At 37.6% G+C, this 144179-nt stretch overlaps 1 pseudogene; it reads right to left on the bottom strand.

Moving 5' to 3' along the window:
* Positions 1-27681: 27681 nt before the first annotated feature.
* LOC113295607 lies at positions 27682-139222 on the bottom strand (annotated as a pseudogene).
* Between the last annotated feature and the right edge of the window lie 4957 nt (positions 139223-144179).

Below are 144179 nucleotides of genomic sequence, written 5' to 3'. Positions count from 1 at the left end.
ATATTCCACAACCGCACTCCCCACAAAGATTTGGCAATTAAGCACAAGTTTAAAAAGAACTCTCCCCCATAAAATGTCATTCCCGAAAAAACAAGAAAGGCGACCTTGCTTTTACAAGAAAAGAAGGATTTCTTTGGACATAACCAAATCACATGAAAACATGAATTTGTATCCAAAGATCTCAATTGAATCAACCACGAAAATGATCAACTCAATTGGCCATGCTCAACATAAGAGAACTTACGGAGCAACACAGTATGTGCACAAAAATGTGGATTAGAGATCGACCAATACTGCGGAATATACAAGGTTTCATTCTATTTTCCATCACTATTTGCACAATGACATACAATAGACATAATCCTTGTAAACAAAAGTTTTATCCTTTCTTCCATCAAATAATGACATAAAAGGATTTAACTTTTGTAAGTCAAAAGTTCATTTTATCTTTTATCAATACTTTCATACCGACATAATAGAGATAACTTTTGAACAAGTATGGGACAGTCACAGGTTCACGGACGTAAACAACATGTCCCATAAAAAATTGCAATATAAAAAATCATAAAGATTAAAATTGCAAAAATCATCTTCCAAAAACTTAGAATTTAAATAAATAAATCTAAAAACATGAAGATGAAAACGTTGGACATAGCTATGTGTACTCACAATAATGGTTATTCCAAACCCTAGTTATTCTTCTAAAAACACAAGAAATAAATTCTCATAAGAAGATTTACTAGACAAAAACCAACTCTAAAATCAAAGAGAAATCAAAAGCGATAATCAGAGTTCCGGTATGGAAGCTTCACTGGTTCCAAGACCTTCAAGCTTGTGACAGACATAATTGACAGCATCTTCAGACACAGTATTTAGACGATCCTTAAGTCGTGCCTTCATTAGAGCAAGTTCGGTGTTGACCTATATCAATTCAATTCTTAACCTATCTAGCTCTTTTAGAGTGTTAACAAGCAACAGTTTTGCATCGTTGAACTTTTCGATAAAGTTTTGAACAACTTCATTAGAAGTCTCTTCCTTATTCTCAATATGTGACAAGCTATTAGGAGATTGAGAAGATGTGTCATCAACTTCCACGAAAGTTCCTCTTTCCTTCTCCTCGAGTGTGAGACCAAAACTTTTATCAAGAAAACCTCTTGGAAAATAACAAGTTCCTGAAGGTGATGCCATTCTTGACAAAAAAAAGTAGCCTGAAGTATGCGCACTTCTCAACAGGTGGGATTGGTATTTAAATGGTTTCACAGAAACCTTGAGATTAGGGTTTCCAAAGTCGGTTCGTGACATGTAACAAGGATACCCATACGAACACGAGCTTGGCCCATTATTCATAAACAACTCAAAAGGAGAAGTACACCATAAATACGTCTATACAACGATACTGTCTGCCTTTGTAAGAAAACTCACAGATCTTAACTCAATAAAAATTGTATTCATACAGGAGAACAATTTTTAGAGTAAGAGTAGCAATTTTGACAAAGCAAAAAGATTTAAGGTTAAGAAACCACGATTTGTTAAAAACTAAGTATAAATACTTAAGCAGAAATGTTTGTGAATGATTATCCAGCTAAGAACGATAAGAGGTTAGCATAAATCATCAGAAAAACATTTTACCATCAAGTATACCTGAAAAATATATCTCACTCTATCAGGATTTTTATTGAGAGTGGGAATTCAACCTTGTGTATGAGCCTTGAGCTCATCAAATGAACGTTGTTGTTTCTGGTTTAACCTCTTTTTCTTGATCTTTAGAGGAAAATCATTATAATGTGAAAAGTTATCATAAAATTTAGTATCATAAAAGTATAAGGCATAGTGATGATTCTTACCTGAAGGATTTACAGAGAGACTTGTCAGCCTGTTGATAATATCTTTATACCCTTCAATTATCCATTTTAGATTGGCTTCCATCTTTCCATTGATTCCTTCTTCTGGTACCTTATTCACATCATGAACAACATAATCTCCCTTATTAATTGAAGAATATCCATGAGTTCTTCTTCGACGAGATGGTTTAGGAAGACTGGTTCGTATTTGAACATTTGAGGAACACATTGAACTGACTTTCCTGGTAGGGTACACAGGATGAGTACTAAAAACAATTGGTTTGGACATACGAAGGCAATTTACACCTTTGAGAATTAAATCTAAGGTGTGTTGAAGACAAATAATAGAATTGGCATTCAACCCAGAATTCCTCTTTTGTTCACAAATCCATTTTGAATCACAAAAGAGACACACTTTCTGATCACCTGAGTGATCAACTAAATAAACAGTCTTATCACCATTGTTGGGAGAATTCTTCCTTCCATGTGAAGTGGATTTTCCTTAATTAGAGGAAGACACATGCACATCTTTTTCAACAGGAAGGGATTTCGGTTTTACTTCTGTAACTGATTCTCTTACAGTTAAATCAGAAGCAATTGGTATGGTGGACTCTTTTGAACACTCTTGAAAGGAGATTTTACTTAAGAGGTGTTCAAATTTCAAGGCATCCTTTTTGAGATTTTCTTCTTGAAGAATCTTCAAGCGAGAGTCACACTCACTTATCATACCAACAAGGACATTGACTTTGTGTTTCAATCGGTTGACATTATCATCCTGGATTCTAACAAGTTTTAGAATCACTGCACTCTCTTTGGATGCATTCCTTTCAACTTCAGAGTCAGACTCGTTAGTAAGGTAGTCAGACAAACACTTGTTAATGTATGTCTGTTCTTTGGAACACAAGGTTCTTCTATATTCGAGATTGATAAATCTTTCTCTTTAATAGACTTTAAAGAAACAAAACTCTTATTTCTGGCGATGTGTTTATCAGAGACAATATCGTCCATCCTCAGATCGCTACAAACACAGACTTATGAGGTCTTTAATGTGTTTGCCTGCTCTGATACCAATTGAAAATGCGGGATCTAACAACCACACTCAACAATTCGTTTGGCAGTATGAGAGGAATTACTCCAATATACTTTCTATAGAATCAACGAGACAGTCAGATTCAATCTAGAGTAAAGTATATTAAAGAGCTTAATACCTCTAACTTTTAATTCAATCCGCAATCAGCAAATAGAAATCTGCGAGCCCGATTGATTATAAGAGGAGTTACTTGAACGGTACCAAAGACCAATGTTCAATTGTCAATCAATGTAAATCAACAACCAAAGGTTGGATATTCTAATTGATTGATCTAATGCACAACCTGTGATATTTTTAATTGTATAACAAAATATAATGTGGAAAAGAAATAACACAGACGCCAGAATTTTGTTAACGAGGAAAGCGCAAATGCAGAAAAACCCCAGGACCTAGTCCAGATTGAACACCCCACTGTATTAAGCCGCTACAGACTCTATCATACTACCAATTAACTTCGGACTGGACTGTAGTTGAACCCTAATCAATCTCACACTGATTCAAGGTACAGTTGCGTCCCTTACGTCTCTGATCCCAGCAGGATACTACACACTTGATTCCCTTAGTGGATCTCACTCACAACAAAGAGTTGCTACGACCCAAAGTCGAAGACTTGATAAGCAAATTTGTCTCACACATAAAAGTCTATAGATTGAATAAATATGTCTCCCACAGAAATACCTAAGAGTTTTTGTTCCGTCTTTTGATAAATCAAGGTGAACATGAACCAATTGATAAACCAGACGTATATTCCCGAAGAACAACCTAGTATTATCAATCACCTCACAATAATCTTAATCGACTAGCGAAACAAGATATTGTGGAATCACAAACGATGAGACGAAGATGTTTGTGATTACTTTTATCTTGCCTATCGGAGAAACTAATATCGAGTCAATTATTTCAATTGTACTCAATACGATAGAATAGAGCAAGATCAGAACATGCAACTACAAAGAAAATAGTTGGGTCTGGCTTCACAATCCCAATGAAGTCTTTGAAGTCGTTAACCTACAGGGTCTCGTTAGAAACCTAAGGTTAAAGGAGAATCGACTCTGGTTTATGAAACTAGTAGCACACATGAGGTGTGGGGATTAGGTTTCCCAGTTGCTAGAGTTCTCCTTTATATAGTTTTCAAATCAGGGTTTGCAATCCAAGTTACCTTGGTAACAAAGCATTCAATATTCACCCTTAGATGAAAAACCTGATTCAACCAAGCTAATATCTTTCAACCGTTAAATCGAACTTAGCTTGTTACACGCAAATGAAATGTACCCTCATTTAGGTTTTTGTAACCGTACCTAAACGTGTATACCATGTTGGTATACAAATAGTTAACCGAGGTTAGCCATATGATTACTCTCATATCAACCTTATTCATTTTAACCATAACTAGTTCAAATGACTCCAATGAAACTAGTTAAAGAGTTGTTCAATTGCTATATTCTCATAGAATTATACAAGAACACAATTGAAGCAAAATCAGTTTGATTCACTCGAATCAATCATGAACATTATAGTCACGGTTTGAAAATCTTGAATTTCTTATTATATAAATGTTTATGTTCATGTTTAAAACCGATTTTAGAACTTTAACCTTCAAGTATGCAAACGGGTACACATACTGGAAATACCCGGACTAAGATTGAGTTATGCCAGTACGCAAACGGGTACGTGTATGGGCTGTCGTAGGCTCAACAAATTATTAAATATATTTCCCACTAATTAACTGGTAATATAGCGGTAGTAAGAGATCGTTCCCACAGAGAGCTGTGTAATTGATAGGTTATTTGATCAGCAAGATAAAGTAAATAACAAAGGGGGTATTTGGTTTTAAGATTAATAAAAAGATAATAATAAAAGAAAGATGATCAAGGAATCCTTCGCCATTACCAAGCGATAACTGGATTAATATAATTATCTATTGTTCATAAGAACCATTCATCACCAACCGTGGAATAACAACTATCTCAGTGTTATCCCCAAAACTCCTTTTACCACGGATACGGAAGCTCTCCAGTATCAGATTCTATTCAACTGAACCACCAAGTAGTAGCTCACTCAAGGTGTAATCCAATCGAACGCTTTAAGCTTTGTGAATTAGGTTGATCCCAGTAGTTAAACTCTTATCTCAAGGTTTACTTGCTGGTGTTATCTTCACACACGATTGATACACAAAATCCCTCTGTAAGGTCTCGCGATTTCTACTTGTGTAGAGAGTTAATCGACGATTACTTATCTCATAACTTCCACTAGCAATAGAACAATAAATATACTGATCTAGTAGGCCTCCCAAATCACTATAAGAATCAGTCATAAACCCTAGATATGGTAAAGAAAAACGATGATGATAAGAACTCTCAATAGATTTGTATTATTAATAAAGCTTCATGCTTAGAACTTTGAATTCATCCTTAATCAACAAAGGATTTAGCTACTCATATTACAAAGAAGATGAAGAATGGTGGTTTCCTCCTGAAGGGGTAAACCCTAGGTTTTTGATGTAAAACTTGTGATATGAGATTCGATGATACTTTTACATAACCTAATACCTTTTTATAGGTTTACATTGCTTGGTCTCCAAGTATTTAGTTAGGTTTAGGAACCCGACCCGAAAATATGACATAACGACTCCAAACGTGCCCTTAGGCCTTCCAAGATGTGAATACACGTTTCCCATTTGATAAGTTCGCGTACCCAGTCCGCAAACTTCAAATTCCAGCAGATATTTTCGGAAATAAGTCTGGGAACTCGGTTCGCAAACCCAGTTCGTGGACTTCACTGTCTTCGGTATTCAATGAAAACTGTTTTGGCCACAACTTCTTCATCCGAACTCAGAATGTCCTCATTCTTTTTGAATTCTTTTTATCTTTAAATTCTATTCAATATGATGATGATAAATCCTTAATTTGAATGAGTTAATATCGGTCTTTGGCCCTTCTCTTGATTTTGAGTGTTTTGCTCCTTTTCGTCGCACTTCTTCCACTTCTATTGGACTTGGGCGCTTGGATACTTGGAATACTTCTATTCTTAGCTATTTTCAATACTTTGTAGCTCCTTTGTGGATAATTCACCTATTGGAGGAAAATAAGAGAAAACCAAAATAATAATACGAAAATATGCAAGAATAATAGCTAAAGCAAGTATGGAATGAACACTAAAATCATATGAATTATGCACTTATCAAATTCCCCCACACTTAGATTTTGCTAGTCCTCGAGCAAACTAAATAAAACTAATCCTAAATACAACAACTCCATGTCGTGAGGATACGGTTACTCTTAGCATGAATAACAGTTCTTTAAACCCCTAGGTGTCCCTAGTGGACGAGTTATAGTCTCGTGAGGGTTTACAATAGGTATACCCACAAAATCTACTCCAATTCGCCTTGGAAGAAACGCTAAGGATATACACAAAGTAATAGACAAATAATTAGCTTGCATATGTTCTTTAGCTACAAACATCCCACATACATTCCAATCACCACACACAAGAAATTACTTACGTGTGACATTCAACCTGATTGCAAAACTCTACTAAGATAGTCATCGTACTTGTTGCAACGTTTGCCACAACACTCGCATACTGAAATCACATGGATAGATAAGAAATGGAATAGAAAAGTCAAGTATGCAAATGTTGACTTAAGCGAAAGATGTTACCCACAATACTTGTATGAATGTCGTCAAAGGATATATATTTATAGCACACTAGTTGAGAGAAGCACCCATTTAACTCGACCATATGATTATATACTCTAAGCGCATGTTCCTTTTCAGCAAGTACATGATAGTTGCCTTGGATCCTGCACTCCACGCTTGCTTAGGCGATGGAGACAGGGACAACATTTCACACATACTGTTATCAAAGTGTCAAGAATCTCATCAATAGTCTTTTTGACTTGCTATATAATGATGATATGGTTTTTGTTTTCATCGATTATGATTAATCCGCAATTCCGGACCTATCATTTATTAGTGTCGATAAATGAAGAGGAGCCTTATATATATGTATATATATATATTTTTTTTCCGGCTCACTCTTTATAAGTGTTAGACAATTGTCTATGGGGCTTCCAAATACTCAACCAATGATTACCTTGCTACAACATCCACGGTAGTATCAGGATCCCACCAAATCACTTTAGAGAAACATAAAACTGCAAAGATAAAAAGAAAGTAATTCAGTAATGATTAATTGCGAGGATGAATCTTTCAAACGACTAGCATAACTTAGTTTAGCATTCAATTATGAACGTATATATTTAAGGATTGAAATACATGGAACTTAATCTATAGCTTGAAGAACTGTTTCAACCTTAAAAGGTGTAGTGTGTCATCCAAAATAGCTCATAAGTAACTCCAAAATATGAAGTCTCAAGAATGCAAGAAATCAAAGAGTATGATTTTTTTTTTTGTATGCAAACCAAACATGCTTAACTACTCCCCCACACTTAAACTCAACATTGTCCTCAATGTTTAAAACCGAAAATTCTGATTTCTGACATAACAGTCCTTAAAAACTCTAAAGATGTACAAATGGGTAGGGAACTAGGAAAAACATCCTAAACTAAAGTTGTTCACCTACGTATTTTATATAATGTGTCAAAATTTCACAGTGTTTCGATAAAAGGTCTGACTTTTATGGCCTCCGGACTGACTGATATGCAATCTGAAAAAGTTCTGGAAAAATTCTGAAACTCAAATGTCCAGACCTATCGCTCCAACTTAACAGACTTCTAATTCAAATTTTCTTTTTGTAAAAGAAATGTATGTCTGTTCTCTTTAAAATTTGGGGTCAACCACTCAAATCGGACTCTGTATGAAGTCTCGAGAGCTATTTTGGTAACAACTGCGCAGTTAGAATTTTCTGACGAGAATTCATCAAAACTTTCATTATAGATATTGGACTTTGTAAAATCTAAGATGGGAATGCAAGATATGATATGAAAAACTAATAAAACTAAAAACAAAAGGGATAAAGATACAAAACCGATGGGTTGCCTCCCACGCTGCGCTTGGTTTAACGTCGTCAACTCGACGTTATTGTTATCGTCCGTACACCAATAATCTGAAAATTTGGTAATCCTTCCAAATAACAATCTGCAATTCGATTAATAAGTTCAAAACAACATTAGCACAAAATATAAATATTGAAGCTATCACTTTATTGAAGTTTCCCCTACACTTAGTCCTTTCTACACTCGAAAGTGGATAGAAAACATATAAGTCGGGAATTTCAAAAGGTTCCTCAGCTTGGTGAACCTGCACAATACTCGAATCAAACACATCAAGTGGTGGATACTTAGAAGAAAAATAATCCGTTAAAACTTTAGAAGAACACAACTCCAATCCTAAGTGAGGTATTTTCTTAAAAGTTGGGTTAACAACTCTTTGAGAAGCTACTTCGATTAGAGGAAAAGGATCAATAGATATAGAATTATGCAAAGGATTAGACAAACCTTGTTTCGGATCCTCATTAATTATCTCCAGTGAATTATTTACCTCAAGTATATGATGGTCCTCTATTGAACTATTATTAACTAGCTCAATTGGGTCTTCCACGACTTTAATCAATTTGGTTTCATTCTCAATCTTCATCTCTTGAACAACCTCGTCATCGGAATCCGAATCCTCTCCTAAAACGTCCAGTTCATTGATGCAACTCCTAATTTCTTCGTTTGAGTACGTTACACCATTTATAACAATAGATATGTCATACCCAAACTCCTCCTTTTGAATAGGCGAATGATCTTTATTATGATCCGGAGTTGGGATAATCGTATCATTGTTGAAAGGACTTTCAAAAAATTGTTCATCTTCATCGGAATCTTCGTCATCCATAGGAATTTCAGAATCGTTTTGATTTTGAGGCCAAACTTCTTCCTCATTCCCACCTTCACTAAGTTGAGCAATTTGTATTTTTAAGTTCTCCGCACGCCTTTGAATTTCCTGAAGTTGCTCATATTGTTTATCTTTAATTGTATGGAGCCCTTGCTAATGTTGTGCCATCGCTTGGAATTGGTCAAGACATTCATCAAAACCAACACCTTCACTCACCACACTATTTCTAGACCAAGTCTCCCCTTTTTGAATAGGTGAATGATCATAAAAACGATCAGGAGTTTGGTTAGATATATTGAAGTAAGATTCGGTTGACATATTGTTTTCCGTGCTTAGTTGATCATTGAGTGACTCCAATGTGGAAATACTGGCCTTTAAATAATACATAATCTGATCAAGCTTCTCCTCACGTTCATGAGATAAATGATTAGAAGTGTAACTATCCTCCCATCATTGTGATTGTCCACATACATACCCGTCATAAGGTTGTTGACATGCATGAGAATATGCATAAGGTTCCGTGGGATATTGATCATAGCAAAAAGATTGGTTTTGATTATACCCATAGGATGGTTGGTAGTTTTCATATGAATGCGATTGAAAACCATATTGATTACCACTGTTGTATTTGTAATCTTGTGCTCCGTACATGTTATTTCTGTAAGGAAACATGACGACTAACAATAAAAAGAAAATCAAAATAAAAATCTAAAAAAATAAAAACAAGCTAAACAAATAACAAATCAATTAGCAACTGCTCCCCGGCAGCGGCGCCAAAATTTATATGGGCTGTCGTAGGCTCAACAAATTATTAAATATATTTCCCACTAATTAACTGGTAATATAGCGGTAGTAAGAGATCGTTCCCACAGAGAGCTGTGTAATTGATAGGTTATTTGATCAGCAAGATAAAGTAAATAACAAAGGGGGTATTTGGTTTTAAGATTAATAAAAAGATAATAATAAAAGAAATATGATCAAGGAATCCTTCGCCATTACCAAGCGATAACTGGATTAATATACTTATCTATTGTTCATAAGAACCATTCATCACCAACCGTGGAATAATAGATAGCTCAGTGTTATCCCCAAAACTCCTTTTACCACGGATACGGAAGCTCTCCAATATCATATTCTATTCAACTGAACCACCAAGTAGTAGCTCACTCAAGGTGTAATCCAATCGAACACTTTAAGCTTCGTGAATTAGGTTGATCCCAGTAGTTAAACTCTTAGCTCAAGGTTTACTTGCTGGTGTTATCTTCACACACGATTTCTACACAAAATCCCTCTGTAAGGTCTCGCGATTTCTGCTTGTGTAGAGAGTTAATTGACGATTACTTATCTCATAACTTCCACTAGCAATAGAACAATCAATATACTGATCTAGTAGGCCTCCCAAATCAATATAAGAATCAGTCATAAACCCTAGATATGGTAAAGAAAAACGATGATGATAAGAACTCTCAATAGATTTTTATTATTAAGCTTCATGCTTAGAACATTGAATTCATCCTTAATCAACAAAGGATTTAGCTACTCATATTACAAAGAAGATGAAGAATGGTGGTTTCCCCCTAAAGGGGTAAACCCTAGGTTTTTGATGTAAAACTTGTGATATGAGATTCGATGATATTTTTACATAACCTAATACCTTTTTATAGGTTTACATTGCTTGGTCTCCAAGTATTTAGTTAGGTTTAGGAACCCGACCCGAAAATATGACATAACGACTCCAAACGTGCCCTTAGGCCTTCCAAGGTGTGAATACACGTTTCCCATTTATTAAGTTCGCGTACCCAGTCCGCAAACTTCAAATTCCAGCAGATATTTTCGGAAATAAGTCTGCGAACTCGGTTCGCAAACCCAGTTCGCGGACTTCACTGTCTTCGGTATTCAATGAAAACTGTTTTGGCCACCACTTCTTCATACGAACTCGGAATGTCCTAATTCTTTTTGCATTCTTTTTATATTTCAATTATCTTAAATATGATGATGATAAATCCTTAATTTGAATGAGTTAAGATCGGTATTTGGCCCTTCTCTTGATTTTGAGTGTTTTGCTCCTTTTCGTCGCACTTCTTCCACTTCTCTTGGACTTGGGCGCTTGGATACTTGGGATACTTCTATTCTTAGCTATGTTCAGCACTTTGTAGCTCCTTTGTGGATGATTCACCTATTGGAGGCAAATAAGAGAAAACCAAAGTAATAATACGAAAATATGCAAGAATAATAGCTAAAGCAAGTATGGAATGAACACTAAAATCATATGAATTATGCAGTTATCAGTACGCAAACTTCAAATCCCAACAGAAATTCTCGGAAATGAACGTGTACGCCAGTACGCAAACGGTACGCATACTTAGGTTCCCGGATTTCTCAAACCAACAGGTACGCAAACGGGTGCACATACTATGGTTCCCGGACATGGATTACATATGTGAAAGAGTACACAACATGACATATCCAATAATGGTTAAGTGTTCTAAACTCTTATTTCAATCATTAAAACTTTCTTAGAGGATGACAATAGCCGTTTTCTGAAAAGGCCAGGGTACCCAAATATACCTCAAGCTAAAACTTTTCCTTTCTATAAGTCCTTTCTCCAAAAGTGAATGTCTATGGACTGAGTCGAGACAATACAACAAATCGGTTCACACTTCGTATGATCGTCTATGGATACGAGATCGAGACAATACAACAACGAAGTATGTTTACTTGATACAAAGGTTCGGACTTAACCAAACACAATAGGATTGTTTATCAAGTAAATAGGAATTAACGTTTGTGTAATTTACTTTAATTATAATAAAACAATTATAATGTGGAAATATAAAGTAAATGACACAACAAGATTTTGTTAACGAGGAAAACCGCAAATGCAGAAAAACCCCGGGACCTTGTCCAGAATTGAATACTCTCAAGATTAAGCCGCTATACAAAATAAACCAACTTCGTATAGTTGACACCAAGCAACTAAACCTATAGTTCACCTAATTTCGTCTGTATACCACGCCTCCGACCTGTAAACAAGTCACGTACTTGGACCAATTCCTTTGGTTCGTATTCCAAACAGTAAAAGGAACAAATCTGTTTGGTATCAACTCTGTTCAACCAAGTGATCTGAGTTGGACAAAGGCTCTTCTGTTTATCTTAACATAAACTCCTTTGCTAGGTTCCAAGATCTATCTTATGTTCAATTACCAAAAGGTAATCATTAAGATTTTGCAATCAATACCTTTAATCCCAACGAAACGTATTGATGCCGATCTACACAACTATTCTATCAAAATACCATAAGGATAGATCGATTATAGTTGGATCCTCTTTTACCGAAACAAGTATTGTGTACACCAAAGATTTATATAACCAAGTCAGAAATCTTCTATTTCTTTTTTGTCTTCAAATCTTCTCAGATCTTCAATAAACACCTGCACACAACTACTTGAATCTCTTGTGATCAATCACACACAGAACGGAGTCTGTTAACAATGGATTATCACAAGATCGTCTTTAGCACTAACAACAGTCTAAAGATCCCTGTCGAAACCTTGAACTAGTTTGAGTGAATCTTATATCAGAAGAGAAGATTCTCAAGCATAAATGGTGGACCCGGGAAAGCATATAAAATTGAAGCGAAATGAAACGGGCCTACAGTAATACCGCAAGTGCACGGTCGTCAGTTGTAGCTCGTGCAAGTACGGGTCGATCCACAGAGACTGGGTGTGTTTGGAGTTCTCTAGCTATTTTGGGCTCTAATTTGTTGTTGGTTAACTATGAAGCCTTTTGGGCTTTGGGCTTAGGGTACCTTTGGATTATAGGCTTGTTTGATAATGAAGTGAACTGAGCTTGGGCTCAGTTGGTCTTGAAGTGCACTGGGCTTTGAATGTCAATGGGCTTTGAGTACCCTTGACAGTGAACTGGGCCTTTGGTTGACTCAACAGTGGACTGGGCCTTTGGCCTTACAATGAGCTGGTCCTTTGCAAAACAGAATGCAATTAAGAGACAATGGCCAAGGCAGGGCAGTAAGCTAACAAGCCAAGACAATGGCTCTAATGAGGCAAAGGAAGCTAGAGAAGACAATGCTATTTACAATGCAATGCTATTTACAGTGAAATGAAAACAGAAAAGAAAAAGCAGCCCAGTTGCAGCAGCAGCAGCAAGGAAAAGAAAGCAGCAGCAGCAGCAGTACTGCACAGCAGGGGAAAGAAAGCAGTGCACAGCAGCAGCACACAGCACAAGAATGCAAGTAGTAGCAGCAGCAGAACAAGGATTAGTTGAAGTAGCAGGAGCAAATGGCAAACAAAATGAAGGACAAGTGAAAGTAAAACAGTGGCAGTTAAGGAATGAGGAAAAGTGACAGTGCAATGAAAATAAACAAGAACAATGGAACCAAGGCCTAAGCCAAGGGCAGGGGTGTGAAGAAGACAGTGAAGTAAAAAAAAAGGAAGGAAAAAAACAAAGCCAAGGCAATGGCTTTAGGCATTCATCTATAGTGGGAAGAGAACCAGCTTGCTCACAGTCACTAGTGAGCACTAGTTTCTCCCCACTGCTCAATCACTCAATTCTCTAAGGCTCTAACCTAGCATTGACACAAAATAGTAAACTAAGCCTAACATTTGAGAAGCTAACAGTTGAAAAAACAAGAGAGCCTAGGCATACAACTAGAGTGGGAAGAGAACCAGTTTGCTCACAGTCACTAGTGAGCACTAGTTTCTCCCCACTGCTCAATCAATCCAATGCTTCAAAGGCTTTAGCCTAACATTCACACATCTAAGAATGACATGAACAACATGAGAACATTACAAGACAGAACAGAACATACACATTAAACAGGACAGGAACAGTAAGAACAGAACAGAATATGTTTTGAACAATAACAGAACTAAAACAGAACACACATGATAACAATGCTAACAGAATGGATGGAGAAACAGTGAACATACATAAATTCAGAACAAAAATTAACAGAACACAGTTCTGGACGCTGGCTATTCCAGCATATTCTCTCACACACACCCTCCAGTTCTATTTATACCCAAAACATCAAATTAGGGTTATCACCCATTTTCCCAAAATCCCAAAATAAAACAGTACAATTAGGTTTACTGTTTTTCTAATGTCATGGGTCTAATTGAGCCCATTTCCCTACTCTAATCCTCTCCTGGTACGGTCCCAACATGAATTAGGGTTTCTAGAGAAACCCCCAAATTACAGAGAAATTAGGGTTAGTGATACTCACCCAAATCGAGGAAATTTCTTCCATGTAGTCTCGACCCATGCTTCCTCTGACCTTCCTGCTCTTCTCGGCTGCTTCAATTTCTGTCTCTAACCTCACCTATTTCATCAACTTCTAAACTAGGGTTGTCGGGTTGAGAAGTTGATGTAATAGATGGCTAGAGAAGAAGGGGACGTGATGGTGGTATCTGCTACGGTCGGGGAAGAAGTGATGGTGGTGGAGAAGGCGAGGTAGTGACAGTTTGCAGAGACAGGGCATGGAGGTGGTGGTGGTTCTGCAACTGATTTTGGGAGAAGGGGAAGAAGCTCGACTGTTTTGGGAGAAAGGAAGTGTTTGTTTGGGTATAGGGTATCGGGTTCTACGGTGTGAAGCGGGGACATCAAGTGGTGATGTTTTGTGAGATGGGCCGTGGGATGTTAAAATGATGGATTGATCGGATGGCTCCAAGTGAAGAGACTGGTAGCGACCGTCGGATGCCTTGATATAACGAAGTTAACGGCGAAGATCGAGGTTAGGTGCTGTAGTGTTTAGCGGAAGTATCGATATTTGATGCACATGCATATGAGCGACCGTAGGATTCAAATGCAATCTAATCTGAAGGCTTGGAATTTAAGCACTATGGTGTTTGACAAGAACCTCGGATTTTGATCCACTCTACTGAAGAGACCATTGGATTTCGATGTAATCCCATCTAACGGCTGAGAATGGAGGCGGGTATGGATATAGAAAATGGGTTTGGGTAAGGGTTTTGGGCCTTGGGTATGCCAAGCCCATATCTTCTTTAAGCACAATTCTTCCTGTTTGAGCCCACTTCTAGCATTTTGGTCTTGTGCGCACCATTCTTCGCGGCTTCCTTGCGTAATTTCTTCCGGCTTTTCACCACTCTTCAGCTCTTTTCCGCTCCGCAAGTCATCCAGACTTTATTTATTACCTAAAAATGCAAAATTAAGTAAGAAAAATATTTATTCTTGAAAACAATGAAAATACAGAATATGGGATAAAATATAGAATTAATGCACAAAAGATGAGTTAAATGCTAATAAAAAGGGACAAATATATACAATATTTGGCACTCATCAAATACCCCCAAACCTGTATTTTACTTGTCCTCAAGTAAAACAAAACTAAGGAAATCCTACATATACCACTGTCGCTGGTCTCTCGAATGCATTTAGCGTATGCACTAAGCCTTTTAAACCACTAAGTGTCCCTAGTGGACGAGTTGAAGTCTCGTGAAGGTTTGCTTAGAACGTACCTACAAAGTTCTAGGTCAAAATATAAGCTCAGATTCCATCAAATGTGACATGTGCAAGTCAGTTAAGCTCACAGCAAAATGGAGATGTCAATCTAGCTATCGAGGCACAATCCTAGCACTGATAACAAAAAAAGGACATGTGATAAGAGTGTAAAGTGTATCTACACATGTGTAAAGAAAGATCTGAAGTTATGACTACTAATCACCAAGAGATAGTTTCTCAGGCTAAGAACCAAGGTCGAAATCTAGCTAGCTGTCCGGACTTTACGAGAATTGTGAATGAGTAGGAGGTATTTCACAATCAATGGCATACACCCTCCTTGCTTATTACAATAAAACACAAAAGATGACTCTTTACATGACTCTTATTTACATTGACTACTCTCTTTTATTTTTGGAACAAGAGAGAATGGAATTGAAAAATACATGATTTTTTTTTTTGTTTTGTATTTTTTTTTTTTTTTTTTTTTTTGTTTTTTTTTTTCTGAATTATACATCGTTTTTTTTTTTTTTTTTTTGATAAGGAAACAGTTTTGATACATATACAAAAGGAAACAAAAATTACATGACACTTTGCAAGAGGTAGCCCTTTTTGATGCACCCAGTTAAATTCGATGGTTGTCTTTCTTAATGTAACCTCCACCTTCTATCCCAACCAACCAAAGAACAAGCTAGTCAAGTTTCGTTCAGTATTCTAAAGTGATTGGCAATCGTAACTTCCTATCAAACACCTTGAAGATCGAGGCCATACATGTATTGGTAGATCGTGCGCGTGCAAATTTCTTATCACTATGTGAATTGTGCTAGAATCAGGGTGCCTAAATATCTAGACTAAGACTCCTAATAATTACATATTTGCACAAGAGTCAACATTTCAAGGTAATTGAGCTCCATTTTTATGATTTTTCATTTTTTTAATTTTTTATTTTGATTTTTCAATTTTTTTTGGAATTTTTCAATTTTTTCAAAAAGAAGAAGGAGTTCGTTTTCAATTATGGCATATTATCATGGTATCTACTCTATACCCCCAAACCTAAACTAAACATTGTCCTCAATGTTTCAAAATATGGAAAGAATTAAAATGCAACATATGGAAAGGGACATGCTGAGTAGAGTAAAAGGAGAGAGAATACCCGATTTCGGCGAAAGCAGAATTAAAACTCCGTTATTCAAGGCAAAAAAAAATCCAACATATTTCAGCCGAGATCATATTGGATTAGCAAAATATATACAAAAGGAACAAAAGAGTTTTTAAGAAATTTTATCTACTGGATTATATACAAAAAATTCACCATACACCAAAAGTCTAAAGAGTTGAGGATCAACCCAAAAGAAAAAGTGTAGAGACATAGAAAGTTTCAAAACACTAAAATTGGACTTAAATGGGAGTGAGAGTTAAAAACCGAATGAATCACCCCTAAACCAAAATTTTTCAACAGGTTCACTTTTAAGCACAAAATCTAACAATTTTAGGGGTTCAGGATTCAAAAGGTCTAACTCATAATGGACTGTTTTCGGGATGGGCAAAGAAATGCATTCCAACTGTGGCTCTTTAAAAGTGTTATATTTTGAAGCAAAATAGTCCAAGAGGACTTGGGAGGCACACAGTTCCAATCCTAGATTAGGAATTTTCAGAAAAATCGGTTTGACAATATGGGTACAAACCAAATCTAGGTTGGGTGGAAGGCCATCAGATTGTGACTTAGGTAGAAGAATAGGCATATCATTATCAATCAAATCAAAATCTCCTAAATCATCTATACATGTCACATCATCAATCAAATTAGCAAGATCACAATCAGAGTCATCAACATCATTAACAGATTTATCCTCGTGTATCGGCTCATCAGGGGAAACATCACATGGAATACTAGAAGAAATATCATGCATTAAGGTCGGGGCAGAGAAGCCTAATGTATTTGAACCCAAAGGTTCCATAACATTTTCAGTATAGACATGTTCTTCTAACATAACATCATAATCATCATCATCATCATGATAGGGATTTTGCAATCTAGGATAATTTTCAATCCTAAGGTCGGAGCTATTACAAGAATAAAACTCTAATTCATGGGGGTGACTCATATCATGTGGTGTTGTTGCTGTTTCCCTAACGGATTCCCATTGATGGGTTTTCTCTGCAATCTCGGCTAAAAAATTCCATGCATCATCCACAGATTTATCAATAAACTCACCATTACACATAGACTCAACCATGGTTCGAGATTTAAAGTCTAGTCCCTCATAGAGGATGACGACAAGTCTCCACTTCTCAAATCCATGGTGCGGACATTCGCTCAACAAATCATTAAAATGTTCAAAATAGTGAAAAACAGTTTCCTCATCCAATTGGACAAAACAATTGATACTTTGACGAATAGCGATGGTCCTATGATGTGGAAAGAATTTTTTGAAAAATAGATCTGTGAGTTGGTCCCAAGTGTTGATTGATTGTGGTCTCAAACCGTAAAACCATGTTTTGGCCCTTTCCTTTAAAGAAAATGTAAACAAACGCAATTTCAGAGAGTCTTCGGACATATGATCAGGTTGCATAGTCCGACAAATTTGTTCAAACTCTCTTACATGAGTATAGGGGTTCTCAGAATCGAACCCTCTAAATATAGGAAGTATTTGTATCATGCTTGCATTTATTTTAAAAGGGTTATTGGTTTGAGGTAAGACAATACATGATAATGGAATTTTTATTGACGGATACATGTATTCATGGAGAGCACGAGGTTGACCCATTTTGAAAAGACACAAAGCCCACTATTTGGTTTTAATGGGTTTTCAAAAATTTGGTTTTTTAATGGGTTTGGATTTTTGGGAAAAATTTGGTTTTGGTGGGAGACATTTGAAAATTTGGTTTTGAAATGGGAGTAAAATAAAACTTTTGGTTTAAGATGGGATAAAGAAGAAAAAATTTGGTTTAAAATGGGAGCAAGTAAAATTTGGTTTTTGAATGGGAGCAAGCCCACTGTTGGTTTTATGTTTGCTTTGGCTCCGCTTGGTTGAAAACTTTTGGTGGAACTGAGTCCAAAATCTCGGCCTAGAATTTGGGTACTCGGCCCACTAACGAGTTCAACTAGCGTGATCGGTTACAAGCTCAGCTGGGTTTAAAAACCCAGAATACAAAATACAAGTCCAAATTAAACAAGCTCACAAAGATTAAATACAAGCCCACAAATTAAACAAACAAGCCCACAAATAAATTATTACAAACCCAACAGAAAATAAGAGAAGCCCAAAAATTGGCTTTAATATTACAAGCCCACAATTAAAAATTGGAAGCCCACAATTCGGGTTCTCTTAAATGGGTTACCTTTTAAGCACAGCCCAGCTGCTCTGATATTGTTGCAAAAACCCAGTTGGGCTTTGGTTCTTTTCCTTGGTGGCGTCCCAGCAGAGGAAAAACAGGTTCAGAACAGCAGGTCCAACAGCAAATGAAGTGAAGCAGATGCAGATGCAAATGCTATGCAGTGAAATGCAAAAATAGCTAATAAAAAACACAGACCCAAGTCCCCGGCAGCGGCGCCAAAAACTTGGTAGGCCTCAAAGATATTATATTTAAATGCAAAACAATCCCCGGCAGCGGCGCCAAAAACTTGGTGGACCCGGGAAAGCGTATAAAATTGAAGCGAAATGAAACGGGCCTACAGTAATACCGCAAGTGCACGGTCGTCAGTTGTAGCTCGTGCAAGTACGGGTCGATCCACAGAGACTGGTGTGTTTGGAGTTCTCTAGCTATTTTGGGCTCTAATTTGTTGTTGGTTAACTATGAAGCCTTTTGGGCTTTGGGCTTAGGGTACCTTTGGATTATAGGCTTGTTTGATAATGAAGTGAACTGAGCTTGGGCTCAGTTGGTCTTGAAGTGCACTGGGCTTTGAATGTCAATGGGCTTTGAGTACCCTTGACAGTGAACTGGGCCTTTGGTTGACTCAACAGTGGACTGGGCCTTTGGCCTTACAATGAGCTGGTCCTTTGCAAAACAGAATGCAATTAAGAGACAATGGCCAAGGCAGGGCAGTAAGCTAACAAGCCAAGACAATGGCTCTAATGAGGCAAAGGAAGCTAGAGAAGACAATGCTATTTACAATGCAATGCTATTTACAGTGAAATGAAAACAGAAAAGAAAAAGCAGCCCAGTTGCAGCAGCAGCAGCAAGGAAAAGAAAGCAGCAGCAGCAGCAGTACTGCACAGCAGGGGAAAGAAAGCAGTGCACAGCAGCAGCACAAGCAATGCAAGTAGTAGCAGCAGCAGAACAAGGAGTAGTTGAAGTAGCAGGAGCAAATGGCAAACAAAATGAAGGACAAGTGAAAGTAAAACAGTGGCAGTTAAGGAATGAGGAAAAGTGACAGTGCAATGAAACTAAACAAGAACAATGGAACCAAGGCCTAAGCCAAGGGCAGGGGTGTCAAGAAGACAGTGAAGTAAAAAAAAAGGAAGGAAAAAAACAAAGCCAAGGCAATGGCTTTAGGCATTCATCTAGAGTGGGAAGAGAACCAGCTTGCTCACAGTCACTAGTGAGCACTAGTTTCTCCCCACTGCTCAATCACTCAATGCTCTAAGGCTCTAACCTAGCATTGACACAAAACAGTAAACTAAGCCTAACATTTGAGAAGCTAACAGTTGACAAAACAAGAGAGCCTAGGCATACAACTAGAGTGGGAAGAGAACCAGTTTGCTCACAGTCACTAGTGAGCACTAGTTTCTCCCCACTGCTCAATCAATCCAATGCTTCAAAGGCTTTAGCCTAACATTCACACATCTAAGAATGACATGAACAACATGAGAACATTACAAGACAGAACAGAACATACACATTAAACAGGACAGGAACAGTAAGAACAGAACAGAATATGTTTTGAACAATAACAGAACTAAAACAGAACACACATGATAACAATGCTAACAGAATGGATGGAGAAACAGTGAACATACATAAATTCAGAACAAAAATTAACAGAACACAGTTCTGGACGCTGGCTATTCCAGCATATCCTCTCACACACACCCTCCAGTTCTATTTATACCCAAAACATCAAATTAGGGTTATCACCCATTTTCCCAAAATCCCAAAATAAAACAGTACAATTAGGTTTACTGTTTTTCTAATGTCATGGGTCTAATTGAGCCCATTTCCCTACTCTAATCCTCTCCTGGTACGGTCCCAACATGAATTAGGGTTTCTAGAGAAACCCCCAAATTACAGAGAAATTAGGGTTAGTGATACTCACCCAAATCGAGGAAATTTCTTCCATGTAGTCTCGACCCATGCTTCCTCTGACCTTCCTGCTCTTCTCGGCTGCTTCAATTTCTGTCTCTAACCTCACCTATTTCATCAACTTCTAAACTAGGGTTGTCGGGTTGAGAAGTTGATGTAATAGATGGCTAGAGAAGAAGGGGACGTGATGGTGGTATCTGCTACGGTCGGGGAAGAAGTGATGGTGGTGGAGAAGGCGAGGTAGTGACAGTTTGCAGAGACAGGGCATGGAGGTGGTGGTGGTTCTGCAACTGATTTTGGGAGAAGGGGAAGAAGCTCGACTGTTTTGGGAGAAAGGAAGTGTTTGTTTGGGTATAGGGTATCGGGTTCTACGGTGTGAAGCGGGGACATCAAGTGGTGATGTTTTGTGAGATGGGCCGTGGGATGTTAAAATGATGGATTGATAGGATGGCTCCAAGTGAAGAGACTGGTAGCGACCGTCGGATGCCTTGATATAACGAAGTTAACGGCGAAGATCGAGGTTAGGTGCTGTAGTGTTTAGCGGAAGTATCAATATTTGATGCACATGCATAGGAGCGACCGTAGGATTCAAATGCAATCTAATCTGAAGGCTTGGAATTTAAGCACTATGGTGTTTGACAAGAACCTCGGATTTTGATCCACTCTACTGAAGAGACCATTGGATTTCGATGTAATCCCATCTAACGGCTGAGAATGGAGGCGGGTATGGATATAGAAAATGGGTTTGGGTAAGGGTTTTGGGCCTTGGGTATGCCAAGCCCATATCTTCTTTAAGCACAATTCTTCCTGTTTGAGCCCACTTCTAGCATTTTGGTCTTGTGCGCACCATTCTTCGCGGCTTCCTTGCGTAATTTCTTCCGGCTTTTCACCACTCTTCAGCTCTTTTCCGCTCCGCAAGTCATCCAGACTTTATTTATTACCTAAAAATGCAAAATTAAGTAAGAAAAATATTTATTCTTGAAAACAATGAAAATACAGAATATGGGATAAAATATAGAATTAATGCACAAAAGATGAGTTAAATGCTAATAAAAAGGGACAAATATATACAATATTTGGCACTCATCAATAAACAAACTAGGTGCAATCAAAGTTCAACCACCATTAGTCAATCAAATCAATATGAAAACAAAAAATAAACCGCAATTATCTAGTTTCCCACCAACGGTATGCGCTAGAGCTTCTCAATCCCAAAGAAGACTTTAAATTGAGCGGACGTAAGAGATTTTGCCTAATTAGGTTACTCTCCTCTCCGAATAGGCGGCTTCACCAGTAACAATACAACATAGGAAGTTTACTGTCATGAAGGATTAGTTTGCTAGAAAAACAAACTTCAAGTATTTATAGACAAGGAAGTTTGGACACCAAGGAATTTCCAAAACAAAAAATATTCTCAAGATATTCTATAATAATTTTCATATTCGTTTTTTCATAATTCCTGAGAATGCTCTGTCCAAAATAATGATCGAAAATCTCCTTGGAAAATCTTTAACTAGCAAATGCACATTACTAATTCTTATTTTCCATATATAATTAAAAACCTTAATTAAAATATTCTTAACTTATTTAATTTCGATCCTGGGATTTACTTCCTTCTTAGCCGTTAAGGAATATCTTTGAACAATAAAAAATATACGCATTACTGCATGTGTTCAAAGTGTGTCGACATCTTTTCTTTGTAAGTCCTCTTTCATACTTACTCACTTGAAATCGATTTACCACACTTCCAAACAAGTTTAGAATTGGTTCATCGGACTTTCAAGAGCTATGCGATTGATCAAGAACCTCAATCACAAATCATGGGTTTAACGGTTCTACCAAAACAAGTTTCGGCTCTACCTCCATGTGAGTACTGTGAATAGTCACACTAGCTTCCCAAAATTCGGTTGACTAGGTACTAGGATCGGTTCCCCACATATATATGGTATCTAACTCATATGTGTTGCACATGTCCATAGGATCGGTTCCCCTTTGCCTAAAAACGTGTTGCACATGTCCATGGGATCGGTTCCCCTTTCTACTATAAACCTTGCTGCACCCCATATAAGGATCGATTCCCCTTTGTGACGTGTTGCACCTCTTACTAGGATCGGTTCCCCTTTACCCAGTGTTAGGCCTTATAAACTACACAAACTCGATCATACCAACAGGTGATTACTTAAGATCGGTTTTAATAATAAAAGTCATACCATGTGAATAGTTTTACCAAGAACACAAACAAGTCATGAGCGGTTATGCTAATCACACATATTGGTTGTTCATAAGATATGAAATGAAGAACAGCCCCAATAATGCCTGGCGATTTCCTTTTCGGTCCACAAACGAAGTTCATGAACTTACTTCCTTAAAACACATGTAACAACATTGTTTCCTAGGATGAAATCCTCACCTCATACCCATACATAATCACAATAACATTCATACAATTATTTTGATGTCTTATCTACAAAGTTTAATGGTTAAGCAATAAACCTCGTATTGAATTCCTTAATACTATGTGTATCTAGAGTATTCATGCTTCGCAGTTTTGTTTTCAATATGCACGACTTGAAAGATATGTTAGGGAATGAAACAGTCCAAGTCAAATATCACTAACCTCAAGTGGAAGGATGATGTTGTGGTTGTAGCTCCGTACTTCTTCACTTCTTCAAGTCTTCGCAATACTTGTAATGTCTCATATCCTAATACTTTCAAGGTAACCTATACGAAGTTGACTCTAGTACATTTAATCAAGCGAGTCTTAAATGAGTTTTGGTTCACTAAAATATGACAACCAAACTTGACATACCAACGCTTGGTGGGTTCAAACGAGTTATGCTCTAACATTTTCACATACTATTAGCATCAAAGCAATTTTCAAGTTATTGAAATAATCATTACGAAACATTCCAAGACAACACCAAATGATTGTATCACACAAACCATGTAAGATGTTACTCGGCAATTTTCACATGATATAAGATGAACTTGGTCGAAGCGAAAGCTTGCCAACACATATTTCGAGAAATATGTAAGCGAGTTAAACTCAGCTCGAAATCTCAAATGTGTATATAGAAAACTATCGTGATACGACTTATGTCTCAATATAGGAGATAGAGTAGAAATAGACTTTCCAAGTGATAGATGAGTTTAAGTCTCCACATACCTTTTGTCGATGAAGTTCCACAAGCTCCCCTTAGTAGTTCTTCGTCTTCAAATGATGAACGTCGTGAAAACTAAGCTCAACTACACAATCTATGTCCTAGTACGAAACATCTATAAATAGGCTAGAAATCAAGACTTATAGTTTTGATCACTAACATTGACAAACATGCTTGAGATAGCAACGCATGCGAGTTCGACCGAGCAGTGCTCTAAGAGAAGTTCCTATGGAATGAACAAAGTTGGAGTTTGTTCATTTTGCTCCCACTATGGAATGAACAAACATGAAAAATGGATGTTCAAATCAATATATTTGTTGATTTGAACATCGTTACGGACAAACCAGCGCGGGCCTGTGGTAAGGCCGGGCGGGATTGCTACCAACGCTGGCGTCCGAAGAAAAAACGCCAGCGTTTGTACATCCAACGCGTGTCTTGACTTAAAGCGCCAGAGTCCCTAATAGAAACGCCAGCGTCTGACCCAATGGCGCCAACGGCTCAATCTGAACGGCTGAAAAAACTTGTGATCCAACGGCTACATTTTTTGAATTCTATAAATACTCCTCATTTCAATTCCAAATTCACACATTCTACACATTCTTCACTCTCAAATCATCTACAAAAATGCCTCCCAGAGTTCGTGCTGTTAGATTCACTAAACAAGAGGATTTAGCTATTTGTAGAGCCTTCGTTTTTCACACACAAGATGCTGTCATGCGTGATGTAGCCGATTCGACGTTGACTTTCTGGGAGAAAGTTTACAGAATGTTCACCGCTGAAACTGGGAACATCCATGGGCGTGATTCTCATGGATTGCAATATCGTTTTAGTGTAATTAGTATGAATGTATTTGAGTTCATGGCTTTACTAATGGAGAATCACAAAAATAAGCTCAACGGTGAAGCCGAACATGAAGTGGAACCCAGAACTCTAGCGATGTGGCCAGTAACTCACCGCGGTCGTCCTTTCGACTTCCATGCTTGTTCCAACATTCTTAGGGTGCTCAACAGATACAATCCCCTACTTTAGGAATTCCACCACCCGCCGAGAATTGACGCCTATGTAGTGGTTGTTGTAATCTAATGTATTTCTTTTATTTTCATGTATGATGCGGTGGTTCTTCAATGCAGTACGTTTTTATTTATGATGGTGCAATTTTTAATCCAGGAAAAATTGAAATTACTGACGTGCAAATGTGAAGATTAATCGTAATAACATAGTGAATCAATTTGTCATACAACTTCAATCATCCCACTCCACCAAAAAACACATGGGACATTCCCAGAAATGCCTTCCATATGTGTCTTCTTCAGAAGAAGTCCGCAAATGCATAAAAGTCTTGCAACCGGGATTTGAGCATGCACTGATTCTCTGTGGACAATGTTTGTATTCGTGATCTCCATATCCACAATGATTGTAGTGTAATAGCTCCTTCTTCAATTTGGCTTTAACTTTGAAGTTGTTGCAGAGTGTTGCAATCTTTTCTTCTTCTTGTTTTTTAATCTTCATAGCAATTGGGATCTTGACATTGCAAATACCTGAGCTTTTCCGGTTGTGATTCAATCACCATTCTGATGCGTGAACAACCTTCCCGCTGACACTTTGAATACATCCAAGGACATTGCATAAGACTGTGGTTATCCATGAAACATGATGGACAAACCTCTTTTGCTTCGACACATAATATTTGCTTCGCTTTGCCTTTAGAAAACATGGCAGATGTTGTGAAAGAAATCGGTTGGTTTGTCTTAGAATAAAACCTAGTGATGTATTTATAATAGAAAATAGGCATTGGTAATTCAAACGGGCGGTTTTAGAAAAGTCGCCAGCGCTATTACTTCAAACGCCAACGGAAAAATTTCCAACGGCTCCCTTTTCTTTCTCGACCTATAAATTTCATTCCTCCCATCTCCAAAATCACATCTTATTCTTCTTTTTTTTATTAAATCTCTCTCCCTCTTTGACAGAAATGTCTGTTAGAAATCGTGGTCCAAAGTTTACTCAAGAAGAGGATATAACTCTATGCAAAGCATATTTCTTTCATAGGGTAATCACCGGTGTTGTTATTTCTCATGAAGATTCTTTTTGGGGGAACGTTTTTCAATGTTCGTCTCATTGACGGGAAACCCGGGAAACCGATATGTTCGTCGATTACGTGCTCGTTTTCATTCTATTAGGCTTGAAGTCCAACCATTTCTTGCTCTAGTAATGGAAATTGATCGAGAAAAGTTCGTCGGTGTTACTAAAGATGAAGTGATCCAAACAGCTCTTGATAATTGGGATGAAGCTCACGGTAAACCTTTTCATTACGAAGCGTGTTTCAGAATTTTAAAAGATGGTCCATCTCAAGCACATCGTTACTGCACTCGAATGCCGCTGCCGGTCTTTACAATGGAAGAAGATGTTGCTCTTGTTCGATGTTGGTTACATCGTATGATGAGACCAATGAACAATGAAAATTTCTGTGAAAAAGTATTGGGACATTTTGTACCATCGCGGAACGAAGCCATAAGAAACTGTAAGAGCCTAGAACTAAGAATTACATTCATCACCAAGAAAGTCAAACATTATACAAAAGTATTGTGGATGGTTCACCGTAGCAATTCTGGATTATCCAACGAAGAATTGGTGAGTATCTTACCTTTCTCCTCATGGGCTCAACTGCATCATAAAAATATCTGAACTTGTTATTTATCTGTTTTACAAAAAACCATCGCTCAGACCAAGTTTACCGAAGAAAGCGGAAGAGAGTTTAGGCATTTTGAATGCTATGAACTTTACAGAAAGAATGTCGTTGGATTTGATGTAGTTTGATGTTTTTTTTGTTTTGGTTTATTAAAATGTAGTTTGATGTTATTTGCAAGTTTAAATTATAATAAATTTCACTTAATCTGAAGTGGAAATCTATTTTAAAATATAAACATTTTCATTCATTGATATTAATGCCAATTCTTTTACAAGATAAAAACTTAGACAATAATAAAAACTTCAATAAAAATCAAGTACAAGTTTTGGCCTCCTGTTTATCTTCATTTGACGTATTTCCATTCAACGCGTTCTTTGACAGTTTCACCTTTGTTTTTGAATTTTTTGTTGTTAACTTTCAAAACTGGAGCTCTTCTTTGCCTTTTAGCAGAACATTTTCTTGGAGCAACTTCTAAAACTTGCACCTCCCTTTTACAATTTTCAATCTTTTTAAAACTCCCACATATCTTAGAAACAACAGCTTCAATTTTTGCATCGCAAAAAAGTGTGATCGACTTTTCAACCATTTTACAAGAGAAAATTCAAGTGAATTTTGGTGTGAGTGAATTGTTTGAAGATGGTGGTAATTTATAGAGGTAAAAAGTGAATTTCGAATTTTAAAAAACTACCCATTGGCGTCAGTAGCAAAAACGCCGGCGTTTTATCTTAGGACGCCGAGTTGGTTCTTCCGACGCCTGAGTTTTCACTTCCAACGCCAGCGTTGGATCTACCGACGCTTGCATTTTTACCTGGATCGCACGCCTATTAATCTAACGTCCAATGCTTTACCATAGTGGAAAACCTAGTTTGGCTCAACAAACCAATATGTCTGTTCATTCCCATAGGAATTTCTCTAACACCTACGGGGGACAATGATCATTTGATAAACCAATCAACGACCAAAGCACCATCCATTGATCTTAATGTCTTAAAGAACACAAGAAAGCCATTCAATTTTTTGTTTTTTTAATTATTATCTATAAAAGCAGAAACAAATATATATAAAAGCTTTTGAAAAAACCAATACCTAAGAACCAAACGCATGCAATATGCGCCATGGCAAGGGAGCCCCAGACTATAAGAGCCATGTTGGTTTTCCTCCATCTTTTGTTACCTTCACGAAATAGAAGACGAAGACATAAATGACCCTTGATTCAAATTCTAATGAGGCCAACATCCACAAGGTGCACGAAATGGTCTTCAGTTTTCTTTTTCTTCCTAATCATCGTTAGATTTGTACAACACCTTGGAAGCAAAACATGGGAGACCTTAAGAGGATAGGGAAATCAAACTTTTTCCAGCTCTCTAATGTGTTGGTCTTTCAAATCTTTCCTCCAACCAAGGATTAATTTTTCGTGCTTCTTAATCATCTCTGACTTGCTATTCACCTCTTCTTCCATTTGAGCAATCCCCTGGATAAAACATGGTAGTACAAATTAGGATCTTCCTGGGGAAAGATCGTCCTCGTTTAGAGGATTTATTAGTCCTATGTTCTTTCCCAAAGTTGTATTAGTGTTGTTCAATAATTCAATTCAGATCTGCCATGTCTTGAGAAAGCACTAAAAGTACTATTACATATGATATACCTTCCGAAGTATTTCGTCCTTCGTAGGAAACTCTTCATGTTGCAGATCAATAAAATACAATTGAAGTTTCTTGGCAGCTTCCATGAAATCTCTTGCATGCCTCTACACATCAACTAAAAAACACAGAAATTAACCATAGTTGTGGATACAAGAACCCGTGTACTTGTCTGTACTGCATAAAGAAGGGGGGAACTTTATTTTCACATCTGAAGAGGTATGACGACGCAACCAAGAAAAGAATCATAAATATGAGTGCAGCTAAAGTTCTGCAACGTACAAGGTAGAAAAGACCGTTTATAAATAATTGTCTGAACTGAAGTGCTTGTTTAGTAACCATAAAAAAAAACTGATTACGGGTTGAAAACCTATTTGGGGTCAATTTTGGGGTTTCATAAATATATGAACAGTTCAATAAACCCAAATGAATAATACACTGCACGCTGTATCATAGGAACTTTTCCCTTTTGATAGCATTCAATAATCCTGTGGTATGGTTGCAAATGCAATCACATTTAATCAAACAAATTATATACAAAATACTAGATTTGTGTCCGTGCTACGCACCAGACGTTTATTTTCCTTTTTCTTTTTGATTTGGTGTGCTCGGGGCTTCGCCCTGCCCCGTGGCGACGTATGTGGGTTCTTTTCTTATTTTTTTATTTTTTTATATATTAATTTGGAAAAAAGAGTCCCAATATGGTAGGAACTCGACTTCCAAATTGAATTTGGACTTCCATATAATTCAAAACACGGTAAGTTGAGTTTTCCTTTTGAGTTTGCAATTTTTAAACCAATCATAAGTTGTCAAGTGTCTTCACTAGAACGCTCGTTTCACGGAACTCAAAAAAGGCTTATTTCGACCAATAGAAATCGAGGATTTCCTCACCGTTCAACGTGGGAGTTTTATTTGTCTAGGCCTTTAAGTTTTTAGATATATTCCAATAGCAGAGAGGAAGACATATTTTTTTTTGAAACATCTCTAAACCATATTCTCCAATTAGGTACTCCATCGATGCATCTTCTCAATTAACACAGTAAAGAAAAAGACCACAAATAAATCAAAATAAGAGCTAACGGTCTACATTTTAAGACCGGCATCAAAAATTTCCATCTCTAGAACATAGCGGCTAAAACTATGATGAATTAAAAATACGATGACATGTTCTCTTAAGTTCACAAGTTTCTTTGAATTACAAATAGAAAACTGATTCAAGAAAACAAATGAGGAAAAGAAAAATAATAAGAATTCAACCGTTAACTAACAAAACATCAAATTACTAGGATTATCAGGGAAGAGTTACTAAACTCATCGTGGTGTGGATCAATCTTCTTCAATGTCAACCAAATAAAAATAGTGAAATGTTATACTGAAACTGAAGTCGAGAAAATAGGGAAAAGAGACTTGGCAACACTGCTGTCATCATCAAGCTTGTTAAAACCGTTTGGGTTTAGGATGTACGTCATTATCCTACACCATAGTCCACCTAGTGAAACTAATAGACAATTTTGACGGTTATTGTATCACAGGTCAGGACAGTGCACTTATTACAGGAAGAGGTCTTAATTGTTGATCACTACATCTAGAGTTGCTCATCGGGAAAAATACGGTCTAGTCCAAAAATGTGTTAAAAAATACAATTTAGTCCATGACGAGTCAAGTAAGTATAGATTAGTCCAAAAATAATTTAAAATATGGAAAATACACAATTAACCTTCGTGATTTACAATTTAGTCCAAAGTGACTCATGATGATGTCAACAACTTTAAATAATATAAAAATAATTAAAAACCAATTTATCTTTTGAACCGCTCATCAAAAATTCGCAAACTTTATATATTCGGAAATCTCTTTCCAAGATCTACAAAAAAAAGTATCATATGACTATATAAACTCTCACGTATCTTATTTCCAATGTCAGCCGATTCTAACTGAAAAGACGAGGGTACCCAAATACACCACGATCTTTTATTTATCAACTTATAAGTCCTCTTCCGAATGTGATCGTCTATGGACAGAGCTGAGACAATACGACAATTCGGTTCACACTTCGTGTGATCGTCTATGGATACGAGATCGAGACAATACAATAACAAGATCACTTGTGTGATTGACTACGGATACAAGATGGAGACGATATAGCAACAAAGTGTGTACTTGATAATAGGTTCGGAAATAACCGAAACTCTATAGGATCAATATCAAGTATTACGGAGTTAACCTACTTGTGTATTTTACTTAAATATAATAAAAATTATAATGCAAAAAACACAGTAAAAGACACAACAAGATTTTGTTAACGAGGAAACCGCAAATGCAGAAAAACCCCGGGATCTAGTCCAGTTTTGAATACTCTCAGAATTAAGCCGCTATACACAATCTAATACCAACTTCGCATAGTTGAGACCAAGCATACTACCCATAGCTACTTAGTTCCCTCAGTATCCCCACGCCTTCGACTTCTAGAGTCATGCACGTGAATAGCAAGGCCTTTGGATCGTATTCCAAACAACAAAAAAAGAATCTGTTTGGTAACCAGTCTAATCAATCTTGCTAGAAGATAAGATGTGTTGTTGAAAAAGGCTCTTATGTTTAATCTAATAAACTTGAAAATACGAGGGTACCCAAAAATACCTCAATCTAAAACTTTTCCACCTATAAGTCCTTTCTCCGAAAGTGATTGTCTATGGACTGAGTCGAGACAATACAACTAATCGGTTCACACTTCGTGTGATCGTCTATATATACGAGATCAAGACAATACGACAACAAGATAACTTGTGTGATTGACTATAGATACAAGATCGAGACAGTACAACAACGAAGTATGTTTAATTGATAAAAGGTTTTGACTTAATCAAACACAATAGGATTGCTATCAAGTAAATAGGAATTAACGTTTGTGTATTTTACTTCTAATTATAAAGCAATTATAATTGCGGAAATAGAAAAGTAAAAGACACAGCAAGATTTTGTTAACGAGGAAACCGCAAATGCAGAAAAACCCTGGGACCTTGTCCAGAATTGAATACTCTCAAGATTAAGCCGCTATACAAAATCTAAACCAACTTCGTACAGTTGAGACCAAGCAACTAAACCTATAGTTCACCTAGTTCCGTATGTATTCCTTCGCCTCCAACTTGCAATAAGTCACGCACTTGGAAAAATTCCTTTGGTTCGTATTCCAAACAGTAAAGGAACAACAAATCTGTTCGGTAACAACTCTTTTCAACCAAGTGATGTGAGTTTGACAAAAGGCTCTTTCGTTTATCCCAATAAACTCCCTTGTCAAGTCCTTAGATCTATCCAATAACAATTACCAAAGTAATTGTCAAGATTTTGCAATCAATACTTTGAATCATAAAGAATTGTATTGATGCCGATCTACACAACTAATCAATCAAATCTATCAAAAGGATAAATTGATTATAGTTGGATCCTTTTCCAGCCGAAACAAGTATTGTGCACACCAAAGATTATGAACCCAAATATCTTCTTTGTCTTCAAATCTTCTTTGATCTTCATTAAACACCTGCACACAATCAACTTGAATCTCTTGTGATCAATCACACACAGAACGGAGTCTGTTAACAGTGGAATATCACAAGACGTCTTTAGATCCACAAACAGTATAAATATCCCCGTCGAAACTTCGATCTAGTTTGAGTGAATCTTATATCAGAAGAGAAGATTCTCAAGCATAAACAAACTAGGTGCAATCAAAGTTCAACAACCGTTAGTCAATCAAATTAATCGAAAACTAATACTAAACTGCATTTATCTAGTTTCCCACCAACGGTACTAATAGAGCTTCTCAATCCCAAAGAAGTATTTAAAATCGAGCGGTCGTAAGAGATTTCACCTAATTAGGTTACTTTCCTCTCTGAATAGGCGGCTCCACCAGTAACAACACAACTAAATAGTTTTGCTGGCTTTGAGGATTAGTTTGCTTGAAATGCAAACTTCAGTATTTATAGACCAAGGAAGTTTGGACACCAAGGAATTTCCAAAATCGTATATTCTCAAAGATATGCAATAAACACAAAATCAGTTTTCATAATTCCTGAAAATGCTCTGTCCAATTAATGACCGAAATCTCAGTAGAAAATCTCCAACTAGTAAATGCACATTACTAATTTTTATTATCTAAAGATATGCGTTTTAATTGCTGGAAATTAAAAGCATATAAAATTAAAAACCTTAATTAAAAGATTCTCAATTTATTTCGATCCGGGATTCTTCTTTAGCTATTAAGGAATATCTTTGAACAATAAATGTTAAGAGTTACTGCACAAGTTCAAAGTATGTCGACATCTTTACTTTGTAAATCCTTTTTCATATTTACAATCTTGGAATCGATTTGCCACACTTCCAAACAAGTTTAGAATTGGTTCATATGACTTCCAAGAACTATGTGATTGATTATCCTATCAAATCACAAATCATGGGTTTCACGGTTCTACCAAAACAAGTTTCGGTTCTACCTCCATGTGGGTACTAGAATTAGTCACGCTAGTTACCAAAACTTGGTTAACTAGGTACTAGGATCGGTTCCCACATATATATGGTATCTAATTTGTATTTGTTGCACATGTTCATAGGATCGGTTCCCAATAAATAAAAACGTGCTGCACATGTTCATAGGATCGGTTCCCAATAACTAAAAACTTGTTGCACCTCTTACAAGGATCGATTCCCCTTTTGTGATCGGTTGCACCTCGTACTAGGATCGGTCCCCCAATGTCCAGAGTTGGTCATACCAATTACAACAAATCGATCATACCGTCTCAGGTGATTACTTAAGATAGGTTTCACTAATAAAAGTCATACCAATACATAAGTCAGGCCTTGTGAATAGTTTTACCAAGAACATAAGAAAGTCATGAGCGGTTATACTAAACACACATATTGGTAATTCAAAATATTTGCAATGAATAAAAAATACCAATAAGCCTAGCGATTTCCCTTTCGATTCACAAAACAAGTTTATGAATGTACTTTCTTTAAACGAATGTAAAACATTGTTTCCTAGGACGAAATCTTCACCTCATGCCCATACATAATCACAATAGCATTCAAACGATTATGCCGATGTCTTATATATGAAGTTAAAAAGATAAGCGTTATACTTCGTATTGTATTCCTTAATACTACGTCTAACTAGAGTATAATCATTCATACCTTCGCAATTATGTTTTCAATATGCACGACTTGAAAGATACGTTAGGGAATGAAAAGTACAAGTCAAATATTACTAAGCTCAAGTGGAAGGATGATGTCGACGTTGTAGCTCTTTACTTCTTCACATGCTTCAAGTCTTCACGTAATACTTGTAATGTCTCATATCCTAATACTTTCAAGCTAAACTATACGAAGTTGAATCTATTAAATAATCAAGCGACTCTTTAAATGAGTTTTGGTTCACTAAAATATGACAACCAAACTTGACATACCAACGCTTGGTGGGTTCAACCGAGCTATGATCTAACAAAACTCCTTTGTCTGGTTAAATCAATCTATCTAACGACTACCAAAATAATCAAGTTTAGATTCACACTCAATCAATATAGATCTCAAAGAGAAACTATAAAGCGATGCTAATCTCATGCAACTAATCAATCAGATTTATCAAAGAGAAACTGATTGTAGTTGGATCCAAGATGATCAAGGTTGTGCACTAAATCCACAAGATACGAAAACTAGTAAGAATTCTTCTTCGTCTTCAAATCTTCTATTGCCTTCAAAACCTGCACAACAACACTTGAATCCTCTTTGATCAATCACACACAGAACGGAGTCCGTTAACAATAGATTATCACAAGACGTTGTTAGATCTAACAACAGTTCTAAAGATCCCGTCGATACTTTGATCTAGTGTGAGTGAATCTTATATCAGAAGAGAAGATTCTCAAGAATGAAAAAACTAGGTGCAATCAAAGTTTCAATAACCGTTAGTCAATCAAATCAATAATCGAAAACTACAATAATAATACAATTATCTAGTTTCCCACCAACGGTACTCGTAGAGCTTCTTGATCCCACATAAGTCTTTAAACGAGCGGTCGTAAGAGATTTCACCTAATTAAGATACTTTCCTCTCTGAATAGACGGCTCCACCAAAAACAACAAGAAATGAAGTTTGCTGGGCTCTTAGGAAAGTTTGCTAGAAATGAAAACTTAGGTATTTATAGACCAAGGTTGTTTGGACAACAAGGAAATTCCAAAACCGAAAATATTCTCACGATATGCATTGAAGTACCTAATTTCGGTTTTCCTATTTTCACTTAAATGCCAAACCTATATTTCCGAAAGCTCTCATAGAAAACTTCTATTATTAGTCTAGCACATTAAATAATAATATTTTCCATAAGATATGCTTTAATTGGTGGTAATTTAAACATATATGACTAGGGAATTACCCGTGCCGTACCGGCACAGGCTATTTCGCAACATCGTAAGAGAACCGCCTCATGGGTGGGGTGGCGGCCCCACGCGGACCCACCCAAAAACTGTGTTAGATTTTTTTATTTTTTGTATGTTCCGGCAGAACTGTTGTAAACACTGGATACTGAATATTTGGGAATGTTTGATTTAATGTTAGTAAATTGTTATTGTCGCGGCCTTGGTGGAGATAGATGGTGTTTCATTCGAAATAGTTTCTTCCCGAGACTAAAATTGTTTACCGGTTAAAAGACTCCATGATGGTTCTGTAGCTTATAACCTTTTGCAGCTACAGAAGACATGGTATATTCGCAATTCTCGTGTTTCGAGCAATCTTGAGTCTCAGGAAGTATACCTCCGTAGTTGATTATGGTAATGGGTACATTAATTAAATGCCCCTATAATAGAGGCCCAACACAAATACCCTCCCCCAAAATAGTTATACCCTCCCCTTAAAAACAAGAAAAGTTAGATTACTATAATGCCCCTCAATATAATTAAAGATTATAACGTTACAGCTCATTTACTTCAGTAGCCGTTACGCAGACACACGATCTCTCTCTCCTTCTTCATCTATTCTCTCTCGTTCTGTAACTGCAGAAGAAAAAACAAAATTGAATCAAAAATAAAAAGCAAAACAGTCGATCAAAGCTGAAAAATAAACCGTCAATCTATATAAATATCAGTAACCGAACTCATTAGAATCATTTTTAGTTTCAACAATCAAAAAAACTGAGAAGAAATGATAGAAAACTAGGGTTTTCTGAGTTTGAAGATTTAAACAAAAGATTTAAATAGGTAAACACGATTTTCATCTTCTAGTTACTGTTATTGGTGAAGATTTTGGTTTTGATGGTGATTTTTTAAAGTTTTGATTTCGATTTTGATTTTTAGTTTCTGAAAAAAAAATTGCATGTATGATTTGATGCCGATTACTGCTACTACATACTATGATTTGGTTTAGGATATAATTAGTTTTGTATTAATTGTTTTTGTTTGATTATGATTTTAGGTTAATCTTATTTCAAAGTTGCAGATGAAGTTGACAGAGGTAAGGAACTTATTTTAAATTATTCTACTCTTTGTGTGTGTGTTCATCAGTATTTGCATGATGACCATACAGTTGTTGTTTACAGTTGATGATTCTGTAAAACAAGAAAAGTTACAGTTGATATTGATGTTGATGTTAAACAATAGATTAGGGTCAACAATGGGAGTTGATGCCATATTATACCAGTAACATAGTTTAACAATAGTAATTGATGCAATTTATTGGATCAACAACAGAAGTTGATGCCATATTATAGAAGTTGATCCATTAATGTTATTGTTCTCTGAGTTCTTCATGCTAATGTTTTTTCTAATGCTAATGTTGTGATTATTAAAGTTGGTTCTCTTTCACATGTAAGGCTAGATATGAACAAGTTGTGCTAATTGATGTTGATTGTAATTGAGTTTGGTCCTGCTTCATCAAAGACTATATATGAACAAGTTATGGTAATTGTTGTTAGTGATTCTAAATGAATGAATGAACCACAACTAATAACTTACAAAATCATGTCATGTAATATCTGTTTTGGTTATAGAAGAATTTGTTTTGAGGTTTGTTCTCTTTCATGTAAGGATAGATATGGACAAATTGTGGTAGTTATTGTTATAGTTGTTGTTGTTGGTGTCAACAACAGTAGTTGATGCCATATTATACCTGTAACATGGTTCAACAACAGGAGTTGATGCCATAAAACTGAAAACCAACTATAATTATACAAGTACAATGAGATCAACAATAGTAGTTGATCACATAAAATGGAATTAACAATAGTAGTTGATACCATTTGATGGTGTCAACAATAGGAGTTATACAAGTAAATTATTGTCAACAACAGGAGTTGATCCCATTAGATAGGATCAACAACAGATGTTGATACCTTTTTACTAACTGTTCAACTGTTATTGTTGTGATTATTGAATGAATAAGATGGCTGACTAGATTAATGTTGTTTGAAATAGATAAAAGGAACGAGAAGATCACCAAGGATAAATCCGAAGAGTATGGAAGAAGATGATTCACAACCGATTGATGAAAATGTATCCTCCAAAAGGAAGAGGGTGAACAAGAAGTTATTGCTTGAAGAACAACAACAGGTTGAAAGAAGAAGAAAGCACAAAAATGAAGAACCAGAAGGAGATTCAGAAGAAGACGAATCACAACAGAGTCAAAAATTTGGAGCAACAAAAAGAAAGAGGGAGAACAAGAAGAAGAATGACCAAGAACAGGAAGCAAAGGAGAAGAAGAAGAAGAAGAAGAAAGAATGAACAAGAACCACTACGTAAATGAAAGAAAAGGGTGGTAATTGAAGAAGAAGAAGAATAATAATAAGAAGAAGAAGAAGAAGGAGATTCATAGGATGAAGAAGTAGAATCAGAGTCAGAATCAGAAGAAGATGAAAAGGAACCATAGGAAGAAGAAAAAGTAGCCGCAGATGGTAAATCGGAGAAAGAAGTAAAAGGTAAAAAAATACATTTAGTTGAGTTGTATGCTGCAATATAATTAAGTTCATTCTATATTAAATATAAAAATAAATGAATGAGTTACATGTATGCATGTAGGTCAAGGAAGAACGAAACCAAGTTCAAATCATGTCTGATGTCGTTTGTTGAAATGTGTAAATTTCTACACAAACTGTTTGAAGTAGGATATTCCGAGAATGAGAAGAAGACAATCAATGGGAAAGCACTAAAGGAATGTCGATTCTGGGACTTCATAAGCCCATTCTACACAGCAGACATGATCGATATAACGACTGATAAGTGGTTAACCAAAATCAACCTTGCGATGCAGCTACTTATTGGAGCATTCAATAAGAAAACAAACAAGTTCAAGTTTGGAGAAAAGGAAACTGCTTGTGAGTGCTCACTAGAAGCAAGAGATTTTGCAATCATGTTTAAAATAAGAAGGTCAGCGAGAGTGAAGAGTTGAAAAAGTTGCTGAATAAAAAGAATGATCCTGAAGTCATTACATGGTTAAAGAACAAGTTTAGACCAGGGATAGATGAAGATATCAGTGATAAAATAACGAAGGCTGAAATTAAGCGCAAACTAAAAGATGCAGCTAACGACGAGTCTGACCCACAACATTTTGTGAGACTTTTTGCTATGTGGCTGTGCACGATTTTTTTTCTTCACAGATGTTGGTGCAACAGGATTAGCAAAGCAATGGCTTTCTCATATTTTAAACATGGAAAAAGTCTCATGGCCACGTCACATAGTAAAGTATCTGCTTAAATACATTGGAAAGCAGAAAGGAAAGAAAGGAAGTGTTCTTGACTGCACAACTCTACTGCCGATAAGAAAAGAAGTTCGTTTCATATAAAGTTCATTCCATATAATTTTTATTTTTGAAGATAGTAAAATGCATATTGTATGTCAAACTAACCTCATTGATTCTCTGTATGCAGTATTGGTTCTGCGAACATACAAGAAACTACATCACCAAGATGTCAAATTTTGAAAGCTCAACTCCAAGATTCCTGAGATGGATCCAACATGTAATGTGCAAAAAACTGGTAAAAGAATTTGAAGAGAAAGTTAACAAGGGAATAGACATGACTTGGTTTAATCATCAGGTAAAAAATTCATTTACTCAATTTATATTTCAAAAAAATTACTGTTTTTATTATGTCAACAAAAGGAAGTTGATACCAGTTTAGGGAGTCAACGAATAAAGTTTGTGTATCAACAATTGAAGTTGATCCATTTGTATGTATACTGATTAGTTTCCTAGTACAGAATAACGGAAATCTACTATAGAAAAGATTGATTATGTACATTTAATGTATCTATGTATTTAAATTAGAGTTGGTTCAAATTAGGATTAGGAAACAAGTGTGATTATAGATGATAGAGTTAAAGAAATGAATACTGAGTTGCCGTCTGAAATGTATTACAGATTTTGTGTATCAACAATGAAAGTTGATCCCCAATGAATGGGATCAACAACCAAAGTTGGCACAATATCTGAAATGTTTTATAGATTTTGTGTATCAATAATAGTAGTTGATGCAATTGTATGGAGTCAACAACCAAGGTTTAGACAGTAACTGAAATGTACCACATTTTGTTTGTGTCAACAATGGAAGTTGATACCCAATGAGAGGAATTAACAACCAAATTTGACATCATATCTGAAATGTACTCCACTTATATATTGCTGCAATTTCATATACGTCGCACCTCACTCGGGCGATACTCCCCCTCGTGAAAGATATATTATGGGTAGAATGTGAGAAAAAAAAGATTACTGTCAAAAAAAAATACTTTGCTCACTGTATTACTCACCGGTTTGCAGGTTCATGAAGATTTTGTTGATCCGGTTACAGATGAAGAGATGTATTTGATTGACCTGTCATCACCAGCAAAAGAGTTGGAAGTAGAGAGGCAGAGGAATGAGGAGCTGGCAGAACAAAACATGTATCTTGAATTTGACAAATAAGAAATAACTTATCAAAGGAGGAGACAATCAAAGACAATGATGAGCAACATAATATTCATGAAGATAATTATTGACATTAACAAGGACAAGATTCAGTTGCAGCCTGGAGATGAAGAGAGACTTAAAGATATTGCTAAAGAAGTAAAGGAATGGAATGAAAAGTAGAATCATCCCCATAGAGCAAGATCAGAGAGTACTCAACAGGAATTCAATAGAGCAGCAAAAGATTTGTTTGACACTTAACTAACTCCAGTGGAGAATACAAATGAGGAACCATATGAAAAGGAGAATGAAACTGAGTTGGAAGCTGTTACAAATGGAGAACCATTTGAAAAGGAGAATGAAGATGACTTGAATGTATAAGAATAACAAGAATCAAGTCAAGTGACATTATCATTTTCAGATGCAGGTCAAAGTGATTTGGAAAAAAGCTTTCAGAAGGGTTATCAAAGTGGATTAAAGCTCTAGGTAAATATAGAGCCAGATCTATTAGCAAGATGGAGGATGGGATTCGATGCAAGAAAAGAAGAAAAAAGAATACAAGAAGAATCGAATCTTCAGATCAGTAATGTGGTTGCAGAGATTGGAAATTCAGTTCAACAGTTAAAAGAGGAGAATGAAGTGAAAGAAGGAGAAAGGGGTACAAACATGCAGGAAGCGGAGATGGTGGGAGATTTAATTGTTTATTCAACTCCTCCAATTAAGGCTATACTTCCAGAAAGCTCAGATTATGTCCATACATGTACTATTTTAACTCATTCGAAGAAGTAATCAATTTAAAATACATAAGAATTGTATCCAATTGTGTTTATGTTATGCACAATTTGGATAATCTATTGATTTGTTATGAATTAATTTGTTTAGCTTACTGATTTTTATACGTCCTTAATGAATGAAAATGAGTGAATCTTAGTATTAAGTGTACATCTAATTGATTTCTATACATGCATTTTTTTTTATTAACTGTCAACAATGAAAGTTGATCCATGAAAGTAATGGATCAACAAATAATAAATGATTGTTAGCATTGCAGGGTATTTACAGATAATGGAATTAACTTTGTGCATATAGATAAAACCATGCATACTTTTTTATTTTTGTAAGAGTAAACAGTAGAAGTTGATCCAATAATGTGGGGTAAACAATGGAAGTTGATCCCATAAAAGGACCAACAACAATTGTTGATCCCAAAAACAATGGGACAACAATGATAGTTGATACTGTTTACATAAAAGTGTTTCATGTTAATCTAATCAGATTATTTCCCTACAAGTACTACCCCAAGCTTCGCTGCGATCACTGCCGGAATATTTATTCCTCCAGAACAGATGGAAGATGCTCCGACACAAGAAACGGAATATACTCCTTGTTTTGGGGTAAAAACCGATTCTGCTGTTTTTGGTAATTTGGGGTGTGTTGATGAGAAACGAGTTCAAACCCTAAACAAATGCACTGCACGGGAATGCTTTTAGGTTCGAGAAATCAATCTGTAAGATTATGGCCTAAACCAAGAAATGGTCGTTCCAGATTCAATTCAGTTACAAGGTGAAGGAGAAGGGTTGATCTTAGGGAGGGAAGCGGAGAAGGTATTTGAGATCAGAGTGTCGAATTATGAAGGTGTGCCTGTTTATGACTTGTGTGTCAGAAAATGGTTTCTGGATACTTGTGTTGATAACACTTGTGTTCCTTTTTCGAAATAGATTGAAATTCTATTTATACAAGTCATTGAGCGCACCCTGATTTCTTAGGAAGTGGAGGAAGTGAAGTAGTGGAGAAGTGGATTTGTGCGGAAGGTAGTGATTATCGTGTTTCCGTTATGACGGAAAACTGATTACTCGTTCTTCCACACTCTCACTACTGTTAACCGTCCGTCTTTCCTGTCGCGTTCTCGTAATGGACGTGTTGCACGCCGCACGCTGTAAACTACCAGACCAATACCCTGGTAAGCATCCCCCAGTTTGTGACATGTTTGATGTCTCGAATAAGTGGGTCAAGTCGTGGGACCTGCCGCAGAGAATATCATGGTGCTATTAGGTGAAACAACTAAGTTGTTTATCAGGCCAATATAAAATATGTGTGTATTCGATGCATTTGAAGCATCGCTTTTAAGCAGCTCAAACTAATCGATGTGTATGAAGCATCGTTGTTTTAGAGCATGATTGAGTAAGTCGCGAATAAGCGTCTTAAAGGAGGGAGCATGATCGACCACTTTTGGGTGATTGTTTGGTGGCTCTAGAGACACGCCATCACTTGGTTGATCACTGCTCGTGGAGGAGGGATGGCTGGTGATCATGGTGTCACCTTCCTTTCCAGTTAAGACTTGATCTAAACCGTCCGACCAAGCTAGAAAAGTTGGTCGGACAAGATGATTTTGCGGCAGTTAAATGCTGCCGCTAATTATATTTTTAAGGTTTAAGGACGCACGACCAATCCCTCTTTGGGCGAACGTTCTGGGATATCGAGCCCTAGTTCGAACAGACCGGTCGGTCACGTGTAGAGGCGGGTCGATGGTGATCATACTGACATCTTCGGGGTCTCCTAAGATTGAATCTAAGCCGCTCAACTAGGCCGACGAAGATGGATGGCCGCGATTGATTTGCGACAGTAGGGTGTTGCCGCAAACGCAATTTTAGGGTTTTCAAAGTAGCGCGTTCAAGCTACTTTGGGCAACGGTTTTTCCATGGAGAGGTCGATTGACCGAGGGAGAAGTTGGGCTAACGGTGAATGCATTGACACTTCTTTGGTTGGACGAGATGCGATCCAAGCCGTCTAACCAGGTCGACAAAGTTGGACGGTCATGATCAATCTGCGACAGCTGTGTATCGCCGCAACCCGAATTAGGGCTTTGCTCACAACGCGTTTTCTCGAGTTTGGGCGATCGATTTAGCGCCCTATAGGCTTGCCGCCGGCAAGTCAATTGTTCAAGGGGAAAGTGGGGACGCCAATGATCATGCTGATACTTCTTTAACCGTTTGTAGAAATATCTAAGCCGTACAACTAGGCCGGCAAAGTTGGACGGTCGTGATGTGTTTTGAGACTCTTCTTAACAGTCTCATCTCGTTCGAGCTATTTTTTACAACGCGATCACCCATATTTGGGGTCGGCTTTCAAAGCGCCGGTGGCTGAGAGAATGTGACTCGATCGACTAGGGCACTAGTGGACCCGTCGATGGTCACTGTGGTGATTCCCTAGTTCTGTTAGGAGTAAGCTATGCTTGTTAAATCGTGTGGCAAAGTTGTGTGGCCGTGATCGTTTCTGAGACTGACATTAACAGACTAGATTTTCTTTTAAGTAATAAATATGTGTTCGATCACGTTAACTTTAAAGTGCGCCGATACAAGACTCTCTTTGTCAGAGAGTGATGCAGCCTGTGTGGGTATTTTCATGCAGATCTCAATACTGGCATTTCGGGAGATTCATGGTACTCTGCTGAGAGTGAACACTTCATCGTCATGTCATGTCAATAATGAGAGTTCGGCTGAGAACATAGCATAAGAAAATATCAGGCAGGTCATTGCATTAGTAACTAATGTGATAAGTTGAATTTTATAGAATATCTGGAATTGATGCACCATTTTGATAAATTTCATAAATATGTCGAATTACTCAATACATATATAAGTAAAGAGGTTTGAACACTCATCACTTTCAAATGGCTTTTGTTCCTTTTGCAGGATGACAACGCATTAAATACAGAGTTTTACAATTTTGACCCTGCACTAAAAACCACCATCAACATTAAGTCCCCTGCTTAGCACGTAACGATAATGCCATTGCAGAATAAGCATTAGATGGTGATATACAAAAAGTAAAAGACGAAACAGATGAGACTTACTCGAATGAGCTTGATCGACTGTCATCAATTGGCATGTACAGAGATACCCAAAGATAGTTATGGAGCCTTGGCGGGTCTGGCTGCCTTGTCGCGGTTACGGAGCGTTGGCGGGCCCGGTTGTCTTCGTCCGTACATGAATCCGAGATGGATTCCCTTTCCCGTTCGAAATCCCAACACACTGTGTGTATAAAAGGGGATCAACCTCCTCTTTTTTTGTTTTTTGTTTTTTATCTTTCGTTGGCTTCACTTATGTGTTTTGGTTTCAGCAGCGAGGGCACGTCGATCGAAAGCCGATCAACAACAACAATTCGTGAAGGCGAGCATCGTTCAGGTATGTCTTCCATCATCTTTTCTTTACTTCTGGCTTTTGTTTGTTCTCTCATGTTAATTCGAACCTTAGCCGTAGACATAGATTCCATGAACTTGAGAAATCGTCCCAAGATGAATGATCCCTCCTTGTAGGCAGTATTGATGGCACCATTGATAATAAAGCAATCGGCATTACTAGTGTTAATAGCAGGATGAAAACAAGCCCATAGGCGAGTGCCGTTTTTTTGCTCCTTCTTTTAAAACCTAGTTTTTAGGTTTCGATCATGGGCATAAGTCCTTGCTCGAGCTAGCTATGGGAATAAGCCGACCGTGGGCGTGTATTCCGCAACTGATAATAGACGGCAATGAATACGGCTCCTCCATTAGTCTGTTATCCACATGATTCGATCTCTGAGCTTTGACTATTGGTTGCATCGAAGTTCAACAATAAGTTGTGTGTATGATTCATTTTTTAGCCTGAAGTAATGTCTCTTTTCCGTTGTGCTTCATTGTAGTTGTTCGAAAGTAAACTAAGAAACTCTTGTTGAGATGTCACCTGGAAATAATGTTGCTGCTAGACTGAAGTGTGTTAAGAACTCCAACGATATGCCGAATATAGACGATGAGCTCTTCGTCGTGCTTTATCCAAATGTTAAAACCCATCCTGGTCATAAGATAACCTTTCTTACAGGCTCAGAGAATGAAGAGGCTGCTCTGTCAGTTTCTCCAGCACGTGTGATGATGTTTTGTCTCCAAAAGAAAGAATATCCATCTTCTCCCATTGACTTCAAGGTTTGCCATACTCCACTACGCTCTTATGAAGGATGGATGAGGCACATGTTGGGCAATGAGCGTATCAAGAATAACTTGACTAACGCACAAATCGTCGAGCCTATCATGGCGTCCGCAACACTTCATATTAAGAAGGACGTTGCAGGTTTGATCACCTTTATTTCTCGGTGGTGTCCTTTGCGTTATGTAGCTGGGGAGAAATGACCATCACTTTGGAAAGTGTAGCTGCGTTGCTGAGTCTTCCAATTGCGGAAAGTTTTAATTATAAATTATCCACTGCGGAAAGCGTCACGCTCGATACTCTAGTTCAGAAGGCAGAAGAATATAACCAATGGAAAAATTGTGAGATATGCTTTTATACTTGGTGGGTATATGAATGGTTTCCTACAAAACCAAAACCGGGCCAAGTGTTGGATGATGAACTCAGTGTTGTCGCATTTCTGTCTTTGTGAATTTCTAGGGATGTCTTTGACGATGGCTCTGGCAAGAAGACCATAAGACACGATCTCGTCATGTTTGCCATTAAGTTAGCGCAAGGCGTAGTCCTCCCTTTAGGCAGCTTATTCCTTGGGTCGTTGTACTCTCATATGGATTCCTTGGTAGACAACATGTATGTTTCCAACGGTTATATGAAGGTGGAGTCGCACATTCACATCGCCTTTCTCCAAGCCTGCTTATGGGAACACTTCAAAGGTTATGCCCCTGCTCCCGCAACTTCGTTTTCCATTTTGTATGGAGGTTCAAGAATACCTCGTTGGCAAAACGGGCGTCCAAAACCTGGGTTGAAGCTCGTCGAATTTTTTGACAACGTGCACGCCATAGATTTTCGTCAGTGGTAACCAATTCATTCTTTTGTGGTTCAACCTAAAACTTTTGTCGCCGCTCCTGACACTGTGTTGCACACCGATGGAAAGGATATGAGTTTTGGAGAGATCATATTCCTGCGAAGTTGCACACCGGGATATATTCCATCTTTCTTTGATGAATCTCTTACTGCAGTTCTTTATAACATTGACAAGGCCGCTCGTCACATGGGATTTGATCAAGGAATCCCATTTTACCGTCCGCCAATGCCTTCAGTGGATCTCGTGCCGTCTGTTCTCGATGCTAGCATCTTTGTAACAAAGCAGAGCCTTCCATTTCTGCTCCTCGGAAGAAAACCAGTGGCGACTGGTAGGTATAAGGATTTTTGGAGGGAAGAGCTACTAGCTTTTCAAAAGTTCTCGGAAGAGGTTGTAACAGTTCCTCGTGGAAGGCCTACTCTCGAAATTTTGAAGCAGCATAAATTATTGAATCAGCTTCCGGGCAAGCGAACTAGGGCTGACGCTTTTGATGATCGCAGTCCCCAGGATGCAAGAGCGAGGTCTAAGAAGCAGGCAGGTGGACAGGTGGTTTTCAATTCTTCCCATATGCAGGTACTTTAAGTTTTTTCTCTTTTGATCCACTGATTTTAGTCATCACAGAAAATCCTCGCTGAATGTGCTTCTTATTCAAAATCAGGGTCTCAGGAAGGAATATGCTTTTACGAGGCTAGCACGTAGACATAACACAACTTTAGAGAAATCTGGCGATACTGAACCTGCTTTAGAGAAGACTGGCGATACTGGACCTGCTTTAGAGAAGTCTGGCGATACTGAACCTTCTTTAGATAAGTCCGGTGATACTGAACCTCTTGAAGGTAAGGATAAGGATGACGAAGGCTCGGACGACGAAGGGAGCGTCTCCAAGTGTAGCAGAGAGCCTGATCTTTCCAGCGAGTTGGGAGACAAGACTGCGACGGATACCAACCTTGAGGTTGAGGGAAATAATGATGCAAGGACCACTGGAGAGGTTACATCTACAGTTGTAGATGTGCTTCCCTTTAAAGAGCCTCCTGCGACCGGCAAGGCATTAGTTGTGCACTTCACCGCTGCTGGGGTCATTTTTGACCCTCCTTTCGACGCCCCTTTCGTAGATCATGTGCTGGTTGGAGGATTCAGTGTGCCATATAAGTATGAAGAGTTATACACCAAGATATGGAAGAAGCATGGTCACATCGCCACTTCCAAGAAGCTTAAAAGTCTCTTTGCATTAGTCAAACGTGTCGAAGAAGCTTTATCCTCCATTTATGGCATGAGCATCGTGACTGGGCGCACGGTTTATGAAGAGATAGTTTCAAAATGGGAGTTCCACCGAGATGTGTTCGTGAAGTATGAGTTTAACTCCTCTTGGTTCTGTGAAAGATTTTCTGATATTCAGAAGTTACAAGGAGAAATGGAGGATGTTCCATCCATGGACTTCATTACTCAGCAAGAGGCAGAAGTCGAGAAATTATCCCAGGAGTTGAAGCTGAAGCAGACTACTCTCCAGAACATGAAAGACGCCTTTGCCAAGAAGAACGAGTTGTTGTTGGACGACTTCCCTTGAATAATTTATGCTTTTCTTTATCTTTAGGTGTCTTTGAGTGACGTGAGGAATTCCTTTCATGGTTTGATGACTTTCTCTCTTCTTTTTTTTTTGGTTTTGAACTAGCAAATGATTGCTTTTATGAAGATATTTGAATTTGATTTTGGGATAATTTATGAGTAGTTTTTTTTTTTTTTGAGAGAGAAATTATGATTGGATCGAATATTCAAACATAAATTCCAGAAATTCTCATTTTTGAATGCTAAATGATGTAAATTAGAGAAATTGTGTATGGTGCACGAAGATTGCAAACGTTGCACGAAAGGAAAACATGTAAAGTGAAACATAAAAATGGAGATTGAGAATAATGACTTCATCCTCAAAATGGGACGCGTGCGTTGAGTCCCCAGCAAATTTCCAAAAGATTTCTCGTACAAATAATTGTTTTAACGAGACTTACTTGTTGGCGAGGTTCCAATGAACGGAATTGAGCGTTCCCAGACACTTGCTTAAAATCCAAGCTACGACTCGAGTTGTCGTAACACGCCTCGGCTGATGACCTCTGTTAATGAAAAGTCCCCATCTGATTCGATCTCTCCTGTGGAACTACACGTGTTGGCTTGTAGAAATATTTCCAGTTCGTAAACGCAGCTCCCCTGAATTAATTTTCTCTCAGACGATGCGTTTCAAGTCGTTGCATTCACTGGTGGGGTGATGGATGAACCTGTGATAATGGAAATATCTTGGATCGATCATCTCTTGATCAGTTGGTGAACGCCATACAGGAGGTAGTTGGACTACTCCATCTTGCACCCATACTTCCAGTAGCTCCAGAACCTTCCTCATTGGAAATGGGAAGTGCGGGTACCCTGAGTCTAGCTTTTCTTGTATTTGCAGTTGTTGTCGTGAAAACTCTTGTGGGTTTTGATGCAAAGCTCGTTTTGAGAGTGGAGTCGAGATGTGCGTTGACATAGATGCAGATCGCTTAGTTTGGAGATTCTGCTGAAGTGCAACTTCTCTCGAGGGTCCCGTAGCACTGCGACGCGGTTGAACCGAGTACCGTTCATTAGTGAGGCTCTTGTCTTCATGGAGGTCTTGGAAAATTTCAACCTTCCTTAGGTGCTTCTCTGCTCGGCAAAGTCGGAGCGGTCGTGTCTGCGGATTATTGCACAGCTTTCTGAACTTCCGCAAGAGCCTTGAGATATAGACTTTCCAACATAGTTTCGTAAGCCGGTTCCCCGCTATTATTCCGCGGATATTATGATACTTCTGATGAGTTCCTTTCCTTGTGAAACTGTTTCGGCTCTTTGTTACCGCTAGATTTCGTTGAGCACTTCCTTTCGGTTCATGTTCTATGCGGTTACGTATTTCGTCTGCATCATTGTTGGCGAAAACGCGGAGTTCAGATAAAGTTCCGATGTCATCTTTATCGTTGGAGGTATTCTCCAGACAAACACTTGCCAACTCCTTCCACAACCGGTTTATTATACTCCTTAAAAGACATAGCGTCTCATCTTGCCGTTTTGCGACTTCAGCTTGGTTTGTGAGGACATCTTCTAATACCATGGTCACACCTTCCATGGTGATTGTGCTCCGACCGTTCACGGCTTTCGGATAATTCGGATGGCGGAGATACATTACAAAGTGGAAGTTGAAATTGGTGATTGAAATGAACTTGGGCTAATGAATGTGTTCAGACCTAAAAACTTCCCTCTCGAATTTGACAAAATCGCAAATGAAATTGAAATTGATCTTGCAACCGAGAGATTAATCTCCCACTGTGGTCGCCAATTGTTTTGGGATAAAAACTGCTGCTGTTTTTGGTAATTAGGGGTGTGTTGATGAGAAACGAGTTCAAACCCTAAACAAATGCACTACACGGGAATGCTTTTAGGTTCGAGAAATAAATCTGTAAGACTATGGCCTAAACCAAGAAATGGCCTTTGCAGATTCAATTCGGTCACAAGGTGAAGGAGAAGGGTTGATCTTAGGGAGGGAAGCGGAGAAGGTTTTTGAGATCAGAGTGTTGAATTATGAAGGTATGGATGTTTATGACTTGTGTGTCAGAAAATGGTTTCTGGCTACTTGTGTTGATAACACTTGTGTTCCTTTTTCGAAATAGATTGAAATTCTATTTATACAAGTCATTGAGCGCACCCTGATCTCTTAGGAAGTGGAGGAAGTGAAGTAGTGGAGAAGTGGATATGTACGGAAGGTAGTGATTATCGTGTTTCCGTTATGAGAGAAAACTGATCACACGTTCTTCCACCACTCTCACTACTATTAACCGTTCGTCTTTCCTATCACGTTCTCTTAATGGACGCGTTGCACGCCGCACGCTCTAAACTGCCAGACCAATACCCTAGTAAGCATCCCCCAGTTTGTGACATGTTTGATGTCTCGAGTAAGTGGGTCAAGTCGTGGGACCTGCCACTGAGAACAACATGGTGTTATTAGGTGAAACAACTAAGTTGTTTATGAGGCCAATATAAAATACGTGTGTATTTGATGCATATGAAGCATCGCTTTTAAGCAGCTCAAACAAATCGATGCGTATGAAGCATCGTTGTTTTAGAGCTTGATTGAGTAAGTGGCGAATAAGCGTCTTAAAGGAGGCAGCATGATCGACCACTTTTGGGTGATCGTTTGGTGGCTCTAGGGACACGCCATCACTTGGTCGATCACTGCTCGTGGAGGAGGGGTGGCTGATGATCATGGCGTCACCTTCCTGTCCATTTAGAATTTGATCTAAACCGTCCGACCAAGCTAGCAAAGTTGGTCATACAAGATGATTTTGCAGCAGTCGAATGCTGCCGCTAATTATATTTTTAGGGTTTAAGGCCGCATGGGAAATCCTTCTTTGGGCGAACGTTCTGGGATATCGATCCCTAGTTCGAACAGACCGGTCGGTCACGTGTAGAGGCTAGTCGACGGTGATCATACTGGCATCTTCGGGGTCGCTTGAGATTGAATCTAAGACGGTCAACTAGGCCGACGAAGATGTATGGCCGCGATTGATTTGTGACAGTAGGGTGTTGCCGCAAACGCAATTTAGGGTTTTCAAGGTAGCGCCTCTAGCTACTTTGGGCAAACGATTTGGTATGTTCCGGTTTTTCCATGGAGAGGTCGATCGACCAAGGGAGAAGTTGGGACAACGGTGAACGCATTGGCACTTCTTTGGTTGTTCGAGATGCGATCCAAGCCGTCTAACTAGGCCGGCAAAGTTGTACGGTCATGATCGATCTGCGACAGCTGTGTATCACCGCAACCCGAATTAGGGCTTTTCTCACAACGCGTTTTCTCGAGTTTGGGCGATCGATTTAGCGCCATATAGGCTTGCCTCCGGCAAGTCGATTGGTCAAGGGGAAAGTGGGGCCGCTAATGATCATGCTGATACTTATTTAATCATTTGTAGGAAGATCTAAGCCGTCCAACTAGGATGGCAAAGTTGAACGGTCGTGATGTGTTTTGAGACTCTTCTTAACAGTCTTAGCTCGTTCGAGCTATTTTGTACAGCGCGATCACCCATATTTGGGGTCGGCGTTCAAAACGCTGGTGGCTGAGGGAATGGGACTCGATCGACTAGGGTACTAGTGGGCCCGTCGATGGTCACTGTGGTGATTCCCTAGTTCTGTTAGGAGTAAGCTATGCTTGTTAAATCGTGTGGACAAGTTGTGTGGCCGTGATCGTTTCTAAGACTGACATTAACATACTAGATTTTCTTTTAAGGAATAAATATGTGTTTGATCACGCTAATTTTAAAGTGCGCCGATACAAGACTCTTTTTGTCAGAGAGTGATGCAGCCTGTGTGGGTATTTTTATGCAGATCTCAATACTGGCATTTCGGGAGATTCATGCTACTCTGCTGAGAGTGAACACTTCATCGTCATGTCATGTCAATAATGAGAGTTCGGCTGAGAACATAACATAAGAAAATATCAGGCAGGTCAATGCATTAGTAACTAATGCGATAGGTTGATAGAGAATATCTAGGATTGATTCACGATTCTGATAAATTTCATAAATATGTCGAATTACTCAATACATATATAAGTAAAGAGGTTTCAACACTCATCACTTTCAAATGGCTTTTGTTCCTTTTGCAGGATGACAATGCATTAAATACAGGGTTTTACAATTTTGACCCTGCACTAAAAACCACCATCAACACTCCTACACGGTAAACCGAAGAGGCTGATTCTGAAACTCCAGATGACGATAATATGTTGGAAGGACTTAAAGTGATATATAAATTCGATGAAATAGAAGGGACAAATGAAGAAGAAGACACCACCCAAGACAATGATGATTCTGAAGCGACGCAGAGCCAAAGGAATCAGTCTGATGCTACTGGAAGAACAGTGAGGTATAACACAAGGTCCTCAAGGAAGCCGCCAAATAAATTCACACCTCAAGGTAAAGTAAACAAGGGGAAGAAAGGAGGAAAGGGAAAGAAGAAGAAGAAGAAGAAGAAGAAGAAGAAGTTTAAGAACCAGAAATAATCAACCTTGATGATTACATTGATGTGACGCCATCTGAGCCAAAAAAGCTGAAGAAACCAGATAAACTCAAACTCTGGAAATCCTGCACAGAGGAAGAAAAAGAGGTCCTTCGTCCATTCTTTGAGAAAGCGACAGAAAGGTATGTAACTCTGCAACAAATTGCCTGTTTATTCATAGGTATAAACAACGAAAATTGATTCCATGCAACATCTGCTAAAAACAATTGTAAATCCAAGTTGCAGTTAGAATTTCTAATATCTTATGTTATGTCAGGGAGTTAACCTATTCTTTACAAATGCAGTTCCAGAGCATGTAGCTTTTATTTCAACAATGAAGTGGAAAAATTCGTCTATGGAAGGCATATCCAAGCTCTAATGGATAACCAGAACATTAACAGCGAGATTGTTGATCACTACATCAACATGCTGCAATCAAAGATGGAAAATCCAGCTAAGCCGGAGTACTACGGGAAGAAGCACTTAATTTTGTCTATAAATGCTTATGTAAGTAACGAAAACTTTTAATTTGTCTTTTCAATAACTTGTTACATCAACTTATTTAGTTCTATATTATCGTAGTTGAAATCTTATTTACGTGAGATGAAACAAATTAGTGTGCTAGAGATGGTTAAAGTATACATGATGCATAAATGAATGAATTATTGTTGTTATCTGTAAAAAACAAACTAATGTCAAGAATATGATGCAGCAAATAATGAGGGGCGCAGTAAGCTACCAAAGATGCAAGGAAAGTGGATGAATGTGGGGTTCCAGATATCTTAAGGAAGAATTACCCAATGGATGGCGATGACACATTAGTGCTCATACCAATGTGTCTACAAGACAGGGCTAAGAAACCATTCCATTGGGTGCTGCTTACGTTAATAGGTGGAAGATGGTTAATTTTCAACACCATTTATCACAACAAAGGGTACAACAAGCAGTACAATGTCATGGTACAACCATTGACTGCTCTCCTGAACCAAATGGGTAAAAAAGATGTTGAGACAGATGGAGCAGTAACTACAGATTTAGACCACTAACGGTACCAAAACAACATGGTTTGGAATGCGCAATCCATATCTGCTTATTCATGAAATGTTTGGTGAAGCGTGGGAACTGCTGGGATCTAGATGATAAGAGCATTGAATACCATGAGAAGATAAACAAGAAGAGAGTGAAGATGGCTGCCAGGATGTTAGCTGAAATTGATGCATGGAAACCACCTTTGGAAATTACTAACACACCGGAAGAAGATAAGCAAGTACAACAACTTACCGACTCATTCGAAGAAGTACTCAACATGCAGGATTCTGTTGAAACATTAGATTAGTGCAAACACACTTTTCATGCTCTGAAAAAGGAACATTCTAGGTGTAGTTTAACATATGCTGGTAAGTAATTAAGTTAATCTGTATAGGTATGCTAATTGGAAGTTAGTTTGAAAAGACATCTAATAGTTACTGTAAATTTATTTCTGAAGGTATGTTTATGTTCTCAAACAATTTGGATGATATGTTTAGTTTGTTATGAATTAATATTACTATTAGTTTGCTTTACTGATTTCTATCCATGTACAAAACATTGAATGGTTTTGTTATCAAGTTAATGAATGTTGGTAGTAAAGATTGCAGGTATGCACAACTAATGGAGTTAACTTGTATATACACATAAAACCATGAAGTTTTTTTATTTTTATTGAGCATCAACAACGGAGGTTGATCCATTTTAGGGATCAACAATGGGAGTTAATCCAAAAAATCAATGGGTCAAAAAAAATTGATGAATAAGTGATTGGTTTCTCATCAAGTGAATGAATGTTGGTAGTAAAGATTGCAGGTATGCACAACTAATGGAGTTAACTTGTATATACAGATAAAACCATGAAATATATTTCTTTTTATTGAGCATCAACAATGGAAGTTGATCCATATTTTGGATCAACAATGGGAGTTGATCCAAAAAAAACAATGGGTCAAAAAAAAATGATGAATAAGTAATTGGTTTCTCATCAAGTGAATGAACGTTGGTAGTAAAGATTGCAGGTATGCACAACTAATGGAGTTAACTTGTAACCATGCAATTTTTTTCTTTTCATTAAGCATAAACCATGGAAGTTGATCCAGTAATGGGGAATCAACAATTGAAGTTGATCCCATGACTTGGATCAACATTGATATGTTGATACTATTTACATAGTACTTTTTCCTGTAAAAAACCAGTAAACCTGGGACCTGCAAACTGAGATATACTGACAAGAATAACATTCATAAACAAATAAAACAGAATGTACGTCATTAAAAACATAACAAATCCAACAAGAAAAATAGGAAAAGCATAAAAAATAACTAACATCCATGTTGATCATCCAAGAACTAGTATAAAAAGGTAAAAAAGAAATTCAGAAATATAGTAAATCATTCACTAAAACTTCAGAACAACATCCTCCTCAAAAAGTTGATCATCCTGGAATTAGACTCCGTGCGAAACACTGGTGCACGAGGATCCAAAGGAGCTCTGCGACATCTACGACGGTTGTGGAAGGCAAGTCTCCTACACTGGACGCACTTCCTTTTCTTACGAACTTTCTCTCGAGAACACCTGTACCTTGAAGTAGTTGGCCTTCCAGATGACGCTCGACCACCATTGGGAGGCAAAACATAACCATGCTCAGAAACTTTAGGCGGCCTCTCACTGTCCGGAATAGGATAGATAGGACGAGCATACAAACCTATGTAGAACTCGGTGGTATAATACGGAATAATGTACTTATAAGGTTCATCTGTCCCAATCTGCAACATAGCTTTCATCGAATGGGTGCAAGGGAAACTATGCTCCTTCCACCAATTGCAAGTGCAAGTCTTAGCATCCAAGTTGACCGTGTGCTTTCCAGTAGGAGAAATTATTTCAAAGACTTTATCACTTGATCCTCAGAACTTGTAAAAACGGTAGTCGGTCACCCTCTTGTTGATCCTAGGTTGCATCCGGGGAGTAAACTTTGAAGTCCACTTACTAGACTCCACCAACCTCTTGTAGTTCTGCTCCATTACCTTAGCACAAATACAATCCACAAGCTCAAGTGTTGGAAGACGCTTATCATGCTTAAGCACACTGTTAAAACTCTCTGCAATGTTCAATGTGTTCTCACCAAACCTTTCTCCTTGAAAAACATGAGCTGCCCAGTTCTGGAATGAAATCTTTACCATCCAATCAATCACTGAATCAAGCTTCAGATTGCTCATACTCTTGGCAGCAGCATAAAACTTCTCCTTTGTTAAAGCAATATAGTATTCTTCAAACAACTTCACAGCAGTTTGCCGGCTCTTGCTCTTTGGAACCGGAATATTTCCTTTCATGTGGTACAAACAGTAAGAATGGAAAGCTTTTGGGAAAATCACAGGGATATGTTCCAAAATGCCAGCTCCACGGTCTATGGTCAGTGGGCAGTTTTCCCTGATAATACCCTTCAAGTTGGTTAAGAACCATTCCCAACTCCCACAATTTTCGCAAGGTGCAATACCAAAAGCAACTGGATAGATCTCTAGAAAATACAAACAAAAAAAAACCCAAAGATTCAAAAAGTGACACACAAAAACTGAAATCCATGAACAAGTTATTGGGTGAACAACACGAATTATGGAATGAACAACAGAAGTTATCTGATCAACAACTGAAATTATGGGATCAACAACAAGAATTATGGGATTAACAACAGAAGTTATGTGATCAACAACTGAAATTATGGACCAACAACAAAAGTTGATACATAAAAAAAAGGATCAACAATTGCAATTATGGGATCAACAACAAAAGTTATGGATCAACATTTGGAATAATGGATCAACAATAAAAGTTATGGAATCAACAACAATAATTATGGGATGAACAAAGTTATGTGATCCATAAAATTAAAATCCAGGGACATATCATACTATATTGTGTGATTCAACAACGAAAGTTGAAACAAATTAATAATTAAAAAACATACCTTGGTTACCAGTTTCCCGCAAGCAACCATAAGACCTCCCTTAAACTTCCCAGTGAGAAAAGTACAATCAATAAATAACATAGGACGACAGTAATTATTGAAACCAGTAATGGAAGCTTCGAAAGCAACAAAAAACCTCTGGAACTGCTTCGTTACACCATCATACTCAAAGTTGACGACGTTTCCAGGATTATAATGTTCAATTGAGTCTTTATAAGAAACAAAGTCTGAATAGGACTTGATGTCATCACCCCAAAGAGACTCTTTAATGAACTGTAAACCATGGTATGCCTGACTATACGTGAGATCAATACCATATTCCAGATGGAGCAGATCTTGGACATCAGCTGCAGTCTTCTTCTTCTTTGATGCTCGAAATTCATCCATTAAGATATCCTTCAGAAAAGACTTTGTCATCCTGACTTTTGCTGGATCAGAAGAAGCTAAATCACATGAATGCTCTCCGCGAAACTTCTTGCACTGAAACACACCTTTAATTTTGGCAACGACAGATGCATGAACGAGAACTGGTTCATGCAAAGTACATTGAAGTTAAAACTCAAACCTAACATTGAATTATGAGCCGATCTAAATAAAACACCAAAAATTCGAAAATCAAAAACCGGAGATTTGAGATTAAAGAATTGAAGAATACCTGTTTAAGATATGAATAACGATCTCGAATTCAAATAATATGTAAATGAACCAATCAATCCAGTAGAATCAAACACAAAGAATCAAGTTTTCAAAATCTCGATCTCTGCAACAGAAAATACAAATAAACTGAAATCAAATATGAAGATTGAGATACTACAAATAGAACATGCAAATATAAAATAAATTTCTACTCATCTTCAATCACGAATCACCATTACAAATTTGTTTCATAAAAATAGATCGAGAAAATTTTGTTGATACTATTGTTGATGAAGAAACGGCTTCCAGATCTGAGATTCAAAAGATACGAACGATGTTGATGAAAAGAGATTCAGTAGAAGAAGAAGATGATTTTCTGGTGATTGAATCTCTAGATCGTTAAAAAAATTCGAATTTTTTCTTCTCCTGATTTCAGCTGAGGGAATAACAGTTCTCTCTCTCGTTTTCTTTCCGTTGATTAACTGTTTTTTGGTTTTAGAGTATTAAATATATACAAAGGGTAATTATGTAATCTCGCAGAATGGGATTTGAATGGAGGGGTATATTTGTTGCTTCATAAGGGTAATTTTGAAGCCCGTCAAAAAAAGGTCAATTATATAATTACCACATCTTGGAATTGTGCATGCTAAAGTTTATAGAGCTTTAGGAAATTGAACTGAAGTCGTCCTTTCGCTTAAATTTTTACTCCTTTGACATCTGGTTATTACCGTCAAGATGGATGGATAACCATGTGGGATATTAGCGAATTCAGGTTAGGCGTTTTATAAGCTGGAGATTGAGTGCCGACGAAGAAAAGAAAATAATAAGGCTTAGTTTGGTATTGCTGCAACTTTTGTAAAAGCACTTTTCTGTTGTGCGTTGCTGTGCTGTGAGAAAAAAGCAGTTAGACGTTTGGTAAAAAATTAATTAAAGTTAAAGCTGATTAAAAAAGAAATCAAAGTGTGTTTGGTAAAATATCATATTCAACCATTGTTGTTGTAGCAAATGACAAAAACAAACATTTCTCTGAAAATAGTTAAATTCAATTTTATTGGTTTAAGAAATAAATTAAATTTTTACTATTAAATATAAATATATATAATATCAAATTTACTAATTGTCACTATTATTATGATTGTTAAAAAAAATTATTTTACTTAACCGCTTTTAAATATACATATATATATATATATAATTTTCAAACAAAAAATCAAACTAAAGTAAAGTGATTATTTAATATTTTTTATTATTGACAAAATTAAATGAAATGGTATACAAAATAGTTTGAAAATAAAATATAATAATATTTAAAGAATAAAATTTGAGAAATGAAAAATTGAAATTTAAGGGTAACATTTGTCATTTATAAAATAAAGTAGGGATAGAAAAGATAAATCAAACATTAAATTTAGGTGGGACCAAAGATTATGCTTTTGTAGCTTTTAAAGCTCCTCCACCCCAGCTTTTAAAATTTGAGGAATTTAGGAAGTGCTTTGGCTAAAAAGCGCTTTAATTTTTATTTTTACCAAACACTAATTTTAAAAATTATTGACATATATAGGTGATAGACACATTTTTGTGTTTAATTTGATCTCAATACTATATATTGTTGGCATTCGAGTTTGTATTAATTTTGTTGTTTTATGTGTTTGTAGGAACCTTTGGAAAATAAACATTTTTTTGGAAAATTTGGCTCGAAAAGTTGGTAAAAGCCCCGGAGGACACGTGTTATTCGGACTCTCGCCGTTGGATAAGGGGCACCCCAGGTCACCCCAAAAGGCATCTGCTATTCGCACCCCAGTACAGGATTAGGGGGAGGTCATCTTCTCCATTTGAATTTTGTTTTTGGCGGGAAAATGGAGAACACTTCTGCAGATTTTTGATCGAATTGTTGAACGTGTTCTAGGGAGATTCAATGGCTTATTTTTGGTAGATAGTTGTGATATGGCCTATTAAACACACTGTGGGCGTTTGGTTCGATCAGAATTGGCTAGAATCAGCTAAACAATTCACAGGTTGAAAACAGGGCAGTTCATGTATATCACGGGTTTCACGTGATTTGGAGAAAATTCAACGTGTTTTGTGCGTGCATGGAAGACCCTCACATCCTGTTGGAGCGTGAAGGAGTTAAATATGGTAATTTGGAGGCTTGAAAACGCGTGAGAAGATGAAACATGAAAGAAAATTTTCCCATAAATATTTTCTTTACTGCCAAGTTAAAGAGAATTATATGGAGTGAATGAGCGAGATTCGATGGGTCTGTTGGATATAAATAGGTTGCTGGGGTTGAGTAGAAAGGGTGTCGAGAGTCTGGGGGGTTGAGGAGAGCCAGAGAAGAAGAAATTTGAGTTTTCCCAAACTCGGTTTCTGCTGCTGCTGCTGCTGAAGAACACGAAGAACGGACCTGCACCAGCAGTCGTTTTTCTACAGTAATAACGACTCACACCTGTGGGTCGTACATCAAGCAGACTTATTTGCTACAGCGTTTGCGACACAGCTGCACCAGTCTTTTGTCACTGAGGGTCGTAGTTCTCTGGTTTGTAACAAATATAATTGTTACAAACCCGGTTTTATTGTATTTCTCATATTCTCATCATTTGTAAACCATTTTTGAGCATCAATGAAATATTTTGAGAGGTTTTCCAACATGATGAGCGGCTAATTCCCTCGTAACCAAGGCAATGGAAGAAGCTATTCACGCAACATAAATGGGTAACTATTTCATTTAATTATATAATTCACCTAATCGCTGCTTTTGCAGAGTTTTAATCTTAATTATTTGTTATTCAGTTTGATAGGTTATGCTTGGTTTAATCTCTTGATAATCTATGCTTAAGGTTTACAAATAATGTTTGAGAATCTGTATGATTGATAGTGAATTAAAGATAAAAGAGGACTTAAGAATTGAATAGAGTTTTGAAATATTTATCATTCAATTTTGCATAATAGTGGAATCTAGTGTCTTGGTTACCTCTCGCACCCATTGTTAATATTTTTGTATATATAATTTTATTAAATCTAAAATTCCATTTCCTTCACAAGTCTGAAACGAATCCTATTTACTACAATCACAATCAAAAATAATAATCAATAGGTTTTGAAAGTGCTTTTGGAAAAATAAAAGCATTACCAAACCCAACCTAAAATTGCCGCTTTGGGTTAGGCTATAGAAAATCATCTCACATTTTTAGGTAAAAAAAACTGCTTGTATTTTTCAACATAACAAACTGAACTTAAGTGTATACATATTCCAAATACAGTTTTAAGCTTTTCTTTAAGTCAGGAAATTGCAACATCAATTTCACTGTAACTCCACATGAAAAAGATCACAAAGATTGAAGACTCAACTGCAGTTGTCCTTATATGACAGTTGGCCTAAGATAAGAAAATGATCAGATAAGAACTCCGACAAACTTAAATAGTTAAACTATCATGTTCCGAGCTTTGTGTCAAGTTTATCTTCTTTTGGAAAATTCAATCATCTCATCAATGCTCCAACGACTTGGGTATAATTCTTAATGTGCCACACACAAAAGTTGTAGTTATAGTTAAATTATAAACCACCTCATTTCCAACAATTTCCATTGTCATTAGCAAGTAAGTACATGGATATGTCAAAAATTAAAATACAAATACAACCATGCACCTACTGCCATTCCAAGATATTTCAGAGGAAGTTGTTCAATCTTGCAATTAAGAATTCTAGCAATAGCTTCAATTTTTTCATCTGCACCTATGCTTATTACTGAGCTTTTGTTGAAATTTACCTTCAATCCAGTTATGGCTTCAAAAATTTGCAAGATAATCACCAAATTTTCATCTTCCTCTTCAGAACCATTGAGAAAAACTAATGTATCATCAGCATATTGTAAGTGTGAGACTTGCACTGAGTTAATTGAAAAACCAGAAATCATGATTAGTTGATCTGCATTCTTCATCAATTTTGTGAAAATTTCAGCTACTAATATGAATAAAAAAGGGGAGAGAGGATCTCCCTGTCTAATCCCTTTATGTGGCTTGAATCTTGTAGTTGAACTTCCATTCACCAGTATTGAGTGTTGAGCAGAGGAGACACACCATTGCATCCAGCTTATCCATTTATCTCCAAAGCCTGAGCTTTTAAGCACATTACTCATTGTATGCCAGCTTACATTATCAAAAGCTTTCTGAATATCTAGTTTGCACAGTACCCCTGGTTGTTTTGATTTAAATCTTGAATCAATCAATTCCCCAGCAATTAAAATTTCATCCAAGATTTGTTTATCAGCTATAAAAGCTCCTTGATTTTCTGAAATCAGTTTAGGTAGAATCTTCTTAAATCTGAGAGCAAGTACCTTAGATATGACTTTGTAAATGCTGCTTACCAAACTTCTTAGTCTAAAGTCTTGTGGTGTGCCTACTTGTTCTTTCTTTTGAATCATACTTATGGAGGAAACATTTGTTCTCCAATCAAGTTTTTGTTGATGCTCAAATTCTTTAATTACTGCCATAAAATATATTTTTATCACCTCCCAAGCCACTTTATAAAACTCCATGTTATAACCATCAGACCCTGGAGACTTATTGTTCTTGAAATGTTTAATTACCATCCATACTTCTTCTATTGTAATTTCTTTTTCTAGCTCCATCTTCTCCTCTTCTGTTATTTTGGTGAAGTATTCCTCCTTCATTTATGGTCTCACCTGGTGTTTTTCTTGAAATAGGTTCATGAAATAATTTGATAGTTCTTGAAATAGGAGCTCAAAGCAGAAATGCAGGGATCTGGGATACAGTGATTGAAAAAATACAAAAAAAGTTAGCACCATGGAGGAGAAATTTTTTTACAAAGGCAGGAAGACTTTTGTTGATCAGAACAACTCTCTCAAGTATACTCATATATTATATGTCAATTTTTCAGATGCCTGTGAAGGTAGAGCAAAAGATCAACCAAATTATGAGAAGATTTATGTGGGGCTCAACAGCTGAAAGGAAGAGATTTAACTGGGTAGCATGGGAGAAATCTTGCAAACCCAAAAGTCTTGGAGGGTTAGGCATTAAAAAATTAAAACTCACAAATAAAGCTTTATTAGCAAAATGGTCATGGAGATTCTCCAAAGAGAAGAAGCAGTTATGGAGAAGAATAATACAGGAGAAGATGCAAACTCAAGAGAATGCAATATGGGTGAATGATTCAAATAAACCATAAGGAAGGGGAATGTGGAAGAACATACAAAAACAAAAACAGGTGGTGGAACAGATTACAACAACTCACTTAAATAAAGGAGATTCAGTTAATTTTTGGTTGGATGCTTGGACTGGTACACAATCCCTGAAGATTCAATTTCGAAACATTTATAAGATTGCAACAAGCAAAAATGCAACAGTAAAAGATATGATATCCAACAATGCTTGGAATTTGAAACTCAGAAGGAATTTAACACAACAGGAGATTCCATAAATGATGGCTTTATTTGCAATTTTAGGTACACCTCCTACTCTGATTGAAGAAGAAGAAGATGAATTAGTGTGCACGGCAACTGGAGGTTTCAATGCACAACTCTGCTACAAATGGTTGATTGAACAACTTTCGGTAACCCCATCTACTCATTCTCCGGTACCATACTCATGCATTTGGATACAAGGAGTTCCTCCAAAAGTTCAGTTCTTTATTTGGACTGCAGCTCAAAATTCGATTGCTACAACTGATAATCTGGTAAGAAGAGGATGTCAAATTCAGAATACAACATGTGCTCTATGCAATATGTATCCAGACTCGGTGGAACATATCCTACTACATTGTACTTATGCGCATACAATTTGGAATTATTTCATTGGAGGATTCAATATTAGATGGATCCAAGCGGATTCTTTGATAATGGAATTACAAGCTTGGAAATATAGAAGAGGCAGGAATAGAGGACACAAAATATGGCCAATGCTGCTCTCTGCAATATGTTGGGCACTTTGGAATGAGAGGAATAGAAGAGTTATGGCACAAAAAATATCAAAAACAGAGAGAGAATCTATCCTAGAGATAAAACAGTTGATATACAAATGGGAGGAATCTAGATCACAACATATTCAAATTCATATTCTTTAGAGAATTGATTACACATTGGAAGGTGATAATAGACAGTAGATAAGTTTTGTAATACTCAAAAATGGGGGCTTAGAGCGTCCACAGTGGTGCGAGCATAACTAAAGACCAAAGACTAAAAAAAAAGATCAAATTTGGGTTTAGTCCGTCCTGTGGCGTAGCGGGTGACGAGTAAATTTGGTCGCGCGTTGATATAAAGTCCGCTTCATCGTCCAGCGTAGATAAAGATTACGCCTGGCATGGGGCGTTGATAAAGATAACGCCTGGTATGGGGCGTTGATAAAGATAACGCCTGTATGGGGCGTGAACTATAGCAACGCCTGGTGTGTGGGACGGAGATTATACGTTCGCCCGGGTTCAAAAATAAAAAAAAAAAAAATGGGGAGTTGATAAAGACAACGCCCCAAGCAAAGTTTTCAAAACTTTGTGAAGGTGGGATCATGACTATATCAATGCCTGGGTGTCCGGTGTTAACTTTACGTACGCCCCATCCAGGCGGACATTATACCAACGCCCCATCCAGGCGGACATTATACCAACGCCCCATCCAGGCGGACATTATACCAACGCCCTGCATCAGGCGTTAACTTTACGAACGCGCGGCTACAGGCGGACATTATACCAATGCCCGTCGGGTAGGCGGACATTATATAAACGCCCGACTATATTTGGATTTGGTCTTAATCGCCGACCAAATTTGGTCCGAATTTTACTCTTTGATCAAATTTTGATCGATGGTACGTCCCACTACGCCAGCCCACTCGACACCAAATTTGGGTTTAATCGTCCACTGCAGTTGCTCTTAGGCCTTATTACATTCTTCTTTACAATACATAGACCTTTTAAGTAAAAAGAAAAAAATACAACCATGCACTCACACGTAATATTGTGTCGTCACGGTGAAGACATATCTAACTTTTTTGACAGGAAAAAAAAATCAAGCAAAAAACAAAGTAAGATATTATCTGCTCTAAATACCCACATGTTTCCAAATTCCATACAATAAACGAAATAAATAAAGTGGAGCACCTGACGGATAGTAGTCGAAGTAACAGAATTCCCATCCAACAGGTACTGTAGGACCTACCATGTAACCTATCTGACGTCACTTTTTTTGACAATTCCAAATAATATGGCAACAAAAGTCTATCAAATAAAAAAAGGTGCGAACTTAAAGATCTAATGCCATCATTCAGCAACTTCCCGTCATCAACAGCAGCAACTGCCCATTGCTAAAGAAGATATTTCTGCGGAAAACTATAAAGATGTTTTGTAAGCTTCTCGGATAGTAGCTTCAGATGAGATAAGAAGAACACTCACATAAACATTGAAGCTTAAACCTGTTGTAATACAAATATATAAAAGAGAAATACACAACATATCCTAGTACGACTTCGCCAAATCTTCATCTTCTGAATCAACGTGACAAACAACAACTTTTTTTTTTAAAAAGTTATTGTGAACACGTAAATCACGCAGACATCTATATGTTCACAAACAATATTCAAACAATAGGTACCAACTCGTGCTGATAATACAATGGCATTGATTCCTTGGCTCAAAACCTTCGGGTTTATCATAGCCTCATCTAAGAACACTGCGAGTGGCGTTTACGCAAGGGGAGATAAAGAAAACGAAGCATAAAAGTAAAACTCATGAAGCGTTAGACAAAAATAAAATGCTGAAGTGTAAATGAGACCGGGATTTACGTGGTTCAGCACTAAGGCCTACATCCACGGGGTTGTTGTTTCACTATGTACTTGATGATTACAAAGATAGTCGAGTGATTTTGTAGTTTACATAGGTCTGTCTATTGTAAAGGACTAACTTACACTTATAATCTTTTCTCTCTCTCCTTCTCCCCCAGTTTTTCCGATCCCTTTACTCTTGGTGGAGAGGGGGTATTTATATGGTTAGAGTGTGGGACCCATCTCTGAGGACCGTTGGAGCCTTATCTTCTTGTGTTCTGTGTCCATCCCGCTGGGGTCTTCGTTTATTACTTCATCACGCAGAGTCGTCTTCGTTCCTTCCACGGGTTGATCGACACGTATGTTGCTCAGAGTGTTTAATGCGGGTAGTTGAGGTGCCTGCTCGTGTCAGGCAAGTGTCTTCTGCCCCTGTTACATCCGTGTCAGTTCATTTTCTCTCCACCGTTGATCTTGGCTTCTTCTGGGGATGAGATAAAGTAACTCTTCGGGAGTTATCTGGTGCTCCGCAGTACATCGTGTTACCGGTACATCTTTTTAACTTCTGCCCTTAGATTTTTTTGGGCAAAGATCCAACGTCGGCGGGATGAGTATCTTAGCTGTGGGCACATGTCATCATGCTTTGATGACTTTGTTCGCATGCTCTCCACGTATGTTCCTATATACACGTGTTTGATGATGAAATATGTGCACACAATTTGCCCCTTTTCTTCGGGCTTGAGTGTTTAGTGGGAGCATTGAAGAAAACAGTCGTTACATATTATTCCTCTCTCCTAATAACTTCTCCTAGAGACTTGGGCATGTTTCGTATTCGTGCATTAACTGCTCATTTAATGGGCACGTTTCCCATTCCTCCCTTAGCTTCCTTCTCTTTCTTTCGAGTATATTAAGGAAGGGAGAAAAATTAATTTCATTCTCTTTCATTCTTTGTTCTTCAGCCATTAATTTCTGTCTTTCTTTGTTCTTCAGTCATTCAATTCTCTGTCTTAGCATTTATCACTCTCCCTTCATTGTTTCTAGTTTGTTTCGTTATCTGTCAGTCTTCATTCTTTGTTCTTCGACCATTAAATCCTCTGTCTTAGCATTAATCACGCTCCCTTCATTGTTTCTAGTTTGTTTCGTTATCTGTCAGTCTTCATTCTTTGTTCTTCGACCATTAAATCCTCTGTCTTAGCATTAATCACGCTCCCTTCTTCATTGTTACTGGTTTGTTGTCCTCTTCCTGCTGCTGTTTGTGGTGGTAAGGTTTCTTTTCTTTGTTCCTTTTGTTTTAAGCTGTGTCGGTTGTAAATTTGCTGCTGTTGATCGTTTTGTAGCCTCCTATTTTTGCTGTTGTCGTCCTTTTTTGTGATAAAGAACCCTTTTCTAATGCTTGTATGCTAGTTTGCCCCTGTTCTTCGTCAGAAATCAAGGAGGCCATTGTTTTACGTGTATTGAATGGATTTTTGAGTTTGGGGTTTTTAGGGTTTCTGTTCTATGTTGAGATGGACTTCCAATTTTGTGGTTTTTGATCTTTGGTAATGACCTTGTGTTTGTTTCTAACTTGTTTATGTCGTATCTCTTCGCAGCCATGTCTGACCGTCCGCGTCCTCCTCATCAAACTGCGGGTTCTAGTCTACCGAGATCTCCTCCGCGCAGAGAGTCTCAAATGGATCCCCGTGGTATTAGAGTTTCTTGTTCAGGGGCGAAGGCCTCTCTTCCCAGGAAAGATGGTCCTTCAAAAAATCCTTCCGGGTCTTGAAACGCTGCCGAGCGTGCGGTTTCTCGTCCTCGTGATGATGTTAGGTGTACGCAGACACCTCCTCGTGCGGTTGCTTTTGATGTTCCTCCGCTGTGTTCAGTAGTGCATGTGCAGTACCCTCTACCTCCGCCTCCAGTACTTCCTCCCAAAGGGAAAAATACCAAAGGTTCTGTCCCAAGGACTGAATCGTCTAAAAATCCTTCTTTGAAAAGACGAGCTTCCGAAGCTTTTGTTGGTTCGTCTGACCCCGCGAAACAGGATGAGGCTGCCCCGGTGATACGCAGTGTTCCGGTCAGCAAGAAGAAGGTGACGTTCAAGCATATTGACCTTGAAGTTTTCAAAGAAAAGCATGAGCTTCAAGCCTTCGAGGTTCATTTCTATGCCCCTGAAGATGATATTACTTATGATCTCCTCTCGAAGTATCAGTTTGACGAGTTCCATCTGTTGACTACGGTTGGAGATTTCGAGGAGGGTCTTATGCTGCCGTTAAACAAGTCTGGCGACTCCTTCTATTACGATGTGCTTGCTGGTCGTGAAGGCTCTTCTACCAATACTCACAGCCGTTCCGTGTCGCAATTATCGGGGAATTATCTCCGCGCACTGAAGGAGTGTTATCTGCGGAGTAAGGGGAAGACGACGATGACCTGTTACGTTCCAAATCCCGCGGAGAGGGAATGGTACACTCCTGAAAACTTCAACAACTCTTTTGGCGATTACGTCAATAGTAGGAATCGTAAGCCGTGGAGTGTAAGCCTTCAGAATCTTGCTGCTCCTCGAGGTGAGATTCGTCTATTAAGTGAGGTCAGCGATGCCAAACTGAAGTATGTTCCGGGCACCGAGGGGTCTAGTCAGCGGAAACTTTTTCCGGACCGTGAGAGCATCAAGCGTGACCATGACTACGAGTGGCACGCTACTGTGATCGAAGTCGTTGGCCCTTGGGCATACGGTTGGATTCCCGGTCCACGCGGTTGGCGTCCTTCTGGGAGTAGCAAGCCACGTGAATCTCCTACGGCTCGTGATGGAGATTTCTGTCCCTGGCGTTTAAACTTCGCAGGTATTAACTTTCCTTACGCCCTTTACGTCGTTGAAGGAGACGAGGAGGAAGGTTCTGGTGTCATACTTCCACCGAAGAGTGCCACTACTGCTAAGGTATAGTTATATCATTTTCTGGCCGCGCTTGGTCGAAAAGTAACTCTGTGGAAAGTAATTGTTCGGGAAGTAACTATGTGGAACATGTGTTGGTTTGCAGGCTTCGAAGAAGAAAAAGATTGGGCCGAAGCAGTCTTCTACGATTGTGATGGGTGAGGCTGAGGTTCATGAAGAAGTTACCAGTCCGGCAAACGAAGAGTTTGCCGAGGATGAGATTTCTGATGGGGAAGAACGTATTGATACTTCCCCCCCTAATGTTGAGGATATTGGTGCGGGTTTTGAAGGGGATGGAGGAAATAATGCCGCGGAGGCTGATGGCGGTGTTCTCGCAGATATGTCAGTCCTTGCTGGTGATGCTGCGGGTTTATTCCGCAGGGGATCTCCTTGACGATGCTCTTGATTTTCCCGAAGACTTTTCTCTACTTTCTCCCAATGATGATTGGGATGTGCTCGGGGAATCTGGCAAGGACGACGCTGCTGCACAGGACGGGGGCGCGGGTGATCACGATGTACGTGTTGATGCCGAAACTTGTGTTGATGAGGCAATATCAGCCAAAGGGAAGTCCGTGGTTGATTCTCCTTCTGGGGATTTCCCTCACTCGCTGACTTTTGAGGGTGAGGACGCCATAATGGATTGGCTTAAGAAAAAGGGTTTGCTATTTGTCCCTCATCCTGCCCCTGTGATTGCTGGTGAAAAAGATTCCGATGCTTATACCCGTCGGATGATGGAACTCTCGTCCAAGGCGCGGGTATCCGAGATGTGGGGAAATTTTTTTAGTGTTCCCGAAGCTGCCCTTGTACCGGAGCCTCCTACTTCTATCGAGATATGATGGCCATAGCTGACGGTTACCAGTATGGTTTTCCTCATCAGCGTGTCTTGGAGGTAAGTCTTCGTTCATATCTCTTCGTGACGATTGAATCCTTCGGTGTAATAATGTTTGCCGTTTTTATGTGTAGATGATGAGGAGTGAGCATTGTAACCATGTTCTGTATCAATTCTTCAAGGCGAAATCTTTGAAGCTGGAGGCTAAGCTTCGTCACCGAGAAAAGGAACTATCTGCGGCTGAGGTAGAAATAGAAGAACTGAAGAGGAGTCTTAAAGAGAAAGAAAAGCTGGGTGAAGCGGAGGCTGGGCTTCGTTCAGAGCTTACTTTCGTACGTGCTGAGTTAGAGCAAACTCGCGGCCAAGTTTCAGCTTTCACAGGTTTGATTCTTTCTCTTTTACCCTCGCAGTGCGTCGTAATTCCTCTATTCCTTAGTTGTTCTGTCTGAGTCTCCCCACCCTATATCCAGTGGGTGGCGTCCCCGAGTTGATATGGCTTCGAAATGAAAGGGCACGGCAAAAATCTCGTATCAAGGAGCTGGTCGAGAAAATTAAGAGTGAAGCCAAAAAGTGGGACGCGCGGGCTGAGGTATGGCACGAAAGGCATGTTCAAATGGTTGATATGCAGAATCAGTATAACCATGACCGTACTTTGTTCAATGGTACGCTGCTGTGGACAAGTGAGAATCTGCGGGAATCCCGTGAGCGATCTTCGTTGTTGGAGTCTAGGATACATCTTCTGGAAGAGGAACTACAAAAGGCTCGCTCCCTTCCTTTTCCGGGAGTTGATGAGATCATGCTGAGTCTTACCAGGGAACGGGACGATACCCGAGCCGAGGTTTGGGCTCTAAGCAAGGCCCTTGCTGCGTCTCGCGTTGAAATAACGCGTTTGGTTGAGTCTGAGAGAAATCTTGAAGTATGTATGTACAGACTTGGCAAAGGTGTATCAGAGATAAACAACGAGGTCAACCATCTTTGTCACATGGATTCGATGAAGCAGGTAGAACTAGATGCCAGTCAATTTACTCTCACCAACCTTCAACTAGATTATAAGAAATTATCCGTGGAATATGACCATCTTGATGAAGCGCGAGATGCGGTTGTTAATGAATATGAAGAGGCTTCGGCTTGTATCGAAGGTATAACTCTATTTCATCGAGTGTGATTGTGTCTTTACTGTGCTAACTCCCTTGTGTTGTCTTTTTCAGAGCTCGAGGGACAACTCCGCGTTGCAAATGAAAAGTTTGAAAAGGCTCAATCTTCCTTAACGCAGCAGGAAGAACAGACTAATCATTTTAAGAGTTTGGCGGCGTCCCGCGAAGAGGCCGTTGGTGCAGCTTCTAAAGAAGTGAATCGTCTGTCTTCGTTGTTATCCCAAGCCCAACAGCGGACGACAGTTATTATGCATAAGGCTCGGTGTCAATTGGCTGAGGAGACAAACAAGATGCTGGAGAAGATTGAGCTTGGCCTTAAGACCGAGCATGGCCTTGTGAAAAGCTATCCACGTCGTCCAGTGCCTGCTTCCCTGCCTGGCTCTTCGGGACCCTCATCTGGTGGGAGCGTCCCTTCAACTCTTCGGAACAATCCTGCTGATGTGGTGGCCTCTTCTAAGTAGAGACCGCAGCATCATTATCCTTCCGTTGAGATTCCTTGTAAATTTTTGGTGTAAAGAGAATATTTTTGGTGTGTATTCCTTGTAAATTTTGGATGTGTATATTTACAATCCATGGCCTTGTCGCTTTTTGTAACCAACCTTTATGAAATGGATCATTTTTTTGATATACCTGCAATATCAGTTTGTTGTTTTATTTTAGTCATTGTGATGAAAGACTCTAAAAATAAAAGGATTTTAAGTGTTTGGGTGCGATCCCGAAGGGAGGTACCTTCGTGATCGGCTTGAGACCTGTCACCCCGCTGGCGAACCCTTGGCCAGAGGATTCCCAGACGGTGGGGGCCGAGGCAACGTTCTAGGATATGGGGTTAAAAAATTTACATACACCCATTCCGTCGACCCGTTGCCTTAAGATTGGTTGGGTATCTCTTTCTGCTGGGTGCCTTCCCCCTGGTCTTACACTTATGGACACTGACGGGGGAGCCCTGAGAGATTGTAGATTAACTACTTTCCCCAATATTTCGATAGGTTTAGTTACTTGATATTAGAAAGCTTGTTTGATTGATAGGTTGAGGCCTGCAATTCCTCGTCCAGAGATAGAAACATGTAGAGTGGTCACGCCCTTCTTCTTCTGGTACCCTTCACGCAGTTGCAAGGCTGCGTTGCCCTATGGGAAGTATGGTTTGAGCCACTTAGCATTCCAAGGATGTCGGAGGACTTCGCCTTTCAGATTACGAAGGTAGTAGGAACCGCTTCCCGCAATGTCGTGTATTATAAAAGGTCCTCCCCACGTAGGTGCTAACTTTCCCCATCTCTTCTCTCGTTGATACTGTGGGATTGTTCTCAACACATACTGTCCCTCTACAAAATTCCGAAGCTTTACCTTTTTGTTGTACTCCCTTGCAAGTCTTCGTTGGTAATTTTCCATCTTCTGCAATGCTGCTTCCCTTCTTTCTTCTAGGTCGTCCAATCTCTCTAACATCATGTCTGTTGTGAGATTTTTCTCCCACGCTTCGGTCTTTGTGGTTGGCATGAGTATCTCTGTAGGGATGACTGCTTCAGCTCCATAAGTGAGGAGAAACGGGGATTCCCCAGTGGCAGATCTTCGCGTTGTCCTGTATGCCCATAACACATTGTGTAACTGTTCACACCACCGCCCCTTATGTTCGTCTAATTTTTTTGAGGATAAGGGCGAGGGTCTTGTTGGTGGCTTCCGCTTGTCCGTTGCTTTGAGGGTATATATGGGGGTGGATTTGTTCTTCTTATTTTGAAAGCATCGAAGAGCATGTCTATGTTTTTCCCTTGTAATTGCTTACCATTATCGGATACGATTTCTGCTGGTATGCCGAACCTGCAGATGATGTTCTGGAATATGAAAGTAAACACATCCACGTCTCTGATCCTGGCTAAGGCTTTAGCTTCCACCCATTTACTGAAGTAGTCCGTGGCTACTATCAAAAATCCTTTTCCCTGATCCTTCGATGAAAGGCCCGACGATATCTATGCCCCATTTTGCGAATGGCCACGGGCTATCTACAGAATTTAACATTGTTGCTGGCGCGTGTATCTTTTTGGCGAAACGCTGACATTCTTCGCATCGTCGGGACATTCTTGCGGCATCCTTATCGTGGGCCAGTAATATCCTTGCGTTTTGCTTTGTCGGCTAGTGATCTCATACCGCTATGATTCCCTGCGTCCCATAATGGATGTCATTTAGAATTCGGTGCCCCTCTTTTCGGATAAGCAACGTAGTAACGGTCCGAGGAAGGATTTCTTGTACAGGACCCCATCCCGAAGATCATATCTTCCTGCTTTGGAGAGTATTTTCCTAGCTGTTTATGGTCCGCGGGTAAACTTCCCTTTTCGAGAAACGCATGGATCACCGTTCTCCAATCATCTTCGTTGCTGAAGTCTTCGTCTTGATTTGCTCTTGACAGGATATCTTCTTCGTCAAAATCGTTATGGATGTCCTCTCCTACCTGGTCTTCGGTATTTTCTTCCACTGTATCTTGATTGGTAGCGAAGGAGAATTGAGGTGTAATCGAAGGCTCGTATACCCTTGTTATTTTAATAGCTTCGATGCTTTCGTCCTTCAGCATGGATGATATATATGCAGGGCATCTGCGTGCCTGAGATCCCTTCTGCATAAGTGCCGGAACTTGATGTTCGGAATTTGTGACGCCAATGTTTGGACCAAGGCCATGTAAGCTGAGAGGGTGTCATCGTACACGTTGTACTCGAGCCCTATTTGCCGTATGACAAGCTGTGAATCACTTGTTAGTCTTACGTCGGCTACCCCATCTCTATTATTATTCGGAGGGCATGTACGACTGCCTCGTATTCGACGATGTTGTTGGTATGCTCTTTGAATTCTAACCTGAGTGCCTGTACAATCCTTTTCCGGTTGGGGTGGTGATGACAATGCCTATTCCTGCTCCTTCCTTATTTTTGGAACCGTCGACGAAGACTTCCCATTGTCTTTGACTCGAGGGTTCGAGGATATCCATTGGATCCTTGCTTTCTTCCTCGGCTTCTGGTATTCCCTTAATCTCATCGTCGTTGTCCAGGGGAAGGTCTGCTAAGAAATCCGCCAAAACTTGGGATTTTCGAGAATGTTGAATTTCATGAATGATGTTGAATTGGTCCAGGTGGGTGTTCCACTTGGCTATTCTGCCCACTTTTCCCGCGCTTTTGAGGACTGCTTCCAGTGGTGCTTTGCATGGGACCCGACGAAGTGAGTTAGGAAGTAGGTTCTCAGCTTTTGAGTAGCCCATACCAATGCTAGGATAAGCTGTTCGATCTTTGTGTAGTTCCTTTCCGCAGAATTGAGGGTCTTACTGACGTAATAGATAGGTTGTTCTATCTTCGTATTGGTTTTGACCAACACTGCGCTGACTGCGTCTTCTGCTGCTATGTATAATGCCAAAACCTCATCAGGATCCGGCTTCTGCAGGATCGGAATCGAAGCTAGGTGTTCTTTGATTTTTTGGAAGGCTTCTTCGCATTCTGCGGTCCATTCAAACTTGCTCCCTTTTTTGAGAATATTGAAGAAAAATCTGCATTTGTCCGAAGATCGGGCAATAAATCTGCCCAAGGCTGCTATGGACCCATTGAGCTTCTGAACTTCTTTTAAATTCTTTGGGGATGGCATTTCTACTATGGCCTGAATCTTACTGGGTCTACCTCGATGCCCCTTTTTGTTACCAAATACCCGAGGAATTTCCCTGAGGTGACACCGAAAGTACATTTCTCTGGATTTACTTTCATGCGGTTGTTTCCTCATTGCTTCGAAGATGTCTCTCAGATCCTGGTGGTGATCTTTGCGCAGCTTGCTTTTGACGAGCATATCGTCAACGTAGACTTCTAAGGTGCTTCCGATCCATGGCCTGAAATAGCATCGACCATTCTTTGGTATGTTGCCCCTGCGTTTCGAAGTCCGAAAGGCATTCTAGTGTAGCAATAAAGACCATGTGGTGTGTAGAACGCTGTGTGTGGCTGATCCTCTTCTGCCAGGGCCACTTGGTTGTAGCCAGAATGTCCATCCATGAATGACAGTTCTTCATATCCTTCTACTGCTTCTACCAGCTGGTCTATGCTTGGCAATGGATAGCTATCCTTTGGACATGCTTTGTTGAGGTTAGTGAAATCGATGCATATCCTAAACCCCCCCATTTTTCTTAGGAACGACGACCATATTGGAGATCCACGTAGGGTACTTGACCTCCTTGATGAAACCTGCGTCTAGTAGTTTTCGAAGTTCTTTTTCCACTGCCTTATGATATTCCGGCGCGACTTTTCTTATTTTCTGTCTGAAAGGTGGCGTGCCTGGTTTGATGCGCAGCTCATGTTGGATTATTTTTGGGTCAATCCCAGGCATATCTCCTAATTTCCAGGCGAATACATCTGCGTATTCTTTAAGTAACTTGGTCAGGGAATCTTCTCTCTTTTCGTCCATTATGGTCCCTACTTTGATCATCTTCGGTTTTTCCTCCGTTCCTATGTTGATTTCTTTTACGGGCTCTACTGGCGTGAAAACCGGCTTCGGATCCCCGAGGACTGGGGCGTTCTTTAATTTCTACTTGGTATGTTTCTGTCCAGCGTTGGATGCTGAAGTACTTGTCTCTGTGTTCCGGACATTATCATCTTTGGCCAAATCCCTTCCTGTAGTTTCCTTGAGGAACTGGTCTATGGCCTTCTCTTTCGCAACTTCTTTATTTTTAAGTCTTCGGGTTTTGTGTTGCTTTTCTTGTTCGTTGTTGATGCGATCCTGAGTGGCTTGGCACTCTCTTGAAGAGACCCGATCTCCCTTGATTTTCATTACTCCCTCTGGTGTAGGGAATATGAGATATTGGTAGTACGTTGCCGCAACTCCATTGAGTTTATGTAACCATTTTCGTCCAATGATGGTGGTAGGCCTCAAAGATATTATATTTAAATGCAAAATGGTCCCCGGCAGCGGCGCCAAAAACTTGGTAGGACCCGAAGATATTATACTTAAATGCAAAATGTTCCCCGGCAGCGGCGCCAAAAACTTGGTTGGCCCCGGAAAGGCGTGAAAATTAAAGCGAAATGAAAACGCGGGCCTGCAGTAATACCGCAAGTGCACGGTCGTCAGTTGTAGCTCGTGCAAGTACGGGTCGATCCACAGAGATCGGGTGTGTTTTGTTGTTTCTAGCTAATTGGGTTCCTAAATTGCTATTGTTGGGCTTTGATTCTCCTTTGAGTAAATTGGGTCTAATGGGTTTGTTTTTAACAATGAAATGAACTGAGCTTGGGCTCAGTTGGTCTTTGAAGTGTAAATGGGCTTTGGCCTTAAACTTAGGCTTGGGCTCAGTGAACTGAAATTAGCCTTGAAGGCACTGGGCTTTCACAGTGAATTGGGCCTTAGCTTTTTGGAATGAGCTGAGCTTTGGGCTCAGTTGGATGGGCCTTGGGATTAAACCTGGGCTTTTAGCCTTTGGTTTCACTGAATTGAACTTGGGCTTTGTAACTTATGAGCTTGGAGCATCAGCAGACAGGGAACAGGCAGCAGCAGTGGAGCAGAAGCACAAGGCAGTGAAGAAGGAAAGAAGCAGTACTGCAGCAGCAGCAAGAAAGAGGAGAAAAACGCAGCAACAGTAGCAGTAGCAGCAGTGCAAAGAAAGCAGCTGCACAAGCACTGAGTAGCAGGGTAGGGAAGCAACAACAGGGCAAAGCAACAGCACAGGTGTTTCTGGCTAGTAGCAAAAGAGGAGTGTAAACAGTGGCTCTAGGCCAAATTGGAAGCAAACCAAAGAATAAAAGAATGGCAAAAACAGCAAAGATTAAACAGACTAAAAACTAAACAACAACAAAAGATGACAATGAAGAAAACAGTGTGAACCAAGATAAATGAACCAAGGCCTAAGGCCAAGGGCAGGGATGTGGAGAAGAAGTAACAAAGCAAAGCTAAGGCATTCATCTAGAGTGGGAAGAGAAACTAGCTTGCTCATTGGTCACTAGTGAGCACTAGTTTCTCCCCACTACTCAATCAACACAATGCACCTAAGCATACAAAAATGGAATGGCAAGATAATAAGCTTGCTATGAGCACTGATTTCTTCCATACTCAATCAATTCAGTGCTTCAAAGGCTTCTAGCCTAGCATTCCAAACTAACAGTGAATTAAGACAACAGGAACAAACATCACAAGAACATGAAACAACTGAAATTAAAACCTTAACAGACATCACAAGGAACAAACATCACAACTGAAATTAAACCTTAACAGAACAAACATCACAACTGAAATGAAGGAACAAACATCACAAGGAACAAAAACAGGATATTAAGAGTAAAAACAACTGAAATTAAACCTTAACAGAACATGAACTGAAATTGAAAATTGAAAAGTGACAAATTGAACTGAAATAACAGAACTAAGTTCTGGACACTGGCTAGTCCAGCATAAAGTTTTACAACAACACCCACAAGGCTTTTTATACCCACAGACCCCATTCCCCAAAATACAAATTAGGGTTCTTCACCCAATCCCAAAATCAAACAACACAGAAATTAGGTATTTGATTCTACCTAATTTGATAGTACAATTTGAACCCATGTTTCTCTCTATTCGTCTCCAGGCTTTCCCTAACAGAAATTAGGGTTTTCTATAAAAATCTCCAAAAACCTAATTTGGACAGTTGAAATTAGGGTTTCGAATTTACTCACCAAACATGTGATTGACACTTCAATCGTCGACCCATTTTTCCTTGTCTCACTGCTCCATTCCCACGCGCCAATTGCTTCATCTATCAACCTAATTCACCAAATCCAACCCTAACAGTGATGAGGATGGTGGTGGAGTTGTTGAAATAGATTAATAGGTGATGGGGTATTGAGGGATATGATGGATTGTGGTTGTTGTGGGGAGTTGTTGATGGAGAAGGAGGTGGCGATGGAACTGGTACGGCAGAGTAGGTGGTGGTGGGTTCTTCGCAAACAGGGAGGTGAGGGAGGAGAGGGTCGATATGGGTTAGGGTAGGGGGCTGTTGTTTTAGGTCTAGGGTTCGGTGCTCCAGTGTGTGGCGGCTTCATCGATTTTTGATGTTCAGCGAGACTAAGCCGTGAGATGTGGAGCTGGTAGGTAGATCGGACGTGATGCGGAGGCAAGCGAGGAGCGACCGTCGGATGAAGGGATACAACGAAACGAACGGTACTGATGGAGTTAGGTATGTAGTGTAAGGCGGAGATATCAAACTTCGATGCACAGCAAGGGAGCAACTGTTGGATTCAACTACCATCTAATCTGAAGGCTTGGAATTTCAGCGCTGTGGTGCTTGGCAGAGACTTCAGATTTTGATGCTCTATGAAGGAGCGACCATCGGATGCTTCTGAGAACTGATCTGATGGCTGAGAACGGAGGCGTTTTTGTGTGTAGAAAATGAGGTTGTGCGCACCATTCTTCGCGGCTTCCTTGCGTGATTTCTCCCGGCTTTTCACTACTTTTCTGCTCTTTTTGCTCCGCAAGTCATCCAGACTTTATTTATTACCTAAAAATGCAAAATTAATTAATAAAAATATTTATTCTGAAAACAATGAAAATACAGAATATGGGATAAAATGTAGAATTAATGCATAAAAGATGAGTTAAATGCCAACAAAAAGGGATAGATATATACAATATTTGGCACTCATCAAATACCCCCAAACCTGAATTTTACTTGTCCTCAAGTAAAACAAAACTAAGGAAATCCTAACTATACCACTGTCGCTGGTCTCTCGAATGCATTTAGCGTATGCACTAAGCCTTTTAAACCACTAAGTGTCCCTAGTGGACGAGTTGAAGTCTCGTGAAGGTTTACCAGAGGTGTGCCTACAAAACCTAAGGACAAAATATAAGCTCATATTCCATCAAATGTGACATGTGCAAAACAGTTAAGCTCACAGCAAAATGGAGATGTCAATCTAGCTATCGAAGGCACAATCCTAGCACTAATAACAAAAAAAGACATGTGATAAGAGTGTAAAGTGTATCTACACATGTGTAAAGAAAGATCTGAAGTTATGACTACTAATCACCAAGAGATAGTTTCTCAGGCTAAGAACTGAGGTCGAAATCTAGCTAGCTGTCCGGACTTTACGAGAATTGTGAATGAGTTGGAGGTATTTCACAATTACTCGCGTTGTACATCAATGGCATACACCCTCCTTGCTTATTACAATGAAACACAAAATGACTATTTACATGACTCTTATTTACATTACTATTCTCTTTTATTTTTGGAACAAGAGAGGATGGAATTGATAAATACTTGATTTTTTTGTATTTTTCTGATATTTTTTCTCTTTTTTTTTTTCTGAATATATACATCGTTTTTTTTTTTTTTTTTTTTTTTTTTTTTTTTTTTTTAAGAGTAAACACTTTTGATACAAATACAAAAGGAAACAAAAATTACATGACACTTTGCAAGAGGTAGCCCTTTTTGATGCACCCAGTTAAATTCGATGGTTGTCTTTCTTAATGTAACCTCCACCTTCTATCCCAACCAACCAAAGAACAAGCTAGTCAAGTTTCGTTCAGTATTCTAAAGTGATTGGCAATCGTAACTTCCTATCAAACACCTTGAAGATCGAGGCCATACATGTATTGGTAATCGTGCGCGTGCAAATTTCTTATCACTATGTGAATTGTGCTAGAATCAGGGTGCCTAAATATCTAGACTAAGACTCCTAATAAAAATACATATTTGCACAAGAGTCAACATTTCAAGGTAAATGAGCTCCATTTTTATGATTTTTTCATTTTTTAATTTTTTTTTTTTTCAATTTTGATTTTTCAATTTTTTTGGAATTTTTCAATTTTTTCAAAAAGAAGAAGGAGTTCGTTTTCAATTATGGCAAATTATCATGGTATCTACTCTATACCCCCAAACCTAAACTAAACATTGTCCTCAATGTTTCAAAATATGGAAAGAATTAAAATGCAACATATGGAAAGGGACATGCTGAGTAGAGTAAAAGGAGAGAGAATACCCGATTTCGGCGAAAGCAGAATTAAAACTCCGTTATTCAAGGCAAAAATCAACATATTTCAGCCGAGATCATATTGGATTAGCAAAATATATACAAAAGGAAAAAAAAAAAAAAAAGGGTTTTTAAGATTTTTATCTACTGGATTATATACAAAAAATTCACCATACATCAAAAGTCTAAAGAGTTGAGGATCAACCCAAAAGACAAAGTGTAGCGGTTTCAACAACTTCACACAATAATAATAGGAAATAAACGCAAGTGAAACTGTGAAACAAAATGAGCTACCCCCAAACCTGTATTTTACAGAAGATATAGTTTTGAAAACAAAATCGCGCAGTTTCGGGGGTTCATCATGCACAAGGTCTAGCTCAAAGTGAACTGTGCTAGGGACGGGCAAACATGCAATTTCCAACTGTGGTTCCTCAAATGTATTATATTTAGAAGCAAAATAGTCCAAAAGGACTTGGGAAGCACACAGTTCCAAACCTAGGTTAGGAATTTTCAGAAAAATTGGTTTTACAATATTGGTACAAACCAAATCTAGGTTGGGTGGAAGGCCAACAGATTGTGACTCATGTAGGAGAATAGGTGCGTCATTATTAATCAAATCAAAATCTCCTAAATCATCTACACATGTCACATCATGCTCACAATCATCAATCAGTTTAGCAAGTTCATACTCAGAATCATCAACATCATCAACAAATTTATTCTCATGCATCGGCAAATCAGGAGAAATATCACAATGTGACCTAGGTAGAGAATCAGACACATCAAATATATTTTCATGCATATTGGTGTCTACAGAAGATTCAACTATTCCTATGTCATGCTCATCTTCACAGAATAATTGTACGAATCCCATGTCAATATCAAAATCATATGAATTACAATGAGTATTAGAAAAAACAGCATTCATGAAGGTCGAGGGCGAGAAGCCATATGTTATTGAACCAACAGGTTCCACAATATTTTCATGTTCTTCTAACATATCATCATAATCATCATAATCATCATCATGGTAGCATGCATATTGGTCCTCATTAACAGTGGTGGTGTCATTAGTCGATTCATGTTCCTCTAAATTAGGTTCATATTCAACATTATTTACATGAATGGGACTAGACACTTCATTAGGGACAACATACATTTCCTCATGAATTTCCTCCTTTTGTCGGTGAAGCAAAATCTGATCTAAATGTGCATGAATTCGTGCTGTAGATCTATCATATTCTTGCTTACAGAGTCTTAAAGCTTCTGTGGTGGAGTCTAAATTCATGGGAGTACAAAATTCTTCATGTTCAAATTGTGGTGAATGGTACATGTGTGCATGGTCATTAGGGTTTACAAAATATTGATCGCAACCCTCAAAGGATTGATTATGGTCCCAATGACTACCATTCTCACAATTTATAGGCATTTCATACATTGGATTTTCTCTAGATTGCCTAAAATTATGCAAAATATGACAATGCTCAACAGGGTGGTCTAAACTACCACATGGGGACATGCATAGATTTCAGGTTGCCTAAGAAAATTAGATGTGACAGATTCCTCATGTGATTGCATTTCTAAAGCTGTGATTCGAGCTTCTATTTGATCCATAAGTGATGATTGTGTGAGTGAGGCACTAGCAAAATGTTCATTTTCACGTTGCGATGAATGATGCATGTATGAATAGTCATTAGGGTTCATGTATTGCGGCTCGGGACTTTGAAAATGTCCATAATAATTCCTATGACTATTGACATCATGGTCCGTGGAAGGTTCATAACGTGGCACATTCCCATAAGCAAGTTCTCTAAGAGTTTTATTTCCATCCCCAGGAGCAGACCAAAATCCAGACATGATTGGCTCAAAAGCTAAGTAACTATGTTACAAAGCCCAAAATTTGGTTTTTAAAGGGTTTGGATTTTTGGGAAAATTTGGTTTTGGTGGGAGACATTTGAAAATTTGGTTTAAAAATGGGAGCAAAGTAGAAATTTGGTTTTAAAATTGGGAGCAAAAGAAAATTTTGTTTTTTTTTTTTTTTTTTTTTTTTTTTTTTTTTTAAAGAAAATAAAATTTGGTTTTTAAATGGGAGCAAGCCCACTGTTGGTCCTCTAATGGAATGAAGGCTGCGGCTACGAAATTCCAGTTTAATTTTTTTTTGAAAGTTTAATTTGGCCCGTTGGTTAAGGCCCGACGTTTGTTTTAAAACTTTGGTTTCGAGGTCCACTTTGAGTGGAATACAAGTCCACAATCAGTTATAAGCTCAGCTGGGTTTAAACCCAGATCCAAAATACAAGTCCAATGGAAGAATTTAAACAAGCCCACACAAAATAAATACAAGCCCACAAATTAAACAACAAGCCCAAAAATAATTAATTACAAACCCAAAATAGAAAAATAAAAAGCCCAAAAAATTGGATTAATTATTACAAGCCCACAATTAAAGAAATTTGGAAGCCCACAGGTTGGGTTCTCTCAATGGAATGGGTTTAGGCTTACCTTTTTAGCACAGCCCAGCTTCTCTGATATTGTTGCAAAAACCCAGTTGGGTTTTGGTTCTTTTCCTTGGTGGCGTCCCAGCAGAGGAAAAACAGGTTCAGAACAGCAGGTCCAACAGCAAATGAAGTGAAGCAGATGAAGATGCAAATGCTATGAAATGAAATACAAAATAGCTAAAGAAAAACACAAGAAAAACACAACACCAATCCCCGGCAGCGGCGCCAAAAACTTGGTAGGACCCGAAGATATTATACTTAAATGCAAAATGTTCCCCGGCAGCGGCGCCAAAAACTTGGTTGGCCCCAGAAAGGCGTGAAAATTAAAGCGAAATGAAAACGCGGGCCTACAGTAATACCGCAAGTGCACGGTCGTCAGTTGTAGCTCGTGCAAGTACGGGTCGATCCACAGAGATCGGGTGTGTGTTGTTGTTTCTAGCTAATTGGGTTCCTAAATTGCTATTGTTGGGCTTTGATTCTCCTTTGAGTAAATTGGGTCTAATGGGTTTGTTTTTAACAATGAAATGAACTGAGCTTGGGCTCAGTTGGTCTTTGAAGTGTAAATGGGCTTTGGCCTTAAACTTAGGCTTGGGCTCAGTGAACTGAAATTAGCCTTGAAGGCACTGGGCTTTCACAGTGAATTGGGCCTTAGCTTTTTGGAATGAGCTGAGCTTTGGGCTCAGTTGGATGGGCCTTGGGATTAAACCTGGGCTTTTAGCCTTTGGTTTCACTGAATTGAACTTGGGCTTTGTAACTTATGAGCTTTGGAGCATCAGCAGACAGGGAACAGGCAGCAGCAGTGGAGCAGAAGCACAAGGCAGTGAAGAAGGAAAGCAGCAGTACTGCAGCAACAAAGCTGGAGAAAACAGCAGCAACAGCAGCAGCAGTGCAAAGAAAGCAGCTGCACAAGCACTGAGTAGCAGGGTAGGGAAGCAACAACAGGGCAAAAGCAACAGCACAGGTGTTTCTGGCTTAGTAGCAAAAGAGGAGTGTAAACAGTGGCTCTAGGCCAAATTGGAAGCAAACCAAAGAATAAAAGAATGGCAAAAACAGCAAAGATTAAACAGACTAAAAACTAAACAGCAAAAGAAAGATGACAATGAAGAAAACAGTGTGAACAAGATAAATGAACCAAGGCCTAAGGCCAAGGGCAGGGATGTGGAGAAGAAGTAACAAAGCAAAGCTAAGGCATTCATCTAGAGTGGGAAGAGAACTAGCTTGCTCATTGTCACTAGTGAGCACTAGTTTCTCCCCACTACTCAATCAACACAATGCACCTAAGCATACAAAAATGGAATGGCAAGATAATCAGCTTGCTATGAGCACTGATTTCTTCCATTACTCAATCAATTCAGTGCTTCAAAGGCTTCTAGCCTAGCATTCCACTAAACTAACAGTGAATTAAGACAACAGGAACAAACATCACAAGAACATGAAACAACTGAAATTAAACCTTAACAGACATCACAAGGAACAAACATCACAACTGAAATTAAACCTTAACAGAACAAACATCACAACTGAAATGAAGGAACAAACATCACAAGGAACAAAACAGGATATTAAGAGTAAAACAACTGAAATTAAACCTTAACAGAACATGAACTGAAATTGAAAAGTGAACTAAAATTGAACTGAAATTAACAGAACTAAGTTCTGGACACTGGCTAGTCCAGCATAAAGTTTTACAACAACACACACAAGGCTATTTATACCCACAGACCCCATTTCCCCAAAATACAAAATTAGGGTTCTTCACCCAAATCCCAAAATCAAACAACACAGAAATTAGTTATTTGATTCTACCTAATTTGATAGTACAATTTGAACCCATGTTTCTCTCTATTCGTCTCCAGGCTTTCCCTAACAGAAATTAGGGTTTTCTATAAAAATCCCCAAAAACCTAATTTGGACAGTTGAAATTAGGGTTTCGAATTTTACTCACCAAACATGTGATTTGACACTTCAATCGTCGACCCATTATTTTCCTTGTTCACCTGCTCCATTCCCACGCGCCAATTGCTTCATCTATCAACCTAATTCACCAAATCCAACCCTAACAGTGATGAGGATGGTGGAGTTGTTGAAATAGATTAATAGGTGATGGGGGTATTGAGGGATATGATAGATTGTGGTTGTTGTGGGGAGTTGTTGATGGAGAAGGAGGTGGCGATGGAACTGGTACGGCAGAGTAGGTGGTGGTGGTTCTGCAAACAGGGAGGTGAGGGAGGAGAGGTCGATATGGGTTAGGGTAGGGGCTGTTTGTTTGAGGTCTAGGGTTCGGGTGCTCCAGTGTGTGGCGGCTTCATCGATTTTTGATGTTCAGCGAGACTAAGCCGTGAGATGTGGAGCTGGTAGGTAGATCGGACGGTGATGCGGAGGCAAGCGAGGAGCGACCGTCGGATGAAGGGATACAACGAAACGAACGGTACTTGATGGAGTTAGGTACTGTAGTGTAAGGCGGAGATATCAAACTTCGATGCACAGCAAGGGAGCAACCGTTGGATTTAACTACCATCTAATCTGAAGGCTTGGAATTTCAGCGCTGTGGTGCTTGGCAGAGACTTCAGATTTTGATGCTCTATGAAGGAGCGACCATCGGATGCTTCTGAGAACTGATCTGATGGCTGAGAACGGAGGCGTTTTTGTGTGTAGAAAATGAGGTTGTGCGCACCATTCTTCGCGGCTTCCTTGCGTGATTTCTCCCGGCTTTTCACTACTTTTCTGCTCTTTTTGCTCCGCAAGTCATCCAGACTTTATTTATTACCTAAAAATGCAAAATTAATTAATAAAAATATTTATTCTCGAAAACAATGAAAATACAGAATATGGGATAAAATGTAGAATTAATGCATAAAAGATGAGTTAAATGCCAACAAAAAGGGATAGATATATACAATATTTGGCACTCATCAGATGGCATTGTAGGGGGACGGGGCGTCCACTACGCTGAACCGTGTTTCTACTTTCATGGGTCCGGCGTCAACCTGCAACACGATGTCTCCCAAGGGCTTCGTGGGTGCTCCATTAAATCCGTAGATGGTGTAATAAGAGGTCATTAGCTGTTCTTCATGGAGCTTCATTCGTTTGAATGCATCGTAGAATAGAACGTTCACTGAGCTTCCCCCGTCTATGAGGATCTTTTTAAGGTTACATCCAGCCACGGGTAGTGTGAGGACCAAGGGGTCGTTATGGTCTTCCATATCTTCGTCGATATCTTCAGCATCAAAGATAATAGGTGAGTCCATCCACTCTTCATGTTCGTCCACCTCTATCCCATCGATCTTATACAATTCGCATCGGTCCTCGAACTGCTTCCGTAACCTCTTTCCTATCTGTGCTGTAAGTGAGGTCCCTGCGGTTTCAGAACACGAGATGATGTTGATTGTGCGGTTCCCTTCTGGAAGTTGGACTGGATTGGTTCGTTTAGATCTATCCTCTGTGACATCCTTTCGTATGTAATGTTTGAGCTCGCCCGCATCAATCAATTTCTGGATCATTATTTTGAAGTTTTTACATTTTTCGGTCTGGTTCCCGTTGAAACAGTGGTATTCACAGTAATCTTTGGATTTCTCGGTTCTTGGGGGTTGTTTTCCCTTAGACCATGGCCATTCCAGATTTTCCCTTCCTTTGACCTCTCGCAGGATCCGAGCATAGCTAGCATTGAGCTTTGTGTAAACTTGATCTTCGAACTTCCGATCGTCTTTTCGCCTTTCGTTCCTTCGTTCTTTCCTATCTTCGTGAGGTCGTTCCACCGAGCAATTCCTTTTGGTTCCAGTGGTTTGTTCTGCGGAATTTGTACGGTGAGTTCTCTGTGGGTACGCCCTCGGGTTTTCACGCTGGATTTCTTCAAGACGAGCGTGTTTTTCAATAATTATTCGAAGATCCCCCTCTGTCTTAGGCACGCTTCCATGAATCTCAACAAAGAGTGGACTCATTCGGTCTAATCCCCACTTGTAGCAGTTGATACTTACCACCGGGTCCACACTTCCTATGGCTTGGCAGACCTTGTGCCATCTGTTGGTGTATTCCCTAGTGGTTTCCTTATAGCCGATTGCCAGTGAAAAGAGCTTATCCATTCCAGTATTAACAGCCTTGTTGTACATGTAAGTTCTTAAGAACTTTTCTGCGAGTTGGTCGTAGGAGTGGATGGAGTTTGGCGGTAGATTATCAAACCAAGACAATGCCGATCCCTTCAGACTCGATGGGAAGTATCTACAGAGTACTGCGTCGTTCTGGTTCCATCTAGCCAGTACACGGTTATAATACCGAATGTGTGCAGCGGGATCGCTGGATCCGTCATAGCATTCGAATGTCGGGACAGGGCATTTGAGTGGAATAGGGGTGTTGGCCAGGCGATGAGTTAAGGGTGTGGAGTTAGCCTCTCTCATGACTTCTTCTAACCTTCCTCCGCCTTGTCTACTTTTTAATTGCCCGATCTCTGCCATCATTTCATCACGCATATCTTCCATCGCGCGGTGGTTCCCTACGTTCCTCTGCTCGTGATAGCTTGACTCTCCATCGTTATAATCTGGGTCGGATGCGCTACTTCCTCTGGCCGCGTTTCCATTGGCCGCTACGATGACTCTTCGGTCTCGGTTTGGTTCGGGTGCCTTTGAATTTGCTTCATCGAGTTGTTGGCTCGTCTTTGTGCTTAAGGCAATCCGGTCTTTTAAATCCTGGTTTTCTCTGGCCAACAAAGCCACAACATCCGCGTAAACCTTTTGGATTTTCTTCAATTCTTCAAGTTCGGCCATCAATCGGTATGATTGGTTCGACCCTTGATTGGGAGTCCCAGCTCGTGCTATTACGGCCATTGTGCCGCCTTCTTCTATGGTTTGTATTAAAGGCGGGGGAGGTTCAGCTTCGATTGTTGGCATTCCTAGATCGGGCGGAGTGCCCATCTGCGGTGTTAGAGCCACCTGCACAGTTTGATTCAGCTCATTGGTTGATGGCATTCCGAAGGTTGGCGGATGCGCGGGTTGGTACGTTCTGGATTCATCCACCCTTTCTTTTGGTTGGTGAAATTGATTCGTAGCAAGAGTTTTCACGGCTTCCGTAGTCTTCGGAACTGCCGCTGTCGTATTATATTTTGTTGCCGCTGCTCTGAGGGCCGCGGATGCAACGGAGTTAGCATTCATAGGCGAAGTGATTTCCGCAGTGTCCTGTCTCTGACTGGTCATTTTGGCTTTGTCTCCTTTCTGCTTGCTCCGGGTGATGACCAGGGTTGTCCTCGGTGCTTCCTTCGACGTGGCTCTGGATTTTCCTACTTCTTGCATCTTTCTGCACAAGGGAATTTCAAACAGCGAGAAACAGAAATGTCCGTGCGGATCGAGTTAGTTTGCGAAAATTCCTAATTCCACGACAGGGAGAAACTGCCCGAGGGCCACAGAGAACTCTTAGGGAAGCCCATTTGATTAAAACACGAGTTAAATTATATGGATTAAATTCTTATTAAAAGTGCGGATTCATTGAAAGTATGAGGAAACGCGAGAAAACCCCTTTTAAAACTGCACGTAAATCCTTTGAAAACTTACGAAAACCCAACGGAAAGATAGGTCCGTACGAGATCTAGAAAAATGTAGATCCGTGGATCTAAGTAATAAATCTTTTAACCAGTAAACGACGATACTGTCGGTAGTACCGAAGACAACGGGTGCGTTTTTGAACATGGTAAAGTTAATAAAAGATAAATACTATTAAAGATAATGAAGCAGAGCAATCTTACGCTAATTTAATTATGGAATCACAGGATAAGATAAATCTTTTACCGGGACGAAGTCCCTGTTTCTAGCACCAAATTGTGAACACGTAAATCACGCAGGCATCTATATGTTCACAAACAATATTCAAACTCTAGGTACCAACTCGTGCTGATAATACAATGGCATTGATTCCTTGGCTCAAAACCTTCGGGTTTATCATAGCCTCATCTAAGAACACTGCGAGTGGCGTTTACGCAAGGGGAGATAAAGAAAACGAATCATAAAAGTAAAACTCATGAAGCGTTAGACAAAAATAAAGTGCTGAAGTGTAAATGAGACCGGGATTTACGTGGTTCAGCACTAAGGCCTACATCCACGGGGTTGTTGTTTCACTATGTACTTGATGATTACAAAGATAGTCGAGTGAATTTGTAGTTTACATAGGTCTGTCTATTGTAAAGGACTAACTTACACTTATAATCTTTTCTCTCTCTCCTTCTCCCCCAGTTTTTCCGATCCCTTTACTCTTGGTGGAGAGGGGGTATTTATAGGGTTAGAGTGTGGGACCCATCTCTGAGGACCGTTGGAGCCTTATCTTCTTGTGTTCTGTGTCCATCCCGCGGGGGTCTTCGTTTATTACTTCATCACGCAGAGTCGTCTTCGTTCGTTCCACGGGTTGATCGACATGTATGTTGCTCAGAGTGTTTAATGCGGGTAGTTGAGGTGCCTGCTCGTGTCAGGCAAGTGTCTTCTGCCCCTGTTACATCCATGTCAGTTCATTTTCTCTCCACCGTTGATCTTGGCTTCTTTTGGGATGAGATAAAGTAACTCTTCGGGAGTTATCTGGTGCTCCGCAGTACATCGTGTTACCGGTACATCTTTTTAACTTCTGCCCTTAGATTTGTTTGGGCAAAGATCCAACGTCGGCGGGATGAGTATCTTTGCTGTGGGCACATATCATCATGCTTTGATGACTTTGTCCGCATGCTCTCCACGTATGTTCCTATATACACGTGTTTGATGATGAAATATGTGCATACAGTTATCTTAAAAGCATCTCAGGTACTTTTTTTTTTTTTCCTTCTAGGTAAAGCATTCTAAATCAAGGGAAAATGAATGTTCTGTAAATTTTTCTTGCAAATTAATATGAAAAAATAATAGCAAATTAATACGCCTGTACCGGCAAGAATATGTGTGAAATGACATCAACAAATTAACCATCTAAAGTTATCATTCCTCGAAATCAAATCCATAAAGTTGATATATGAAATGGAAGCAAACGTGAGGTAACATATTTGCCATCGAAGTTATGACAGTCGAAATTGATTGTTCCTGTAAAACAAATAGTTGATGCCACCCTTCCCAAAATAAAGATGTACCACACAGTTACTTAAGACCAATGAAATGATTTTGGAGTGGGTCAGTTCCAGAAATTTCAGAGGCTAGATTTACGTCATCCAAGACGAATTTTTATGTCCGGCCTTTCTCTTCCTATGCGATGGGGATACAATGGAACCAATCCTACTTGAGAAGTTTTCATAATTGCATTGACAAAATTTCTATAGGCCAGTCAGGGGTATAGAGAAGCTACCGATCATGCAAAGTTATACTTGACACCATGAAAACTGCATTACCAAGGCTTGCCTGAAAATGTTGATAGTGATCCTAAGTTACAGAACTATGGAAACATGATGGTCCAGAGTTAAGAAAACGATAAACAAAATGGTAACCCCTCTAAAAGTATTTCATGCTGCTTTTACTATACCTCGTTAAATACTCAAGCATGATATCAATTCGAGCTTGAAAGATATAGCTTACGACATCCTTCAACAAATAAATCTGAATGCGCACCTGGTCATCGAAAAATATCGCCCACGCTCCCCTGCCCCCATTTCTCATCAGACCAAAACGCTTTATCTTACTCTGGCTTTAGTCAACTGGACCCTACAATAAACAAAGAAAGATATCATAAGAGATGTTTTTCATAAGCATACGAAATCTGAAAAATAAAAATTACAATTATGAAGTTTAACAATAAGTAATTTCTTTTGAATAGTTTTGCGCTGGGGAATTTGAATCACCTAACTCACTTCATGTTTTTCCTCAAACGTAGCTGGATGGATGTGTGATGTACAAAATAAATACTATGAAGGGAAAACTCAACCACCTGTTATAATACAAAAGATCTATTAAAAATTATAAAAGAGCACGACGGTATCAACCGTATCCACAACCACAACACTAAAAACTAAATTTTAACTAGATGACCGCATGAGTGATTTTTTTTTAGATATTAAAAAAAAAAGGATTTTTCCTAACAGTGTTTTTTTTAATACTACAATTTTCGTTTTTCAATTTTAAACAAACAAAATAATAATTCTGATGGCGAATCAAATTACATTTTTAGTATATGATAGCGAAAATGTGATGAGAATAGTTAATAGATTTGAGTACACGCTTAAAAAAAAAGATAAAAAAAAGAAAGATAAATTTGAGTATGACCCTCTAAGGCATACACGTGGGTAGGAAAATTTGTCATTTGGTCCTAGGCCCATATAAGATGTTATAATAGGGTCCAACAGGGAAACAAACTTAATCTAGGGTCCATAGTTGTTTTAAACAAGTAAAAGACATGACTACCCATCATAATAGCAATGTGGCGCGGCGATAACAAAATTTAGAACACACTCAAAAAGAAGAGAGATAAAATATGCAAAAGAATAGCTTTCCTCCATCTTTTTTCTCCCACTTCTCCCGAGATTTCAATGAGATCGATGGAGTTTGGTTGCAGTGTAAAAACTGGATCTCGATCTCTCGTAAAAACTATATCTCGATCTCTCGTCTTTTGCTCCCTAAATTAACGAAAGAATGTAGTTGAGTTTCAGTTGGATCTCTCCTGTCAGATTAGTCTCTCCATCTTTCATTTTCTTTCAATCTTTTAGATTTCAGATAACAGGTAGTGGCGATGGTGTTGGCGGCGGTGAAGGCGTTGGAATTGAAGATCTGTAAATATGTTTAATTTTTCTACTTCTCTGTCTTCTGTTCTTTTTTGTTTTGTTTTAATCATGGTGTAGATTTTGGTTGCTAGTGTACCAGCAATTGTTGATATAAGAAAAATAAAGTTAGTTATACAATCCTAGAGTATATATATGTTGTACTAATAAATTATCTAGGTCGGTTTTGACATTATCAACTCTCGGTACGTTTTAGCCATACTGAAAATAAATTGACACTAGAAACTTTCGGTACATATTTGCTATACTGAAAAGTATTGGTTAATTTTTCAGTACATACTAGCTATACTGAAAATTTTGCTATCATTAACCTTCAGTACATATTGGTTGCACCAAAGAGATTAGGTCGGTTTTGACATTTTCAATTGCCAGTACAAATGTTCGCCGGGGAATAAATTCCTAGGTCATTTTAATTGATTTAGGCATTAGGATCAATACTGATACTGAAAAAAATTACAGAAATCTGTTGGGTTTTTCATCAAGTTAGATAGACAACGATTAACCGACAGACACATCAGTTACAATTACATCCTCTTTTCTTAAAAGTGAAAACAAAATTACATGAGCCCATTGAACCCTGAACCAATGATGCATCACTTATAAAATAGACTAAGATAGTACAATTCACATGTTGTAGAAATTGAATTAATACAATTAAGAATATACTCGGAGACCTCTCACAAATACATGAAATTTGAGGGATTCAGGTGTATTCTTCATTAATGGATCATGAATCCCCAAAAGGGTATTATCGCAGGCACAAGTATAGCAACTCTATGTTCAGGACTTGAATGTTTGTTGAACATCACCCTGAGCTTATGTTCAGCAACAAAGATTGCAGAGGCACACAATATCGATGAACTGAACATTACCACCGCGCATCAAACCTAACTCTGCGGGTGAAAAGAACAACATCTTATATATCTAAATAATAGTACAACAACAAGCCAAGCATTTTAGATTACCAGCTACATAAGAATGATAAAATGCTACCAAATTAAAAAGTACATCCTAACAAACTGCAGTTTCCTATATATATGGTTAAAATCGAAACAGAAGCACACACGCACAGTGTTTGGTCACTAATTTCTATTGAGCGCAACGTTTATACACCGAGAAATAACACAATACATCATTTATACACTGACAAAATAACACAGTACATCGTTTATACACTGCTTTTATTTGGAGTGCAGAGTGTATACACTGCCCAAGAATAGATACAATCCTAAAATGTCAATAGCCTATGTAGTACATATAAATTCCATAGCAAACTTGTACCTGCCAATTTATGTGGTCCTCAATACCATCACAACGTTGTGCCCATCCATCCACAATGACCGGATAAGCTTCCTTCCACCGCAGAACAGATGCAAAGAAATACTGCCAAACAATGGTGTTACACTAATTTGTTAGAGTACATACCTGTTGCACCTCAAGTACATACCCGCTGCACTGACTACAAATAAACGTAAAACAAAAATCAAAGTGAAGTACACTTTAATTTGAATTACACTATCTACAAAAAGTCAAGAAATGTCAAAATGTACTAATTTTTTGGTGGCAGTCATTGTCCAGACAGTTTAATCATCTAAAGGAAGTGTAAAATACCAAACCTGAGACAATCGATCAAGAATAGCTTGTTAACCCGTAGTCCCAAATCGACCTGCTCTGCAGCCTGCGAAGAGAAATATATACTTAGTTAACAAAATTTCTTGTTTACAGAGGGGGTGCTGCCTCTCAATCTTGCTTGGTTACTTTGTAGAAGAATACATTACAATTACAATTAATAAAAAATTACAGAAAATCAAGTTTAGCACTTCACTGCACTGCTAAATTATATACAAAAATATGGGTTCACTTAGAATCAAACTCACCATGGCACCATCTGACAACATTTTCTGCAAGTAAAAAGATGCAGATATGTACATACAGAAACTTGATTCCCCCGATAGCCTACAATCCATCAAAATCCCCTTCAAACTCCAACCTTCACATAAATTTCAAAGATGATAAACACTATATTCCATCAAAATCACTACTATTCTATTCTGGTAAAAAATGAGTACATAATAAACGCACTCTGTGGAACTGAGAGTACATAAGAAGCGTACTCCCAAAAAAGAAACGATATTAGCATCAAAGCTCAAAAAAATTCCCTCTCTACTACAACACATTATATTATTATCAAAACTACAAATGCTAAAACAACATTAAGCATCTCCGTTTGAAAATCGTAGTAGTAATATCAAGTTATTCGCCGTCAAGCCCCTCACATGTAAGTTATTTCCAGGAGGGCATCTACATCTAGTAAGCAAAAAATGGAATATACACACTCAAAGATGATAAATAAATAATCAGCACCATCACTCGAATATGCACCATTTCTCGACTACCAAAACCTAAAAAATGCAAGTCATTCACAGTAAATCAAATCCTAAACACTCAAGATTAAGATAAGTTTACGGTCTGCTTATAATTCCTTAATCACAAATCTACGAACATTAAACCGTATCCAAACAACGAGTAACTATAATCCTGCATGGTCGTGCTCAGTCTATAAAAATTGTACTCAATTTTTATTAAAGTACACCAAATATACACCCAATTCATTTCTTTTTTTTTTACTGAAAGGCCTCAATTCATTCTTTGTACATCAATAAATAACATTACAGATAAGCATTTCAAGCCTGTATCCTTGAATAACCCCAATCCATGACTATATTACTAAGTAATTTGAACAATTTTCGATCTGAAATTAACATATCAGTTTTTCCCATAACGTATTTAATAGCCAAAATATCATACCAAACAGATCGTCAAAAATACATCGAATCAATTTACGGATAAGCAATCAAACATCCAAAATTTGATTACTAATAAACTGTAACTAGTAGATCTAATCCAACACATCATTCCAATTTAAGCAAGATCATACCAATTGATGCAATTACCACAAATAAAAAACTCATATCTGAAAATAATATCTCAAAACCATAATAAAAAAATGAAAATAAGACTAAATTAAGCATCTCACCATTTTTTGGGGTTGTTGGAATAATCAATCGAAGGAGATAAAGAAGATTAAATCCAGGGCACTAAATCTTAGGTGCAAAAACTGATCTGTCGATCAAAGACCTAGCAAGAATCTTCATCGCCAGTCGCCAGAGCTCTTCAAACCGAGAGAGAAAATGAAAATAAATGAATTAGGACTGGTTCCACCATAAATATATATTATGGGCTTTTTCGATATTTTGGACGCTCCAATTTCCTAGCACACGTGTGGCAGGACCTGTGAATAAAAACTTGGGTCCAAAATTCTTTTCTGTTTCTTATTATGGACCGACGGTTAACAGGCTCTTAACGGTGGACCTGCCATTAACTAGGCCCATAATAATAGTACCTATTGGCAATTCTTACATTTAGTTTCCATGTATGTTTGATCTGTTTGTCTTAGGGTTTAGTACTTTTGATTTAACATGGTTCCAATTTTAGATCTGGTTTGAGATTCCATCAAATTAGGTTAAGAGTTAATCCTTTATTCCATCAAGTTAGTTTCTGAGTCTTGGTTTTTGCCGATTAAGATCAATATCATCACTAAGTCATGAAGAAGTATTGAGTCAGCTCAGTGAGTTGTGCTGAATCAACTTGACTCAAGGTTTAGGGTAATTGGATAGAATCCGTAGAATCCATAACCAAACCCGAATTACTCTTCTTCTCTACCGAAATTTTGAAATCGTTCGGTTCTTTAATTTTGTTTCTCTGTTTTAAAAAAAATCCAATGTCTTAACATTGGATTGATTGGAAGATTTACTAAGCTTTCAAAAGCTGTTAAGTCTTGAATGATACCGCAGTAGATTTTTCTCGCATTCAATCTTTCATATGGATATTGAAAATTGAAATTTGATTTTTTTTTATTTTGAATGATGATAAAGAATTTGATCAATTACGATTGAACTAATGGATATTTTTATGATCTTTGAACTGTGAGTTTGATTGTTTAATTATATATGACTGAAATTTGTGATCAATTTGATTGATTATATCAAATTTAGCTCCAATTTTATGAAATTGTAAGATTTGAAATTTCAATTTTAAATTCCTGGGATATTTGTTGTGACCGACAGATTGCAGATTTCTCATCACATAGAAGGCCTCCCTAAAGGTCGGCCAATGAACAACCACACAATTATAGCATCAATGTTCTACTCCTAAAATTCACAATAAGCATTGCAGTAGCTAAACAATTATGAGAGCAAAGAGATTTGTGGACCGTGAATCAAGGAAAGGCAGTTTTAACACCTGTAATAAACTTGTAACTATGTGATGGTAACTACTTAACTTTCTGCCTTGCAAGAAAAGAACGATCAAAAACTAAACTGTTCCACAACAACTTACCCAAGTTGACAACATAGAGGCAGATAGTAGTTTATCTTAGTTACAGGTTACAACATAATCTAAGGCCTAATGATAGAAAAAGAGGGTTCTTGAATCCAAAAAAAAAATCAAATATACAATGACATACGAAATAAGGATTCCTAGAATAAAGATTAATCTTTAAATTTACGGAAATAAATACATACAACAAATCAACAGCTTACCTAAAGAAAATATGTTGTCATCTTCGGTTAATACTAAATCCAGTCGAATTTAACTAACCTTATTGGCCGACCTTTAGGGAGGCCTTCTATGTGATGAGAAATCTGCAATCTGTCGGTCACAACAAATGTCTCCGAAATTTAAAATTGAAATTTCAAATCTTCAATGAACCTTTTATGTATAAATAGGATGCTTAGGTCCCCTAGAATAAGGAACGGAGAGGTTTGGGGTCGAGAGGAGAGATCAGGAGGCGAGAATCAGAGTTGCAGGAAGTTACGTCTCTGCTGTTGCTGCTGCCATTGAAGAGCACGAAGAACACGAAGAACAGACTCCCAAAGACAGTCGTTCTTCTACAGTGAAAAGGACAGGCGCTAGGCAGTCTTAAAACAACAGCAACAGAAGCACTTCAGTTTTATCGTTCTTTTCTGGACGCATTCTGTGAGTCGCAGATTCTCTGATTTTATTCTTTTCACTCTTTTAATCAACTTTTGGGCTATAAACATGTATTTTGAGCAAGTGATTAATATGAGGAGCTAAACCCCATCACTGGGACGACGGAGGAAGCCTTATTTCACAATTGTTTGGTTATTATAATTGATTCTTCATGACTTTTGCACTTGTTTTAAATTGATTTATGATTTTTACTAATTATTTGTGATTTCGTTTGATGTCGTATGCTTGGACTTAGAGCTTTGATGCGTCATGCTTGTGATTTACAATTAATGGTGTACAAAATCTACCTTTGGCAAAGAAATAAAGTCTATAAAAGAGCTAGAATTGTTTTGAGTCATTATTTGAACCAAGTGATTGTGATTAGTGGTGAATACCTAAGTCTCAGTCTCTCTCGACATTGTGACAAACCTTTTGTATATATATTTTCTATTTTTATTTTAAGTTTAGAACCCAATCTTATCAAGTCCGAGTTGAATGAATCTTATTACCACTTTTTCTACAACAATTAAAATCACATCATTTTGGCGCCGCCGACGCGAATTTGTATTAGGTTTTAGATTTATTTTATTTCTTTTAGAATTTTTGTTCTCTTTTACGCCTTTGGTATTTTTTGATTCTTTTCAGATTTCGAGCGAAGCTACAAGGAAAGAAAAAGTGTTATAAAAGGAAAGCATCGCCAAAGAAGGAAAGAAAAGAGGAATCCGAAAGGAGTGAAGAAGAATATTTTGTATATAGTTATTTTGTTTTATTTTTAGAAACTGTAAATAGGGTATTATTTTTGTAATTTTTCTTTTCCTTTTTGGACATTTTTATTTTTGGACTTTTTGGACATTCTTGGACATTATTTTTAAACCCTACGGAAGGGTTAAGATTAAATATAATCTGTTTGCAGGGAACGACGACAGTTACGATACTGTCTCGGCCCCTCGGGTTCGTACACTGACATCAGAGTCGGTGGCCTGAGTCGACTTCAACGGTTCATCGCCCGTCTGGTACGGGAGGTAAGACTCTATCCACCCACGAATCCCCTGTCAGTGGGTTTTATTTTGTGATAACTCACACCCCTGCAAAAGAATGTCGAACTGGTATCACAATAGCCAATACAACGAATATTCGACTGAGTTTCAAAATGGACGTTACAATTTTAACCATAGTGTGAATAGTGATTGGGAACATCAACCTTTTCAAGGTTACGGCTCATACCATGGTGAGCCCAATTACTATACACACACACACCAGTCATACGAGCAAGAAATTAAGGATTATTATAGTACTAGTTCCTCGTCTTTGGACAATATAATAAAAATGTTGAAAACTAGTCCCTATTATGATCCTTCTGAACCTGTTCTTCCTCTAGAAGAGTCTCTCAAACAATTAACTGAGAATACAAATAGGTTTGTGTTAGAAATGAATAAACAAAATGCACCCATGAGTGAACCTTGTATACACGATACCATAAGGAAGTCTTGTGAGTCAACTCAGAAAATGTTGTTAGAGGCCCAGAACAGAACTGCTCAAGATAGTCTTAATTTCCAATATAGTGTTTCCAATAGTACCCTTGAAAATGAGGATAGTTATTTGCAAAATCAAGATGCCGAGGTTAGAATTGGTAACACTACTTTTTTAGATGAGGTTCAACCATTTTCATGTTATTATGATGATTATGATGAGGATAGTGTTGATGAAGAATTTGAAATAAGTAGGCATAGAGATCAGGAATTTGTTACTCCAGTTGAGCTTAATAATAATAATATTATTTCTAGTTCAAATCCAAATAATTTTAATAATTATTCACCTATTCAAAAGGACGAGGATTTGATTAGAGATACTCCCGTTTTAGACGATGTAGTATTTCCTTATGATTACGAAGCCAACGATGGTTTAGAGGAACGAGTTTTTTCTGAGAATATTGTTTTAGAGTCTAGCGATTTAGAAACATTAGTCTTAGACAAAGAAAGTGAACTCGTAGAGATGAGTGAGGATGAACCATACTTAGAAGAATTAATTGACCATTTTCAGGAATCTAATGACCTTGAAATTAGGGAAGTTGTGACTAGTCTTTCAAGAGACACTGAAAACTCTAAGTTTGGGGGTGATTATCATTCTCCATGTGCTTTAACTATTAGAAAGGTCCCTCATTTGGGACTTGACATATGTGCCTCAACCATTTTACAAGATTATCTTCATACACGTTTTCCTGAACCTAGTGATGTCCATAAGGAAGTTCAGTTGTTAGAAACCCATCCTCTGGTTGATGAGGTTAGACCAGGATATGATACTAAGATCGACTTTGTTTTCCCACAAAATACTTTTCTTCCAAATGTGGGAATGAATGATTTTCAAATGTGTCGAATATTAAGTTTTGAGACTAAGCCTAAGTACTTTAGGAAATTAGAACTGACACATTTGCTTAAGATAGACCACCACTCTCATTGTGGTCAGCTGTGTGAGTCAAAACTGATTGACTTTAAGGATCCTCAATTATTCAGGTTATTATTATGTGCTTTTAAATTTTTACTTGAGTTTCTTCAGACTCTAATACCTGAACCGGATCTTAGATTTGAGGAATTCCAACCCATGAAAATATTTTATTTGGACCCAGTTATAGAACCTGAACAACAGCTAGATGTAGTTGTCTTAAACAGGAAACTAGACAAGGGTGCGCTTTATTTGTTAATTTTCTTGGCAGGTTGCAGATTCCTTTTATTTGTGATAGCTCTATTTGGTTTTGATGACCCACAGAAATTTCGGGTATTACTTTATGATTTTATGAGGTGACTAATCCTTTCTTAGTATGGCTGAAGACTTTAAACTTAGCACTTCTTGGGAGGTAACCCAACATTCATGCGACATGGTAATATCTTTCCTTATCTCTTTTGCTTCAAATGGTAACAGTTTCTCCTTGTTCATGCTTTTAATTTCATCTTTAGAACATTGAGGACAATGTTAGATTTAAGTTTGGGGGTAGGGGAGAAACTTTTTAGTTGCATTAATAAACTCCAGAGCCTAGAAATTTATGTTTATTAAGGATGGCACTAACCAATCTAAGTGGATGGAAGCATTTTGGTTGTAGGAGTTGAGGAACCAATCTGATTAGATGGCAACATCTAGAAGAGTCTATTCATAAAAGCACAGAGCTCAGGTGTTAGAAATAACATGATAGTTTCACCATATCTCGTTGAGTCCTTTTCACTTCTATTTTTATTTTATTTTGTTTTTAAACTATATTTCTCTAAGTGATAGGTGGGGCCCACGATTCAAGTTGTTACCAATGCTAGGGTGAATTAGAGTGATTGAGATACCATGAAAAAAGAAAAAAAAAGAGATGAAAAAAAGAGATGGAAAAAAAAATGGTAGTTACCAAAAAGTTGAAAAAAAAAAAGAAGAAGAAGAAGAAAAATTTGAGACCAGACCATATTTGACCAAAAGGAATAAATTCAATAAAGTCGACCACTGGTACCCTTGTATATGCCAGTTGTGTTGACCTAGAGTTAGGTTATCGACCACTGGTTCCCTTGTATATGCCAGTGTGTTGATATTAGTCAGACTAGTATCTCAATCCATCATGATAGGTTCATTTTGGAGGAGGCCTTCAGACAGATATGGGAAACGCCGTTCACTTAGTAAACATCAAAACCATCTATGTTTTTCTATATCCATCTTCTTAATCTATCCATGTGATTAGTTTTGACTCCGGATATTGATGTCCATAGTGCAACTATTTGAGTAGAGCTCTGTCACTTTATATGAATTTTAGTATGCTTGAGTGCAAACTTGTGTACAACAATTGGAATTTCGCATCACGGTACTTCTTCCTGTAGTCAATAAGTATGCCAACCAAGGAGATTCTTTAGTGCCTTCCAAGGTTCTGCGTAGATAGCTAAGGTCTGGAGTAAAGGTTTTGTGGGTATATCTCTAGTAAGCCCTCCCGAGACTATAACTCGGCCACTAGGGACACCTAGGGGTTTAAAGGCTTATTGCATACGCTAAATGCAATCGACGATGCCTGCGACAGTGAGTTAGGATTTTATTTTCTATTTAATTTGCTCGAGGACTAGCAAATAATAAGTTTGGGGGTATTTGATAGGCACATTTTTGTGTCTTATATAATCTCAATTGTATATATTATTAGTGCTCGATTTTATATTTATTATGCCTTTTTATGTCCCTGTAGGTATTTTGGAGAAATAAGCTTTTGCGGCGAAATTGGCTCGAAAAGCGGTTTTTGTGCTCGTGGGAGAAAATTACTATACAGACTCTCAATTGGAGAATACCTTTTTATTAAGTTAATAAGTTCAAGCCCCAATGTGTACTCGTCATTTCTTTCGCGGCTCAGCATAATCACGTTTTTTAATTATGTTAATTTGTTTCGTGAACGTCACTTATTTATTCCTTAGCTTGATTTTTCAGGTCGGCCTCCCCACCTCACGCGGTCATCTAGTTTTACTGCATCTGTATGCCTTGTGCATCCGCACCAGCAACCTCTGAAACATGGAATTCACCAATCCCATGGAGAGCAACTACTTCATAACCCTTCCCATCCTGTGGAAAACAAAATCCATCAGAAATAGATATAGTCAGACCTAATGAACGATTTTATAAAAATTGGGAAAATTTAACATTAGGAAGGGCAAACCAAAAACAAAAACACAAACTTTTAATAGAATTTGGAATCGTAAATTTCAGCTATTTTGGATGAATGAACAAAATAATAATCACAGTATAGAAAGTAAACGAAATTGGAATCTAGGGAAAGAAGACCTACATGTTCGATTGGAACTGATGCTGATCTCCATTGGAATTAGCCATTATATAGAGAGGATCCTATTAATGAGGATGAGCGTTTTTTTTCTGAGAAACATGCAAAATTCAATATGGATTGACAATACCTTCTGCTATTGAAGAGAGAATAGAAAGGCATAAAGGGCATATGATACGTCATGGAATATGGAATTAAGTGGAAAAAATTACTCAGGAACATGATGAGATGTTAATTGGAACATGAATGAAAACCCAATGAAAATCACCTACCTGTGCGTTACATACAATAAAAACCTAATTTATGATCTTTTTATTTTTTAAGACACGGAATCAATACACAGGGCTTTTCCCCTTCAAAAGAAAAAAAAGAAGAAAAAAATCAATACACAGAGCATGCGACGACCAGCCATTGGATTAACCAATCCAATACGTTATTCTAGGAGGGGAGGGAAGATCTCAGCCAGTAGTTAGAATTTCCTATTTATCCTGGCCGATGTGTGACACATCAAACACTACTGTTGTATAAGCATTGATGAAAATCATAACTATATGCTTTTCAATTTTTCGGACCAGGGATCACCTTGAGTATCAAGGAATATCTTTGAACAATAAATGATATGAGTTAATGCTCATGTTAAAAGTATGTTGACATCTTTACACAACAAACCCTAATTCTGAATCTACACAAGTTCATGAAGAAAATATGTAGATCATGGAAAATCGGATTTGCATCTTGGAATCATAACTACCACACTTCCAAACAAGTTTAAAATTGGTTCTACCAAAATTTCAAGACTACTATGTGATCGGTTATATCAAGTCACAATGGTTAGTTGTGATCAGTCCTACCAAGTCACGTACATGGGTTCAGATCGGTTCTACCTATATATGGTACCTACTTTTGGTCGGTTACACCAGTCACTAGGATTGGTCATACCAATTACAAAGACCGGTTCCATCTACACAAGGTATCAACTTGTGATCGGTCATACCAATCACTATGGTCGCTCGTACCAATTACAAGTATCAGTCACACAAACTCTTATGATCGGTCACACCAATTACCAGAATCGGTCACACCAATTACAAGGATCAATCATACCATCTCATGGTGATTAGTTAGGATCGGTTACACCAATTACCAGAACCGTTCATATCAAATCATAAGTCTAGGTATTGTGATCGGTTATACCAAGATACATAACCTGAGTTAAGATCGGTTCTACCAACTCACACATATTGGTCATCCAAAGAGTATGCAATGAATAGCCGAACCAATATACCTATTGATGTCCCTTTCAATTCATGAAACAAGTTTACGAACTTACTTTCTTTAAACAAATGTAAAACATCGTTTCCAAGGATGAAACCTTCACCATAAAACCCCGGGACCTTGTCCAGAATTGAATACTCTCAGAATTAAGCCTTTATACAAAATCTAAACCAATTTCGTATAGTTGAGACCAAGAAACTAAACCTATAGTTCACCTAGTTTCCTCAGTATTTTTGCGCCTCCAACTTGCAATAAGTCACGCACTTGGAACAAGTCCTTTGGTTCGTATTCCAAACAGTAAAGGAACAACAAACCTGTTCAGTAACAACTCTTTTGAAACAACGTGATATGAGTTTGACAAAAGGCTCTTCCGTTTATCCCAATAAAATCCTTTGTCAGGTTCTTAGATCAATCTATTCAACAACTACCAAAGTAATTGTTTAGACTATGCAATCAATACTATTAATCACAAAGAAATGTATTGATGCCGATCTACTCAACTAATCAATCAAGGTTATCACAAAGATAAACCGTTTATAGTTGGATCCCCAGCCGATCAAGTTTTGTGCACACCAAAGATTATGAACTCAAATAAGAAATCTTCTTTGTCTTCAAATCTTCTTAGATCTTCAATAAACACCTGCACACAAACAACTTGAATCTCACACACAGAATGGAGTCTGTTAACGATGGATTATCACAAGACGTCTTTAGATCTACATACAGTTCTAAATATCCCCGCCGACACTTCGATCTAGTTTGAGTGAATCTCAGAAGAGAAGACTCTCCCTGCACTTTCCTATTTTGTTTTTGTTTCGGCTTCCCTTCCCATTCCATGGATTTCGTTTTTTTTTGTGGGAGACAAATTATTATCTCCTGTTTTCCTATTTTGTTCTTGCAAGAGTAAGAAATGTTAAACCGAGTTTAATCGTTGGCATTTTAATTCGAAGATTTGGAAGAAAAAAAGAATCATTTGTTGTTGCTTGTTTGCAAGTCGTTACTTCACAATTCATTCCAAGGTCATTAGAGGAAAATAATACGAATCAAACACTAATCTCATCAAATATCAATAACAATATGGTCATCAAATATCAACAACAATATGGTCTGGATCATCAACCACTGCTTCACCATAATCAGTCATCACAACGGTCACACTATACAGAGTAGTGAGAGTTTAGTAAATTTGAGAAGAAAAAGGGGGTGTGACTTGAGTTAGTAAATGAGCAAGCTCAAGAAAATGATCTGAAACGGTGTGCACATGGAAAGGTTGGATGGAAATAACACTGTATACCAATATTCTGGGCTAATGAATCAGGTAAGGTTTGATGGGTCGGGTTTACTGTTTAGGTTTACCCGATTCACTACCCGTCTTCTTTACCCAAATAGCTGAAGAACAGCTCTGTTTTTTTGATATTTGATTGATTGATCGGTTTTCCATAAATCAAATACCTTGTAATTATACGAAGTAAAAGGTTAAATTAGTGAATGGGGTGTGATTATATTCTTTATTGCTTAGAAACTGGATATAAATAATTCCTTCAAATTAATTTGGAAATTGAGAATTGATTATTATTATTTTTAATAAAAATGAGACCGAAATCGATCGATTCCGATCGATCTAATGACTATTTTGATGATATTTGAACTGTTTGTTTGCTTGTTGGCCGACCTTAAGGGAGGCCTTTTATGTGATGAGAAATTTGCACTTTGTCGGTCACAAAGAATGTCCCAAAGTTTTCAAATTGAAATTTCTGATTTCTCAATTTCACAAAATTAACATGAACCCTGAAATAATTGATCCAATTGATCGCAAATTGCCTTCGAATACAAACAATCAAACAATTTAACAGACTAAACTTTTTCAAAATCTCCATTACATTGTTCGCAATCGATCAATTTCAGCTGCTCTGTTATTCGGAAAAATAAATAAAATTCATTCTCAGTTCTTAAAATCCAAATCAAGAATTTAATAAGAGGCAATTCGACTTCAATTCAATGCCAATTGAATATGGAAGTCACCATTTAATCTATTGACCTTGTAGTGGCATAAAACCACACACCACATCCAACGAAGTAGAAGATGATTTAACAAAAAGTGAAGATACACAACAAATGTAGACACAAGGATATACGTGGTTCAGTATGATTACGTACGTCCACAGGGTGAAAGGATGAATGTTATTATTTCTTTTTCTTTGATTACAAGGTGTTCTCTCCTTCTCAAATGGTGTAACTCTCAAACTCTCAAATGTAGTGTCTTGTTTCTCTCTCTTTCAACCTGCCTCTCTCTCTCGACCAACCCTTGTATTTATAGACCAAGGTCGACATACAACAGAATTACAATGTTGATCACATTACATCAGTTTAGATGTTCCCTATCGGGCCTGTGTTGGCGCTCGCCCATCTTTCTGGTATGGCCGATATAGTCTTGGTCTTTGACAGTTCTTCACCCGAGGCTGAGTCCTGATCATCTGGTTGACATGATGTCGCCCTTCTTTCTTATCGTCCCATTGTTTGACCAGCTCCCTTTGTCTGACCAAGTGCTTTCTGATCGTATGTCCGACTTGTCAGAGGATAAGGGTCACGTCCCATCCGGAAACTATAGGGCCATCATGTCCGACCCACGTGACACCTCGTTCTTTGCGCTATTTGGTTCTATCATGTGCTTCGCCGCTCTTTCCTCTTCGGTGTATCATAGCTTAAAATCTTGCCACATAGCCCTGTGGATTATCTACACCTACATTTATGCCCCTTCTTTCGCTCGTGTGCTTGGCACGAGGGAAAGAAAAACGTTCCATCTTCCCACGTCCTTGAGCATGCCGAGAATTCCTCCATGCATTTCCTCACTAAACATCCCATTATGACTTGTAACCGCTGCTGTCGATCAAGACACTTCATCCTATAAATATCTCCCTTTATGTTCTCTTTCCTCTATTCGCCATTTTCAGAGAAACCAAGCGCTGTTATTTCTTCTTCTTCACCTTCCTTCCTTGCCGACGCCATTAACTCCGGTGACCCTTTTATCTTCTCAGTCTTCATCTTCGTTGTTTCTGTTGGTGAGGTTTGCGACATTCGTGGTTGGTTCTTCTTTTTACTTCTCTCTCCATCAAAGTTCATATCTCTCCGTTCGCTTTCTGCCATGGCTACTTCTTCTCCGTCAATGACTGAAAAAAGGTGCGTGAGTGATACCTTCTCCGAGGGCGATGTTGTTTCTCTTGATTCCTTATTTTGGCTTGAGAGTCCTTCCCATCACGATTATCGTGCTATAAATTCCCTTTTTCCTGATGATTCTCCCTCTTTTTCATGTACGGGCTGATAAGAGAGTCTCCAAAGACGTGTTTGATGATGAGTTTATTGAACAGTTGAAGGAAGAATTCGGTCTTCAAAACTATGAAGTGACCCTAGTCTCGTTCCAAACGGGTGTGTTGAAGAAGACCTCTAATCTGTTTCCACTTTTGTTTTACAGCAAACGTGCAAAAGAATTGGTGAGCTTCCACGTCTAACCTGACTTGAATATTTTACCACACTGACAAAGAGAGGTATGTTTTGTAATTCTAATATGCTGGTCTCCTTGGTCCGATCTTAGTTCAGTCTTACATAATGCTCAGAAGAATGATAATGTGTAATCCTAGTGATCTTCGAAATGCAATAAAGGATGCTTTATTCTAGCAGTGCATGGTCTGTAGAGTTGCCGATTTAGCTTGACAGTTTCTCTTAGAAATTAGGTTATCATCCTTCTATGGGTGTACATATTGGTGCACCTGTATTGCAAGTGTACATATTAGTGCACCTGGAGTACAAGTGTACATCCTGGCATGTTGTTCGGATCACTGATATACCCTGATGAGAAAAGTGGGCCAACTGACATAATCTGGAGGAAATACATGTTGACATAAGTTAGGTTTAGCTGTTTAGACTCACTAGATCATAATGTAAAAGAGATTGATTGGGTTGAGCATGTGGATGGCAACCAAATAGTCGGATTTGTTACCAAAGGGAAGGGTATAATTTTTTAATTGAAAACAGTTGACTTAGCTAATGCAATATCCTAGACAAAGTTCCATGTTATTTAATAAGCCATCATCATGAAACCAGCTTTATACTTTTTTCTGTCTAATATAATTGTTATCTCAATAACATATATGCATGTTTTGGGTATAAATGATGGATTTTTGTAAGTGTATACCTAGTTGTACATCATTGTGCTCTCTCATTATTTTATGGTCTTTTTTTGTTATGTATGCTGGATTTGTTGGGTTTTTGTAGGTGTGTACATAGTTGTACACCATGTACAATCTCAATAACATATATGATTTATTTTGTGGGTATGGATGTTCATTTTTTAGATTTTTTTATAGGTGTACATAGTTGTACACCACTGTATTATCTAACAATATATGCATATCTTCTGGGTACAGATGATGGATTTTCGTCAGCATGTACATAGTTGTACACAATTAAGCTCTCTTGTGATTATATGGCATTTTATGTAGGTATATATGTTGGATTTTTGTAAGTATGTACACCATTATACAATCTCAATAATATATATGACCTGTGTTGGGCGTATGGATGTTGGATTACTTGGATTTTTAGGTGTGTACATAGTTGTACGCCATTGTGCTATCTCAATAATATATGGTCTGTTTTGTGGGTATGGATGTTATATTTTTTGCATTGTGCTCTATCAATAATATAAAAAAACTAATTCTTGATGAAATCCTAAGTTGTTGTTTTTCGATGTTATGAGACGTTTTTAATAACATGCTTGCTATTGTTTAGGTACTTTTCGAGGGTGCTCAAGAAAGTGGAGAAGAACAATGGGAAGGTTTTGTAGATGGAAGATTTTCTGGATTTTCTAATTTTAATAGCGTTATGTGTTTCCGTACTTATTATGTGTGATATTTTAATAGCATGCTTGTTAGTGGTGTTAGTGATGTTTAGGTGGACGATTCAAGTTGTATGCGGTGTACAAACTGGTGCTCCTTGTCTTGTCTTTGGATTTTCTGGACTTTTGTAGAGGTATATATGTTTTGTATATACAACTAGTGTAAAGTAAGATTTATAAAAAATGAAAATTATATACTCATATTGGTACTATTTTTCTAGCTCTCAGAAAGAGCTTTCCGAATATATAAAGTTTGTGAATTTTGGACAAACGGTTCGAAAGATAAATCGTTTTTAAATTTTCTTTATATTTTATTTAAAATTGCTGACATCATCATGAGTCACCTTGGACTGAATAGTAAATTTTTGGACTAAATTGTAAAGGAAGAAGGTTGTTTGTGTATTTTCCTTATTTTAAATGACTTTTGGACTAAATTGTACCTAGTTAACTCGGGATGGACTAATCCGTACTTTTTGATGCGTTTTTGGACTAAACCGTTTTTTTCCCGTATCGTATTGTGTTTGCCTCGCAGTGTGCACTTCTATGTTACTTAAGAGGATGTTCGTAGGTTCCATTCTGCGTCAGCCTCCCCACTGCTTAGCAGTCATCTAGTTGAATTAAATCCGACCTTTAGGGAGGCCTTCTATGTGATGAGAAATCTGCAATCTGTCGGTCACAACAAATGTCCAAGAAATTTAAAATTGAAATTTCAAATCTTACAATTTCATAAAATTGAAGCTAAATTTGATATAATCAATAAAATTGATCACAAATGTCAGTCAGATATAATTAAACAATCAAACTCACAGTTCAAATATCATACAAATAGCCATTAGATCGACCGTGATTCATCGATTTCAGTTTCGTTTTTATTAAAAACAATAATAAAAAGATAAATCAATTATCTGTTTCCAAATCAATTTCAAGGAATTACGACTTCAATTTAGTGAAAATGCAACACAATAGTGGCCATTTAAGTGATTGAGATTTTTAGAATCTTTAGTTTCAGTAAATCAACACTTTGAGAATCCATTTTTACTGAATGATAAAACAGAGTATATATACTGAACTCCCGTTTGTGAAGAAGACGACGGTTTATGGGTCGGGTTGCTACCATTAGCCCATATTCGAACCGGCTGCCGGCTACCGTCACCCTTCTGTAATCAAATCCCAGGAATCTCCTCTTCTTCGTTTGCAATCAATCAGCAACTATTCTGCCTTTGAATTTGATAACTCTTGATTTTCTCTACCTGTTAAACATAAAAACACCAAATTTTAAGAGACTGTAACCAAAAAATTCTGAAACCTCATCAATCGTTGAGATATACTCATGACATAAAGCTAAAATTATGATGAATCGAAGGATTTAACAAATGAGGCACTAAAAAGATCAAGAAACTCTTCTGAATCATGCAACAAAAATCTTGTGTTGTAAACCAAAAATAAAAAGAAACTCTTCTGATAATATAGAAATCTTCAGAGTTTATTAGATGAAGCTGTTTTGAACACATAAGTTAACTTACCAATAAACCCTCGTCTTTTAGAAGTATTTTGACTCATGTTAACCATTTATTCATGATACAACGCATTTTGATTACACTTGGTTCACATAAAACAGCCCAAATAATCTGAACAATCTCCCTAATTTTTTTTTTTTGCAAGTCCTTTGTCCTTTATGACTTATATTTCGTACTCACATGTGCACCGCAGAGTAAGTTTATCGAGTCTGGTCTCTGGTGTAATGTTGTTACTCGGCTGTATAAGTGACCGTCCATATATATATAGGCTTGTTGCAAGTGGGGACTGATTAAGAAAAATATATTATACTCCTACAAGAATGTTACAAGAACCTATTCAAAAGAAAAAGAAAGAATGTGTTATGGTTCTGAGAATGGGTAACTGTAGACTGCAATAGAAAAGATCAGTGAACTGAAATCTAAGAATTTTGGTAATTGAAAGTATAGATAATGAGTTCTTCGAGGGACTCAATCCTCCAACAACACAAATGTGTTTAATAAAATTTCATTGATAAACTTCTTCATTCTCCCCTGGACTTATATAGCCCAAGTTTAAAAATAACTCCGCACCTTCAGGTGCACTACTGACACGTTCCTAACAAATTCAAGTTATGAATGACTGACGGATTCAAATCACTACTACCTAATTGACTTATTCAAATAACTAATTGACTTACTCAAATTACAGTTAAGGAAAACCATGTCATGGCTGTAACAGCTCCCTCCCCCTTAAGCAAAACCCTTGTCCTCAAGGGTTATATCAGGATATTTCAGTTTCAAGGCTTCTTATTCCTCCCATGTAGCTTCACTTGGGGATAAACCACGCCAATGAATAAGGACCTCCTGCTTATTCTTCCTTGTGCGCCGATCCATAATTGCTTGCGGTATAGGAATAATCATCTCTTCATCCATACTGACCCTGGGTAAATCAGGTTGCACACTGGCATTCATACCAATCTTCTGCTTGAGGAGAGACACATGAAATATGGGATGAATCCGTGAGCTTGCTGGCATTGCTAGTTTATAAGCAACGGCACCAATGCGTTCCACAACTTTGACAGGACCATAGTATTTTTCCGAGAGTTTAGCTTTCTTCTTCAAAGATACAGACAGTTGCCTATATGGTTGCAACTTTACATAAACCATATCTCCAACAGCAAACTCTCTCTCTGTGTGCTTTGAATCATACACTTTCTTCATTCTTGCTTGAGCTTCTTTAATCTTCTCTCTAACTTCCCTGACTATGGAGTCCCTAGCCAAGAGTTCTTGCTCCACAGACTCCAGCTTAGAAGTTCCAGGAATATATGTCAAGCGAGAAGAAGGTTGGAGACCATAAACCACCTCAAATAGTGTGCAACCAATTGTAGTATGCCAGCTTGTGTTATAACAATATTCTGCCCAGGTTAACCACTTTGTCCACTGTTTAGGTTGAGAGCTGGTAAAACAACGCAAATACATTTCAACTGTGCGATTAACTACCTCACTTTGTCCGTCCGTCTGCGGATGATAGGCTGAGCTGAAGTTTAGTACAGTGTCATTCAGCTGAAATAATTCTCTCCAGAAAGCACTTGTAAAGGATGTATCTCTATCGCAAACAATTGAACGTGGAATTCCATGCAAGTGAAATATATTATCGAAGAAAATTCTATCTATTCCAACAGCTGTATAGGGATGGGAGATGGCAGTAAAATGCGCATACTTTGACAACCTATCAACCAAAACAAAAATAGTTGTCTTACCACTTGATGCTGGCAGCCCATCTATGAAGTCCATAGATATGTCCTCCCATATTTGACAAGGAATATGCTGAGGTTGGAGAAGTCCGACAGGTGCAAGTTGCTCCGTTTTATGACGTTGACAAGTATCACAGTTCTTTATGAAGTCTTTGATCCTTGTCCTCATTCCCGTCCAGTAAAAATTTGAACGAATCCTCTGAAAAGTCTTGACATAACCTTCATGAGTGCTGCCATGAAACTAATCTATTATATCCATAATGAGCGGTGAGTTTTCAGCCAAATAAATTCTATCCTTAAAGAATAAAACATCATCCATTAATTTCCAGGGACCTATTGCTTCACCTTCTTGAACTAACTAAACAAATCTTTTAAGGGAAGGATCTGACCTGGTTTCATCTTTCACAACCTCAATCCATTTAAGTAACGGAAGAGATATGGCATAACTTGTTCCGTCATCTAGTTGACTCCTCCGAGAAAGTGCATCTGCGACAATGTTTTCTTTCCATTTTTTGTATACAATGGAAAAATCATACCCCATTAACTTGTAAAGCCACTCTGTTGAGCTGGTGTAGTAATCTTTTGGGACCAGAGATGCTTTAAGCTTTGATGATCCGTCATTACAGTGAAATGTCTTCCCAATAGGTAAGGCCGCCACTTTTGAACTTCCAATACCAAAGCAAGAATCTCTTTTTCATATGTTGACATCAACAATTTCTGACCTTGTAAATCATGGTTGTAGAAAGATGTTGGTTTGTTCTGCCTCAAAACAGCTCCAACTCCTGAACCCGAAGCGTCGCATTCCACAATGAACCCATTGGAAAATTCTGGAAGCGCAAGAACTGGTGCACATGTCATAGCCTCCTTAATTTTCTTGAATGCCTCTTCTGCTAGTAAACTCCAATGAAATGCATCTTTCTTAAGCATCTTTGTAAGAGGCGCTGCAATTTTACCGTAATTCTGGATAAATTTACGGTAATATCCGGTTAAACCCATAAAACCTCGTAATGCCTTAAGAGTTTCAGGTCTCGGCCATGGCAGCATTGCTTCTATTTTTTCTGGATCCACTGATACCCCTGCATTTGTTATTACATGGCCTAGGTACTTGTCTTCCCTTTGTGCAAACTGACACTTTTCATACTTGACATACAATTGGTGAGTTCTCAAAATAGAAAATACAATTTCTAAGTGACTCAGATGTTCAGACCATGACCTACTATATATCAAAATGTCATCAAAAAAGACTAAAACAAACTTTCTCAGATGATCTTTGAATACCTCGTTCATAAGGGACTGGAATATTGAAGGCGCATTTGTGAGGCCGAAGGGCATCACCAAGAACTCGTAATTCCCATGGTGAGTTCTAAACACCGTCTTTTCTACGTCACTGGGATGCATCCTCACTTGATGATAACCGGAATGCAGATCCAATTTCTTAAAAAATTGAGCGCCATTTAATTCATCCAAAAGCTCGTCAATCACTGGTATAAGAAATTTATCCTTAACTGTGATGTGATTTAGAGCCCTATAGTCCACACACATCCGCCAAGAACCATCAGACTTCTTAACCAAGATCACCGGTGATGAGTAGAACTGTTGCTTAAGCGTATAACTCCTGTAGACAGCATCTCATTCACCAACTTCTTTATTTCAGCCTTCTGAAAATAAGGATAACGATATGGTCTGGTGGAGACAGGACCATGTCCATAGTACAATTGGATCTTATGGTCTTGGTCACGTTTTGGAGGAAGTCCTTGAGGCTCAGCCAACACAATTTGATATTTAACAAGGATCTCCTTCACTTGTGCATTAAGCTGGTGGGAAGAGTTAGTCGAAGCGGCAAGTAATGAATATAGCTGCAGAAATATGCCTTCCTTCTTCTTCTTGGATGCATTTTGGATTTTTGCACCACTAACAACCACATTTTCCGGTACGGATAACCCCTGCAGCAATACCTCCTTTCCATCCAAAGTAATTCTCATATGAAATTTAGAAAAATCACAGACAATAGGTCCAAGAGTACTCAACCATTGAGTTCCCAAGACAACATCACAACCCTCAAGAGGTAAAACATAAAAATCGACTAGCATAGGAACTCCTTGTAAGCTTAACTTGGTTTGGAAGCACTTACCGGAACTGATTAGCTTCTCACCTGATGCCACCATCACTTCCAATCGACCACTCGAAACAGGTTGCAATCCCACCTTCTGTGCTACTCTTTTGCTTACGAAGTTGTGAGTACTCCCAGAGTCTATGAGTACTGTGACAGACTTATTACCGATACTTCCTTGCACTTGCATAGACTGAGATGCATGAGTTCCAGCAATTGCGTGCAAAGATATTTCAGGCGTCTCGTCATTTTGGTCGACAACATCATCAGCTTCGATTTCCATATCAATATCATCATCACTATCTTCAAAACAAGCTTGAATCATGAACAATTTATTGCAGCGGTGACCAGGACCAAATTTATCATTACACCTGAAACAAAATCCTTGTCTTCTTCGCTGATTAAGCTCATCGGTAGTCATTATCTTCACAGGGTTGCTGAATGAATTTTGGGTGTTAACTGTAGTATTTTGGGTAGTGGAATGACGAGGTACTTGACTGATTTTTGAAGAACTAGGTGTATGTTTCTTATGTGATTTGTCTCTAGCCTCATAGAGACGTGTTAAACCAATGGTTGATGCGAGTGTAGTTGGCTTGTTCGCCTGCACATCAGTACGAATACTAGGAAACAGGACACTAGTAAACAAACTAACCTGCTGACTTTGTGGTATTGTCCCTGCCTTAGCCAATAATTTTTCAAACTTGATTCGGAAATCCTGAACGGTGGTGGTCTAGCTTAGCTTCGACAGCTCCCCGAAGAAATCCATGTACTGATTTGGACCAAATCTTGCATACAAGTTCTCTTTATACTCCTCCCAAGAGATATAGATCATCTCCTGTTTCAATAGCTGGTACCATAGTTGTGCATCTCCTTCAAGGTAGAAACCTGTCAAAGGAACTTGATCTACAATTGGAGTTTCATGAAGTTTGAAACATTGTTCTGCCTTACAAATATATATAGTTGGATCTTCTTTAATCACAAAATGAGGAAAATCAAGTTTTACCCGTGCGGGTCTAAGAGCTTCAGTTACAAAAGTTTGATGAATTCTACTTCCGCCATTTTGTCGAGCACCTGATGTGATTTCATCATTTGGAGAACCTTCATTCTTCTGATTAGTCTGTAGATCCATAAATTTTTGAAACTGCCCGATCAACACATCCAGCTTATTTGCAATTGAGTTTTTCCCTTGTTCCATAAATGTCTGGAATGGTATCTCATGCTCCTTTGATGCGTTCTTTGAGTCATCATCTGGAGGCATGCCCGGCTCTGATACCAAACATTATGGTTCTGAGAATGGGTAACTGTAGACTATAATAGAAAAGATCAGTGAACTGAAATCTAAGAATTTTGGTAACTGAAAGTATAGATAATGAGTTCTTCGAGGGACTCAATCCTCCAACAACACAACTGTGTTTAATAAAATTTCATTGATAAACTTCTTCATTCTCCCCCGGAGTTATATATCCCAAGTTTAACAATAACTCCGCACCTTCAGGTGCACTACTGACACGTTCCTAACAAATTCAAGTTACGACTGACTGACGAATTCAAAGCACTACTAACTAATTGACTTGTTCAAATAACTAATTGACTTACTCAAATTACATCTACGGAAAAACATGTCATGGCTGTAACAGAATGTTACAAGAATCTTTTTATACCTTTTTCTCGTTGGATCTGTTGATTCAGTCTCTTCTGTCTTCTTTTGCTTTGGATTCTCTCTGTTTCCTCTATTGGATTGGATTTCCATTGCCTCTCCTCATCTTTCTTTTCTTCTTTCAAAATCTATATTTCTTCTGTGCTCTCTTTAGTTGTTTAGATATTTCTCTTATGGCTCGATCTTCTTTCATCAATTAGTTGTGGTCTGATATTCTACTTTTTTTCTTCTTCTTGGGTCCTTCTCACTTTTTTTCTTTCAATTTTGCTGGTCGGATTATATGCTTCTCTCTTGGTCTTAACCTAAAATAGATCTAAAAACAAAACATTATCCCTGAACTGTTTGACGGAAAAAATTGATTATTTTTCCTAAAAGTTTTCATATAAAAAACCCTTCTTTCCCCTCTTCTCTGGATGCTTCTCATAATTTAAAATGAATTTCAAAATGGTGAATATTATGATTATTCTTCCCGTTTTCCTGATCTCTAAAAGGATATCTACCCTTCTTCTGGTTTTTCTAATTTAAAAAAAAAAAAAATCCTTTTAATCTTTCATTTATTGTTTCCCTCCCTGGGTCTTTCTGGTTTTGATCCGGAAAAGAATAGTTTGAGAATCTCTAAAAGTTGTTTCTCTTCTCTCGTTAAAGGTGTTTTCTTTTCGTCTTAAATAGGCATGTTTAAAATTTACTATGAACAAGAATGTGGATTGTTTTATCTTGTCTAGTTTTCTTTTGGGTTTGTACTCTTTAAAGATCTTGATTCAAATGGGTTTGTCCTTTATAATTATCTTAAAATCTCTGTTAGGATTCTCAGGATTGGCTTCTTCTTTTCTTGCTTGTTTTGTTGGTCCGATTTGCTTATGTTTGTCTTCATTTCAATTGCTGGAAGGATTTTCACTTAGTTTTTCTCTGAATTTTTTTTTTGTGATTTAGAAATCTGATGTGAAAAAAAATAAAATCCCATGACCCTGACCCTAACTCCGCTGATCCCAAATGGCCCCCCAGGTAAGTCCTTCTTCACTACCTCCTCCTTTTTTTATAAATTTTTATATTGTTTCTTATCCCTCATCTTAAACATCTTTTGTGTAATTTTATTCAAAGGCATCAGTTTTTTTCTCTCCAAGGAAAGTGTTCTCGCAGTATCGCGGTTGGCTACACAGGGGCCTTTTCCTCCACTTTGTCTCTTGAAATTACATTTTGGTTTCGTAACTTTTTTTTAAATTGAATTTCATATTTTCTTTAAATCTCATCTCTAACAGACAGTAAATAGCCTTGAATAATTGATAGTAGTAATAGGTGTTCTATTTTGGACAGTTTAATTGCTTTTTAGTTTTGGTTTGGCTATCCAAGTCCACTAGTTCCATGTTTATAATTTAATGACAACATTTCAAGTCCACTAATATAGTTTTTATTGAACATTAGGATTCCAGTATTTCTTTGAGAAGTGATACCTTATTTATTAGATAGTAGAACACCCGTATTAGTTTAAATCGCTTTGTTGTTAGAACTTTGCTTTAAGTCTCTAGTTTTGTTATAGCCCTTTTACTTTATCTGTAGCTTTGTCACCGTAATAATTGAGACCGGGCAGTAATCTAGTCTTCTTAAATTTCTTTCAGCTTGTACTGTCGTGCTAGTTTTTTAGTTTCAGTCAGTTTTCAATGCGTGTTAGTTACAATATGTGTTATTTATATCTACTCCATTTCCCTATTTATATGTATTGTGTTTGTGTAATGTTAGTGTGTAATTTAACATATTTTTGTGTTTCTTCTAGGAATAGGAATCTGAAAACTCATGTGAAACAACATGATGCTGAAATCAATACTGGATGTGTTCTATATGGTTGTATTTTTTCGAAGATGCAACTTTCACCATTTAAATCTTCGATTGCGGCAAAGACTAAACCGTCGTCCTCAATCATTAAGAAGAGATCTCTTTCCTGTATAGGCCGTCGTGACACTTTTATCAGACTTATTCATGGTAGAAGGGTCCAGGAATCCACCTTGATAGTTTTATTCCAAGTTAAGACTCCCAATATTCACAACTTGTTTGTGAATCAATACATGCTGCCAGTATTAGAAGACTACTCATTGGGTACCGATGGAGAGCGAATGCTTCCTAGTTTCATGAAGAATTATAAATGTTTGTGTTATCTTTGCAGTCTTAGTTTTAGGGTCTTCTTTAGGACTTATCGCGTTGTGCTCTTTTCCTTCGTTAAGGTTTTATCCCTGCGGGTTTTTCTTTTATCCCTACGAGTTTTCCTTTTCAAGGTTTTTAACGAGGCAACAAATGTGTGTCCAACACCTCCGGGTGGTTTAATCTTTTTCTTATTTCTGTTTGTTATTTATTTTTCATGTAATATCTTTAAGCTTACAGTTGTAAACTTGGCTTTCTAAGTTTTAATGTTTTATCTTCTGAAACATTTTCGGTTTGTGTTGGTAGACAAAGAAGGTATTGTGAGTTTAATGTGTACATTCCCATGAGCATTTTTAATATACATTTGCTATTGAAAGTAACGTGATTGTTCCACCATAGTTCAATCGGAGAAGACCTTTTTATTAAGTTAATAAGTTCAATCCCCAATGTATACTCGTCATTTCTTTCGCGGCTCAGCATAATCACGTTTTTTAATTATGTTAATTTGTTTCGTGAACGCCACTTATTTATTCCTTAGCTTTATTTTTCAGGTCAGCCTCCCCACCTCATGCGGTCATCTAGTTTTACTGCATCTGTATGACTTGTGCATCCGCACCAGCAACCTCTGAAACATGGAATTCACCAATCCCATGGAGAGCAACTACTTCATAACCCTTCCCATCCCATGGAAAACAAAATCCAGAAATAGATGCAGTCAGACCTAATGAACAATTTTTATAAAAATTGGGAAAATTTAACATTAGGAAGGGCAAACCAAAAACCAAAACACAAACTTTTAATAGAATTTGGAATCGTAAATTTCAGCTATTTTGGATGAATGAACAAAAAAATAATCACAATATAGAAAGTAAATGAAATTGGAATCTAGGGAAACAAGACCTACATGTTCGATTGGAACTGATGCTGATCTCCATTGGAATTAGCCATTATATAGAGAGGATCCGATTAATGAGGATGAGCGTATTTTTTTCTGAGAATACTTTCCAGGTCTCCCTGCAGAACTATGGACAGAGAAGAACGTATTATCTATGGGGAAGGTTTTAGGCACTCCCATTGTAGTTGATCAGAGAACTCTTAATCTAGAGTATGGAAACTTTGCTTCAGTTTTGGTGGATGTGGATTTTGCTAAGCACATTCCTAGTAGAATCAAGATTACAGCTGGGGGACGTACTTTCTGGCAATATTTGGAGATTCCACGGCCTCCAAAATCCTGTATGAAGTGATGCATTATTGGGCACAATGATGATGAGTGCAGGAAGCAAACTAAGAGTGATGATACCTCTTCAAAGGCTGATACTACAGCAAAGGGAGATTCTTCCAAAGGCTGGCAGACTGCTAGGAATAGGAGGCAGCGTAGAAAGGATGCTGAGAACTTTCCTGGTGGTGATAATGCTTCGAAAGATGCGGAGCATAATGCTTCAAAAAATGCGGAGCATGGTGGTGTTCTTGCTGTGTTACCAGGTGAAGTAGAGGAGAATGCTATTGGTGTGGAGGAAACCAATCAGCTAGAGAATGAGCTAGCTTCTTCTGAAGATGTTTTTCAAGCAGCGTCTGTAGCTTTAGAGAAAGCAAAGCAGGCGTTAGCTGCGAAAAGAGTTTTAGCTAGTAGGTTACCAGTGGGTGAAATTGGAACCTCAGCTAAGTCAGTAGGGAGTGGTGAATTGGCTAGAACTAATCACTCTAACACTGATAAGACTAATGCTAACTCTTCTTATACTCCTATTGAAACTTCTGGAGGGAAGGGATATGATGCTGTGGTGGACAATATTGAGGATTTGTCTCGCTACAAAGATATTAATGAGAATGCTTGTGTGCTTTCACCTAATAAGTTCAATGTTTTGTCTGCTGAGTTGGGGTTGGATTCTGTGCAGCAATCCAATGAGCAAAGGGTGGAGAGTTCGGATGAAGAACTCACTCCAGAGAAAGCTTCGTCAGGTGTTAAGGGGTCTAAGTGGTCTGACATACCCGTGGAGCAGCCAAAGAAATCTAGGAAACCTGTTAGGATTCGGATTTCTAATGATCAGCAAATTACTTCTCAACAAAGCACAAACAAGGAGTCCAAGTCTGATTCGGAAACTGAGATCAATGATTTGGGAATTCGAGTTAGAAAGGGATTCTCCCCAGTTATACTTAAACGGAATTCTGATAGGATTCCTGATGTTAGTAATAACTCAAAGAATATAGTTTCTTAATGCATGTGCTCTATTGGAATATCAATGGGGTGGCAAAGGTGGAGGCTGGGCAGAAGTTACGTGAATTAGTTCATGACCTGAAGCCGGAGATTATTTGTGTTGCTGAGCCAAAGATTAAGTTCTATGATAAGGTAATTTGTAAGTTAAATTTATCTGGTTTTATGAGGAAGGTTGTTCATAATTCTTCTATGCATAATATTGGGAATATTTGGATACTGTGGAGTGCTAATATTGAAGAGCCAGTGGTGGTTAATATGTCTAGACAAGCAATTACTGTTAGAACTGAGGGGGTTTTAATCTCTTTTTTTCATGCTAGTTATATTCAAGTTTTTCGAAGAAGATTATGGTCTCAACTTTCAGCTGTGGATACTACAACTCCTTGGCTGATAATGGGAGATTTCAACTGTGTTTTTCGTCATGATGAAAAGAAGGGATGCCGTGAGGTTCGTGTCTCTTGTATTAATGAGTTTTCTGACTGGATGGAGGATAATGATCTTTTTGAAGCAGATTCTTTGGGGTCTAAGTTTACTTGGACTAATGGTCAATCTGGTGTTAGTAGAATTCTTAGTAAATTGGATCGTGCTATTATCAATGAGCCTTGGTTATCTAAGTTTTCGAATTGGCGGTGTAAAGCTCTTCCTAGGGAAGTTTCTGATCATTCAACGCTTATTGGGTTTCATTTCCTTGCTCCGAGGCCTAGGCGTACTCCTTTTCGTTTCCAAAAAATGTGGTTTTCTCATCCTGATTTTTTGAAGATGGTGGAAGATTCTTGGAAGACTCCGGTTTATGGTAATTTGGATTTTATTTTTCCTTATAAATTGAAAAGGTTGAAGGAGGCAATCAAATTGTGGAATCAAACGGTCTTTGGGAATGTTAATGCTAGGCTGAAACAAGCTCAACTTAAGTTTGAAGTGGCTTGTAGGAATTCTGATGAGGATCCTTTTAATACTTCTAAGTTGAATATTATGAAGGATTCTCTGGTGGCGGTTCAAGATGTTCGTATGCAACATCTTACTATGTTGAAACAAAAGGCTCGTAATAGGTGGATTTTGGAGGGTTCTAGTAACACTTATTTTTTTCACAGCAATATAAACATTCGAAGGAGCGCAAATACAATCTCGGAGTTGGTTACTGAAGATGGTGTGACTATCTCGGAGCCTATCCAGCTTCGTGACCATGTGGTTTCATATTATGAGTCGAAGTTCAATGGAGTGGAGCTTCCTATTAAGGATAATGTCTTTGACTATGAGCATGAGTCTATTTCTTTGATTGAAAGGCAGATGTTGGATGCCATTCCTTCTTTGGATGAAATTAAATCAGCAGTGTTTGATTTAGGAGCGGATATTGCTCCTGGACCAGATGGTTTCTCAGGGTGTTTTTATAGACATTGTTGGGATATAATTCAGCAGGATCTTCATTCGGCTATTTTTCATGCTTGGACTTCTAAGTCCATTCCGAAGGGTTCGAATTCTAGCCTAATTATTTTGATTGCTAAGGTTAGAGGTGCGGATAGCTTGAGGAAATATAGACCTATTGGTCTAAGCAATTTCTTCTTCAAGATTTTCACTAAAATTCTGGCTACTAGACTTGGTAGGGTGTTGGATAAGTTAGTGTCAGAGGAGCAGGTGGATTTTATGAAAGGTAGGAATATTCATGAGAATATTAGTTTGGCTTCTGAGATGGTGAATGAGCTGCACATCAAAAGGAAGGATGGTAATTTGGGCCTGAAGCTTGATATTTCTCAATCTTTTGATACTGTTAATTGGTCTTTCATTATGGAGGTGTTTAAAAGATATGGTTTTTCTGAGGATTGGTGTTTGTGGATTCAGAGAATTCTGGAGTCAGCGCGCATATCTATTCTTCTTAATGGTAGCCCGGAAGGTTTTTTCAAAATTAATAGAGGGTTGTGTCAGGGGGATCCTCTTTCGCCTCTTATTTTTGTTTTGATTGAGGATGTTCTTAGTAGAAACATCACAAAACTCTTTCAAAACAAGGATATGTCTCAGCTGGTTAGGCGTAATGGTATTGCTCCAACTCATTTATTCTTTGCTGATGATATTATGATTTTTTGCAAGGGAAATATGAAGAGATTGAGAAGTTTGGTGAAGTTGCTAGATTCTTATCAGCAAGCTTTATGTCAGCGTGTTTGTAGAGAGAAGAGCAAAATTTACTTTGGTGGTGTCTCTTTGAGTAGACGTCATACCATTGCTGCTTTTCTAGGGATGGAAGTTACGCATTTTCCTGATCGTTATTTGGGGGTGAAAGTTATGCCTGGTGCGGTGAGATATCATATTAGCAATGTGGTGGATAAGCTTAAAGAGCAACTTTCGGTTCTGAAAGGTAAGATGCTTTCTTTTCAAGACAGAGTTGTTCTAGTTAAAAATGTTCTTTCGAGTTATTCCATTCATAATATGTCTGTGTATAAGTGGCCGGTGAAATTCATTCAGCAAAGTGAGCGTGTGATCCGTAATTTCCTTTGGTCGGGTGATTCAAATCTTTCTAGAGCTTTTGTGGTTGGTTTTGATAAACTGTGCAGTCCTGTGGAGGAGGGTGGTCTTGGAATCACTAGTTTAAAAACTATGAACAAGGCTTTGCTTATGAAGCTTTGGTGGTCTATTAAATCTTCTTCTAAGAAGTGGGCTCGTTTTTTGGAGTCTAAATTCACTTGCAGGGATGGGCGTCTCAAGATGGCTGGTGTAAAATCTTCTATTCTTCCTGGAATTCGTTGGGTTCATAAGGAAGTTGTGAATAATACAAAATGCATCATTGGAGATGGTAGGAATACGTCTCTTTTCTATGATGTGTGGTATGGAAGTGAGACTTTGGCAAGTGTTCTTAATCGTTCAGACTTGGACAGATCAGGTCGGGTTTGTGATATTATTTCACATGGTAATTGGCTGTTGCAAGGAGCTCACTTGCAAGATCTTGTAAGTGCTGGTGTGGTTATGGAGAATTTGCCAACGCTTTGTAGTGGGAGGGACAAGAGATTTGGATGCCTGATATGAAGGGTGTGTTTTCAGTTAAGTCAGCTAGAGAATTGATTAGAAAGAAGTTCCCTACTATGAAAGAAGCTTCGCTATTGTGGAGGAAAGTTGTGCATCCTTCTTTGGCGGCTCAGAATTGGAAGTTTGTTCGGGGAGCGTGTGCAACTCTTGATAAAGTTCGCAGCAGGTTTAAGATTCAATTGGCTTCTAGGTGCAGCGTTTGTCAAATTGAAGAGGAGACACTTCAGCACGTCCTCTGGAGCTGTAGTTTTGCGCAAAAAGCTTGGAACTGGATAGCAGGTATTTTCAATATAAAACCTTATTATGATTTGATCACGTCTTACAATGGAGCTAGGCTTCAAAGTGGCATTGTTAGGGATTTGTGGCTGGTAGCAAATTTGGTTGTGCGATCTGAACTTTGGTTCACTAGAAATAAGAAGGTATATGAGAAGAAAGTTCCTTGCTGGTCCTTTTTCCAAAAACGAGTGTTCAATTTGATGCATGAATACTCAGTTAGAATGAAGAGTTTTATGTTCAATACGGTAGCAGATTTGAGAATTTGGATTTCTTTCGTGTTAAGCATAGGAAAGTGAAGATTTCAGATCCAAAGGAGTGTTATTGGACGCCTCCTAATAACAATGAATTGTGTTGTGTACTGATGGTGCCTCAAGAGGAAACCCGGGAGTGGCAGGGGCTGGTGTTGTGGCTAGAAATGCGAGTTCGGAAGTGGTAGGGGCATGTGTATTGGCTTAGGAATTGCGACTAACTATATGGCTGAGTTATATGGTATTATTGTTGGTCTTGAATGGGCAATTCAATGGGGTTATGATCGTTTGTTGATTAGATCAGACTCTTCTTCGGTGCTGAAGGCTTTGGAGGAGGATAATGTTCCATGGTTTGCTACACAAAGATGGCTGAATGCTAAGGGTTTATATGGTGCTATTCGGTTTGAACACACTTTTCGTGAAGCAAATTTTGCTGCGGATGGAATGGCTAAGCGTGGTTGTTTGTTAGAAGAAGGAGTAGGTATTCACTTTGAGGGAAGACCAGATTTCTTAAGTTCAATTGAGTTTCCAAATGTAATTTATTATCGTTTTAAATAGTTTGTGTGAGTTTTTGGGGTTTCTATGACCTCTTTTCTCCTAAACTATCTTGTAAATATCGTTTCTTGCAATATAATTTTTTGACTTATCAAAAAAAAAAAAAAAAAAGAGAATATAAAGGCATAAAGGGCATATGATACGTTATGGAATATGGAAGTATGTGGAAAAAATTACTCAGGAACATGATGAGATGTTAATTGGAACATGAATGAAAACCCAATGAAAAGCACCTACCTGTGCGTTACATACAATAAAAACCTAATTTATGATCTTTTTCTTTTTTAAGCCACGAAATCAATACACAGGTCTTTTCCCCTTCAAAAGAAAAAAAAAAGAAGAAAAGAATCAATACACAGAGCATGGGACGACCAACCATTGGATTAACCAATCCAATACATTATTCTAGGAGGGGAGGGAAGATCTCAACTAGTAGTTAGAATTTCCTATTTATCCTGTACGATGGGTGACACATCAAACATTACTGTTGTATAAGCATTGATGAAAATCATAACTATATGCTTTTCAATTTTTCGGACCAGGGATCACCTTGAGTATCAAGGAATATATTTGAACAATAAATGATATGAGTTAATGCTCATGTTAAAAGTATGTTGACATCTTTACACAACAAACCCTAATTCTGAATCTACACAAGTTCATGAAGAAAATATGTAAATCATGGAAAATCGGATTTGCATCTTGGAATCATAACTACCACACTTCCAAACAAGTTTAAAATTGGTTCTACCAAAATTCCAAGACTACTATGTGATCGGTCATATCAAGTCACAATGGTTATTTGTGATCAGTCCTACCAAGTCACGTACATGGGTTCAGATCGGTTATACCAATCACATGGATCGGCTCTACCTATACATGGTACCTACTTTTGGTCGGTCACACCAGTCACTAGGATTGGTCATACCAATTACAAAGATCGGTTCCATCTACGCATGGTATCTACTTGTGATCGGTCATACCAATCACTATGGTCGCTCGTACCAATTACAAGGATCAGTCACACAAACTCTTATGATCGGTCACACCAATTACCAGAATCGGTCACACCAATTACAAGGATCGATCATACCATCTCATGGTGATTAGTTAGGATCGGTTACACCAATTACCAGAACCGTTCATACCAAATCATAAGTCTAGGTATTGTGATCGGTTATACCAAGATACATAACCTGAGTTAAGATCGGTTCTACCAACTCACACATATTGGTCATCCAAAGAGTATGCAATGAATAGCCGGACCAATATACCTATTGATTTCCCTTTCAATTCATGAAACAAGTTCACGAACTTACTTTCTTTAAACAAATGTAAAACATCGTTTCCAAGGATGAAACCTTCACCATAAACCCATACATATACAAGATTATGTCGATATCATATGTACGAAGTTCAAAAGATAAGCGTTATACTTCGTAATTGAAAAGACGAGGGTACCCAAATATACCTCAATCTAAAACTTTTCCACCTATAAGTCCTTTCTCCGAAAGTGATTTTCTATGGACTGAGTCGAGACAATACAACTAATCGGTTCACACTTAGTGTGATCGTCTATGGATACGAGATCGAGACAATACGACAACAAGATAACTTGCGTGATTGACTATGGATACAAGATCGATACAATACAACAACGAAGTATGATTACTTAATAATAGGTTCAGACTTAACCAAACACGATAGGATTGCTATCAAGTAAATAAGAATTAACGTTTGTGTATTTTACTTCTAATTATAATAAAAACAATTATAATTGCGAAAATAGAAAAGTAAAAGACACAACAAGATTTTGTTAATGAGGAAACCACAAATGCAGAAAAACCCCGGGACCTTGTCCAGAATTGAATACTCTCAGAATTAAGCCGTTATACAAAATCTAAACCAACTTCGTATAGTTGAGACCAAGCAACTAAACCTATAGTTCACCTAGTTTCCTCAGTATCCCTGCGCCCCCAACTTGCAATAAGTCACGCACTTGGAACAAGTCCTTTGGTTCGTATTCCAAACAGTAAAAGAACAACAAATATGTTCTGTAACAACTCTTTTGAAACAACGTGATATGAGTTTGACAAAAGGCTCTTAGGTTTATCCCAATAAACTCCTTTGTCAGGTTCTTAGATCAACCTATTCAACAACTACCAAAGTAATTGTTTAGACTATGCAATCAATACTATTAATCACAAAGAAATGTATTGATGCCGATCTACTCAACTAATCAATCAAGGTTATCACAAAGATAAACCTATTATAGTTGGATCCCCAGCCGATCAAGTTTTGTGCACACCAAAGATTATGAACTCAAATAAGAAATCTCATTTTCTTCAAATCTTCTTAGATCTTCAATAAACACCTGTACACAAACAACTTGAATCTCACACACAGAACGGAGTCTGTTAACGATGAATTATCACAAGACATCTTTAGATCTACATACAGTTCTAAAGATCCCCGTCGATACTTCGATCTAGCTCGAGTGAATCTCAGAAGAGAAGATTCTCAAGCATAAACAAACTAGGTGCAATCAAAGTTCAACAACCGTTAGTCAATCAAATCAATCGAAAACTAATAATAAACTGCAATTATCTAGTTTCCCACCAACGGTACTCGTAGATCTTCCCAATCCCAAAGAAGTCTTTAAAACGAGCGGTCGTAAGAGATTTCTCCTAATTAGGGTACTTTCCTCTCCGAATAGACGGCTCCACCAATAACAACACAACTAGGTAGTTTTGCTGGCTCTGAGGATTAGTTTGCTCGAAAAATGCAAACTTCAATGTTTGTAGACCAAGGAAGTTTGGACACCAAGGAATTTCCCAATCTGAATATTCTCAAAGATATGCAATAAAGCCAAAAACGGTTTTCATAATTCTTGGAAATGCACTGTCCAAATATTGACCGAAATCTCAGTACAAAAACTCCAATTAGTAAATGCACTTCTTTTGTTGTTGGATTTTTGGTTTTCATACGTACGTAATCATTTTTCTATAAAAAAAACAAACCATTAGTACGAAGACACTCCAGGCAGAGAAAATGGAGTGCTATATACCAGATATTTTAGGACCTTATAACAAATTGAATTACCTCTAAACTTAGGAGCATGTTTGGAAGGATCAAAATCTAATCCAGAAATATGCTGCTTTGGATCTACTACGAACACCTGCAAGGTAGAAAAGGTTAGAATACGGTTCCCTCTTAAATATAGAACCCTAACCATCTAGATCGTAACCTCATGGTATAGGAAATGATCAATTCTTTTGAGTTGTTATCAATAAATCATAAGAAAAGTGATAATGCTAACAATCAACTGGTGTAGAACTATGTGCACATTAATGATCAACATGTGTACAACTATGTGTATATCAACAATCAATAACCAACAGGTGTACAACTATGTTTACGTTAACATTTTACATATGTATAATTATGTATATAAGAATCAACATGTGTACAACAAAAAACCCTTATTAATTATTCAAGATTAATACTCACTATTATTATCATCAATGAAATGAATCGATAGGATATTACATGCTCCAGTTGCGACTATTATTATTATCAATGAAATGAATCGATAGGATATTACATGCTCCAGTTGCGGCACTGCTGACTAACCACTTTCTTGTTGGGTACTTACATATCTTAGCACCTGTCGGTCATATTACTCTGCTAAAAATCCACATCTAAAGATTTTGTACCATATGAGAATCCCCAAGGGTCACATGCACATTTTTAGTGTTTAGTGCCAAAATTTCATATCCGGGAAAGTCATAAAAGGATCATATTACTAGTCAAATCACATCAAAGTAACTACGTTTGAGGTTTTTGTTAATAACCAAGAGGATAAAGGAAAAAAGCAAGGAGTGAGACAGTTGCAGTATAATCCTTGTGAACAGTGAAGTCCAAAAAGAAGTAACAATGATACAAATGGATCCACTACATATGCAAGTTAAGAAGCAAACCAAACTTGTGATGTCAGCATCCACCACTTGTTCCATGTTATCTGTTCTATCAAATAATGCCCATGTATCTTGTGAGGCCTACAAATCTCGGTAAGTTATAGGGCAGTGCTATCCCGCACGGTTGTGCGGGAAAGCTTTATGAGCTAGCGGGTTTCTAGCTATTGGATGGTAACACATAACAAACTACAATTGTTGATGTAAAATGTACAGTTGTCTATGACTATAATTGTAAGAACATTATTTTTAATTGAGAAAAATCAGAACAATCCCTGCGTATTAAAAGACCTTTTTTCCTATTATATCTATGTGAATCATTAAATTGTAGGAGATGAAGTGCTGCTCCTTTAATGGTGAAGGAGAAAGACCGAGAAAGTTACCCATTCTAGTAGTCGATAAACTCAGACGAAGTAGTTCTGCTCTGTTACAAGATTATGTGTTGTTCATTCTTTTTGTTGTTTTCACGATTTTTTCTTTATAATGATCCTTATTTTTCTAATTTGATTATAATTTTGTTACTCGTAATATCAAATCTCTCTCAGTTAGTCTGTTGTACTTGAATCTCAACGACCTGGTAAAAAATACAACAAAAACATCAACATGGTTTCATTAGTTCGATCAAAATCTTAGCTTTAATTTTAATTTTAATTTATGTTTGTTGATTTTTGCAGCGTTGTTTCAATTTTATCATATCATTCAAGAGAAACATATCGAAGAACAATAAATCTTAATTATGAAGATGTGAGGTTATTATGGATCGTGAATTGGCAAATTTGTTAACAATTGAAACTGTTCTAAGAGTGGGAACTTTAAGGAAATTTTTTTAAGCAATTTTAAATCAGTAATATAAACTTTAAAAATTCTCAATTTAAATTTTTTATTGTATATTCTTCTATTCATCTAAGTTAATGATGGAGTAATTAGCAAATAAGAAATAAGTGTAAGCATTTACTAAAAGTTTATGTTCTTTTTGATAGTCATTGACAGTTGTTACTTTGACCAACAAAAACAAAAATATGGTACATCGGACGGCTAGAAGCCCGCTAACTCATAAAGTTTTTCCACACAGCCGTGTGGGATAGCACTGCCCTTTTTATATTACAATGAAAAACACTAAATCTCAGTAACTATGAAATCACTCAATTTAGTCAAATGATTAAGGAATGAACTAAATTGGTTTTAATTTATGTTTTGAATTTTACCTGAACAAGAGCCGAACTGTTGGTGTACCTAGAAATGAAGTCCATAACTCGAAGGCAACAATGAGCCCAAGAGAACATGAATTAATCATCACCTTCTAATAAGTTTAAACCTCTTGCTATAATCCGAAGAGCTTCAATTGTCGAGATAAAAAGTGATCCTAAACAAGTATTTCCAAGGCTTGTTGATAATGCTCTTTGGAAACAAAATCCAGTACTACATTGCATTCCTCTAAGATAATACAATACGATCATCCGGCTAACTGTTATATTCGCAGTTTCGTAATACTTTAGTTGTCCAAGCTAAACTAAGTTTTTTTTTTTTGCTAAACAATAAGAATTTTATGAAACTCAAGAGTTAACCAAAGAATACAAAAAAAGGTCCCCTAGGGAAGAAATTTTGAAATCCATTTTTTATTCTTATGGCTGTACAAGCTAGTAAAATCTAGTAAGACTTGTCAGGATTCTCCAGACCATCCAAAAATGGACGTTTTGTTTCAAATACAAATCTAAACTAAGTACCAATACAATTATAACCAATGGAGGAAAGTGAAAACTCAAAGCTCTGATGATTGCAAAAACCCAAAGAGTAATGTATATGAATCCAAGTCCAAGCATCCAATATGTTGGTTGATTCAAATACCTAAATTTACACGTGTTGTCCAATATAATCAACAAGTGTACTACTATGTACACATTAACAACAACATGTGTACAATAATGTACACATATGTACCCAGATAATGTATACCCAAATGATCATATCTGCAAGCTTAGAATAACAAATAAAGTAACATTATATTATTAAGAACAACTCTTAAACAATGTGAGGATTTGATTAAGTGCTATTGGAGATTATAAGATATTTCTACAACAAGTAGCTAATGTATAGTTGTAAGGAGCATTTAGATTCTCACCTATGGAGCGAAGCCCTCAGTGTGATATTTCTCTTTCTGTAACACAGTGGAAGACACAAACACATGGAAGTAGGAATTCCCGATATTCATAACATTCAGCTTAAAATGATGAAATCAAAGAAACTCAAAAATCAAAACATTTGGAAACTACGAACATACCAGTAGTGGGGTGTTTTTTTCACCTTTTTGTTAGTCATGTCCAAATTAGCTACACCAACACACACCAAATCCAAATAAAATTAAAATTACGAAATACCATTAACAAAGAAATCATATGAATTAATTTACTAGGATATCTTACTTTTCATTCACATCCTCCATGACAGACAGTTAGAGGTAAGAGTACTTTGAGATCAATTCCTGATATAAAATTCAACAAAAAACCCTCAGTTGATCATGAAAACAACAACATTAGATAGTAAAGAGATCACCGAATCCATTATATACGAGAAGAGAGATAGATATGGATCAAACCTACCCGAAATCTGTGCCGTAATATGTTGTTGCAGTGACGACCAATAGAGATAGTACGAGAAATTAAAAAAAAAAGGAGAAAGATGGAAAACCTAAAGCAGAGGTGTTGATGATAAAAATTTAGGTTTTCAAATTGAATCAATTGTTTGTTGATTCTCAGATTTATGTTTGGAGACTGAACTGTTACTGAGAAGAGATTAGGTTTAGGATATGTTATTCGCCATATAGTTGTTTTAGACATAGAAATGAAAACCTAGAAACTGAATTACGAAAAAGTGAAAATGGGTATTATAGGCAGGCAAAATATAAGATTTGGACTAAACCGTTAAAAAGAATTAACTAGTTCAGGATTTGGTAACTTTGGACTTCCTGGTATTAGGCTTGAGGGGACAAGACTAGAGTTTCTAAAGCCCAACTAATATGGGATTAAACGTTAATTTCTACTTGTTCATTAGACTGAAGAAAGAAATAAAACAACTTGTATAAATTGAATCTCCCATCATTTCTTTTGTTTCCATTTCATAAAATGAGGAAATCTGCATATTTACTTCCACAAGCTTTGAAAGCCGCTTGCAATTCAAACCAATAAATCAATTTTAAGCAACCCTAAAAACTATCAATACAAGTAAATCTGATAAACCGATTCTATACATCAAACAAATCAGAAAGACCTCAAAAACCACTATTAAGTTTTATTTGTTTGTTTTAGGCAGCTGCAAGATGGGTTACTTACTTTGATGAGAAGGATGAGGGGAACGATAATCGCTTGAAGTTCTCTAGCTGGAAAGCATGGAAGCAAGGCAGCTTTTAATGCCAGTACGCAATTAATCATATCTTCACCCTGCGGTGGCTATTACACTTGTTCATCAGCAGGCTGTCACTTGGCTCTGGTTCAACATTTTAAGTTGTTTTGTTTAAGGCCACCTGGCATGGCTAAGGACACCTTCCAACTGTCACCTTCTTGCCATCCTTTCTTGTTTTCTTCCGCAAACAAAAAACATTTTAATGTACCTCTATTTTATTGATTAGAATGAATACCCCGCAATATGATAAATTGATGACTCCATCGAAACCGAAGAAGGTGAATGGTGTTTCATGTGCAACTAATTTCACCTAGTATAAGTTTTACTATCTACCAACAACTACCATAGATGATAAAGACACAAATTTGGAGGCTCTACATTGGTACGATACCTAAGAAAATAAAAACTGCATAGGAACCGGATATAAGAAAAAAAATACATGAAAGGGTATAATTTTTTCTCTCATATGGTTAAATCCTTGTTTACTTTTGAGATTCACGAAATCATACCGTATGTATTTAATTATTTGTATTTGATATATTTTTCTGCACACAAAAATTATTATTATGTTGGCCAATTCATTTTCACATCCTTCAACATGACAACATCTGATAATATGGAAGAGAAATCTTGCATGTATGTTTATTTAATTTCAGAAGCTTGTCGGCTTCAGATAATAAGTAGTGAATCCTTCTTATTTCCCTTACATAATACACGGAATAGTGCGACTTGTGAGAAATATATAGTAAGAAGATTAGAGAGTTTGAGTCTTTTATATTTTTATATTATGTTCTCTATAACCTTTAACACGAAGTGATTTCAGTCTGCTTCAAGTTCGAGTAATAAAAGCTTTAGTTTAGTCATCTTTAACGTTTTATCATATGATTTTTGCAATATTTTTTAAGAAATCAATCATTACACAGTATCAAAGTCCAATTGTATCACAACTTTGACAATAATACTATGGTGATATGTATCACTCCCCCTTAGTCAATACTTCATCTCACAATGAAAACCACTCCCCCTTACATAATGATCTGTAAACCATATGTATTTGTAGTGTGATGAACTACACATTAATTCTCCCCCTTTTGTCAATATAAATTGGCAAAGGTACGAAAACTAGTGGGATCATAATGAAATTCTCATAGAGATACTTCATGAATAAAAGAGAACATATCAACTTTGATTCGATGATTTCACATAGTCAAAACTTAGTGTGTTCACAAGGAGTTTATAAAGATACAAGAAAACTCCTAAAATATTCCACAGCCGCACTCCTCACAAAGATTTGGCAATTAAGCACAAGTTAAATTAAGAACTCTCCCCCATATAATGTCATTCCCGAAAGGAACAACAAGGGTGACCTTACTTTCACAAGAAAAAAAGGATTTCTTTGGACATTAACAAATTACATGAAACATGAATTTGTATCCAGAAAAATTAATTAAATTAATCACAAGAAATCCTATGACTAATTTGATCGGAAATGCTCAACATAAGAGAACTTATGGAGCCATACAATACTTTCGCATAGAAGTGGATCAGGCAAAGATCAATACTGCGGAATATTCAAAGATTCATTCTATATTTCATCAATATTTGCATAATGATATCATAGACTTAATCTTTGCAAATCAACAGTTCATCTTATCTTCCATCAATATTTGCATAATGACATAATATGCTTAACTTTTGACATATATGGGACAATCATAGTTCACAGACGCAAACACGCATCCATTAACAAATTTTTTTGCAATATATAAAACCAATAAAGATTAATACTGCAAAATCATCATCCAAATAAACTTTAGAATTTAAATAAATAAATCTAAAAACATTGTTAGATGAAAAACGTTGGCAATATCAATGTGTAATCACAAAATAAGCTATTCCAAACCTTAGTTATCCTTCTTAAAAAATAAGAATAAACTCTCATAAGAAGTTTCCTAGACGAAAATGTAACTCCTAAGAAGAACAAAACTGAAGGTCTTCAGACATATCCAACAACTAGAGATCGAATAAGAACAAGTTCATCAGTTGCTTTCTTCAGTTCATTTTTTCATAAATTCAAGATTTTTTGTTGCAATTTCAAATTGTTCATGTACAACCTCAAAATATCGAAGAATATTTCCTACCAATTGAGATGACATCTGAACTAGAAGTTTTTTTTCATGATCAACTGCATGGAAGCAGGATATGATAACAGGTTTCTCATGAAACTCGAAAACTTTTCCTTCTTCAACTTTGTCTTCCTTTTTGCATCCATCCATTGTGCACGCCACAAAAATTTCAAGAGAAATCTTGAACTTATGGAACGTGTATATACATCAAGGAAAACATTCCATGATATATATATATACATAAACAACATTTTCATTGGGAAACCCTAGAGTTACTTGTTTACGTTCGGTAGGGGACGGGTGCACGAACGTTCGTGATTATGAACCAGGTTCAAAACCAAGGAACTGATGGAGCCTATTTTTTGAAAAACGTTTTATAAAAACAAATTCGAACAGAACATCTTAGATTAGAATAGAGCACAAGATAATTGTTGATAGACAACAAATCAACTGTTATTGAAGGAAAATGAAGTTATTCAAAGTGAACAACAAATAAAAAAAAATTCTCAAGAGTTATTGATCATTGAAAAATAACTGGAGCAAGGCTCAACAGTGAGATGATCAATTTTTTTTTTATTATTAAACTGAAAACAGATACAACAAAGACCACTTTATCAAGAAGAAAAGCTTCTTGAAAATTATGAGCATCCTCACATGATCTAAACGAGATGCTCATTTGTAAGCAGACAAGTTGTAGTTTGACGAGCATATAGCTCATCAGAGGTATTGACATTTCCCCTTTTTCTTTCATGAGTATCATCAGGGAAGTCAATAGAGTTTCAAGAGAATTAACAAGAGGAGGACAAGAGATACCTGAAGCTGCTGCCTTCCTTGCTTTCTTAATGCTGCGCTTGAGTCTGTTTATACTGGTCTTTAGTTCCGAAACACGATTATTGATATGAATATGCTCAGGAACAAATGTAAAACCCCACTTTTTACATAAACATTTAAAAGTAACATGTGTACTTCTTTTCTGGGTGGTGTAATAATTTTATGGGCCTTTTTATGCTATTTCAGCCCACCCATTGATAACCTAGTTATCTATCAGAAAATTTGTCGGTTGGTCTCCAAATAACTATTTATAATAGGGTCCATCCGGAAAAATAATTTAGGGTCCATATTTGTTTAAAATATGGAAAAGACGTATACAACCCTGCTCCAAACGTGCGAGTAGTATCTCATCGTTCTATTAAAGAAAACCCCACATTCTTTTACGAATTACAGAGAAAAGCAAAAAAAACTTCAACCAAACCCTAGGTTTCTTCTATTGATCGATCAAAATTGGAAGAAAGATGGATACGATAATCATCAAAACATAGATCCACAATTGATCTATCAAAAATGAATAAAAAACAGAAACGAGAATCATCAAAACACATATAGGTAGTGAAGAAATCATACGAAATCATCAAAAACTCTATTTGATCATTGTGTTTATCAAAGAAAAAAAAACGTAGGTTACCTGGCTAGATATCAATTAAGCAGTCGGAGAAGAAATCTTTATCTGCATCTGCCCAAAAAAGTTGTGGCAAAAGGTATGACAATGTATTTAGTTCACTTTTGTTTTCTGCTTTTTCTTGACATTAAATGAATAATACATATATATGATGTATTGAAGAAAAAACTCAGTTTATGCTTGAATATCAGTCACCATAACTTGTAATTGGTTTTTGATACCATGATACAACAGTACATATCCGATGTACTCAGAAAAAGCTAGTTCATCAATGCATATAATAGTTTCATTTGCTTTTGACAGTATGAATCCACAGTACATATATGTTGTACTTCATATATGATAGTTTCGATGGATTTCAACAATATGAATCGGCAGTACATATATGATGTACTGTAAAAATAAAACCTAGTTTATTTTGACGAATATGATCTATTACTGCATATTTGGAAGCCTTTTTTGCGTTTGATAGTATGAATCTGCAGTACATAAATGGAACACTGAAAAAAAACCAAGTTTATTTCGATGAATATGATGTATCAATGCATATTTGGAAACCTCGTTTGATTTTAATAGTATAAATCCGCAGTACATATACGGTATACTAAAGAAAAAAAACTAGTTTATTTCGATGAATATGATACATCAGTGCAAATATAAAAGTTTGTTTTGCTTTCGATAGTATGAATCAATAGTACATCTGTTCTACTGAAAAATTATTCAGAAAAGGAGATTTGGAGCTAACCAAGATTATGTATGCACGAAGGTTTAAATTACCTTACCAATATACTTATGTCAAGACAGATGATTTAGCTTCTTACACAAATGCTTTATAAAGGTGTTTCTGTGTGCAGGTTGATAAAGACTTCATGGAAAAAGTTGGATTCAAACCAGTCCATATTGCTTGCACGTTTAGGCTGGGCTTGATGTCAAGTACGAATAACTCTCATTTTTGGATTAAGGAGATGCCGCACTGTCAGCCATATTGCTTGCACGTTTAAAAAACAAACATAAGATGATTTGTTCTATTAAATATTGATTGCACTGTAGAAGAAGCTAGGTCGTTTTATTGATTTTAGTTTGTTTTAGCACTGTGAATTCGAGTGCTATGGCGCTGCACTACGGTAGTAAAATGTTGTAGTACATATCTAGCGTACTGCTTTGGTTTCACTTCGGAACATCATAATCAATCTCTATAAAGTTCCAATTACGTAAGAATTAGTGCATTTAGATTGTTTACTGCTTAAAAAGTGCAGTTGAGCTACATATCTGCTTGAGTGAAATATTTTGGTATATATCTGATATACTGCTTTGATCTTGTTTTCGCAATGTCTGAGAATTGAAAACTGAATCTCTTGTTTAAGCGCCCCTCGACCCACATTAAGAACTATTAATCATTTACGTTGTACAAATCACCACACATTTTGCAGAAAATGAAATCAGGAAATGTACTGGATGTGATTCAACCTAGCATATTGAACTTAAACGGTAATGGGAACAAAGTATCAAAAATTCACTCAATTCAGGCTCTGCAAAAATACATAAAATGTAGAAAACAACATCATTCGTATACATATATGAAATTTATAAATATACAAGTGTGTTTTGTAACCATTAAGTAACTACCCTTTTTTTCCTAGGTAAATACAATACTAGTATTCTGAAAAATCACAATGCACACTAGGAAAAAACATTGAATCATATAAATTTTCCAATATTGCATCGCAGAACTGAGCTAAGAATTTTTCTAGGCTTTGCAGCACCACCTACAAGTAGATGAAGCTTAAATCAATAACAAGGGATTGCAGTTAGCGGGAATCTAGATTTTAGAAGAAAGGAATAAACTTGGTATAATTTACCTTGATGATATCTTTCTGGAACTTGGAGAGGAACCTGTATCACACGACAACCATAGAGATGAGTAGTTAACATCATAAATAGATCGTAGAAGGATACAATGATAAACATAATGACATTGGGACGCATTCAATACACATCTGAATGACATACATTCTAATCATCTGAGACGTCTGCAACAAAGCAACAACATATAAAAATTGAGTACATAAAAAACACACCCTAAGAAACTCACAGTAAATAGAATGCACACTCCCAAAAAATGAAAATACATCAACATCAAAGCTCCAAACAATTTCTTCAATAAAAAACAATTACCGAAAACGTCTATACTCAATGCAGGAGCGCATAAAAAATGAGTACATAAAGAACACATTCTGTGAAACTTAAAAATCCCACTTCTAAAACATATTGTATTATCATCAGATTTGCCTGCTAAAACAACACAAAGCATCTTCGATTGAAAACCGTAGTAGTTATATTAAGTTGTTGTCAGTCAAGCCCTTCACATATAAGATATTACCAAGAGCGCATCTATCTATAGGTAACAAAAAAATAAATGTACACGCACAAAGATGATAAATAATCAACATTATCAATCGGATCCACTCCATTTTGTGACTACCAAAACTTAAAGGAACCCAAAATGAACAAACATAAAAATGCAATTCATTCACAGTAGATCATATTCGAAAAAATCAAGCTTAAGATAAGTCTGTGGTCCACCTATGCTTCCTTAATCACAAACCCACAAATATGAAATCCTAGCCAAACAAGAAATCCCCTGAATATGCAATCAATAACAACAATGTTAGAAACTTATGCGGTGAGTGATGATTAACCTTCCATTTTATCAGCATGAGAAGTACTGGTCTATAATTCCAGCAAACTCTAGTTAGTAATTAGGCATGTAGAAGTATCTTGTCTAGAGGATACTACTGTTAGCTAAATCATTCACAAAGACCACTAACTCACAGGGTTAGACCACCCCTGACAGTAATGAAACTGGTAAGAATGAACCTGTATATGAAGACTTCTCCAAGTACAAATTCAGTAAATATTGAGTTGTTGCTGAACTCTCGGATCCATGTAAAAGGCATTTACGCAGGAACTATCGGGATTATCTCCCCATACCTACCAAGAAAGAAGAAAATGCAACATCAGAGTAGTATAAGAAAGTACTTCAAAAAAATGAGTACATAAAGAACGTACTCTAAGAAACTGACAGTACATAAAAGGCGCACTCCTAAAAATAGAAAAGATATTAACATCATAGCTCCAAACAGTTCCTTCTATAAAAATGTAATTTCCGGAAACATGCGCCTTAATGTAAGAGCACATAAAAAATGAGTACATAAAGAACACATTCTGAGAAACTAAGAGTACTTTAAAACAACGATGGTAAATAATTAGGGGTGTCACAATCTATAATTCAAGTTATATGATGATGTTAGTAACAGGTTAAGTGTTCAACATGGGCATGCATCAAATAATTTTATTGATGTCTATAATTGATGAAAGAAGCACCTTTCATTTTTATCAAATCCAAATCTAGCACCAAAGTAAAATGCAACAGATAGTAGCCAAAGCATTGTTCTGGACTGCAGCCAACTGTAACCAATCTTTTTCTTGCATTTCGTCTCTAGCAAAGTTAATGTCCAGTGTAGGTTTTAGAAGCTCAAGGGGACTTCTTCAGCAGGGAAATTGACCTCTCACTGCTCACTAAGAAACCCATACAAGCACAAGCTTTCCTTCTCTGCATAATACAATAAAAGTTGAGTGATGCAGAACAATTAAAAAAAAAAGAGAATCCAGGAATGATAGCAACAGAGCAGGACAATAAAAAAAGAATCTAGGAATGACAGTACATCAGATATACACTCGATTCTTTATCTCTACATTAATAAAACAACATCCATGGTAAGGATTTTATGTATATAACTAGAAACCTATATCAACTAACAAAAAATAACCGTAATATTGCATAATCATTCTCAGAACATAAAAATGCATTTTTTTTATTGATACATCAAATATACTCTCAATACATGGCACCATAATGATAGTACATAAAATAAGACAGTAAGAACATTGCTTTTAACAACACCATCATGTACTACTACACGTATATATAGTTATGCCACCCATAAGGGCTACAAGGAAGTGAGTTACAATCACAAATTCATTGATTATAAGAAAACTAGAATTGGAGTAAACTTTTTCCAGATATGATTTTTATACTTGGAAGTCTATTGAGAGCGGTGTCAATGAGAAGAAACACTACATTCAGAGAATTCATACATCCCATTCACCACCAAACAGGTGCCACTACTCATGAAATTAACGATATATGAAATTACAAGTTAGTGATTTATGCTACGTAAGGTTCAATAACATCTCAAAAGTAGGGTTCAATACCATCTCAAAAGTACTGCCTTTGACTTCCCTATTACAAATGGAAAATCTTAACACGTTTAGGCGTTTAGAAACCTATCTCAACTAACAAAGAGTAATAATCCTGCATAATCATTTCCAATCTATAAAAGATGTACTTAATTTCTGGAAAGTACATTAAATATACACTCAATTCATTTCCAGATTATAAAGACACTCAATTCATTTCCAGATTAAAAAGATGTACTCAATTCATTTACATTCAATTCATCAAATATCCTGCATAATTATTTCCAGTCCATAAAAGATGTACTTAATTTCTCGGCAGTACATCAAGTATACACTCAATTCACTCAGTCCTTTTTTTTATAATATAAAAAACCTATATTCATTCTGTACATCAACAAACAACATCCCTGATAATCTTAATTTGTAAGTCTATAACTACAAGAATTATCTTTGAATAAACCCAATTTTTTAGAGCATTGCTCGGTCGAACTCGCATGCGTTGCTATCTCAAGCATGTTTGTCAATGTTAGTGATCAAAACTATAAGTCTCGATTTCTAGTCTACTATATCCAAGTCTTGGACTAGGATAGAAAGTGTAGTTGAGCACAAAAACTCCATGGAAATCATTATACAAGACGAATGACTACTCAAGGAACTGGTGGATCTTCATCGACTAAAAGGTATGTGGAGACTTGAACTTATTTGTCACTCAAAAGTCTATCTACTCTATCTCCTATTTTGAGACAAAAGTCGTTTTGCTATATATACTTTCATTATACACATTTGCTATTTCGAGCCTAGTTTATCTTGCCTATCTATTTCTCGAAATATGTGTTGGTAAGCTTTTGCTTTGGCCAAGTTCATCTTTACCTAGTGACGAAAGTCATGATTATGTTTCAATCACTTTGAAAATTGCTCTGACGAAAAATGGTTTGTGAATAACAACTATACAACGTCCTCTGAGAATGTTTCAATGATTCAAATGAGAGTTTAGATTATAAAACCAATGATGGGTATAAGCATTGTGTGGTAACACATATATGTATAAGTCCTTTTTCCTTGAACCGAAGTTTGCGAACTTTGTTGATCAAGAGAACCGGAATAGTGGCGTGAGTTAAGTCCGCGAACTCAGTCCGCGAACTGGCGGAAGTTCTCGACCCGAGAATATCTGCTGGAGTTTGTGAACTCCTTCCGGGAACTTAAGTCTGCGAACTTGAGTTGGTCATATCTAAAAACGATTGTTTGTGAACTTATTCATATTAACTAAGGAATGCTAAATGCAAACCGTCGCTATATAGTTCATGAACCGATTCGAGTGAATCAAATCGTTTTTGCTTCGATTGTGTCTTGTGTAGTTACATAAGATTTCCTTGCAATTGAACAACACTCTAACTAGTTCATTTGAGTCATTTGAACTAGTTATGGTGAAGAAGAACATGGTTGATATGAAAGTGCTCATATGGCTAACCATTGGTTAACTATTGTTGAACCAACAAATGTTCATGTTTGGGTACGGTTACATAAACCCAAAATATTACATTTTATTTGTGTGTAACAAGCTACGTTTTTGATCTAACGGTTGAAAGGTATTTGCTTGAATCTAATCAGGTTTTCATCTAACGGTGAATATTGAATGCTTTGTTACCAAGCTAACATTGATTGCAAACCCTGATTTGAAAGAGTATATAAGGGAGAACTCTAGAAACTAGGAAACCTAATCCCCACACCTTCCGTGTGATACTAGTAGTATTATCTAGAGTCGATTCTCCTTTAACCTTAGGTTTTCTTCTTAAACCAGGTTAACGACTTAAAGACTTCATTGGGATTGTGAAGCCAGACCGATACTACTTTCTCGTAGTTGTGTGATCTGATCTGCTGAATCTATCATGTTGAGTACAATCGTAACGATTGGATTGAGATCTTTATCTCTGATAGGCAAGATAGAAAAGTAGTCACAAACATCTCCGTCTCATCGTTTGTGATTCCACAATATCTTCTTTCGCCGCGTCGATTAAGATTATTATGAGGTGATTGATAATACTAGGCTTTTCTTCGGGAATATAATTCCGGGTTATCAATTAGTTCCTGTTCACCTTGATTTATCAAAAGACGGGACAAAACTTGTAGGTTTATCTGTGGGAGACAGATTTATCTATTCTGTAGACTTTTCTGTGTGATACAAATTTGTTTATTAAAGTCTTCGACTTAGGGTCGTAGAAACTCTTAGTTGTGGGTGAGATCAGCTAAGGGAATCAAGTGCGTAGTATCTTGCTAGGATCAGAGACGTAAGGAGCTCAACTGTACCTTGAATCAGTGTGAGATTGATTGGGGTTCAACTACAGTCCAGACCAAAGTTAGTTTGTAGTAGGCTAATATATGTAGCGTTTTAATACAGTGTGGTGTTCAATCTGGACTAGGTCCCGGGGTTTTTCTGCATTTGTGTTTTCCTCGTTAACAAAATTCTGGTGTCTGTGTTATTTCTATTCCGCATTATATTTTGTTATATAATTGAAATATCACAGGTTGTGCGTTTGAATCAATCAATTGGAAATCCGACCTTTGGTTGTTGATTGATCCTTGAACATTGGTCTTTGGTACCGTTCAAGTGATTTCTCTTGTATTCAATTAGACTCGCAGATTTCTATTTGCTTGAGTAAGAATTGAATCGAGAAAGAGAGATATAACTCTTTGATATACTTTATTAAGATTGAGTCTTATTGATTCTCTTGAAAGTATATTGGAGTTTGTCCATACAGATTGCTAAGCGAAATATTGGGTGTGGTTGTTGTACCCCCGCTTTTTCAATTGGTATCAGAGCATGCAAACACGTTTAAGACCTCACAAGTCTGTGTTTGTAGCGATCTGACTCTATGGACAAAGGTGCTATCTCTATCAACGTACCACCAGTCTTCGATGGCTCTAATTACTTATGGTGGAAAATTGTTATGCGATCTTTTCTTCAAGCACGTGATTTTCAATCATGGGTATATGTTGTTAATGGCTATGATGCTCCCGTTGTGGCTATTGGAAATGTAAACATTCCCAAGAATATTGGTGAATACAGTCCTGCCGAGATACTTGCTGCAAAGCAAAATTCCGATGGTTTGAATGCCATCATACATGCCATTACCCCAAATCTTCAGCACCATGTGTCAAATTGCACTACGTCTAATGAAGATTGAAATATATTAGAAATCGTATTTGAAGGAAATACCAGTCAAAAGGAAGCTAGGCTTCAAAACCTTAATTCTGATTGAGAAAACCTTCATATGGCAGATGAAGAAACATTTGATGAGTTTAATCACAAAGTGTCTGAAATTGTTAATGCATCTTTTGTATTGGGTAAGACTATTCCTGAAAAGAACATTGTGATGAAAATTCTCAGATCGTTGCCATCTAGATACGATTCTAAGAAGCATGCCATCGTTGAGTGAAATAACCTTGATACACTTTCCAGAAACACTCTGATAGGAAAGTTAAAAATTCTCGATCTTGACACAGGCATAACGTTCGCGTTCAACGTTGTGACCAAAACAAGTGCATCCTCTCACTTGTCTTGGGATGATGAATGTTGCTCTAATCATGTTGATCTTGATAAATCACTGATAATCATAAAGATCAAGGATTTGATAAAGAGAAGAAATAGATGTGATGAATATCCATCTTCAGTTAATGCTTCAGATGATTCAATAGAAGACAAGTCTACTTTGGATGTCTCAGATGAGTCTACTACAAATTCTCTCTCCACTTCAATTTCTGATTCAGAACTTGAGTATGACACAGAGTTTCTTGATCTCTTGAATAAAGAGATTCTTCAAGAAAACCTTCACTTAAAGGCCTCCTTGAAGAAAATTGAATCATCACTCCAGGCGAAAATTATTGAGATAGAGCGTCTCAATGACTAGTTCGTCAGAACCATGTCTCTAAAGGAAGAAGAGATTAACACTCTCAAGTATGACCTGCAAAGGTTATCTGGAAGCTCCGACAAAATTGTAGCAATTTTATTTGGTCAGAGATCCTTTGGAAACACTAATGGTTTGGGGTTAAAAAGCAAAACTCAAGGTTCAAAGTTGTCCACTCCGACTATTCAAGGTACAACGACTGTTGATTGTTGTGTTAAACAGGAAGTGTCACATAATGACGAAAAATCCTCAGTAATTTGTTCCTTTTGTGGACATTCGAAGCATGATCAAAATACGTGTTGGAGATTCAAAAAGAGCAATTTCAGAATCACCAAACTTCAAAAGAACATACAGAAAATGAATCTGGATCAGGATAACCAAGCTCTTTTTTTAAAAATCCAGGTCTAGACGAGGTAAGAAATCTGTTTACACAACAACCAGTGATAAGCCACGAAAAACTAAGAGATACGAGCATATGGCTCACTCCGTCACCAACTAATGCAGGTGACGTCTGCATCCTCATTTTTAGCTTGGGAAAAATGAAGTTTGCACTAAAGATGGCTCAAGTTATTGTTTTTGTAAATCTTTTTCTTATGTTTGTTAAGAAAATACTCTCCTAGAAAGATGGAAGACGGATAACTAATCCTTAAAGATTTATTTAATGTCTTTTAGGGTTTTGAGTTCATAAATCCGTTTTTTTTCTCTTGTGACCTCTCTTTCTCAATTCTGTTCAAAAGGTACTGTCTTATGGCTCCTGTGACTAGAGGGATCACAAAAGGGGATGCAGTTGAAGCAGTTAATATGTATCTTTATGAAGGAATCTCTTCCTCAAGAGTAAAGAAAGCGAAGCCGACAATCAATGGAGAAGGTTCTTCCTATAACTTTCTCTTATCTATTTGTCATTATGATAATGATTTTAGAGGCATGGTGAAATATTTCATCAACAAGAGAAATGATTTAAAATCTCAAATCGTTTCCTCTTTGGAAAAGATAACTCACTATGAACAAATGTTGTCTCTAACCAAGAACACCTTGTGTGAACTAAAAAGAGAACTTAGTGAGTTAACTGACATTTCTGAAGACCTAGAGGAATTGAATGATCCTGTAATCAATAGTTTCTTCAATAATGAGAAGGAATTCTCTGTAGATGCTCTGAGAAAGCTCTATTTTGTCTATTTTTTCTGTAGATGCTCTGAGAAAGCTCTATTTTTTTGTTTTGTTTAGAAGAATAACTAGAGTTTGGAATAGCCATTATTGTGACTACACATATCTATGTCCAACGTTTTCATCTTCATGTTTTTAGATTTATTGGTTTAAATTCTAAAATTGTTTGGAAGATGATTTTTCCAGTATTAATCTTTATGGTTTTATATGTTGCAATTTGTTATGGGATATGTGTGTTTGCATCCGTGAACTGTGATTGTCCCATACCTTGTCAAAAGTTAAGTCCTTTATATGTCGATATGCATGTGTTGATAAAAGAAGGAATGAACTTTTGACAATTACAAAAGTTAAGCCTATTATGTCAATTATGATGGAAGATAGGTTAAAATCTTTTGTTTTCAAGGATTATTTCTATTGTATGTCATTGTGCAAATGGTGATGGAAAATAGAATGAATCTTTACTTATTCCACGGTATAAGGTCGATCTCCGATCCACAATTTTTGTGTACATACTGTGTTGTTCCATAAAGTGTCTTATGTTGAGCACAATCGACTGAGTTATTTTTAGCTTAGTTGTTGCTCCGTGAAGTACTTTATATCGAGCATTTACAACTAAATTAATCATTCTCGTTTGGTTATTTAGTTATTGCTCCGTAAGTTTTTTTATGTCGAGCATGACCAATTAAATTCACTACTTTTTGTGGTTAATTTGGTTGTGTATACCGATTAGATTAATTATGGGTTCTCTTGTGATTAATCTAATTGTATACTTTTGGGTCTCCATAAGTTCACTTATGTTGAGCATTTCCGATTAAATTAATCACGAGATCTCTTGTGGTTAATTTAATTGAGTATTTTGGATTCAAATTCATACTCGTATGTGATTTGTTATGTCCAAAGAAATCCTTCTTTTCTTTTGAAATTAAGGTCGGTCTTGTTGTTCTTTCGCGAATGACATATTATGGGGGAGAGTTCTTAATTGAACTTGTGCTTAATTGCCAAATCTTTGTGGGGCGTGCGGTTGTGGAACATTATAAGGGTTATCTTGTATCTTTATAAACTCCTTGATGAATGCATTTAGCTTCGTCTATATGATTGCATATAATAAGATGATATGTGCTTTCTTTTGGTCATGAAATGTCTCTTTAAGAAATTTCATTAGGATCTCATTTTCGTACCTTTGCCAATTTTATTGACAAGAAGGGGGAGAATTAATATGTAGTTAACACTACAAATACATATGATTTTCGGATCATTATGTAAGGGGGAGTGGTTTCCATGTGAGATGGAGTATTGACCAAGGGGGAGTGATACATATCACCATAGTATTGTTGTCGAAGTTGTGATGCAATTAAACTTTGATACTATATAATGATACTATGACACTGTATAACAATGATTGAGAACTCTTGTTTTCTCGTTGTTATAGATACGGATTTTCAACAACGATGATGCTGAACTTATAACCTTTGGGATCATTGGAGTACTTGGAAGTGACGAATATTTCGAGTTATGTTGAAGATTAAGCATGTGGAATAGGAGCTACAAAAGTTATTTCATTTATTTTTGAATTCCATATGTATTGATAGTTTTGTCACTAAAATTGACAAAGGGGGAGATTGTTAGAGCATTGCTCGGTCGAACTCGCATACGTTTCTATCTCAAGCATGTTTGTCAATGTTAGTGAAAACTATAAGTCTTGATTTATAGTCTACTATAGCTAAGTCTTGGACTAGGATAGAAAGTGTAGTTGAGCTCAAGAACTCCATGGAAATCATCATACAAGAGGAAGGACTACTCAAGGAACTGGTGGATCTTCATCGACTAAAAGGTATGTGGAGACTTGAACTTATCTGTCACTCAAAAGTCTATCTACTCTATCTCCTATTTTGAGACAAAAGTCGTTTTGCTATATAGACTTTGATTATACATATTTGCTATTTTGAGCCGAGTTTATCTCGCCTATCTATTTCTCGAAATATGTGTTGGTAAGTTTTTTCTTTGGCCAAGTTCATCTTTACCTAGTGACGAAAGTCATGATTATGTTTCAATCACTTTGAAAAATGCTCTGACGAAAAATGGTTTGTGAATAACAACTATATAACGTCCTCTGAGAATGTTTCAATGATTGAAATGAGAGTTTAGATTATATAACCAGTGATGGATATAAGCATTGTGTGGTAACACATATATGTATAAGTCCTTTTTCCTTGAACCGAAGTTTGCGAACTTTGTTGATCAAGAGAACCGGAATAGTGGTGTGAGCTAAGTCCGCGAACTGGCGGTAGTTCTCGACCCGAGAATATCTGCTGGAGTTTGTGAACTCCTTCCGGGAACTTAAGTCCGCGAACTAAGTTTGCGAACTTGAGTTGGTTATATCTAAAAACGAACTAAGGAATGCTAAATGCAAACTATGGCTATATAGTTCATGAACCGATTCGAGTGAATCAAATCGTTTTTGTTTCGATTGTGTCTTGTGTAGTTACATAATATTTCCTTGCAATTGAACAACTCTCTAACTAGTTCATTTGAGTCATTTGAACTAGTTATGGTGAAGAAGAACATGGTTGATATGAAAGTGCTCATATGGCTAACCATTGGTTAACTATTGTTGAACCAACAAATGTTCATGTTTGGGTACGGTTACATAAACCCAAAATAGTACATTTCATTTGTGTGTAATAAGCTAAGTTTTTGATCTAACAGTTGAAAGATATTATCTTGAATCTAATTAGGTTTTCATCTAACGGTGAGTATTGAATGCTTTGTTACCAAGCTAACTTTGTTTGCAAACCCTGATTTGAAAGACTATATAAGGGAGAACTCTAGCAACTGGGAAACCTAATCCCCACACCTTCCGTGTGATACTAGTTGTATTAGCTAGAGTCGATTCTCCTTTAACCTTAGGTTTCTTCTTAAACCAGGTTAACGACTTAAATACTTCATTGGGATTGTGAAGCCAGACCGATACTACTTTCTCGTAGTTATGTGATCTGATCTTGCTGATTCTATCGTGTTGCGTAAAATCGTAACGATTGGGTTGAGATCTTTATCTCCGATAGGCAAGATAGAAAAGTAGTCATAAACATCTTCGTCTCATCATTTGTGATTCCACAATATCTTCTTTCGCCGCTGTTTATGGGTGAAAATTGTTTCTGCGGTTTTTGGTAAATTTGGGTGTATGGATGAGAAACGAATCTAAACCCTAAAAAAATGCACTGCACAGGAGTGCTTTCTGATTCAAGAGATCAATCTATACTATTCTGGCCTAAACCAAGAAATGGCTGTTCCAGAGTTACTTCGGTCACAAAGTGAAGGAGATGGGGTTGATCTTAGGGAGGGAAGCGAAGAAGGTGTTGAGATTGTGAAGGTGTTGGTTGTTTATGACTTGTATCAGAAAGAGGAACTGGCTTGCAATGATGTAAGCTATCAGTTTTGGTGTTTTCTAGATACGGATGAAAACACTTGATTTTCTGTGCTTGTCTATGTGTGTTGTTTGGAAATCTGTGATGGACCTATTTATACAAGTCATAAAGTACAAACCTCGTCTCTCGTAGAAAGTGGAGGAAGTGGAGTGATGAAGTAGTGGGGTCGTGTGTGAGTGATTGCACGATCACGTCTTGGCCCACTTTTCCTATCATCTCTAACCGTCCATGTCTTCCTGACACGTTCTTGTAAAGGCGCGTTGCACGCTGCACGCTGTAAACCGCCAGACCAATACCCCAGTAAGTATCCCCCAGTTTGTGACATGCTTGATGTCTCGAATGAGTGGATCGTGGGACCCACAGGGAGTAGCATACGATGCTAGGTTAAATAACTGAGTTATTTAGGAAATCGATATTCATGGAATATCGTGTATACTCTATGCATGTAATGCATCGAATATAATCAATGTGTATGAAGCATCATTGTTTTAAGTCTTAACAGAGTAAGTCGCGGATTAAGCGTCTTAAAACAGATGCATGCTTAGCTATCTTCGAATGAAAGTTTGGAGGCTGTACAGGCAAGCCCTCCCTTGGCCGACCTCATGATGTGGTAGAGTGGTGGATGGTAATCATCACGACATCTTATTGGACATTTAACTCCTAGCCTGGGCTGTCTAACCAATCTGGTAGAGTTGGACGGACGGGATGATATATGACGCTCATCTGCGACCGTTGATGAAGTTTTTGGGTTTTGAAGAGGTGCGCAACCATCACTCTTCAGCTTGGTCGAAACCAAGCATGGGCGGCGTTTTTGGCAGGACCGACCGGGCATGCGTGTAGACGGCTTGCCGGTGTACATGTCCGTACCTCACTGTCTCATGAAGGTGCGAT

This window comes from Papaver somniferum, chromosome 7, assembly GCF_003573695.1.
Source record: "Papaver somniferum cultivar HN1 chromosome 7, ASM357369v1, whole genome shotgun sequence".
In the NCBI taxonomy this organism is placed as follows: Eukaryota; Viridiplantae; Streptophyta; class Magnoliopsida; order Ranunculales; family Papaveraceae; genus Papaver; species Papaver somniferum.
This window is presented reverse-complemented; position numbering and strand designations above follow the sequence as displayed.